Source organism: Lithobates pipiens, unplaced genomic scaffold, assembly GCF_037356315.1.
Source record: "Lithobates pipiens isolate NorthernLeopardFrog02 unplaced genomic scaffold, aLitPip1_a1.2 Scaffold_8, whole genome shotgun sequence".
Lineage (NCBI taxonomy): Eukaryota > Metazoa > Chordata > Amphibia > Anura > Ranidae > Lithobates > Lithobates pipiens.
The window spans coordinates 539,920,243-540,064,421 of record NW_027507903.1 but is presented as its reverse complement, the minus strand read 5'-3'; the positions used below and the strand labels follow the sequence as shown (position 1 = coordinate 540,064,421).

Here is a 144,179-nt window from a genome sequence, read left to right as displayed (position 1 = left end):
GTAGCTAGTAGGAGACGAGAATAGACAGGATAAATGTAGTATGAAGAATAATATATATATATTTGTTTAAATACTGTTAGCATTGGTGTATTATCAGTCAGAATTAATAATATCTGTATGTATTTAATTTAATCATTTTTAATTGAATATTTAATTTAATTTAATTTATGATGTATAACTTAGTAATATGTGTTACATAAGTAGAATTTACTCAGACACCTATGATACTGTATATCACCTTTGACCTGTGAAGTCACATGACAGATCAAGAATAGAGCGTTACACATGGGCTTGTCAATCAAAGTCCATATATGACTTTATCAATGTAGTACCTCCTCTTGTATAGAACATTGCTGAAGTTAACAGAATAATGTTTGCCATAGAAGGTTTTGAACTTTGTGGCATTATGATGTCTACATGTAGCAGAAAAAGATATTTCTCTGACCAGTTTAAACAGGTGTGTTCTCTCTGAAGCATTAAGCCCCAATACACACTATTATTAGATTTTCTGCAGATTTTTTGCAGATTTTTGTTTTCAGATTTACCAAAACCATGTAGTGCAAGGGCCCTGCCTGATTGCATACTGAGTGAAACTCTTATGCCGCGTACACACGGTCGGAGAATCCGTCGGAATGCGTCTTATCGACCGTGTCGTCAGATAATCCGACGGTGTGTGGTATGCATCGGACTGATTCTGATTCTCCGTCGGACCCAATTTTCCAACATGTTGGAAATATTTCCCGACCAACTGGGCCGGTCGGACGTAATCCGATCATGTGTAGAGAATTTTGATCGGACCAAGTGCCACGCATGCTCAGATAAAATTCCTACATCAAAGCTATTGGCTACTAGCCTCAATCTAGTCCCATCGTAACGAAATTACATCATCACGTTCTGAAAGATCGGATTTTTCGACAACTTAGTCCGACCGTGTGTATGCAACAGTTTCGGACACAATCCGTCAGACTAAATCTGACGGACAAAATCCGACGGATTTGGTTGTGGAAATCTCCATCCGTGTGTACAGGGGCTTAGCCAGCCATACATGGTTTGAATTTCCAAAATGTTAAGTGTAGGGGGCATATATCGCGCTAAAGGTGTATAATGATGTATTACTCATGTGATGAAAAAGCAGCGGTACCAAAAAAACATGTGATACTCATGCAACATTAGCTAGAAAAGAAAAAGATGGTCACGCTAATCAAAATTGCAATAAACTAACTAAAGATTATGTGCCAACACTGAATAAAAAATCCTTAAGAAACTTTACATAAAGTCTATCTAATCACCATAGACATGTATGTCACAATATTTCATGTGTGCAAAACCCAAAAATTTGCCAAACATACTATTAAGTGCAAAAAATATAAAACAAACAAATACAAAAATCGGATACAGAAAATGTTAAAAAACGCGCAGACACACAAACACTCATGCCGCGTACACACGATCGGACTATCCGGCGGACTTAATCCGGCGGACAAACCACCGGACTTTGCAGCTGAGGTCCGCCGGACTTTCCGAATGAACGGACCTGCCCACACACGACCAGACTTTTCCAGCGGGCTAGGTCCGGCGGACAACGGCGGGCCAGATTTTTGAAATGAACGGACTTGCCCACACACAGAGAAAAGTAAGTTCATTTTGAAGGTGGCTCCAGGTAGACGGGACTAGCAAAGGTAATGAATGTCGCCGCCACCATTGGCGAGATTGACACCTTGCTAGCCCATCGCCTGGTATGGATTTAAAGGGGAACCCCTACGCCGGAAAAATGGCGTTGGGCTCCCCCCAAAGTCCATAGCAGACCCTTATCCGAGCACGCAGCCCGGCCGGTCAGGAAAGGGGGCAGGGACAAGCGAGCGCCCCCCCTCCTCCTGAGCCCTCAACATGGGGGGTGCTTTGGGGAAGGGGGGCCCTGCAGCCACCCCACCCCAAAGCACCTTGTCTCCATGTTGATGAGGACAAGGGCCTCTTCTCGACAACCCTGGCCATTGGTTGTCGGGGTCTGCGAGCGGGGGGCTTATTGGAATCCGGGAGCCCCCTTTAATAAGGGGGCCCCAGATACCGTGTGTGAATGAGTATGGGTTACATTGTACCCCTACCCATTCACCTGGTGAAAAAAGTGTAAATAAAAAAACACAACACAAGTTTTTAAAATAATTTATTAGACAGCTCCGGTGGTCTTCTTCCGTCTTGGGGGGTCTTCTTGCCGGACTCCTGCGATATCTTCTGCTCTTTTTCTAGCTCTTTTACTAGCGGAGGAGCCCGGCTTTGTTCTTCATTGTCGCCGCAATCCGGGGATCTTCTTCTGACTTCGGGGTCTTGTCCCGCTCTTCGGGGGTCTTGTCCCGCTCTTCGGTTCTTCTTGCCGGGCCTCTGCTATCTTCTTATAGCTCTTTTACTAGTGTTGGCCCGGTCTTCTGTCACTGCTGCCGCCTTCTTCTCTTCTTCTTCTTCCTTGCGATGTTAACACGACACTCTCTCTGGCCGCAATGGCGACTTATATAGGGACAGGGGGCGGGGTCACCGGGTGATGTCACATGGTGACCCTGCCCCTTATGATGTCACAGTCCCAGCATCCTTCATTGCCCTGTTGTGTCAACATCACAAGGAAGAAGAAGAAGAAGAAGAAGAAGAGAAGAAGGCAGCAGCGGCGGCGACAGAAGACCGGGCCAACGCTACTAAAAGAGCTATAAGAAGATAGCAGAGGCCCGGTAAGAAGAACCGAAGAGTGGGACAAGACCCCCGAAGAGCGGGACAAGACCCCGAGTTTGCTAGCTAGTAAAAGAGCTAGCAAAAGAACAGAAGATAGCGGCGAGAAGACCCCCCCAAGTGGAAGAAGACCACCGGAGCTGTCTAATAAATTATTTTAAAAACTTGTGTTGTGTTTTTTTATTTACACTTTTTTCACCAGGTGAATGGGTATTGGTACATCGTACCCCATACTCATTCACATAGGGTGGGGGGCCGGTATCTGGGGGCCCCCCTATTAATGGGGGCTCCTGGATTCCGATAAGCCCCTGCCCACAGACCCCGACAACCAACGGCCAGTGTTGTCGGGAAAAGGCACGGCCCCCCTTCCACAAAGCACCCCCCATGTTGAGAGTACGCGGTCTGGTACAGCTCAGAAGGGAGGCACTCGCTCGTCCCCACCCCCTTTCCTGACCGGCCGGGCTGCGTGATCGGATAAGGGTCTGCTATGGACTTTGGGGGGATCCCCATACCGTTTTTTCGGCGTAGGGTTTCCCCTTTAAATCCATACCAGGTGATGGGGCCAGCGAGGTGTCAATCTCGCCGATGGAGGTGGCGACATTGACTTCCTTCGCTAGTCCCGTCTACCTGGAGCCACGTTCAAAATGAACGGACTTTTCTCCATGTGTGGGCAAGTCCGTTCATTTCAAAAGTCCGACAGGCTAGCACACAGACAGGCGGATTTGAGTCAAAACTTCTTTCTAAGTCTGCCAGACTTTTGGAAAGAAAAAGTCAGCCGGAGCCCACACACAGGCGGATTGTCCGGCAGACTCTGGACCGCTGAACCAAATCCGCCGTATAATCCGATTGTGTGTACGCTGCATTAGAGACACCTGAAAACTCACTAAAAGGAATTCTTGAAGAAGATGGTTTTACAGAACGTCGAGAAAAATATCCTTCATGGTTTAGAACAGGGATATGCAATTAGCTGATCTCCACCTGTTGCAGAACTACAAGTCCCATGAGGCATAGCAAGACTCTGACAGCCACAAGCGTGACACTCAGAGGCAGAGGCATGATAGGACTTGTAGTTTTGCAACAGCTGGAGGTCCGCTAATTGCAAATCCCTGGTTTAGAACATTGTCATCCATATTACAGCGCCTTGAAAAAGTATTCATAACCCTTGACATTTTCCACATTTTGTCATGTTACAACCAAAAATGTAAATGTACTTCATTGGGATTTTTTGTGATAGACCAACACAAAGTGGCACATACTTGTGAAGTGGAAGGAAAATGATAAATTGCTTTCTATTTTTTTTACAAATAAAAATGTGAAAAGTATGGCGTGCATTTGTATTCAGCTCCCTTTACTCTGATATCCCTAAATAAAATCTAATGGAACCAATTGCCTTCAGAAGTTACCTAATTAGTAAATAGAGTCCACCTGTGTGTATTTTAACCTCAGCTGTTTTGTGAAGCCCTCAGAGGTTTGTTAGAGAACCTTGGTTGGCAAACAGCATCATGAAGGCCAAAATAACACACCAGAGAGGTCAGGGAGATAAAGTTGAGGAGAAGTTTAAAACAGGGTTAAGTTGTAAAAAATATCCCAAGCTTTGAACATCTCATGGAGTACTGTTTAATCCAAAATCTGAAAATGGAAAGAGCATGGCACAATTGCGAACCTACCAAGACATGGCCGTCCACCTGTACTGAAAGGCTGGGCAAGGAGAGCATTAATCATAGAAGCAGCCAAGAGGCCCATGGTAACTCTGGAGGAGCTGCAGAGATCTACAGCTCAGGTGGGACAACTATTATGCCATGTACACTCGATCGGACTTTCCGACAGACTTGGTCCGCTGGACTTTGCAGCGGAGGTCACCAGACTTTCTGAACGAGCGGACTTGCACACACACGATCAGACTTTTGGCGGAGGTCCGACAGACTTTCCAAATGAACGGACTTGCCCACACACAGACTAAAGTCCGTTCATTTTGAATGTGACTGCAGGTACGACGGGACTAGAGAAGGAAGTTAATGTCATCGCTTTCATGGGCGAGATTGACACCTTGTGAGCCCCGTCTCCTGGTATGGATTTTAAGGGTAATCCCCTACGCCAAAAAAATGGCGTGGGGGGCCCACCAAAGTCCATACCAGACCCTTATCTGAGCAAGCAGGCATCTGAGAACCTCAGCTGAGTACGGGGGTGGTATATATATATACTTATGGTTGGAGCCCTCCGCTCTAAGAGATATGAAAGAACACATAAACACGTCACAAGACTAACAACATAAAATGGACCTGAATTGTGCCCTTGGTCTGCTGTAAGGTAAGCCCTGGTGAGCTGGGCGGTGAGCCCTACACTGCTGGGCGATATGCCAAGAGAAGGCCGCATACCTTAAGAAAGTAAATGGATGTTTCTGTAGAGAAACGTGTTTTAAGTGAAGTACTCTGAGAAGGGAAATGGGTGGGTGGGTACCTTGCACTGGAACCGACACAGACCGTTGTGGGTGGTCTGATTATATACCCTCCGGGCTCCTCCCATAATTACGGGCCACCATACTGGCCCTCTTATATATTGGCAATAATGCATATTACATGGGCTACCTTACATAGTAAGAAAATGTACCTCCCGCCTGGGTCAATAATTTGTTGGGTGCAAGAAAAGTGTGTATCCTGACAAATCAGAATGCTCACTCCCCTGGCGTACGCAGAGTATGTAGAGTGAAATTGGGTAGCATAGACTCTAGGACTAAAGCTAGGCATGGTGGCTAGGCATGGTGTCAGGAGCAAAATGGGTCTCCTGCAAACACAACTCCAGCCCTCATACCTCTAAGGTGCCCCAAAACTGCCAGTCTGTTCACAGGATTGCCCAGCCCTCTAACGTTCCATGAGAGGAACCTAATAGTAGCCGACATTTATAAACATTGCAATTAAGTACATAAACAGTATGGGTGCTAACGTAAGTAAACTAAGGCAGGCAAGCGCAATTAAATTTAACTCAACAGCCGCAAGCAACCTGCTTACAGCGATACCTGAGGCTCCCATATATAGTCCATTAGCAGTAGATCCACCAGGAAGTCGCAGAGATAGCTCCGGAAGCTCAAGCAGACAGTCAACATCCTGTACGGTTCTGAAGGAAAAAAGAAACAAAAAGAAGAGAAAAAAACAACCAAAAAAATATAAAACTGTGGAGATGTCATTTACGGAGCCAACAGGGCTCTCAACCAGTAAGGTTAAAGTAGAAAAAGCCCCCAACAGAAACTCGGGGGGTAGGACATGGAAACACCCATAGAAATTGCTTCTAGTTGACAGATAGGGTTTCTCATGCGCAGGTGACATGGAGCACTAGTGGACTGGTATCTGATACAAAGTCCTTTGTCTCCGCTGGGCCTGTGTAAATGCGGTTCCAGATTGCTTGTCGTAGTTGAGCCTCATTTTATAGTGGTGGTCGCTGCTGTCTTGCAGCTTTGAGTGCGTTGTCCTCTCGGTCCAACCACTGTGCAGCCGCCACAGGTTAGTCAAAAAAGTGCGTCGAGCCCAGGGCAGTAACACGGAGTCGGGCTGGGTATAGCATGCCGTATTGTACATTTAAATCTCTGAGTCTCCGTTTGACGTCATTAAATGTTGCTCTTCTTTTTTGCAGCTCCGCCGAAAAGTCTGGAAACAGTGAGATTCTGGAATTATCAATCTCCATTTTGTCAGGCAGGCCCCTTGCTTTGGATAGAATCGCGTCCCTGTCCCTGTAATTAAGTAGTTTAAACAGACAGGGTCTGGGGTGGTGAGCGCGTTCCACCACAAAAAGTGTCGAGAGGGATTCCCTACCAAATGTAGAGATTAGCCATATTTCTATAAAGTCAACCGGGTTTTTGCCCTCAGCGCGTCCCGGGATTCCCAAGGCGCGTATATTGTTGCGCCTCATGCTATTTTCCATTTCATCAAGGTGCACAGCATGCTGTTCAGTGAGATGACAATTATATTTTAGGTCTCGTTGCATGGGGGCCATGTCATCCTCCACTGTGCTCAGCCTGCCTTCTAGAGCAGATGTCCTCTCTCTAAGTTTTTGCATATCATGGCGGACAAAAGTTATTTCAGCTTTAACTCTTTTTATCTCCTCAGAGAGAGCAGTGATGAACTGATTGCATGATGTTACAGCAGTAAATATGTCTCTTAGTGTAGGCTCTATTTCAGCTGCATTGGGGATGGTGTTCTGTGTCCCAGCCATTTTATCTTTAGGAGTACTCACTGTGTTCCATGCAGCTGACAATCCATCCTCATCCTCCAAGGATGCCTCTGGAGAGCCTCCAGGGGTGCCTCTGGATGTGGGCAGGCCAGCTAGGGCATCTTTATATGTTTTCCCCCCATACAGGAGCTTCTGTGTGGCCTCCTTATACTGATCCTTGGCCGCGCGCCTTGCGCCGGCGCCATCTTGGCCTGGGGGGTCTGTCTGTAGCCTGCCTCCAGTTTGCCATTTAGACATGGCAACGGGTCTTTCGGCAGGCACTGCGGCGGTCCGAGGGTCTCCCTGCGGTCGGTGGAGCAGGATGGCACACAGGCAGCGGTGTGGAACAAGCCTGGAAGGATGGTATCACGGATGGCCGGCGGAGCTCCAGGCAAACACGTCCATCTACACCAGCCGCTAAGCCATGCCCCCTTCCCAGGGCTGGACTGGGACAAAAATGTGGCCCTGGACTTCATCCAGACCAGCCCACTTTACTCCAAACACCTAGGGTTTGGCACTTCAATCATCACAGCACCATGGTTGATACGGTGTCAGGATGATTGAAGCGCATTATTTATATTATTACATTGTAATATAACATGAAATAGTTCAACTGCAGAATCAGTGGAAGCTCTGAGTGTGTCACTTGCCACATCGCTTGCCACCAGATGCAGTGTGCCACTTGCCACGTCACTTGTCAGCAGAGGCAGCTTGTCACTTGCCATGTCGCCTGCCACCAGATGCCCCATGTCACTTGCCACATTACCTGCCCCCAGATGCAGAACGTCACTTGCCATGTCATTTGTCAGCAGAGGCAGCTTGTCACTTGCCACCTTGCCTGCCACCAGGTGCTGCATGTCACTTGCCATGTAGCCTGCCACCAGGTGCTGCATGTCACTTGCCACCATCGCCTGCCACAAGATGCCGCATGTCACTTGCCACATTGCCTGCCACTAGATGCCGCATGTCACTTACCACATTACCTGCCATCAGATGCCGCATGTCACTTGCCACGTTACCTGCCACCAAATGCCGCATGTCACTTGCCACATTACCTGCCACCAGATGCAGCATGTCACTTGCCACGTATGCAAGATGTGGGTGGTGACGCATCCTTCAGGCCATCATTCCTCCGCTATCAGGAAGTAGTAGTACACACCGATGCTCTATCTACTGGCCCGATCGGTTCCCGGTGGCGGCTCCTAATTCAGATCGATGACAAGTGTGACTTGCACAGTGTCTCAATGCCTTTCACCCTACTAACTTTGTTACTAATGTTCTTTACGTGGAATAAAAGTTGTTTTAATGCTACATTTGGCGCTGTGTATCTCTCTCTCCTCCCCTGTGTCTGAAACTCGCCCACTGAGCCATCGGCCCACCGGGAAACTCCCGGTAGTCACGATGGCCAGTACATGCCTGCCCCTTCCATATATTCTTTGACAACCTTAAACAGGTGCATTCTCTATGAAGCCTTAAGCCTCGTACACACGATCAGATTGCTGGCCAACAAAACCATGGAATTTTGTCCGAAGGGCATTGGCCCAAACTTGTCTTGCATACACATGGCCACACAATTGTTGGCCAAAAATTATGCACATAGTGACGTACTAGATGTACTACGTTGTTTTTCAGCTGTTTAGTGCCACCCTTTGGGCTCTTTCTGCTAATTTTGTGTTAGTAGAAGTTTTGTGAGTGTTGATTCGCGCTTTTCATTATGCACTTTTCATTTCACATTTTTCATTACGCATTTTTCAGTTAATTTCTGAACGGCTGTTCGTTAACCAGACATGTTGCAGAATCGGAGGAGATAACATGTTATTTATTATTGGCCTTGGAGTTATTGCTTTGGCATTATTTTTTTGGTTGAATAATGATTTGATTTGGTATATTTTTTTATATTTTTGGATGCATAAAAAGCACTTTTTGGTTAAGTTTTATTGGCAGATAGCATGGCTAATTTTATTTGTTTTCTTTTTCTAATGCACAATAAAAAGATTGTGGAGAATAATACTTGGCTATGTGTTTTACTTCAAATGACAGTTTGGGAGCAGGCAGCTACATTTTAAAGAATACAATGTAAAATTAACAAGGAACACCATCATAGTTGTATCTTTGATCTTAAAAACCACGGGATAATGTTGTTGTGGTAACTTGCCCAAATAATAAAAAAAAATAAAGAAATAATAAATATTATTCTTGATATCACTAGAAAAAAAAAAAGCCTTTGAAAATTTGTTTGCAATAACTCCATCTGTATCACCAGCAAAGCAGCTTCATTATTATCCCATTAATCGCTAGCTTATTGCAATTTTTTTTCTATTTTTTATTATACAATTCCTACTGGAGCTCATGTTTTAATTATTATGTTATGAAGTTTTTCTCTCATCTTAATAAATTATTATATCTATAGAGGTTATTCACCTTATTTCTTTGTGTTTGCTGCCAAAAAAACCCACCTGGGGGAGTTTTTCTTCCTTTTTTTCATTGCCTTTTTTTTAACCAAAAATATGTAGAAGAATATCGGCTTAAACTGAGGAAACATTTTTTTTATATATATTTTTGGGGATATTTATTATAGCAAAAAGTTAAAAATAATGTTTTTTTTTTTTTTTTTAATTGTAGCTTTTTTTGGTTTATAGAGCAAAAAATAAAAAACCTAGAGGTGATCAAATACCACCAAAAGAAAGCTCTATTTGTGGGAAAAAGAGGACGTCAATTTTGTTTGGGAGCCACGTCACATGACCGCGCAATTGTCAGTTAAATCGACACAGTGCCGAATCGCAAAAAGTGGTCTGGTCTTTGGCCAGTCAAATGGCTTAAGCGGTTAAGGAAGAGGAGAATGTGCGCTGCATTTGGAGATTTCATAATCTGCCACGTCACGAATGTTAATTCTCCATTACAAATGCTAGTTTACAAGACTGGCCGCTTCTGGCTCTTCCTTGCTTTTTCCGAGCACGCGTGTTTGTACTTTGGACTTTTGTCCGAAGGACTTGTGTACATACGCTAGTAAAATCCGACAGCACACATTTGTCCACAGAAAATTTGAAAACCTGCTAGCCAACATTTGTTGACGGAAAGTCCAGCAACAAGATCGACGTATTAGTGCCATCTGTCATCAGTGTCACGTGTCTTCACTGCCACGTATTAGTGCCATCTGTCATCAGTGCCACATCAGTGTCACGTGCCATCAGTCATCAGTGCCACATCAATGTCACGTGTCATCAGTGCCACGTTTCATTGTCCTGGTGCTCCAGGGCCTTCAAAAGTGTAATGCCGCGTACACACGGTCAGAATTCCGGCCAGAAAAAGACAGATGAGAGCTTTTCACCGGAAAATGCGACCGTGTATATGCTCCATCGGAATTTAGCTGTCCGATTTTCCTCCAGCCAAAAACTGATAGCATGTTCTCAATTTTCCCAACCGAAAAAACTTTCTATCGGTAATTCCGATCGTGTGTATGCAATTCCAACATGCCAAAAATCACGCATGCTCAGAATCCAGTACGAGACGGAACCGCTCGGTCTGGTAAAACTAGTGTTCGTAATGGAGATAGCAGATTCGTCACACTGCAAATTTTTTAAGTGTTCAATGCCGCGCATTCTCTTCTTCATATAATGCTAGAAGAATGAAGTTGTTTTGCTGCCCATATTCACACAGAGTTATCACAAACATATTTCTTTATTATTTCTAGACATCTCCTGAATAATCTTTATTTTAATTTAAGCCAGATCTACATAATATTTATGTTTTTTTTTTTGTAAAGTCCTTTTTTTTCATTAATATAAATTTTGGGATTATTGTATTATTTTCTCGTGCTCGCCTTTTTATTTTTTTAGGTCACATTTCCACAGCACCATTATTATGTTGTATTTGTAAACCTGTTTGGTGTTGGTGTCCCTTGTTAATTTTGACATTGTATTTTTGAAATGTACCTGCCTACTCACCCAAAAATGTTATATTTGCTATTTGAAGAAAAACACATAGGCAAGTATTTTCTTGAAAAAAAAATAAAAATAAAGATGAAGGCAATGCTGGAGAAAGTGCAAAGCCTTTGGCCCCAAAGACACACATGAACTTTGTGGCTCAAAAACTTGGTAGCTTGAGAAGATGACATATGTACCCAGGCTGTGGTACTACAACAGGCTGTGTGTTCTTCAGACTAGATTGAAGGCAGGCAATCACTTTCTTGTCTTCCGTACAGCCTTCCCTGCAGCCTTCCCTGGAGGCTGTGGGTCTGGAGGTGGACTTGTGGAAGGAGGAGGAGGAGGATGGGGGAGTGCACACAGGTGGTCGTCATCAGTTATTTTGCCTCTCAACCCCTTGTGGATGGTTGTAAAAATTATTTTTTCATATTTGCGCCGTTGGCCCTCCTCCATTTGCTGTAAATTGGAGGCAATGTAGATGCCATAGGCTTCTACAGCATCGAGGGGGGATTTCAGGGCGTCATTAGCCTCCTTGATGAGGGCCAGTGCTGCCTCCTCTGTTTTAGTCCCCTTCATGGGCCTTTTGTAAGGAAGGACGAGGGGAGGCACCTGAGACTGGGTGTTACTGGGCCCTGCCACCTCCTGGCTGTCACCTTCCCCCGCCTCCTCCTGTGTGCCCCTTGCCAGAGCCTCGTCCTAGCTGAGGTCTTCCTGTGTATGAAAAAGGGACATAGTTTTAGTTTTTTGTTCATCAAACACACACAATTTTCAGCTAATGACTGTTGCAAATTTAATGTTATTAAATAGAAAAGACTATCATTCTGAGCCCAGCATTTTTCATTCTTGTCCCAATCATTTTTGGCCACTACTGTCTATTGATATGTGAAACACTTTTTGTTAAATCATTCATTTCTTATCATTAATAACATCTAATTAACAATCATTATTTCCACATAAAAAATATGTATAAAAATCCTATACCTGGCTCCAACTGGGCTCCACAATCTCCTCCTGGATGGAAGGCCCAGGTTGGTCCACAGAAGCCTCAGCTGGGCTTGAGGGAAGGCTGGGTGGAAGGCTGGAGGGAAGGGTGTGCTGGAAGAGTCGAAAGCAATTCCCTGGCCTCAATCTGGTCATCAAGAAAACGCATCCTGTTATAGTACCACAGACTAGGTACATACACCTTATCTGCTGCTGCTCCTGACCTCAGGGATTGCTGGACCTTCTGATACTCCTTTCTATAGGTGCTTCTCAAGCTACCAATTTTTGTTTCCAGAGACCTCCTGTCTGCATTGGGGGCCCGGGTCTTTACAAATTCAAGCAGCTTCTCCAGCGTTGCCTTCCTAGCTGCTTTGTTGTGATATAAGGGGTTTTTCACTTCCCATAGATTTCTCATATCTCTGTATTTATCCAGGAATTCACCCAGGAATTCTTGATCTTTAAATGGATACATATTCTCTCCAAGATCAAACAAAAGACCAAAACACTCATCTCAGGATAATCTTAAAAGCCAATATAGGCATCAATCTAGATTCAGTATAGTCCGCTCATGTCAACAAAGTTAAAATCTTACCTTCGGTATAACGTTTGTCGCTTCCATTCCTCCTTCCTCTGCACACAGAACGTAGTTACGACACACACGTGTTTAAGCTTTGTATACACTGCGCATGCGTGAAACTCCACTCGTGTCGCCCGCCCCTGACGTTCTTTCTAGAATATTCCCCCCACACAGAATGTAGTTATGACACACACGTGTTTAAGCTTGATATACACTGCGCATGCGTGAAACTCCGCCCGGGTCGCCCGACCCTGACGTTCTATCTAGAATATTACCCGCCCTGTCTCTTTCGTCACAGTGGCAGAGGAACATGGTGGAGACACACCAGGTGCATAATAATAATAGCAGTAACGAGGAGGAGGAGGAAAGCCCAGAACCAGGAACGTCACAATCCCGGAGGAGATTTAAGGCCACAAATATGTCCTTTGCTGAGATGTTGGAGATGGTCGACATCTTGAGGAAGAACGACTATGACAGGAATTATGGTCCATACCCAAACCCAAATCTGAGAAAGGCCAAGATCATGACTAAAGTTGTGAAGAGTCTGTACAGGAATTTTGGGGTAAGACGATCCAAGGATCAATTGAGGAAACGCTGGTCGGACCTCAAATTAAGGGAGCACACTCAGTATAGAAAGATCAAGAAAGTTCTTTGAAAAAGTAAGTATTTGTCATGTGTTCCTATTATTATTAATATTGCATGCTGCGCCATATGTTTTTCTTTATGGTGTTGTACATTTAAAAATGGCTACTTTCATGTTCATACACACAGTAATCGGTCGTAGTAAACATCGTTAGTTTCCTAAATAAATACGCTGTTTTCCCAGATACCTGATTAAATACATTTGTTCATGTTATTTTTTAATTTAATAAAAGAGGTTTAGGACATTGTTGTCTAGATGTGTTTAAACCTAGAAGGAACAGCAAACTAGATTCAGTGTAATGTATGGAGATGACAGTCAACAGTCTACACATCTGGACTAGGTGCACTAGTGTGGGACACCAGAACAAACTTTTTAGGGTGTCAAACACAGGTACTCCATTGGATACTTGGGGGCCCAAAAAAGGTAAGTATTCCAGCTTTAGTAAGGGCATAAATCATGTTTTCAGCTTGTAATTCTGACCAAACAGACAATTGTACCCCACTTCCAAGCAATGTTTATCATTCATATTTGTTGCCTCAAATATCTGTGTGCTAAGTATACCTTTTGTTTCATTCTCATAGGGGAGCAAAGAATCGGGAGATATGAGGTCACCAGGGACCCCTCACCTCCTGAACAAGGGGAACAGAGGTCACAAACAGAGGATGTAGAGGAAGGAGAGGTGGTCAAGATTGGGACCACAACAGGTGAATGTCTGACACCCCAGCTTCATTTAATAAGAGATGTATGCTTGCATATTTCTAATACATGGTGTGTTTTTTTGATTTTTAGGTGATGTACAGGTTGTGGAAGAACAATTATCAGATAATTTCACCAGTGACAGCGCCCAAAGGCTAATCCAGGACATCATGTGGTGCAGTCAGGATTTACACGTTATAAAACAGAAAACTATGGATATTGAAGTAAAACTTAACAACATGATTGATGCCCTGGGAAGAATTACATTTTACAAAAAATTGGCAATATTTTGTGTCAAAAAGTTTTACATTTGAAAAAAGCCTAATTTTGAAGATGCACACAGTATGTCAACATGTGCTATCTGCCATCAGGGGATAGCAATGTGCGTGTTTTTTGCCTGCAACCCATTCCTCAAAACTCAAGTAGGTGAAAGGAAGGTGTTGCACCCCCAAAACATGTCCATTTGTCCCCCATGATGGGAGATAGCACATGTTGACATTAGGCATGGGATCAGAATGCAAATCCCCAGTTTGACTCCCAATTTGTGTGCATCTTCAAAATTAGGCTTTTACAGGGGTGACTTCACCCCATCTGTTGAAGGCAAGATCCACACATTTTGGACAACATAATGTGTGATCTTGCCTTTAAAGTTTTTCAATGTTGAACTTTGTAAGTTCCATAGTCGTGTATGTTCTCTTTTGAAATATTGCTATTTATGTAACCTTAAACCCAAAAAATATGTAACTAACTCAAAATGTTATATTTTTTTACAAAAAATGTTTTACAACACACATGTGATTGTGTACGGAGTAAAATAATTTTTACTCAACAATGTGTGGCTTCTTCTTTCAATGATCAATACCATTTTTTGTGTTTAAATTGATGTTTACACTGTCAATGTGTTTAGATAATAATGTACAAACCACTTGGTAATGCAAGTGCACTAGGAGACAGAAAAAAGAAACACAAGCAGGAATTCAAAAATCCAGATTTTTCCAGCTTAAAATGTAAAATTTATTCAAACATGTGCTGGCAAAGCAATGGCCCCCCTCCCCGAAAAATATTCCAAATAATTTTGGCGCACTTCACGGGCACTTTGGGGGGGCAAGCCAGGACGGGCCGCTTCCAGGGATGTCATTAATTATGGAAGCCCAGCGTCAGGCCCAACTGTGACCACATATTTTGGGTTGTTTCTTTTCATAAAGTTATGCAGGATGCAACAAGATAAAATGATGGTGTTACGTTTTTAAGTGTATTCCGCCATATTAATGGCCGTTTGAAACCGTCGGAACTGGCTGGCCAGAATCCCAAACGCGTTCTCCACAACTCTTCTGGCTCTGGCCAGCCGGTAATTAAAAACCCTCTTCTCAGGGGTGAGGGTCCTCTGGGGGACTGGCCCCATGATATGGTTTCCCAGACCGAAAACCCTCATCTGCTACGAACACAAATGGCAGTCCTTCAACGTTCTCCTCTGGGGGTGGCAATCCCAAGCAACCACTCGCTAAAACTTGGTCCGGGTAAATACTCCTCCATCTGACATCCGGCCATTCCTCCCAACGTCCACATATATAAACTCATATGTCGCCGACACCACGTCCATCAACGCGATACTATGAAACCCCTTATAGTTAAAATAGTATGACCCCGAATGGGGTGGTGGGACGATGCGGACATGCTTCCCATCGATTGCCCCTCCGCAGTTAGGAAATTTCCACCACTGGGCAAACTGGGAGGCCACAGTCTGCCATTCCTGTGGCGTTGAAGGAAACTGTGGAGTCAAACAAAAAAATCGAATTAGTAATTTTGCACAAAAACATTACAAGCAGATTATACACAAACATTGTTGGTCAACATCAGTATAACATTTCTTGTAAAGAGTATTTAAAGGCTAAAATATAAGGTCCACTTATCAGATTCATCACCCCCTCTGATGGCCCCTTGTAAATATTTTGGGGGGGGGTATGTTTTGGACAGGGAACCACCCTCTCCACTACGTAATGGAGTAATAACAAAGTAATGTGTGTTACTTTGGCCAGCCCCTTCTTAATTACACTATTGGCAGACCACCGGACAGGTAATAAGAAGGGGCATCAAAACAAATTAATAAATAAAAGCACATTTGTAGATTCTGCAATTACCTATCAAGATAATAATAGGAGAATAAAAATGTAAACAGTAGCATTTGAAAGTATTAAGGCAGGCCATTGCACTACATGCTTTGGAGAAATGCATCCATAAATCTGACCACAAAAGGGGTAGGTATAGTGTGTATTGGGTTTGGCAAAGTCAGCAGATAGAGGATTGCTGTTTTGGGCCTGGGCTAGAAAAGCCGGTCTCTTGTTTCTGTCCCCCTGGCCAAATTAATCCTTAATATAAGTGTGCACACTTGAAGTCAAACACTGACACACACGTAGTTCAGTATTCAGATACTTCTGCTTTTTTATTTCCTGGACCCCGGCTAATATACATGTGAGCCGGATATCTCACTATCAAATCAAGAATTAGATAAAAGACAGCGTGTACAAACCACAAATTATACATATTCATTATTGTGACGGAGGATAAGCTTTTTAGCTGGGTTATGTCTAAAAAAGGGAAAAGCAAGCTTCGGTAGCTAAAGTAGTCTTGTTCCCAGCCCCTGTTTCTCCTTGGGTGTACTGACGAGGTGGCCGAGAATTCTTCTCTTTGACGTTGCTCTCTCTCTTTTAACTCTTGCAGTTTTACATGAAGGGAGAAGCTGGCAGACATCTTAATTGTGATTAAATGTGTATGATTAAGGTTGATAACTGATAATGAAAGATAAGCACTTATACCTATAAGAGTACCAGAAATAGGCATTTCACTTATAACACACATGATCACATCCATTACAAAAGCACATTTGTAGATTCTGCAATTACCTATCAAGATAATAATAGGAGAATAAAAATTTAAACAGTAGCATTTGAAAGTATTAAGGCAGGCCATTGCACTACATGCTTTGGAGAAATGCATCCATAAATCTGACCATTGGGTTTGGCAAAGTCAGCAGATAGAGGATTGCTATCAGCTGACTTATTAGCGGTTGGGGGGAGGGGGGTTCCAAATGATTTTGGGCCCCCCAAAAAAGCCTCTGGCACTCTGCATGAATTTAAGGACAACAATAACATTTGTAAACATTTTAGGGGGTCTTTAGGGTAAAGCAATACAATGGAGATGACAAAATACATTGTTAATTGACTAGACTATAGGAGTATATGGGCCTCGGATAGCATGCTGGGGGGGTTAGTGAAGGCAAATATGCATGAAGGACAAAAAAGGAGCACACAAAATTCCAACATGCATGAGGACAAAGAGGAAATTCACAGCTTATTACAATTATGTTAATTATAGAATGATGAAAGAAATACAATACATTAGCAAACATTAAATACATAGAATGTGATGTTAAAGGAGAAAACTTACCCTCGTATATTCCTTCCGCAGGACCTGTATGATGGCAGAACAGGTCTCTGGAATAATGATTCCCAGAGCCTGGGGGGAGATGCCTGTCGAGAACTTGAGGTCCTGAAGGCTTCTCCCAGTCGCCAAGTAGCGCAACGTGGCAACTAGCCTCTGCTCCGGAGTGATGGCTTGCTGCATGCAGGTATCCTGCCTGCTGATATAAGGGGACAGCAAAGCCAGCAGATGGTGAAAAACGGGGTCTGTCATTCGGAGATAATTCCTGAAATCATCAGGATTATTTTCACAGATTTCATGCAGCAAAGGCATATGAGAGAACTAGTCACGCTGGGGCAACCAATTCTCGGTCCACAAACTCCTCCTCGTCCAGTTCATGGACCGTGCTTGTGTCAAAGTAAGAACCCCAACACCAAGCCCCCGCACAGCACGAACTCTATGACGAATACGTACACGTAACATGGCTTCAAAACGGTCGGCTGAAAAAATAAAGCACCGATAAACAGCAATGCCTGAAAGAACGAAATGAAAATCAGCAAAGAGTGGACAATAAGCACTGAAAATCAAAGTGTACTATAGCAAGATATAGTCCACAATGAGCAACAAATGCGAACTGACTACACGCACTGATAAGCAGATACGCACCGACAAGCGCGAACTGTAGAGCAGTAACGAACTGAAGCACAAATCTGAAAAAAAAGCGTGAATCGTCTCTAACGAAACTTCTACTAACACACGATAAACACAAGATCAGCAGAAGGAGCCCAAAGGGTGCCGTACGTGGTGCTGAACTTCCCTTTTCAAGTCCAGTAGTACGCGGTGGACGTCACCGTGTTCTTGGCAGTTGGAATTTGGTGTGACCGTGTGTAGGCAAGACATCTTGAGCAGTATTCCATTGTAATTCCATCGGAAAAACCATCAGAGCTTCTTCCAACGAGAATTCTGATTGTGTGTACACGGCATAATAGTTAGTCAACAAGTTAGATGTGTAATTTATGCTCCTAGAACACCTGATGGTGTTCCCTGCATGTCTCTATGTTGCTAGGCTGTGAAAAAGTCTCACACATGTGGTATTTCCATACTCAGGAGGAGTAGCAGAATGTATTTTGGGGAGTCATTTGTGGTATACACATGCCTTGTGAGAGGAATAACCTATTACAATGACAATTTTGTGGGAAAAAATAAATCTTCATTTTGCAAAGAACTGTGGGAAAAATGTACATCAAAAACCTCACCAAGCATCTTACTAAATACCTTGGAATGTCTACTTTCAAAAAAGGGGTAATTTGGGGGATATTTATACTTTCCTGGCTTGTTTGGGTCGCAAGAAAACAGATAGGCCACCAGTACATCAGGTGTGATCAGATGTGATTAATTTTTTATGATTTGCACCACAGCTTGTAGACTCTCTAACTTTCACACATACCAAATAATATCCACTAATTTGGGTTATTTTTAACAATGATATGTAGCGATATAAATTGTGGCCAAAAATTATGAAGAAAAATTAATAATTTACAAAATGTTATCACAGAAACTAAGAAAAAAAACGTTTTTTTTCAAAATTTTTTCATTTATAGCGCAAAAAATAAAAAACACAGAAGTGATCAAATACCACAAAAAGAAAGCTCTATTTGTATGAAAAAAAGGACAAAAAATGTATTTGGGTACAGTATTGCATGACTGAGTAATTGTCATTCAAAGTGTGAGAGCACTGAAAGCTGAAAATTTGTCTGGGCAGGAGGGGGGTTTAAGTGCCCAGTAGGCAAGTGGTTAAGATAAAGTAATTTCCTGCTTCTTCAGGCACACACTAGGAAGCATGGAGACATGAGGCACACATGCTTCCATAACATTGATACATTTTTATAACTAATTATTTCTTATATTTATGTTTACCTACATTGAACTTTTATACTTTTTACATTGTTTCGATGATGCCAATTGTGTGACAATAAAATCACACTTTGTTTTTAAGGCCCCTTTCACACATACGAACTGTTCAGGTCCGCCTGTCAGTATTTCAGGCGGACCTGAACGGACGCTCCATTCACCTCTATGGAGTGACGGATGTCAGCAGAGACATGTCCGCTGACATCCAATCCCCAATAGAGGAGAGCGGAGATTGACAGGTCCGTTACATATGATGCGGCGATGCGCATATAAGTTCAGAAAGGTGCGGCAATGCACATATTCAATCCGGGATTCACTTGCTTGGTGCGGAGGTTCCCTGACAGGGACCTGTCATCCGCCGGCTCAGCGGGGATCAACAGAGCGATTCCTGCTGAGCAAGCAAAGTACGTCAAAACGGACATTACTGTGTGAAAGGGTCAGTCTGGCTATTGAACTATCAAACTAATCCTTCTGAAACGCCTAAAAATACTAAAATATAAATTTTATCTAATATTTAACAGCCCATAGGATTACCTTGATTTTGGGCTGTCTATGCAGTTGGAGTGCAGTTTAAAATGCATCCAACTGCATTCGGTGTGAAAGGGCCGTAAAAGGTGAACTTAGCCTTTAAGCTGCAGCCTGCTAAAATTAGTACTAGCTGAATCAGGAAAGACAGAGGCTCTTAATGCAGTCCTTTCGTAAATAGTTATAAAACTAGGAATAGTTAAAAACAAAATACACATATGGGTCTGGTTTCTTTTTTAGCTACCAGTACCAGGGTTTTCTGATTGGATGAGGCAGAGATTGTGATGTCACTGCCCCACTCCTCCACCTTGTCCAGTCTGAGAGCACCTTGCATTCATTCAGAAAAATGCCAGGTGAGAGACCCTCTGTGGTTACTGTGCAACAGGGCAGTTCCACAGGTATGGCATATGCATGCTTAACTGGTTGCCGCCCGGCTCTCGTTCTGAGACGCCGCAGGGATCGAGGGGTGCGCAGGGATCGTGGCCGCGCCCTGTTGCTAGAACACAGCACGACCCCGATCTCTGTAAAGAGTCGCGTTCATGGATCTTTAACCATGTGAACGGCTGTGTCCAATCACAGCTGGTCACATGTAAACAAGGAAGTGCCGGTAATCGGCGCTCCTCGCCTCACACTGACAGACTGATCAGCGGCATCTCCACGCAGGAGGACATGTAAGAATGTAATCAGGGCACTGATCATCAGTGCCCTGATTAAAGTATAGTAAAACAGTGTCAACATACAGTGCCCACCAGTGCCAGCAATCAGTGCCCACAAGTGCCTCCAATCAGTGCCCATTAGCTATGCCAGTCAGTGCCACCTATCAGTGCTGCCCATCACTGCTGTTGATCAATGCTCATTAGTGTCGCCCATCAGCGCCACCCGTCAATGTCCCTCAGTACCGCCTATCAGTGCCCACCAGTACCACCTATCAGTGCTCATCAGTAACACCTATTAGTGCCCATCAGTGCCACCTCATCAATGCCCACCAGTTCAGCCTATTCAAGAAGTTGAAAAATTACTTTGTTCCAAACTTTACTGACAGAAAAAAGTAAAAAACATTTTTTTTTTTTACTTTTGGTCTTTTCTTTTTTTTTGTAAAAAATAAAAACCCAGCAGTGATTAAATACCACCAAAAGAAAGCTCTATTTGTGTGAAGAAAATTATAAAAAAGTTTTTTTGGGTACCGCGCAATTGTCATTCAAAGTGTGACAGCGCTGAAAGCTGAAAAATGGCCTGGGCAGGAAGGGGGTGTAAGTGCCTGGTAGGCAAGTGGTTAAGGTGGTATTAGACCCGAAACAAAAATGTAATCTATTGCAATTCTTAAATGTGTGACTGCATTAGTTTACTTTTTCTAGCCTTTTTTTCCCCTTTTTATCATCTGGTAAAACCTAGTAACATATTTCCTGTCTTACGGTGTCTGAATTCTGGATGAAGTAGTAAAGCAGACACATCTGGGCAGCAGCAATGTCAGTCCGGGGAGAGGATAGTTAGTCAAGTCCATCTATATAGTCTAGTCACTTTATAAGCAAGCTGTAGGGATCTGCTGCTCTCTTCTTTTTGTAAATAGATATGCTGTTTATCACAGAATTCAGGCCCAGTGTTTCCATCTGGCAGAGTCCTGTCCCCCATGACTCCTCTGAGGAATCAATCTATCTGGAAGCTGCAGTGACTAGAATGCAGCAGGAATATTGATGGAAAAAACATCTTGATGGAGTAATAGTTCAGTATAGTAATATATCATCATAGAGAAAAAGAAAGCTTGTTGCTATAACTGCTTAAAAGCTTGCCTTTTAATGCTGCAGTTCTAAGCCCTTGTACACAACACGGTCCGATAGGACACATTCCGACGGATTCTCCGACCGTGTTGTCGGATAATCCGACTGTGTGTGGTATGCATCGGACTGTTCCCCTCGGAATATCCGTCGGACCAAATTTTCCAACTTGCTGGAAATATTTTCCGACAAACTGGTCCGATAGGACACACTCCGATCATGTGCAGAGAATTCCGATCGGACAAAGTGCCACGCATGCTCAGATCAAATTCCTACATCAAAGCTATTGGCTACTAGCCTGAACGTAGTCCCATCGTAACGAAATTACGTCATCATGTTCTGAAAGATCGGATTTTTCAACAACTTTATCCGACCGTGTGTATGCAACAGTTTCGGACAAAATCCGACGGATTTGGTTGTCGGAATCTCCGACCGTGTGTACAAGGGCTTACAGGCATGCAAACAAACTCAAAGCCACTATAGCAGTCAGGAATTTGTTTACTTTTTCCCAAAGGCTGATTTACAACCACCCGATCACTTCCACATACGTACTTATACGTGGGAGCACTTATATAAATCTGCCATAAAAGTCTTCTTTATTCAAACAAGCCAAGTGTGTTTTATAAGTGAGTATTGGGAGGGATTACCCTAGAATATATTCAAGCTCCTGAAGAAGCGATCTGTATAGTCACGAAACATGTAGAGCAGAACTGTTTTTAATCTATAAATGGAAAAGTGGAACCCCCAACTAAGAGGATATCCTCGTGTGGGCGCATCTTCATTATCGTCACACAGGAAACAATATCTAGTCCGTATATTAGGGAAACCACAAGTAGTCCAACTTTTATGTTTAACGCTATATATGTATATTCATAATTTAATTTTGTTTAAAAAAAAATCTATATACGTGCCTTTAAAGTCCATCTTTCCAAACATTGCAAATTCTATATACTTTGTGGGATTATGCACAATTTTATTATTTTAGGTGCCTTATTGCCACCTACAGGCACCAACAAACTAAACTTCCAGTGTTAGAGCTGTCAGCATTCTGACCAAGGAAACAGCAAATTGAGCAGTTTGCACTTTGATTAGGCAACGTGCATGAGAGACATGGGAGGTCTAAAAGACCCCTGATGTATCCTCAAGTCTAGTACACACAGGCTGTATGTCGTTCAGCCCCTGTGTATGGCAGCCGGCTTCTGTCACATGAGCATGCAGGAAAACCAGCAGCCAAATAGATCGCGATCAGTGCTCTTAGCCAGTGGCTGAGAATGCATAGAATAACCATGACATCAGCAAAAAAAAGTTGAATATTTTCTGCACTTTAGTTTCAGGATTGTTGCATAATTTTGAACAAACATGGACTTTAATCAACTGCAGTTTTATTATATTTTAATTGTCTCTGTGACATCTTTTTCTTTGTAATTTATAGAGTGCTGATAATATACATATCCTGTAGTAGTACTTTAGCTGCTCCATACAAGCTTGATCTCTCACGGTCAAAAAAACCCACGTGAATATATGAATCGTGGGAGTGGTAATTCAAATGGTGCCTATATCCTAATTCAAAGGGGAGAGGCTTCCAAAAATATACCATACACAATACGCCACACAGGAAAATGCATCTACTTAGGCTACCAAAAATTGGAAGGATCAGTTTATTGGACAATCAAATAAAGAGCTCTATGTATACAAGGCTATGACCCCCTCCATGTGAACCACTAGGAGTATGCCCTGACCTACACTTGGGCCCACCCTAAACACCCAGAGAACCCACTCCTCTAACCCAATAGGTACCCCTCCACTCACCCTAGCTCCCTCCTCAATGGCAATGTGGTACTGTCTGTATGGGGGTCCCTTAGCTGGTAGATGTAAGGCTCTGAATGGACATGACCCAAAACTTTGTTGGATGTAGCTACTCGTTCACCTGCTCATCTTGCTGGTATTTTCAATCTATCTCAAGTGGAAGATACTGCTATATTCACCAAGTCTAAGCATGTATTTTATGAGAAATGTGAGCCCTTGAAGTCTACCAACTTCCACTCTCTCCCAAGTTGGAAGGGAGAGGGAAATAAACGATATGCAGCACTATGAAAAAGTCTCCAACACGCACTGAGCGATACAGTTCTCCACAGGTATATTGCACAATCCATATAGTTAATGTTCACTCTTGGTAGACAGTTATAATGCTGTAAATTGTTGTCAGAATTCCACTAACCTTTGCCATCGACACAGAATGGAGGCTTTTTGTCATATAGCGTATAGCTCACAACATCAAGCAACGAACACCCCAGACGGAGTTTTCCTGTGTCGATGCGAGTACTTGGAGTATCTCAGGCTCCTGAAAACTCTTAGCATAATGGTCTGCTCATACCTTGTAAGGGCAGGCAGACCAACGAACTACTAGAGCACTCATCAGTGCCCTCATAGTTTGAAAACAACAAGCTGTTAACTACAAAAACTGCCAGCCATTGCAGCTATTCACAAGAAACTGCAAATGAATGACGCAACTGTGTAATTTCATCCCCGCTGTTTTCAAACTTTGTCACAGGGAAGGGGGGGGGGGGTGTTCAGGGGGGATAAGGCTGCAGACACTGGACCATGTTATATGTTCCACCCTTAAAAACAGATGGAAAATGTAATATGATCTAAAGGTGAACTTGTCCTTTAAAGGCCAACTCCAACTTAAAAAAAGGAGTTTCCTTCCTCCTTATTGCAGGAAAAGGCACTCACTACATACGCTTGAGGCTGAAAAAGCCTGAGGATCACAGAATATGGTGTCCGTTTATGAAGCAGTGATCAGTGGAGATCCAGAGGATCGCCGCTGATCACAGCCCATAAACAGTTTATAAACCAGAGATAATCGGGGGAGAAGTGTTTGAACTTGTTCTCCCGCCGATTATCTCCACACACTGAGAATCCTCATTGAATGACACAGTAACGGCCAGTTTATGAAGCTGGGATCTCAGCGCTTCACTGGTGATCTGTGTCAGAATTCACACTCCCCGATTCACCAGCTCAGAGGTGGAGAACCGGGGAGTGAAGAGAGAATGTGGGGGGATCTGAGGAGGAAAGAGGAAGATAATCAAGTTCCTTATGCCTCGTTCAGACCCCCCCCCCCAAACACTGTAACCATGTCCCCCTGTCATAGTTATGTGTATACATATATAATGTGTATATATATATATATATATATATAATGTGTGTGTATATACATGTATATATAATGTCTGTGTGTGTATACATGTATATATTATGTAGGGGGACGCTTTATTTCACTAACATTAATCACACCGTGTGTCAGTGTATTGAGCTGTGATAATTTATCACTGCTTAATAAATTGACATCTCTGTGTATCAGTGAATTTCTAGTACTGTAATCTCGTAAAGTCTCACGAGATTCCAGTATTAGGGGCCGTTCTCCAGTGTTAGAAGAGTTTGTAGATCGCTTCACTTCTCCAAGGGTGAAGCGATCTACTCCGCTTCATAAAGTGGCGCACAGAGGAGAAAGATCTCCTATGTGAATGCTGGAGAATGAAGCAGTGAATAGGTTTCACTGCTTCATAAAAGGACACCTATATCAGATGCACACCTCTGTGGTATATAGGGCCCTTCCTCGAGTCCTCCCTCTAAGCCCTTGTACACCCGGTCGGACATTCCGACAACAAAATCCGACGGATTTTGTCTAAAACTGGTGTTGCATACACACGGTCGGACAAAGTTGTCGGAAAATCCAATCGTTCATAACGTGATGATGTTTGTATGTTACAATGGGACTACGTTCAGGGTAGTAGCCAATAGCTTTGGTCTAGGAATTTGATCTGAGCATGCGTGGCACTTTGTCCAATCGGAATTGTCTACAAACGATCCAACAAAGTCCGATCAGATCATGTTGTCGGAAAATTTTATAGCCCAGCTCTAAAACTTTGTTGGTTGGATATGCCAACGGAAACAGTCCGATGGAGCCCACACACTGTCAGATTATCCGACAACACGGTCCGATCGGACATTTTCTTTCGGAATGTCCGACTGTGTGTACAAGGGCTTACACTTGATTGGTGTGAAAAGGCAGGGGGTCATAACTCTTCTCCATTTAGATCAACAGTTATTTTACATAACTGACAAAATATGTCTGGATTATCAGCTTGATGAGAAAATGGTTCTATCAATACCAACAGCTACGGCATGCTCATCACGGCCAAAATATAACCCACCCTATAATCTTCTCCCCTACAGTATTGACATTCTGCAATCCGAACAATTAGTGTCACTTTCCCCCTCATACAAGTTGACCCAGTTCCTTATTCTCCAGAGTGCATCACACCCAAATTTCTCCACAAGATTAGCATACTGGCTGATGCCCACTGCAACAGACATGGTCACCCGCAGGGAAATCTCATTCATCTCCTGGCACTGTCCTAAATTGAGGAAGGCATTGTAAAAATTTATTCAGAACCCTGAATAACCACTTTGGTGTCAATTTGAACTCTGGCTCCCTTACCTGTATAAGTTATTACAATTATGCTAGTATAAGCGACTATCTGACCCTTGCAGTTGCAAGGCTACTCCTTGCTGCCCATAGAATGATAGCCCTGAAGTGGATATCTATGGAACTGTCCCCTGTGGAAGACTGGATATCCAAAATAAATAGATGCATTTCACTTAACCACTTCTGGACCGCGGCACGCCAGTATACACCCTTACTTTGAAGGGGGATATCATTGTTATGGCAGCAGCTAGCTGCCATAACCCTGGTTTTCTCTTGTTCGGCCGGCAGTCTGGTTTCTGATAATAGTGGTCTCTGTGGCGGATTCACAAGATCACTTTTACCGGAGCTGTCAGCAGAGGCGATCGGATCTTCACCCTTGCTGGGCATGGAGACGAGTGAGGGGAAGATGGCCCCCAGCCATCTCCATAGCAATGCAGGGCGGAAGCGACGTCATAACGTCACTTCCGCCCATAGCTCTTAAAGGACCATTTTTTTTTTAAATGACAAGTTTTTTTTTTTTATTGCATTTAAGTGTAAATATGAGACCTGAGGACTTTTTGACCCCAGATCTCAATATTTAAGAGGTCCTGTCATGCTTTTTTTTCTATTACAAGGGATGTTTACATTCCTTGTAATAATAATAATAATACATTTTATTTATAATGCACTTTCCATCAAAAGACCTCAAAGTGCTACATAATTACAATAAAAACAAACAAACCGCTTAATTTACAAAACATTTGCTAAAAAGAAAAGTCTTCAACCCCTTTTTAAAATTTTCAGTAGACTGAGAAACCCTCAGACTATCAGGCAAAGCATTCCACAGACGTGGGGCAGCAGCACAAAAAGCCCTATCTCCCATGGTTTTCAACCTAGTTTTTGGAACCTCTAAACAATTCAAATTAGTTGAGCGAAGGGAACGCGGTAGATTTTGCAATCTAAGAAGTTCCTTAAGATAAGGTGGAGCTTGTCCATGTATGCATTGATGCACAAGAAGAGAGACCTTATACTCAATCCTTGTAGAGACCGGCAGCCAATGAAGAGATTTTAAAATTGGAGTGATATGCTCATGCTTCCGCACTCTCATAAGGATCCTCGCTGCAGAGTTTTGAACGTATTGCAACCTCTGCATGCTCTTTCTCGGAATCCCAATGAGAAGTGCGTTGCAATAATCCAGCCTGGAGGAGACAAAGGCATGAATCAATCTTTCAGCATCGGAAAAAGAAAGGATAGGACGAAGTTTAGAGATATTACGAAGGTGGTAGAAAGAAGTCTTGCATACTTGATTTATATGAGCTTCAAAAGTGAGTTGGGAATCCATTTTTACACCAAGATTAGTGACAACAGACGAAACTGGAATTTTAGAGCCTGAAAAGGCAATACTTGTTATCAGCGATGATTTAATCTGGTGAGATGTTCCAATCATAATAAACTCAGTTTTGGAGCTATTTAGTTGCAAGAAATGTTGTTCCATCCACTCCTTTATCTCCTCCAGACAGGCGGTAAGGACTGATAGGGGTGACTGCACTGAAGGAGTTTCAGCTGCAGCTTTTACATAAAGCTGTGTATCATCAGCATAACAATGGAAAGAAATATTATAACGATTTATAATATGGCCCAAGGGAGTAAGATATAGAATAAATAAAATCGGGCCAAGCACTGACCCTTGGGGAACTCCGCAGGTAACCATATGCGGTTTAGATTTAAAATGACCCAATGTAGTTTGTTCAATCCTATCTGTAAGATATGACTCGAACCAACTGAAGGCTAAATTTTTTAGTCCAACATTATCACGAAGACTATCTAAAAGAATGCCATGATCGACAGTGTCGAACGCAGCTGACAAATCCAACATAATAAGTAAAGACGGAGAACCGGCATCAGATGACATAAGAAGATCATTTGTAACCCGAACAAGAGCGGTCTCCGTACTATGAGCAAAACGAAAGCCTGATTGAAATTTTTCAAAAAGGCTGTTATGCTTGAGATGATCCTGAAGATGACTTGCAACTGCTTTCTCAAGTACCTTAGATAAAAAGGGAAGATTAGAAATAGGCCTATAATTAGAAAGGACTTCCGGATCAAAAGTGGATTTTTTAAGCAGTGGTCTAATAACAGCACTTTTTAAAATGGAAGGAACATGGCCAGTTCGAAAAGAGTAATTAACAACAGCAGTAATCAATGGACTTAAAACTAAAACATACGTTTTTACCAGTGGAGTTGGAAAAGGATCCAAGGAACAGGTTGTGGGCTTCATTCGCTTAACAATACCCTGCACCTCTTCCAATGACACCTCTGGTAAATGATCCATTTGTCGGGGCACAAAACAGTTTAAATGGACAGTTTGAGCCAAAGGACCAGACAGAGAGGAACGGATATGATCAATCTTGGATCTAAAAAAATTCATTACACCGCTCTTCCGAAATAGCAGTAGTCGATGGCGAATTTGGCTTAAGCAATTGATTTATAGTTGAAAAGAGCTGCTTAGAATTTCCTGAACTATTTTGTATAACTTTAGAATAGAACTGCGACCTAGCCTCCTTAAGGGACTGTGCATATAGATGTTGATGCTCCCGGTAAATTTGTTTATGGACAGTGAGGCCAGAGGCTCGAAAACGCCGTTCAAGAACCCGTCCCACTGCCTTCATCTTACGAAGCTCATCTGTATACCACGGGGCTGAGTGAGTAAAAGTAACAGCTCTCGTTTTAAGTGGGGCATAAAAGTCCAACAGACTGCTAAGCTGGCTATTATAATAAGCCACCGCATCATCAACAGAGCAAAATTGTGTAGATAAATGCTGAAAATCCATTGCCAAAAGTTCAGGATTTATATTTTTTAAGTTTCTAAAACAAATGTCCCGCTTGGGCTTATAACTGGATGATGATATCAAATCCATTGAAATAGCCATATGGTCTGACACACCTAGGTCATACACCTGCAAATTAGTCAAAGGAGCAAAATTCGTAATGACCAGATCCAAGGTATTCCCCCTAGTATGTGTGGGGACATCAACGAGTTGTTTTAAATTAAAACAATCCAGCAGCTGAAGAAATTCCGCTGCGGGATGGCACGAAGGGGTATCAACATGAATATTTAAATCTCCTAAAATAACATTTACATTTGATATACAAAAGGTTGTTAAAAGATTTGACAACTCAGCAGTAAATGATGAGCTAATTTTCGGTGGCCTATAAACAAGAATGAACAACACAGGGAAAGGAATTTTACATTTAAAAGCAAGACATTCAAATGACACTAAATCTGGTACTACCGTATATACTCGAGTATAAGCCGAGATTTTCAGCCTCTTTTTTGAGGCTGAAAGTGCCCCCCTCGGCTTATACTCGAGTCATCGCTGTCTGCCCGCTCGATCAGCGTGTCGAGCAGACAGACAGCGGCCATTCTATAATTTAAAAGCCGCGCCTCCGGCTCCGCCTTCGCCTGTGATAGGCGGAACACTGAATTTCCCAGCAGCCTGTGTTCCGCCTATCACGGGCATCGTCTCATCCTCGTACTACGGACGAGGATGAGACGATGCCCGTGATAGGCGGAACACAGGCTGCTGGGAAATTGAGTGTTCCGCCTATCACGGACATCCGATAGGCGGAACAGCAGTCAGTGGGAAATTGAGTGTTCCGCCTATCACCGACGGAGGCGCGGCTTTTGAATCCTAGAATGGCCGCCGACGAAGAGCTGAAGGACGGAGGCTCGGCTCGGGACGGGACGGGCCGGGCCGGGCCGGGACGCAGGCTGGACGGGACGCAGCTGGACGGGACGCAGCTGGACGGGACGCAGGCTGGACGGACACAGGTAGGCTGCACAGACACACACACACACACGGATGCATGGACACACACACACACACGGATGCATGGACACACACACACACACACACGGATGCATGGACACACACACAGGGATGGATGGACCCACAGGGATGGACGGACACACAGGGATGGACAGGCATGTCTCACCCTCGGCTTATACACGAGTCAATAATTTTTTCCAGTTTTTTGGGGGTAAATTGGGGGCCTCGGCTTATATTCGGGTCGGCCTATACTCGAGTATATACGGTAATTGCAAAGATAGCTCCAAATGGCTGCGGTAGATAACTAGCAGGCCCCCACCTCGCCCTGTGCTACGGGCTATTTCAAGATAACTATACCCTTTAGGACAGCTCTCGTTTAAAGAAGAAAAAATATTTGGCTGATGCCAAGTCTCTGTAACGAACATAAAATCCAAACATTTATCCAGAATATGATTATGAATAAAACACGATTTGTTTGTGATAGATTGTGCATTTAAAAGTTCAATTTTGCTACTTGAAAACGCAACTTATCTTCGCACCGGTCGCAACAGACTAAAATCCACCCCACGTTTCTCCTTCAACTCAGCAAGCGATGTTGCCAAAATAGGAATAAAAGTGACTTTTTTTTTTTTTAAACCAGTGTAAAAATAAAAAAGGTAAAATCAATAATAAAAAAAAAAATATTTTAAAATGTGCCCCGTCCCGCTGAGCTTCCGTGCAGAAGCGAATGCATACGTGAGTAGCACCCGCATATGAAAACAGTGTTCAAACCACACATGTGAGGTATTGCGGCGATCGGTAGAGCGAGAGCAATAATTCTAGCCCTAGATCTCCTCTATCTTAAAAAAATTCTACAGGTTGCATGTTTTAATGTCGCCTATGGAGATTTTTAAGGGTAAAAGTTTGTCGCCACTCCACGAGCAGGCGCAATTTTGAAGTGTGACATGTTAGGTATCAATTTACTCAACGTAACATTATCTTTCACAATATAAAAAAAAATGGGCTAACTTTACTGTTGTCTTATGTTTTAATTTGCAAAAGTGTATTTTTTCCAAAAAAGTGCACTTGTAAGACTGCTGCGCAAATACGGTGTGACAAAGTATTGCAACGACGGCCATTTTATTCTCTAGGGTGTTTAAAAAAAAAAAAAAAAAAAAAAAAAAAAAAGTTATGATGTTTGGGGGTTCCACGTAATTTTCTAGCAAAAATAAATGTTTTTAAACTTGTAAAACACATCTCAAAAAGAGGCTCGGTCCTTAAGTGGTTAAAAAAAAAAAAAATGACTTGCAAAACCCATCTCAAAGCTATATTGCCCAGTGGATAGATGTGATGTACCCCTCTAATGCTTTATAGCTGGAATTACCAGTCTTTGCTATACTGACTGCCAATATATACTGTATGCTTTCTAGAGTCAATTGTTCAAAACCCTCCGACTGTTGTCAGTAACTGTGTGTTTTATTGCAGCTGTACTTTGTTCATTAACCTTTGTCTTGCTCATTTGTCCTGCATGCCAATATTTCACTTACAGGAGTAACGGAGATGAAGCTTTTGTAAAAAATTATATTATATATATATATTTGCAAGGGATAATCCCATGGCAATAGTGACCCAGCCTCTGACATAGTCCCCTACAGACGTATTGCTCTGCAATACGGCACCAGTTCTCATCCAGGATGAATGATGTCCAGCTTTATCCAACCTACTTCTAGTGTGGGTGTGTCATCAAGATGCCCTGTGCACTCAAAAGAGTGCTGCAATAAATAGGGTGGTGGTGGTGGTGGCACATCATTATGTGTAGTGTCATTCTTTGGAGCCTTCAGAACCAGCAGCATCATGTGAAGGGATCAAAGACTGCAGCATGGGAGGTATACATGTTGTGATTTGTGGATAATAATAAAAAAAATTGCATTTTAAGCTAGGCTTTAAAAATTCTCCATCAATTTTCATAATGTACTGAAAACATGTGAAACTAAAATCCTGAATGGTACAGGCAACTTTGGTGTGTTTCATGCTAGGCAAATGACAAAACTGTCCCCAACTTTGTAATTTAGTCTCCAGCTGGATACTCTACCACACCACATCCATCAGTGCAAGTTACATGACAATAATAAATAAATACACTGAGAGCATTGAAAAAATTTAATGCTGCTAGAAAATAAATGTTATACAGTATTATTCTTTTTTTTATTAACAGAGATATAATCTGGTATGTCTTTTTTTTTTAGGAAAGGGATCAAATAAATTAAAGTATGTACAAATTTTACTATTACTAAAATAACATCTCAGAGTTGAATGACGATAGCTTGAAATCAAAACTCTTGCTGAAAAGTCAACTGAAGCCAGGGTATAAAAAAATGTTTGTACAATTCAGTGGGATCGTCAACAGCCCCAAAATTACTATGAAAAAAGGAACTCATTGCAAATAGTAGCACCAAAATGAGTTATATGCTGTTATATATTTTCAAAGAGGAAATAAAACTCAACCAAGTGTCTTAGGCCTTATTTAATAACTCAAGGAACAATATACAGAAAGCAGTTCCCCACAGCAACCAACCAGAAACAAGCTTCCAATGATTTGTATAATTTAGGTTGTCGGAAGATGCATTCTGCATACCACTGATCTTTGTACCCGATTATTAAATAAGCCTATTCGTAATGCAAGCTGGTTTCATAGTTACTGTGTAGCCTAGAACATGGGGTAAAACCATTTCTACTTTATGATGTTGGCAGAGCATTCCAGGAAGCAGAAGCTAGTTCTAAATGGCCACAATCTCCATAGTGCAGACAAATGCATGGTCTCCTCTAGTACACTTCATCCCTTCAAATAGCTCTTTACAGAGTTTAATGGCAATCTGGAAAGTCAGGAGTTACAGTGTGAAAAGGAGTGTTATTTGGCATACACTTTGCATGATTTATCGAAGGTCCACAACAGCGACATCCAGGTCACAGATTGTAGTGTGGCTGGTGGCCTGTAGGGAGAGACAAATATTATAGTTGTGGAAAATGTTAAAGCAAAACTCTAGGCACATATAAAAAGACAAATTATTGCAGCTGTGCAAACATTCATATATCATTACATGTATTTTTCCAATGCCAGCAGTGCCTAAATGTGACCTAGCATCAGCCTCATGCAGTCTCTGCACAGCAGAGCTGGAGTGTGAGGGGAAGAGGCAGAACAAGGAGCCAATTAGTTATGTGCTTACAAATAGGAAGGGAAAGCAGACGGACAGAGTGGTGAGCTCATCACGGCTCAACTTGTCCTTTCACTAACTAGTCACAGACAACAGCAGACCCATTAAGAACTGGGCTCAGAGGAAACATGTTGATTGATGGCAGCAATCAGACAGAGGACATCTACTAAAAAGAAAAAAGTGCTGTGGGGGCAATATCTGTACTGAAAGTAAACTGCACCAAAAGCTGGTTTTATTATATCCTTTGATGGGATATTCATTTTTATCTCGCCATTTTTGGCTGCAGTTCTGACTTAAAAGTTGAAATAAAGATGGTTAGTGAAGGTGAGCTTTGGCCATAATCTGCAAGTATGCATAGCATATCTGCAGATTATAATCACACACTTACCTCAGTAATGTGCTTCAGCGATAAGACCTGTCATAGCTCCATCCCCCGCCACCATCTCTGCTGCCGATTCATCTGGGTTCCATGGGGATCCTCTTCAGTGTGGGAGGTCACTAAATGATGAAACCCCCTAATGTGTACACAGGAGTTATCACCCCAGCCACCTGGCTCATTCTGGGCTAAGAGTGCACCCTGCATGGTGGATGAGCTGCCAAAAATATCTATCTCCTCGCAATTCTTTATTTTTAAAGAGCTTTGTTCTGCTTCAAATGTGTGGCTGACAGCAAATATGAAGAAATACACCAGAAAGTAGGTTATCTGACCCCCACATATGAAATCTCTCTAGTAAAGTGCTGCAGAAGTTGGCATTAGTGCTTTTATGTACAAATAATGATAACAAGAATAACTGCAGCAATAATATAAATGGCATTTGAGATGCTTTCAACCCAATTAAAAAGAGCTACAACTGTGACTCAGCAGGGGGCATATCAAACCTCCACAGAGAGGCCACTGCTTCCACACAGAAAGCAGTGCTGACAGGGGACAGGCTTTTATATTAAGACTGTGGCTGCTTTGCAAAAAATGAACTGTAAGACTTTGCACTCATTTTGTTTTGATTCCTCTGGAAAAGCATTAAGCAAATTTAAAACTACAATTTCAGTTGTGCTGTATTCAAATATGTACTACTAGGTTTTCGTTTTGGCTTGTATCGAGAAATAAAAACAAAGCACAAACTTATCTCAAACTTACCCAAATTGGCTTCCAAAGCATGAATAGACAACTCCCTACCTAGTCTTGGGGCTGAACAACAAAATGGCAGCAATGGCAGCGAAGAATTCCCAGTTATAAATAACTGGGCAAAAGGCTTCTGCAAATGCGACCCACCTAATGGTTTTAGATAAATTGGTCATCAGATAATCTTTGCTACTGTCATGAAAACACCTTTTGGGAGAAAGTAAAAGATAACCAGATGCTTAACTAGAATAGTGTCACCTAGTGGACAGATTGTAGATTTAAATTGTACTCAGATCAAAGACCATAAAATAATTTCAGTCACATGAATTCTATCTGAAAAGACTCAACCAGATCACCAAGTCAAGCTGATAGCAGACTTGAGCAGTGGTCTTTAGGTGCATCTTTTAAACAGGAAACACTTACACAAAATAGGGGAGGATCTCTACAGTGCGGATGGAATCCTTTCTGTCGACATTCACCAACCTCCTTCATGCCATAGTCTGTCAGCCTGAAAATGCCCGTTCTATAAAAAAAAAAAAAACATGAATTAGCATCTGCATATAAACAGTTGTGCAATGGCAGAATGCATGAATCAATGACAGTGTGGAAGTAAAACGCAATAAAAGGGTTGTGTAGCCAAAATATGAACGGTCTCTTAGGAGCCAAGAGGTCTAACATCACATTCATGACTAAGTGAATCACAGTTCTTCCATCCTGTCTCTTGTATGTTCTAATGCTGCTCAGTGATATTCTGGGATTATACATAATATTGACAAACTCAATGACAGGAAACGTGAAGCCTGCATAAAAACACTGTAGTACAAGTCATGCAGGAATAGCAAGCTGCTCTAGAATAAGTTTACATGCTACTTGTTCATTTTGACGTAATCTTCAGTATTCAACCAGATACAGTACATGCTGTTTAGTAAGGACAGCAAACACTACTCTCTTCATTCCCGTTATTTTATTAATAATAATTAACCACTTTAAGACCAGTTCTCTTTCTGATATTTGTTGTTTTACAAGTAAAAATCTGTGTTTTGTTGCTAGAAAATTACTTGGAACTCTCAGATCCTAGAGAATAAATTGGCAGACACAATTTTTTTTTGTATACTGCGAAAGATGATGTTATGTCGAGTAAATACCCAACATGTCATGCTTTAAAATTGCGCACACTCGTGAAATGGTGACAAACTACGGTATTAGGCATTTAAAAATCTCTATATGCGACACATTGAACCTCTCAGCAGGTTACTTGTTTAGAGTTACAGAGGAGGTCTTGCTCTAGAAATGCCTCACGTTTGGTTTGAACACCGGTTACAAATGCAGGTGCGACTTACATATGAGTTTGCTTCTGTGCACAGGGTTATTTTATATTTTACACTGTCCCTTTATTTTTTTTGGACTTTAAGAAAAAAAATCCTGTCAATCTTCCCGAGGACCGGAAGAGATGTTGGAGGTCACTCCGGTCCTCCAAGGGCATAGAGCCAAGTGGGAGCTATCTTGACCTTCGGCCGCAGCAACGGCTCCGGTAAGCTCAGAATTGACCAGGAAGTGGCGGGAAAAAATACAAGGGTTATGGTGGCTAGTGGCTGCCATAACCCTGGTATTTAACAAAGTAATAAAGTATGTTTACAGTTAGGCGGTCGGCAAGCGGTTAAATAAAATTATGAATTTGGCTTTTAAGAATGTATTTTTGTTCAACTCCAGTAAAACCTTTTTTGTTGTAGTTTAGGAATGAGTAGGAATAGATCAGTAATGATGGCGATCAGCGACTTATAGCAGGATTGCAATACTGTGGCAGATACTGACACTTTTTGGATATCAGTGACACTAATAAAGTGATTAGTGTACTAATGACACTGGCTGGAAAATGGTCATCAGGGGCGATCAAAGGGGTTAACTGTGTACCTAGCCAGTGTTTCATCGGGTACCGAGCACCTGCCGATTGGCTTCCACTGTGTGTAATCATAGCGGAAGCAAGCAGCCAGTGCTATAGGGCAGTCCAGAAGAGGTTAAAGGGTCATACTGTTCTTACAAGTCTTGGTTTAGGCACTGGTGTGGGAGCACTGAGTTTTTTTTGTTTTTTACTTGGGAGGCGTTTTTCACAGTGATTTATATGAAGAATACCTCACCTAGTATTCACGGTGGGAGTTCTTTTGTTTTTATGGACATTTTATGATAGACACACACTGGACTGTTATTTGTTTTGATTTCATTTTAAGAGCGCTCCACTTTAATTTGGTTTAACATATTGTAAACCTTCAACAAAGAGCACAAGAGTTAATTGTCACAGCTTTCCTTGTGAATATATTCTTGTCACCTACACTAATTACCAGCCTGCATTATGTGTTATCCCCCTAAGATGCTGCTTTACTGTTTATATCCTACGTTTTCCTTGTAACAGGCTAGTAAAAGAAACTCCTAATTTAAAAGTGGTACGCACTCATTAAATTTTGGGGAGGAGACAATGGCGATGGACTCTGGAAGCATCATCTGATAGGAGCAGTGAGTGTGCAGGTCCACGCTGGAGAGGAAGGCAGTCTGAGTTGGGTGAGTCTGTGGAAGAAAAAAAACTGAATTGTTAAACTGACTATTCAGGCAGATTTAGCAGACAAGTTTCCTAACCACTTCAATAAAGGGTACTTTTGCACCTTCCTGCCCAGGCCAATTTTCAGATTTCAGTGCTGTCACTTTTTAAATGACAAGTATGCGGTCATGCTACACTGTACCCAAAACTAAATTTTTATAATTTTGTTCCCACAAATAGAGCTTTCTTTTGGTGGTATTTGATCACCTCTGCGGTTTTTATTTTTTGTTAAATGAATTTTACAAAAAGACCGGAAATTTTGAAAAATAAAAAATGTTTTTGTTATAAAATTTTGTAAATAAGTTTTCTCCTTCCCTGATAGGCACTGATAAGCTACACTGATAAGGCAGCACCGATGAGGTGGCACCAATGAGATGGCATTGATATGCAGCACTGATAGGCTGCCACTGATAGATGGCACTGCTCCGCACTGATAGATTTTACTGATTGGCTGCCAGTGCCACCAGTGATGCCTTTTTTCATTGCCACCGATTGGCATTTCCCTGGTGGTCTAGGGTGGCATACCTGGTGGTCCAGTATGGTAGCCATCTCTGGGGGTCCTGGCAGCATCCTGGTGGGCATCTGAGAGGGGGCTGCGCTGATAAACAATCAGCACAGACCCACAGACTCTTTACCTAGATCAGAGTTGCGGTGTGTCAGACTGACACGGCGCAACAACGATCACTGCGATGCGCGTCCCCGGGGGCACGCAACGGCTAGATATTCCGATATCCTCATGACGTCCGGTCAGGATATTGCAACCACTTTTGCTATATGGCGGGCGGCAAGTATCATATTACAAAGCTGCTGACTGTACATGCCTAATAACAATGTAATAGGCCATCCTTTCCCAACCATTTTACCCCAGAGGAACCCTTGAATTAATTTTTAGGTCTCGGGGAATCCCTGTAAAAATTAATTTACGAGGGGTCAGTAGAAACAATGCCTCCAACAAAAATGTAATTGTTACAGTGAAGGTCAGAATGCCACAGACAGCTTCAATGGTGTCATACCATTGTTTCTGCCCAGTGACATTGGACCTGAAACCATGGGTACACCATAAGATAGGAGGCCAATCAGCCACAGCTTATCCCTAGCAACCTCTGGAGGAACCAGAGGCTTGAGAGTCACTGTAAAAGACTGGGATGATTTTAATGTAAGGTACTAAGATTACATTGGAGCCATGTTAGTTAGTTGATTACTTTCTGTTGCATTGTGTTAGACATACATTAAAAATAGTAATAGAACTTGCACAATGGCATGCACATATTTTGTATGATAATTTGTTGATGGCTTCCACCGTGAATGCTCTAATGATACTGCTGTGGCATCTGGTACATTAATAAAATTCTCCTTCAGGAGCGGTCTGTCACCAAACTTGTGTACATCGTGTGAAATTATGTGAAATGTTTATCTGTCTTGAAATGTGATCTGCTAAATAGAAATGGGGTAAATGCTGGGTGTAATTATATGTGATTCACTATACAAGAGAGAATTTGATCTGTGGTCACATCTTGTGTGGCAATGGAAAGATTATAACAATTGAAAAACAAGCTTGGGAATAAGAAGGCCAGGTAATGTGACTGATGATTCGATCTGTCAAGTCGAGTGCTCATCCTTTCTTGCAATAACAGAGTTCTCACTGCAGAATTAGGCATAAAGAACCCAGTGGGAAGCTGCAGGGTCCACAGACCCACCTGCAGCATGGAATACGGTTCTTTCCAGTGGAGTGCATAATCAGCTTTCCATTTTAACATGGCCTTGCTGATTATTAAAACATCTATCTTAAAAAAAAAAAAAAAAACCCCACTACAGATTTTAGGAGATTGATTTGTTTCTTAAATACCTAGATTAAAATAATGTTTCTGTAAGTTTTTGTCTTTTACTTATTTTTTCATTATAGGCTGTGGTCAGTGTGTATTGTGTTTTTTTTGTACTTTTTCAATTTACTTCATTGTACTGAACACATGTATGGATTGTTTATAATTAAATAATAAAAAAAAATTTATCAAGCTTGTAATTGGTTATATCTATGCTATGCAGATGTTTAAAAAAGTTGAGAATGTGAGATTAGTAATAGGGACTACAACTGGGTGTTTTCAAGTATAAACAATCACTTTAATACTCGTGTATCACAATTTACAAAGCTAAGACATCAGGATAAGAACTTTCATTTATTTTCCACCATTTCTTAGCCAAGTCCAATGACATTTAAAAAGTTCACGTCAAGTGGCTGAAATAAAGATCCTTATCTTTGCATTAAAGCTTTGTAAATCAAGCCCATGATATTCTAATGTAAAATCGCTCTCTTAAAGATAAAGAAATATAAAGATTATGTGTTTCACCCCCCTTACATTTTTAATTAAAAAAATTCCTCCACTTTGGTGTGCTATGGGCAGGAAACAAGTAGCAAGGCATTCAGTTCATGGCCTGTAGGTCTGTACTATAGATGTCCATCAGATTATGAACTACAAAACAGAGGAGCTTTTGTATGGCGACTTACATGTATCCACCCCAGTGTTATAAGCCCATGCTGGTCCTGAATCAAGAACAGGTCTTCCTCGTTCTCAGTGTTACAATAATCGGGACCACCACACTGCTTAGGCACAATGATGTGAGTGATGGTAAATTCATTCTGCATCTAGAAAGAGATAAGGGGTCAGGTTAAGAAAATTCACGAAAATTATTTATACAAAACATGGGAAGAATTGCATGAAATGAAAATATATATTTACTCGCTTTCGAAACTGTGTGGAAAAGCTACAAGTCGATTGATGCCGTTGGCCATAGCAGCCATCGAGACATAACTTGTTGCAGACACTTTTTATTACCCCCCGTGTTTAAAATGATAACTACACTTTTCTTTAAGGCCTCATGCCCACGGACGTTTTTACAACCACTTTTTTGAGCGTTTTTTGCTGCTTAAAAATGCCTCTCCATATTGGCTTATGGCCTAATGCCCACCACGGCATTTTTATACGCAAGTGGCATAGGCGTTTTTAAGCCAAAAAAAACCCCCCAGGACCAGTGCGTTCCGAGGCTCCAGCGCTAGAGCTGTAAAAAGGCCAGATGCCGGTAAAAGGTGTTAAAATGTGAATCAACAGGGCTTAACACTGTATACACAGCGTTATGCACCGTTCCAAGTTTCTCTGTTCCACATTATCCGAGCACGCAGGTCAGCAGGTCGGGAAGGGAAGGGATGGAAGAGACAAGCGAGTGCCAACCCCCCTCCTGGACCATACCAGGCCACATACCCTCAACATGGCGGGGGGGTGGTTGCTTTGGGGCAGCAGATAGTGGAGAAGGACCGGAGAGGGGAGAAGACCCAGCAAAACAGCAGTAGATAGTGGAGATAGAGGAGAAGAGCTGGAGCTGCCTAATTAAAATCATTTAAAAACCTGTGTAGTGTGTTTATTTTTGACACTTTTTTTTATTTAGGTGACTGGGTAAGGGTACGATGTGCCCCATACTCATTCACCTAGGGTGGAGGGCCGTGATCTGGGGGACCCTTTGTTGGAGGGGGCTTCCAGATCACGATAAGTCCCCACCCAAAGGGCAAGGGTTGTCGGGAAGAGGCCCTTGTCCTCATCAACAAGGGGACAAGGTGCTTCGGGGTGGGGAGTGCAGGGGCCCCCCTCTGCTCCAAAGCACCCACCTCCCCAAGTTGAGGGCATGTGGTATGGTATGGTCTGGGGGGGTGCATCGCTCGTCCTCCCCCTTTCCTGATCTGCATGCTCGGATAAGGGTCTGGTATGGATCTTGGGGGAAACTTCACACAAAATTTTGTCTGGGTTCCCCTTCAAGATTCTCAGCACACAACTTGCACCGCAGGTCGGATCATCTCGATCCGACTTATGGTGAGACTTCTCATCAAATCAATGGGCTCCTATAGGGAACCATTGATTTTGAATAGAGACAGAGAAACGCGACTGAAAGTTAGTGTGGCTAAACGGGTATTGACGTCAATGTAAAACGCCACTTTTTTCCTGGCGTCGGTACTAGCTTTGCCTTGGTATATCCAGAGATATTAAGCAACTTTTTAAATAATCCCCATTGCTTCCATATTTTCTTTCCCTTATTTTCAAACTTAAACTAGTCATATTGCAATAATAATATTGAATTGCATCTTTCACTGGGAGCAAGAACTTATGTGAATGGGTCATTGTTTTCTATAAAATAGGCATTACATAATATTAACATTTTTGGTTAAAGTAGAGGGCCACCCTGAAAAACAAAAATACATTAAAACTTAGCAAAAAAAAATCTGAAAAAATAAATAAAAAATATCGTCCTAATCTGCCTCTTCTTCCTCCGCAGTGATCTTCGGTCTTCTCTCCTCCGTGCAGCGTCTTCTGGGTAATGGGGCACTGTGTGTTCTGGGAACTGTGAGTCCCAGAACACAGCGCGCCCCATTCACAAAGCGCTGCGCGACTCGCGCATGCACAGTAGGAAACGGGCAGTGAAGCCGCAAGGCTCCACTGCCTGTTTCCCTTAGTTAAAATGCCGACCCTGGACAGGCAAGTCTGCTTATTAAAAGTCAGCAGCTACAGTGTTTGGCTCTCCTCTTTAAGTCTTTTCTGGAAGTACACCACAGGACAGAGGACTTTGAGGACCTAGATAATCATGACTACTTGGTGTATGCTGTCACCTTTGAGTAAATGGACTCTGTCCAAAAAAAAAAAAAAATTAGGCAGAACCCCTTCCAGCTCAGTCAACCCTCAGGTGGCAAGCAAAGAGGAATAGACACTGTGGGGGTTTATTTACTAAAGCTGGAGAGTGCAAAATCAGGCTCACTTCTGCATAGAAACCAATCAGCTTCCAAGTTTCCCTGCCAAAGGTGATCCGCCCTGATCACCGTGGTCAAAGTGTGTCCCTTCATCATACACTGTAGTCTCTGCTCTCCTCTCTCCCCACCTCACCCCCCTCCTTCCTGCCTGTCATATTGTGTCTGTGTGTCTCCGTCTCCACATTGGATTATCTCAATACCATTTTATCACTGTCGTCAGGGCGAGCAGGTGACCCTCGGCTGGTTTCCAGGGCTACTGCAGGAGAGGCTGAGCGGCTACGTGATCTCCCCGGCTGACATCAGAGGGAGATGACGGCCCCTCCTGCAGAAACCATCCATCGGATGTATACAGCGGCCGCGAGTCATGTGACCGGCCTGAAGGTCGTTGTAAATTGGAATTTACATTGTTTTTTTTTTTTTTAAATAAAAGACTACTGCAGTGTGCCCTGCCAGGCTCTAATAAAGGGTCTGTCAGTGTTTGTAGTTTATAGGTTAATAAGCACTTTAAAAAGCGATACCAACGTTTTTTTTTTTTTTTTTTTTTAAATAATAATTTTATACTTCCCTGCGCTGTGAATGGTTTTGCATAGAGCAGTCCAGATTCTCCTCAGGTCCCTGCCAGTGCCCCTGGCCCCCAACCTAACGCCACAGCAAACAGCTTGCTATGGGGGCACCCGAGCCACAGCTCCTTGTGTCCATTCAGACACAGAGTCGCAACCCAGCCAATGACGCCACACTGCAGTCACAGCCAATGAGGAGGGGAGTCCCAGGCATCCGAGTCTCTCCTGCAACATCGCTGGATCTAGATGAGACTTGGGCGAGTATTAGGAGGGCTACTGCACACAAGTGGTTTTTTATCTTAATGCATAGATGGTTAGAAGCGGATTGGTTTCTATGCAGAATTGAAAAATAATTTTTGGAACTAAACCAAAAATTTGAAAAAAATTGGAATTTCTTAAACATACATCACAAGACACAGATGACTTAGATATTCATAACAACTAAAACAGCAGGTGTGGGCATAACAGCAACAAGGCCAATATGCCCACACCCCAAAAATGGGACAGAAGGTAACAAAACCACCTGCAAGACCTTTCACCCAAAACTGGCATCCACAGAGGTATGAACATCTATCCGGTAGGGGTTCTTGCAGGAAAGTGCAGCCAACTTGGAGAACTAAGTGAGCCAAGGTATTAGCCACCAAAAAGACCACTTTGTGAGTAAGGAGACCATTGAACTTCTCAGAGAGGTTCAAAAAGAGAAGTCTGCAAAACAGACAATATAAAGGTTCCATGGGGACCAGGGGGGGCTGCACAGGAGAAACAATCCCTGCAAAAAAAATAGAATGGCCAAGGTCAAGATTTGGTTCTCGATAATACTTAAGCTAGTGAGCTAGTGACATCCTCACTCCAGACTAGAGAAAAAGGCCAAAATGCACCACACGTCTAGGATGAAACTTACAAGCTTCAGACCACGTGAAAAAAAGCATTCCACGTATGGAGGTACACCTTCCTGGAAGTCGATTTTCTAGCCTTGAAGTGGGTCAACATCTGTGCCTTCAAAGCAGGATTGAAGAAAAAAAAAAATATATATATAGCCAGCTGAAAAAGTTAGGAGCCAGTTATTTAAATCCTCTGCCCAGTGCCCAGAACTGCATGTCTGGGGCATCGGACAATAAGAATTGCTCATGCCTGATGCCAAGAGAAAAAAGGACAATATTTAAAAAAAATAAAAAATAAAATCTACTTTTGTTTTGTTATAAGATTTAGCAAATACGTTTTTTTTTCTCCTTCACTGATGTGCTCTGATAGGCTGCACTAATGGCCACTGATGGGGCGGCATTGAGGTTGGATCTGATGGGCACTGATGCGCACCAATAGGCAGCACTGAGGTGCCACTAATGGGAACTGGCAGGTGGCACTGATGGGCAGCACTGGCAGGTGGCACTAACTGGCATTGGCAGGCGGTACTGGCAGGTGGCACTGGATGGCACTGGCAGGTAGCACTAACTGGCATTGGCAGGTGGCACTGGATTTGCACTGCTTGGCACTGGCAACTGGCATTGGCAGGTGGCACTGGATGGCATTAGCAGGTGGCACTAACTGGTATTGGCAGGTGGCACTGGATTTCACTGGCAGGTGAGACTGGCAGGTGGCAATGGTTGGCACGTGGCACAGGTTGGCACTGATTGGCAATTGGCACTGGATTGCACTGGCAGGTGGCACTAACTGGCATTGGCAGGTGGCACTGGATTGCACTGGCAGGTGGCACTGGATTGCACTGGCAGGTGGCACTGGATGGTAGCACTGGCAGGTTTCACAGCCGATAGTGTAACTGTGAAACTGAATGCTCCCTGCAGTGATGCACTGTGTGAAACTGTACGGAGAGAGAGAGGAGCTGACAAATTCAGCGGTCAGAGGTGGGCGGGACCCGGCAGCTATCCAGCAAATGATTGGGCTACTTAAGAAAGGAGCGGGGCCACATACACGTATCGGCCCGCCCATCCCATTGGCTGGTGTTGGAAAGCTGGGTCCCACCCACCCCGATTCCTGCCGCCATTCAGCCTCCCCCTTGATGCAAAGGAAGTGGAGGATTGTGCCCCTGAAACAATAGGAGAACCAGATAAGGGCAGGAATTCACAACTAATCTGAAATTGGAAAACCCTTGCAAGGAGAACTTTGTAGGTGGTCCCCCCTATCCAGTAGAGCAATAGAGGGAGCACCCACACACCCCAATCCCCTATCACCCTTTTCCTCAGCTCTCCGACTTCACAAATCAATGACTTGCTGAGGTTTAAACAGGCCCATGAATCCCAGAGGGAAGCAGCCACCCAGTTGAGAGTTGGCCTAAGCCAAAATACATAAGTGGCTATCACCCTCAATAGAAAAGTTCCAATACTTGCTGTGCCTGGATGAAGTGGCATTTCTGCTGTGCAGGGCTGTAGGCAGACAATGTGCGCTGTGGTGCAGCCCAGTATATCCCCACGCTGTGTAGCTCAGGTACTTCAAAAACACATGTACTATGCCTAGAGACTCATAGAAAGTATAGCCTGCACAGATGTCATGCTGGACTGCCCTCTGTTGTACCACCACTGCTCCATGTAGCCCCGGTGTAAACTGACCAGGAAATGATCCGCTACACAGGGAACACTTTAAAAAGGGGGAACCGTCACATAGCTCCACCATAAAACATAGGCACCCACCAGTTCGTAGCTGCAGAGCCAGCAGGTGCAATATTCACCTATCATAATGAGCATGTCCCCCAGGGTCTTCAGGGACTCGACTCCCCTCCAGGGTGATAACTGCCCCGAACTAATAAAGGGACCCTCCCCAGCAACACCCCTGAGTACATTGTACGCTGGAGATGGCTAACCGCAGGGTTCAGCGCTGACCAGACATTACAGGCCGGTCCCGTTCTTGCATGTGGGGTCCGGATACCGTCCTATCTTGGCCTGCCGATTGTAGCAATACACCTAGACAGAGCCCACCTCTGCCCCACCAGGAGTAAAAGGAATGGAGCCCAGTTATAAAGAAGCAAAGTTCATGAAAGATCTTGAGAGACATCTTATTACCCAAAAATAAAACTGAGGCGTTGCCGAGCTAGGAAGGGTTATGCTTGGGTGGGTTATTCCTGTCTTTTTTTTTTTTTTTTGCCAGTATCCAATCATCTGAAGTTGACAGTATAACCCAAGTAGCCATAAATAAATCAAAGTTCTGTGTCCTGTGATGTACAATTAAAAAAAAAAGAGTAACAATTTAATTGACACAAGAAAATGCCATCACATTCTTACCAGCTTCCCACATAGGATGCCACAGGTCTCCACTGCTTTCTGTGTGTTCAGCTCTGCCAGTCTCAGAAACTTCACACATACTTCCCGAGGAATGCTGACATGGCGCAGTCTATCTGGGGCAGCAGCAGCTGCAAAAAAAAAATAAAAAATTTAAGAACCTCAAAATTTATAACACCAAAATACATTTTACGCTCCCACTGTTTTTATTTCTGCCTAAAGTTCAGATTTAAGAAGTTAAAATCAAAAGTAGCTCTGTATTCATTAAAGCATAACTCCAGCCAAAAACAAGATACAAAATAAACAGCCAGTTATAAGGTAACAAAGAAAACTACTGCTGTTGCAATATTCCCTTTCAATCCACCACAGTGGTCCTTTTCCAAAACCAGTCTAACGACCAGCAAAATTCAAACCACTTCCCATGCGCCCAGGTTATCCTGGACCTGCTGCAGCCTGTGAATGGACAGTGACAGCAGAAGTAGTGATGAGCTCATCTATCACTCAGCTTTTCTCCTACTATGCTCTTAGTGAGCACATGAACAGATTGGCCCCTTCCTCCTCTTACACACCCAGTTCTGCTGAACAGAGAGCTGCAAGGAGCCGCTGCCAGGTCAAATTCAGGCACATACCCTGCTGGCATTTAAAAACAACAGATAAAGGACAATCCGCAACTCCAAAAAATGCTCTTTAAAATCAGTCCAAATTTATTATATCTCCATAAAGACAAGTACAGCAGAGGTAGATGCGTTTCAGCCGCAGTGAACAAGGCCGTTGCAGTTGAAACGCGTCTACCTCTGCTGTACTTGTATCTTTATGGAGATATAATAAATTTGGACTTGTACAGCAGAACTCAGAATTAGTGAGTGAGAACCAGCACAATGGGAAAATAAATTGGTGCGTGTGCTGCAGTATAAGAAGAAGGCAACTAAGAGGAGAGAGCATAATGATCCCATACCTGTGCTGCTTCTCCTTTCACTGTCCAGTCACTGGGCTGCCTCAGGCTGTTATCACAATGCTGAGGTGCGTTAATGCATGGTGTATTATGCTGCACCTTCACATGCTTTATGTTAAGGCAGCCTATTCATTTGAATGGGCTGCCCAATGCACAGCATGTTACCATACACAGTGGTATACTGTAAGGAATGTGCATTGGCATGGCACGTTGGCCCCACAGCACACCAAAGCATTCATACACACTGCCACAGCTCAAAAGTATAAAACCCACCATCAAGCAGCTGTACACGGTTTGAAATATAACAGCTTTATAATATTAGGCTGCTTGATTCCTGTAAACCAGCAGTCCTGGGTGCACAGTTGTGTTAAAGGGATTAAAAAAACTATTTGCAAATCTGACCACCATCCTAAAATTAATAATAATCCCCTTACTTTTAGGATTTATGATGGCCACAAGACATGCACGCAAGCTATTCATAAAACATATTTTAAAAGAGCAAAGAAAAAGAAAAAAAAAAAAAAAGTGGAAGTACGTCCAGTAGGGAAAGGTCTATTTTGCATTATCCCAAGACCCATTGGGATTGATTTACTAAAACTGGAAGGTGCAAAATCTGGTGCAGCTGTGCATGGTAGCCAAGCAGCTTACAGTTTTTTTTTTTTTTTTTAATCAAATCTTAACTGAACAAGCTGATGTTAGAAGTCGATTGGCTACCAAGCAGAGCTGCATCAGATTTTGCACTCTAGTTTTAGCAAATCAACCCCATTATGTTACAAAGTAAAGATATAAACTGGACATCCAAAAATGTAAAACACCCGTTAGATCTTTCCTCCAATTTTTATACACGAGTACCACTGTGATATATAAAAGTATTTCTTACTTACAGCCTTCATGAAGACCTGCTGGCTTCAGAGTCCTATCTACAACAGGTGGCCCTGGTAGGACAGTGTCACTTGTGGGGAGCGGTAAAACTGCAGGGGGCTCCTTAACGCCAGGGATGAGGGGTCCTTCAGACACCTTTGGGCCAGAGATGTCCGTTGAGAACTGATGTAGGATGCGTAGCCTCTCATTCTCCAATTCTTTCCTACGTATCATCTCCTCAAAGGCATGGAACTGCTCCTGCTGTTCTTGCTGCTGTTTCATGCGGGCCACCCGCTGCCTCTCAGCTTCCAGCTGCTGCTGCAGAGCTGACTGGCGTGCACACTCCTCTTCCTCACATTTCTAGATGGAGACCACCAAACATCATCAGCAGCCATTCACTTTAATTGTGGGAACCATCCAAGAATATATATTCTGTGACTCACCTTTTTTGCCAAGAACTCTTCATATTCTTTACCGTATCGCTTGTGCAGCTCTTTCTTGAGCTCCTCTGCCTTTGGAAAAGCAACTTCTTTTAGTTTCTACAAGTGAAAAGTTACATTAAGTTTACTCTACCAAATGCAGTGAATGAGCAATGTCTTCAGTCAGAGCTACGCACCTTTAATGTTTCCTTCTTCTCTATAGCATTGACAGTTTTGTAATCTCGATGTTTAGGAAGCTTTTCAATAAACAGCCTATTTAAAAAAAAAAAAAAACAAAAAAAAAAAATTTACTATGCATCCTTCAAACACTAAAAAAAGAAACTTTACTTTTTTATTTCAGATATACTAGAAAAAAAAAGGATAAAATTCTTATGATGTTATTCTTTGCTTTCTGTGTCCTTCTGGGGAGATTCCTCTACACGTCCTGTACTGTAGACAGGACAGTAAAAGGAGACAAATTCCCTCCAACTATCCAAAAGAGGAGTAATAAAACAGAGGTGCCCCATTTACCCTCACTTCCTGCTCTGGTGAGAACTATAACCATTTATATTTCCCCTTATCTTAGTCAATGGTCATCAGAACAAATAAAAAGGGTGAATCTCCACAACAGTGACACAGAAAGCAGAACTTTAACCATTTGACAAAGCTTATAACCCTTCCCAAAAAAAAAAAAAACACATACACACACACACAGTTATGACTTTAAAGCGGAAGTGCAAAAAAAATAAAAAATAAATTATATTAAAAGCCAGCAACTCGAGTCCACCTATGTCGGCAATCGCTGGGCTCTCAGCTGCTACCTCCATTCTCAGTGAGGGAATCAGGAAGTGAAGCGTTATGGCTTCACTTCCGGTTCCCTACTGCACATGCGCGAGTCGCACTGCGCATCATAAATGGTCTCCGGGGACCTATGTATCTGCACCCCCCTCCCCCCTGAAAGGTGTCAGTTGTGGCACCGGAGTGGGGGGGGGGGGGATCAGATGAGCGGAGGTTACAGTAGATTATATGGGATCAAATGGCATAGTTCACACCAGTGCAGTCAGTTACAGTGCAGGAAAAAAATAAAAATAAATTAGAAACCTGCATGTTTTCTGCACAGAACTGTACTAGAACGCGGCAAAAACACATTTAAAAAAAAAATGCACAGGAATGCATTGGAACACATCTAAACTCATTAAAAACGCGTCATATGAAGAACAAAACCCAGAAAATCTTGGGTAAAAAAAAAAACACAAGAGGGGGAAAAATGCACTAGAATGCATTGAAAATGCATCAAAAATGCGCATGCAGAAATGCATCTGGAGTGAGATTTGTAGTGTGAACTGTAAGCAAAAACATATCTGGAATGCATGTTGGTGGCATGAATTTGCCCAACCGCTTCTGCGGTTCTCCCCTCGATCCCCCCTGCTTGTGACAGCAGGCTGAGGATCTTCTCCCTTCACCTGCTGTCGCAATTGGAAAAGAGCACAGCTGTGTGGGGGAGCCACACATCTGCGTAATTCAGTTCTGCAAATGAATAGACTACAAGTATCGACAGCCTTTATGGCTGACAGCTTGTAGCTCTCAATTGACTGCAAGGGCACTGATGACCATCCTTGTAGTTCATTAAATGTTCCTGGATGGAACTAACTGCCTGCCTGTATTAGCCCTTGTACATACGGTCGGAGATTCTGATGGAATGTTTCCTATCGGACCATTTTGTCTGATATTCCAACTGTGTGTGGACTGCATCGGACTATTTCCGTCGGAATATCCGACGGACCAAGTTTTCCAACTTGCCGGTAAAATTTTCCGACAAAATGCTCCTATCGGACATACTCCGATCACGTGTAGCCTACTCCGACGGACAAAGTGCCACGCATGCTCAGATCAAATTCCTAGACCAAAGCTATTGGCTACTAGCCTGAACGTAATCCCGTCGTAACGAAATAACGTCATCACGTTATGTACAATCGGATTTTCCGACAACTTAGTCCGACCGTGTGTATGCAACATCACTTCCGGACCTCTTCCGGAATTAATCCATCGGAATTACTCCGACGGATTTGGTTGTCGGAATCTCCGACTGTGTGTACAAGGGCTAAGAGGCAGGGGCAAACGGCAACAACTGACAGTCTGTAGGAGCCTGACATTGCACCTAAGATCTACTGATCGCTAGTGCAATGCTTTACAGGCTCCCAAGAAAAATAAAAAATAAAAAGTGCATTTGCTTATTTTATTTAAAAGGTGAACCTAACCTTTAAGTTTTGTAAACCGGACACCAATCGTTTGATTTTTCACAAGAGTGCATAATCGTCATATCATGACGTAATCGGAATGGTATAGACTTGCATGAAAATTCTCACCCAATAAAAGGCAAATGTAGCTACGTACTAACGTAGTAGAAGAAGTGTAGGGTTGTTCTATGCAGGCACTTTTTTTTTCTATTCAAATATTTTCGTACAATTACTGTACAAATGAAATGAAAATCAGACGTTATGTTCACCGACGATAAAAAATTTCCAGCCTGCACCTACTTTTTTGTCATCTGAAAAGCCGGAATAGGCTGCCGAACGCACTATACTAACGGCCGATCTTTTGTTGTACCAAATTTTTCATCCAATCATCTTATGTGTACAGGCCATTAAATACATTTTCGGGCAACTTAAGGTAAAGCAGGGTAGCCACCCCCTCCCTCTGCCCTGCAATAAAATTAAAGTAATAAAAAGTTGAATACAGGGACCAGAAGTGGCCTAGTTGCATACCATAGGCCATCAGAAATGGTAAAAACAGGGGATCCTGATCTTTGAGTGCATACCACAAATTAGAAGCCGATTCCGAGTGGACCAGTTTCAGGAAATCTATCCCAACGTCTCTTCAGTATAGCATACACATAGGGAATGTATTATATTGTATTTTGACAAGTTATCAAATAAGACAAATGAAAAGAGAGACCCAATTACAGCCTGTTTGAGGAAATAAATGCAAAATAATACACACCATTTAGACTGTTTTCCTTTTAAGCAGAAAGCTTGACTTACGTGATATATTTGTTGTACAAGATAAAAGCGTGTTCTGTATTGCCTTCACCTGTGTACACAATGGCCATACGGATCAATTCTACCCCAGATCGGTAGTAGCGCTTCAGTGGAATGTCATCATTCACGTCCACGGATGTCCCCTTCTGTACCAAAGCCCGTAGCCTCTCTTCCGGGGGCAGGCTGGCATCGCTGTGCTCTGGCATGATGGATCAATGGAAGAGCCTGAGAACCAGAAAAACAGATGAGATGACCAAACCATCAGAGTCCCGCCAATAAGTGAAATTAAATTGGAGGTAATTGATTGATTTCTGTAGGTTTGACAAAGGGAAAAAAAAGATAACTAAATATAGATTTAAAGAACAACTTCTAAATGCAGATACTGCAATAAGAAACCAAGTAATACGTATGTCTACTTGACTTCACAGGGAGTGCAACCAATATACAAAGCTAACATGTCTGTAACCATCCCTTCAATAAGATCATGATAGTTCATCTTGCTCTTGATCAGAAGAGTTCTTTCTGCAATGTATATTTCTGAAAGGACATTGCTCACTTTTCATTGGTTCACACCTATGTTTTTGTGCGTTTTGCAGAAACGCACTACAGTACATTTAACATGGTTTCCTAGGGATCTAGTTCCCATATGTGTGTTTTAACCAGGTGCATTTTTTGGAAACGGTCAGGGACTATTTTCCCACAGCAGATTGTGTTTTGCGTGTTATAGACTTCAATGGACCCGCCCCAAAAAACACAAGTATTGCGTTTTTGATGCTTTTATCTTTTGGCTAATGGGAAAGTATGACTGTTCTCTTCATGGAGTGCGACTTTGATGCTCTGGCACTTAAGTAGCATTAAAGTCACATCAAAGTAGTGACACTTTTATGTGTCCATAGGGTTAGGGGCAGGGCTGCTCTGAACGATTCTCCAGCGAGCAGAGAGACACAGTCTCCTCCCAACCACACAGAAACAGTAGTGGTCAATAGGGGCTTCCTTATTGGCTGGAGGGAGAATGAGGGAGACAATAACGAATATTAATTTGCTATTGTCACACAAGCCCACCCCTTTTTGAAGCTTATTAGAGCTTCACGTGCTTCAAAAAGAAAAAAAAAAAACCCCATGCGTCCAGCGCCCTGTATGTAAATTAGGGGGCTGAATGTATGGATAGGGGGGGGGGCGGTAATTGTTAGGGCTAGAAAGCTAACAGTTACCACTAACCTTTAAAGCAGTAGTAAAAACGAACCATTGTGGGACGTCACTTTTTGAAATGAAGTTCTGCTTTAAGTAGTGGATGTGTATGGATTATTTTTGGAAAATTACTATACTGTCTTAAGCCTCATACACACGATCGGACTTTGTACAAACTTTCCTGTGGATTTTTGTACAAAGAGCGTCGGCCGAGAACTTGTATTGCATACACACAGCAGGACTTTTTCAGCCAACTTTCACCAAATCATGTGGTTTTTCTGCTCTTTACCGCCACTTTTGGTCAACTTCTGTATTGTTGTCTGATCTTTTGCATTGGTTCTGAGCATGCCTGTTTGTACAAGTCCGATGGTTTTCTGTACACACGATCAGACTTTGCTCCATCTGACTTTTGTTGCCAGAAAGTTTGTCCGTTCGCACAGCCAACAAAAGTCAGATGAAAACCGAAAAAGTTTGTCCGATGGAGCGTACACACGGTTGGATGTTGCTCCAAAACAGCCAATTTGCATGTTTGTTGTCAAAAAGTCTGATCGTGTGTTCACACTGCTGCGGGGGGAGATCCGGATGTGATTCGCACCGCACTGCAGTGCAAATCACATCCGATCTCCGTAGCGATGCGAGTTCAGCCATACAGATAGTATGGCTGAATTCGCATCGCTCCCGCAGCAAACTCGCACAGGACCCTTTTTTTGGTCCGCAGCAGAATCGGATCGCATGGGTGTTCACACCATGCGATCCGATTCCTGTGCGAGTGTGCAGATCGCACTGCGATATGCGGACAGATCTGGGGGTGTCATTAACGTATCATTGACACTCCCAGCCGTCCGCATAGGGCAGTGTGAACTGCCGGCGAGAGGTATGCGATGCGGGAAAACGCCGCGGATTCGCGGCGTTCCCGCATCGCTATAGTGTGAACCCAGCCTTAGTGTCACTTTAAACTGTTTTAACAAAAAGAGTTGCTTTTGATGCACAACTCTTTGAAAGATCAGCTACATAAAAAAAAATTAGGAGGTAAAATCATATCATATTATGCCAGTCTTCTATAGTACACCAAAGTTACTGCAGCCAGCTTACATATGACATGATATGGTTTTCCTTGTATTACATCATCTAGTACGGTATAAGTTGCAAGAAGTGACCTTCTCTCTCATTAGCAAATCCTCACATGATAACAATGTGTCTATTCAGGGAGAGTTCATCAGCTGGAAGTATGAGCGCACCCATCTATCAGAAAGCCTTCTGGGGCAGTATAACAAGTTAGGCCGACAAGGAAACGTGTAGAATAATCTCATAGGGAGTATTTCTATTCAAATTTCTAGGCAGTCAGAATACACAGCCTTAGATTTCATGGTGCTGTTGCATCAGATGAGATCTGTCATTTGTTTCACCTACTGCAGAATTAGTTTGCTAAAGCACTGTGTACCCTAATATTCCTATATTCTTTTTTAGAACCCAAAAATGTAATATATTGCAGCTTACCAAGCATTAGATTTGATGACTGCATTCGTTTTCTAATTTTTCTCTCGGCTTTTACCTTCTATTTTCACCTGGTGATCTGGCTGGTAACACACACCTTCTGTAGTACATCCGTGGTAAATGGTTTGTCTCATCCCTGAAACTTCTACATTTGCAGGAGAGCTTGTTCTGTTGAGCAGATTTACTGGCCAGGACACCAGGTGAAAATAAAGGAAGGAAAGACTAAAAAAAAAACAAAAACAAATGCAGATGCCACATCTAAGAACTGGAAGCTGCAATATAATAAAAGCTTGCTGTTGGGTTTAAAGCGGGAGTCCACCGGGACTCCGCGTTTTTTTTTTTTTTTTTAAAAGCCAGCAGCTACAAATACTGCAGCTGCTGACTTTTAAAATAGTGACACTTACCTGTCCAGCGCGCCCGCGATGTCGGCACCCGAAGCCGATCGCTAGGTCGTCTGTCGGGTCCTGCCGCCGCCATCTTGGGTATGGGCATCAGGAAATGGAGCCTTTTCGGCTTCATTTCCCGGTTCCCTACTGCGCATGCGCGAGCCGCGCGGCGCAATCCGGACGGTCCCCGCTGCCTCTGGGAACTGTGCGTTTCCCAGCAGGCAGCGGGGCACTTGCGCAAAGGGGCGGGCAGTTGCGGAAAGGGGCGTAATCTACGCCCCTTTCCGCAGACAGCTATCCCGGAAGTGGGTGCAGTTACCTGGATTATCCAGGTAACTGCACCCCCTCCCCCCTGAAAGGTGCCAATTGTGGCGCCGGAGGGGGGGGGGGGGATTCCGATGAGCGGAGGTCCATTTTAGGGTGGACCTCCGCTTTAATGACAGCTTTAAGACATGGTTTTCACCTTATTTTCCCACTTTAGCCCTGCTGATCTCCTCTGGTCTCTTTTAGCCACTTCCTGACAACATGCAAATCATTGTTCTGTTAGTGAAATTTTAATCATGACTGCGCACTGTGTGCCAGTACCAGCACCACAGGGTAACAATGCAGGCGCACAAGTGGGAGACAGTTGTCACCCTATAACAGCGAGTCCTTGAACAAGGATCTTCATGGCAGAAACTATTATTTTAATGAAAAGATTTAAAAAGCCTGAAAACTTCTTTTGAAATGACATTAACATGTGAAAGCTCACATGGGATTTTAGAGAGTGGCTTTACAATAAATTGAAGTCCAGATTCAGATCTATGCAATGTGGTAATGTGCAGTAAAACTGGCATTTTACACGCAAGGTAACTTCCTGTATACGTTAGCTGTCAATCAGCCAAAGCACATACACAACAGGTAGAGATACACCTGTATTATTGCACGCTACAATCAACAGATGTGAACGTTCTGTGCATTGTGGTGCGCTGCATTATCAAACATGGTGCAGGTGTGTTATTTAATCACTTGTCTACCATCGTAAGCTTATATACAGCATGGCAGGCACGGGGTGAAATCAAGCTCATGGCAGCCTGATTTGTAATAGACGTGTGTCCAATTTTTCACATATTTACTTGATAATTGTCCCTCCATATGTTCACAAAGCATTGATAAAGCTTTCAGTGACTTTTTTACGGATGATCATTTTTAATTCTAAGAAGATGGCCTATAGAACAAAAATGGTGACATCTGCAATTTATAATAATATGCAATATCTGCACAACTGTATCCAATTCATAGTTTCAGCAGGTAGGCAGAGTGGAAGTGTTAGGGGTGGCACAGCTGAATATATGGAGGAGGGCTGGTGGCACTTTGAACTTGTTTCAAAAGCAGTGGTCTCCAAACTGTGGCCCTTTGCTCAATTTTATTCGGCCCAATGACACCAAAGATGGGGGGCACAATTCCTCCCACCGGCACCAGTGATGTGCATGGTTTATTCCCACTGACATCAGAACCTTTACTACTCCCACTGACCACAGTCCGGTGACCCCTTCAACTCTGAAGGACAGTAAACTGGCCCTTTGTTTAGAAATTTTAAAGACGCCTGCTTTAAATAGGACAACGCCTCCCCCCACCAAAAAAAATAAAAAAGAGCCCAGCATGGTTCACTCCTGAACACACCTAATGGGGATTTCTGCAAAGGGCTGTCTCATCCCCATCAAGACCCTCAATAAGCACAGAACAGAGGAAGGGAACGGTCTCCCCCTGCCCATAATGAGAGATCTTAGGGGCACACATTCAGGTCCACCGCCGCAATAAAAGGCGGCAGGAGTAGTGAGGAAAGATCCACCATCACCAGGACTGCCTACAGATCTAGGCTCCCCGCACCAGCCAACTTATCTCCTGGATGAAGGAAACAAAAACTAAGGTAAGTGCCTAGAGGACCTCATTTTAACCTTTGACAACACATTTCTTGACCTGGTGGGAAAAGTTCTTATTATTGCCCCATAGCAAGCAGCTACCTGTATATATATGCAGTAATATGCACTGTCACTGTACTAATGACAGACGCTGGGAAGGAGTCAACATCTAGGACAATCAAAGGGGTAAATGTGTGCCTAACAGTGCGTTTACTGTTTGGTGCTTTTACTAAAGGGATGTGCCAGTTTTTATCCCCTGCCTTGCAGGGAAACAAGCGACGTACGTCGCGGTGCCTGCACAGGCCACCTGTCTGCAGTATATATTGGGCGGGCGGTCCACAAGAGGTGAAATACCTTACAAACATTGGATAAATAGCCATTGGGTGGCCATTCCGGCCTGGTAATCAATAGACAGCTCAGTACACAAAGACACTGTACCGAACAGATCTGAGAGGCATGTAATCGCTGTGATTGGTCATCACTGCGATCATATGCTATGTTGATCTCTACCCTTCCAACAGAGGAAGGAGGAAAAATGGTGGTAATGGTCAATGGGGAAAACAATGAATGGTTCAGCATCTGCAGATTTATTCTGTTTACACAGGGAGTGTTTTAGTTAACTCTTTCATGCCCGACACTCAATACATAATTTCCTTGCTGTCTCTAGTGATCTGCATACGTCTTCACTTCTCTTATCCTACCTAGCTGAACATTAACCTAAAATCAAATAGAACACATGTGCTTAGACTCCCGAATACGTAAGAGCCTCTAGAAAAAAACTCGAGCAAGTACTGATTTTTATTGATAGGAGAGGATGGTGTCCTTTCCCCTGCACCCTCCTGGGACATGACACATGTCCCTTGAGGCAGAGTGACCATTCACAAAGCTTCATGTGAGTTCACACTTACACAGTGGGGAGCCAGCTGTGGTTCCTCAGGAAGCCAGAGCCGACTTCTGCATCCAACATGGTGGCCAAACTTCAGTTCACAGTGCAGTTACAGCATCGGTTTTATCTCTTTTGGGATGAAGGTTTTAACATGAATACATAAAAGCTGATCATGGTGCATCCAAATGTAAATTCCAGTGCCGAAACAGAAAATTCAGGATGCACTTGGCTAAAAATAAATAAAAATAAATGTAATTTATTTCACTGACATCTTTGCTTCAAAGTCACTAGGGGGTGTTTTTGCTTTGAAGCCTATGGGACGCCCTGCATGCCATCATCACAGACCTGTACGATTAATCGTTAAAAAAAATAAAAATCAAGATCTCGATTTACCCCCCTCCCCCCCCTTCACGATCTTAATCCAGCATTTCCACGATTCAAGTGCAGAGTCATTCGCACTCACAGCTGTCAAAATAAAAAAGAAGCAGCCAGCAAAGTTCATCACAACATTGCTCAGCGCTGACAGATAAAAAGAAACATTGTATAATTTGGTTCTTTTAGATCAGGGGTGTCCAACCTTTTGAAGCGTGAGGGTCACTTAAGCAACTTGGTAACTAGTCACGAGCCACAATGAACAGATGGATGACAGTCTGCATATGCAGAGCTGACACAGACACAGCCCTCAGATAAGATCTGCCCAGATGGAAGGGGAGGGATCTCCATCCCTCCTTCCGTCTTTTTTTTTTTTTTTTTTTTTTATCGGAATGGAGGTAGATGGGTGTAAATGGCCACAAGTCCGTTTACATCTGTGGTTCAATAAAGGTGAACGGATGTTCTGATCGTGTAGGAACCGATCGTGTCAAAAGTAGCCAAAGACTGCTTTCACACTGACGCACTGTGGTTTACCCACGCTGAGGTGCACCAAACCCGCAGGTAATAGCAGAAGTCTATGGCTCAGTGCAGGTAACCTGCAGGTGTTCTGTGCTGCACCTGCAGATCGGTTTGAAAGCAGCCTAAATATGCCCATATACACACTGATTTTAGTAATAAACTTACCTTTTAACAACAGACCTTCCATTCAGGTCAGCTTATGCAACTCTGCTCCGCAACCACTTGCTTCCTCTACTGCCGGCTTCATTCACAAAACTCTTGCTCTGGGATGGTGGGTCGGCAACCCACAATCTGTACTTGCCAACCCGCCATCCCAGAGCAGGAGGTCACGGGCCACATCAGAAGGCTCTGCGGGCCACATGTGGCCCCCAGGCCACTGGTTGGGCACCTCTGTTTTAGATCAAAGGGATGAACTTCAGTCTGCAAATGAGATCAGTTTAACCACTTAAAGTGGATGTAATGCCCGAATCATGAAATTTGAGCTGGGCACATATCTGCAGTGTATTCTTATCTCTCTTCAAAGCACTATGTCCCATAGCCATCTCCTGCTCCGTCTTCTGACAAATTCTCCGTCACATGTAATAAAAGCAGCCAGAGTTTAGTGTTGGGGAGGATGCTATAAATAGATTAGTAGAGCCCTGAACTATTCAAACAAACAGATCTGAAAGTCTCTACCTATGAGGAGAGGGGTTGTGTGCCTTTCCTCCAATCAGCTGTCTTAAAGCGGTTCTGCACTCATAATAATACATTTGCCCATTCTGTTGCCTCTAGACCGTACATTTGATAATGCCACATGTTTTTTTTTTTTTTTTTATTAATCTACCTTTTGTAATTCGTAGTATTTGATTTTCCTCCCCTGCGGCGATGGGCGGTCTCTTGCGGGGATCAGCATCATTTCCCGCTGAAGCCCGCACTGTCTCCTGGGATCTCGTCCAAGTAATCCCAGGAGACATTGCGGCTAATGCAACCGAAATCTCGCGAGATTTCGGCTGTAATAGGCGAAATCACGCGAGATTTCGGTTGCATTAGCCGCAATGTCTCCTGGGATTACTTGGACGAGATCCCAGGAGACAGTGCGGGCTTCAGCGGGAAATGATGCTGATCCTCGCAAGAGACCGCCCATCGCCGCAGGGGAGGAAAATCAAATACTACGAATTACAAAAGGTAGATTAATAAAAAATAAAATAAAACATGTGGCATTATCAAATGTACGGTCTAGAGGCAACAGAATGGGCAAATGTATTATTATGAGTGCAGAACCGCTTTAACTGTATGCCCAGGCTTCACTGCAGTGTTGAACAGGAAGAGAAAATCTCCTAACACGATCTGAACGTTCCAAAGAATATATAAAGCTGAAGACAGACAATATACATATAAAAAAAAAAAACTTATGTATGGAGATTTGTTTCATCCCTATGTATCATCTGAGGCTGTTCACTTCACTGGGTATAGGTGAGGGTTTATATCCACTTTAACTGCTTCAGATCCGTGCTATAGCCAAATGACGGCTCCAGCTCAGACCACTTTGCCAGAAGTACCTCTATTGAGGTCCGAGTGGCCTGCGCGCCCCCTGCAGGGTGTGAGCTCTGTGAGCAGAGAGTCTATGAGACTCAGCTGATCACAGATTGGAGTAAGGGGTCAATCCTGACCCCTTACCATGTGATCAGCTGTCAGCCATTGACAGCTGATCATGTGATGTAAACAGAACCGGTAATCGGCTATTTTTTCTCTTTGCAGCTGTCAGAGGAACATCAGTCCCAATCAAGGAGAGCTGCCACCAGCTAATCTGTGCCACCTACCAGTGCACAACAGTGCCACCCATCAGTGCCTCATATACAGTGATGCCTATCAGTGGTACCTATCAGGGCCCTTCAGTGCCACCTTATCTGTGCCTAGCAGTGCCCACCAGTGCAGCTTATTAGTGCCCATCAGTGGCGCCTCATCAGCGCATATCAATGAAGGAGAAAAATTACCCGTTTGCAAAATTTTATAACAAAACTATGAAACATGAGTTTTTGTTTTTTCAACATTTTCCATCTTTTTTCTGTTTAGCAAAAAATAAAAACCCCCAGCGGTGATTAAATACCGCCAAAAGAAGCTGTAGTTGTGTGAAAAAAAAATGATAAAAATGTCATTCGGGTTCAGTGTTGTATGACCGCGCAATTGTCATTCAAAGTGCATCAGTTCTAAAAGCTGAAAATTGGTCTGGGCAGGAAGGAGGTTTAAGTGCCCAGTAAGCAAGTGGTTAAATGGGTTGTAAAGTCAGAAGGTTTTAAAAAGCCTTCTGTGTGCAGCAGCCCACCTCCCCCCCCCCCCCCATACTTAACAGAGGTCCCTCTAGCTCTAGCGATGTATCAGTCATACAGGACTCCGCTCCTCATTGGCTGAGACAGCAGCACAGCGCCATTGGCTCCCACTGCTGTCAAAGTCAGTCGGCCAATAAGAATAAGAATAGCAAGAGGGTGGGGCTGAGCTGGGCTGCAGCTCCATGTCTGAATGGACACAGGGAGCTGTGACTCGGCTTGGGTGCCCTCATAGCAAACTGCTTGCTGTGGGGGCACCCAACAGTGGGAAGGGGCCAGGAAAGTTGAAGAGGGACCCCGAGAAGAGGAGGATGCAGACTGCTCTGTGCAGATCCACTGCAACATAGCAGCGAAGTATAAAAAAAAAAAATTTAAATAACAAAACAAGACTTTACAATCAAAGTCTTTTTCTGGCACATGTTGCTTACAAGTTAAAAGCAGTATTTGCTGCTAGAAAATTACTTAGTACCCACAAATATTTTTTATTTATTTTTTTAGCAGAGACCCTAGAGAATAAAATGGCGGTCATTGCAATATTTTAAATGTCACACCGTATTTGTGCAGCGGTATTTAAAATGCAATTTTTGGGAAAAAATACTTTAATGAAAAGAATCGTGCAGCTCTACATTATCGGCACCTTTTTTTGTCTATTGGCAAAATGCTGAAAACCCTATTTTCAGGAGCTGATAAATTGATATAAAGCTGATCAATGTAAGCCCCTGTCAGTGGTAGATGGTTTGTCTCAGCCCTCTAAAGCCTGCCATAGACTGTTCGAATCTCAGCTGGAACTGGGCAGTCGAACCATGTATGGGAAGGCCAACTGTATCCAGGTTGATCCATCGATCAGCTTGGGTACAACCAGCTAGTTGGATTTTTTGCGTGATTTTTGCCAGTGGCTATAACCGCTAATAATAATCACTATGTGGGATCCCCACACAGGGAGAACACAATAGCTCCACGGAAGGGAATCCCCCAGCAACACTGACAGTGTTCATGGTGGAATGAAGCAATTTTCTTTCCTGCAACCCGTGGTTGTAGGAAAGAAAATCATTCCATCTATGGCCGGCTAAACTGCTAGATCTGCAAGACAGCCAAACTAAAGTCCATGTTCCATCATATAAAGATTTTTAAACCATAAACATAACAGTCCTTGGATAAACAGTGAAAACAGATTATATAACCAGAAAGGGGATTCCACGTGACATCAGTGTTGAAGTGAAGACACTAGGGCTGAAAAGACGAATCGATTATGAAATTAATTGATTACATAATCGATTAATCGGCCAGTAACATAACTGGGTTAAAAAGCTAAAAAACGAGCCCTTTATAGTACAAAAAGAGCAAATAATTGCTACTGTAAATATTACTTTCACAGTTCTACAGTAAAAAAAAATAAAAAAGTAACCCCTTAAAGTAGTGATTATCTGCTTTTTTTTTTTTTTTTTTTACTATAAAAAGGGCTAAATGTAGTCTTTTTAATCCCATTATGTATTTACATGGTTTCCTATGGGACACGTTCATATCTGTGCTTTTTTTCAGCCGCTGCGTATTTGGAAAGGGTCAGGGACTTTTAAACGGAAAATGGTGCTTCTTTGGTTCAATATACTTCAATGGAGAAGCTGCAGAAAAGCATGTAATGCATTTTTGAAGCAATTTGCGTTTTTTAATCTGCCCCAAAAAAATGCAAATTGCAGTAAAATCACATGTGCAGAAATCAAAAACACACAGCAAAAAGCACTGCAGAAACAGATCAAAAGCAAACTGCATAGGTGTGTACCGAGCCTTATGCTGGCCACATGGATCAATTTTCAGATGAGAATATTCAGACGAAAAATTCCCTGAAAGAATTTTGTTTGAAATTTTCAATTGTTTTTAACATTCTGTTTTTAAAATTAATGTAATTTCTGAATGAAAACAACATACACTGTCTGAAAATTCCTTTGAGGAAGCAGTTTTCTATTATTTCCAAATTTTCCCATCACTGTGGTTGAAAATGAACATCAATTTGACCGACTTTTTTTTAAGGTTATTAACCAATTAATTGAAACAATAATCGGCCAACTAATCGATTATGAAAATAATTGTTAGTTGCAGCCCTAGAAGACACAGACAATAAAACCACCACCGGTTGGTGAGGAGACTTACCAGAGTGGGAGGACTTAAATGAGCATATGCTCAGTGAGTCAACAAGGCATATGGTGTAAACACCAAGGTATGGGACCTCCAGTCTGGGCTCCATTTATTAAAAAATTGGACACATTAATTTTTGGAAAGTGGATCGAGCGCTTGAAAATATAAGGTTTGTGGGTAACGCAATGACATCAGCAGGGCTCGTCCCCTGCTGATGTCACTGCGTTACCCAAAAACCTTATATTTTCAAGCACTCGATCCACTTTCCAAAAATGAGTGTGTCCAATTTTTTAATAAATTTCTATGTCTACACCGATTCAGACTATGTGGAGTATTTTCTTTTTTGGTCATGCTATTTTGAACATCTGAGAGGATTTGGTCTGACAAGTTGGCTGCTCCTCTGGGACATTTCTTGCCCAATTGGACCGCCTCCCATCTTGATCTGAAACCCAGACATGGAGATCCCATACCTTGGTGTTTACATCATATGCCTTGTTGACTTAAGTCCTCCCACTCCGGTAAGCCTCCTCACTAACCGGTGGTGGTTTTATTGTCAGTCCTCACTTCAACACTGATGTCACGTGGAATCCCCCTTGTGGCTATATAATCTGTTTTCACTGTTTATCCAAGGACTGTTATATTCATGGTTTAACCACTTGCTGCCCGCCATATAGTAAAATTACGGTGGCAAAGTGGTTTTAATATCCTGACCGGACGTCATATGACATGATCAGGATATTAAGCCGCTGCGCGCCCACGGAGGCGCGCATCGCGGCAATCGTTGTTGCGGTGTGTCAGTCTGACACACCGCAACTACAATCTCTTTACCATGTGATCAGCCGTGTCCAATCACGGCTGATCACAGTGTAAATAGGAAGAGCCGGTGATCGGCTTTTCCTCACTCGCATCTGTCAGACGCAAGTAGAAGAGAGCCGATCGGCTGCTCCTCTGACAGGGGGGGTCTGTGCTGATCAATTATCAGCACAGCCCCCCCCCCCCCCCAAGGATGCCCTCACTGGACCACCAGGGATGCCACCAGACCACCAGGGGTGCCAGTCAGTGCCCACAATGGATGCCAGTCAGTGCCCACAATGGGCATCACTGATTGCCATGCATTATTGTTTGGCACTGATTGGCATCCATCCCTACAATACTGTACACTACAATGCCCATCTGTACTGCCCATCAGTGCCCATCCATGCCGCCCATCAGTGCCCCCTATCCATGACAATCCGTGCCACCTATCAGTGCCTATATGTGCCTGTGTCGCATATCAGTGCCACTTCATTGGTGCCCATCAGTGCCAGTCACTGCAGCCCCGTCAGTGCCCATCAGTGAAGGAGAAAACATACTTATTTACAAAGTTTTGTAACTGAAACAAAAAAGAATTAATTTTTTTTCAAAATTTTCGGCCTTTTCTTATTTGTTGTAAAAATCCCAGAGGTGATCAAATACCACCAAAAAGAAAGCTCTATTTGTGGGAACAAAATGATAAAAATTTAGCTTGGGTACGGTGTAGCATGACCGCGCAATTGTCATTCAAAGTGCGTCAGAGCTGAAAGCTCAAAATTCGTCTGGGCAGGAAGGTGTATAAGTGTCCGGTATTGAAGTGGTTAATAAACTTTATATGATGGAACATGGACTTTAGTTTGGTTGTGAATTTCACATCACTTGTCACTGTTTTTATTGTGAGATCATTTCACATTATATTAGTTTGTATACATATGAATTTATATCATCATGAATTTTTGAGCACTGCACAAAAGGTTATCTTTCACATATCTTTTCATTTACACTTGTCTTAGTGTTGTGCTGGCTGCTTTTTGATACATGTCAGCGCGATATACACCAATTTTTTAATAAAAGAGAGCCTAAGAAATAATACGGATGCAGTCATCACATCTAAGGATTGGTAAGCTTCACTATAATAATAGATGTCTGCTTTTAGGTTTAATACCGCTTTAAAATCGGAACATTGAAAAATTAATCGATTAGTATTTTCATAATCGATTAATAGGCCAGTAACAATCGGGTTAAAAAAAAAAAAAGAGCCCTTTATAGTACAAAAAGAGCAAATAATTGCTACTGTAAATATTGTTCACTATTCTACAGTAAAAAAAAAAAAAAAAAAAAAAAAAAAAAAAAAAAAAAAGAACCCCTTACAGTAGTGATTATCTAATTTTTTATTTTTCTACTATAAAGGGCTAATTTTAGTTTTTTTAACCCCATTATGTTACTAAACGTCTTAGACCTGGTTCACATCTATGCGTTTATTGGTGCTTTTTACAGAAATGCACTACAGTTCATTTACATGGTTTCCTATGGGACACGTTCACATCTGAAAGGGTCAGGGACTTTTAACGCAAAATGGTTCTTTATTGGTTCAATATACTTCAATGGAGAAGCTGCAGAAAAGCATGTAATGCATTTTTGCATCAATTTGTGTTTTTTAATCTGCCCAAAAAATACAAATTGCAGTAAAATCACGTGCGCAAAAATCAAAACGTACAGCAAAAAAGCACTACAGAAACAGATCAAAAGAAAACTGCATAGGTGTGTACCAAGCCTTATGCTGGCCACATGGATCAATTTTCAGATGAGAATATTCAGACGAAAAATCTCTGTACATTCGCTGAATGAAAGAATTTTGTTTGAAATTTTCACTTGTTTTTAACATTTTGTTTTTAAAATGAAAGCAATTTCTCAGCGAAAACCACATACACTGTCTGAAAATTCCTTTGACTAAGAAGTTTTCTATTATTTCTAAACTTTCCCGTCACTGTGGTTGAAAATGAACGTCAATTTGACCCACTTTTTTAAAAAAAAGTTATTAACCGATTAATCAAAACAATAATCGGCCAACTAATCGATTATGAAAATAATCATTAGTTGCAGCCATAATACCTTCCACATTAATAATTGGGCTACCAACATTAGGGTGTGCTGTAAATTGCCTCCAGCATGGCTACTGTTTCTTCTTGCTGGAGGCTGCAATTTTGCTGAAGCCCAGAGCCCCTGAGCAGCAGTAAATCATAAAGCGGAACTAAAGCCATCAATTTAAGTTACATTCCTGAAATGCTGGGATTGCTGTCACATCTGCTGGTGTGTCCTCAACCAAACTTTCAAACCATCAAATGGCTGATGTCATAACTGATCACATGCATCACCATGGGAGTTGCAGATCAAACAGAAGCAGCTTCCTTGGCTGTAAAGGATAGGAGGGTTTAAGTCCGCTTTAAGGCTGTTAGCAGAGCGGCCTCTACAAACTCAGCAGTGCCTAAAAATGGAGAGCAACTGAGCATGTGCATAGCAGGGTGAGACAGTGTATTGCTGGATTTTAAACAGTATAGACACTTATTTTTAATGTTGTACATAACTATACCTGCAAAAGGGGCCAGGGTGACGTGATCTAGCAGAACCTAATCTTCTGGATAAAGTTCCACTTTTAGGTTTATAAACAAGGGATTAAGGGGGGGTCCATCTTTAATGCCACCAAAAGCTATATAAAATTAATTTGTGCACTGCGTCCCATGATAAAGTAATTGTCAGTCAAACTATCACAGCACAGGAAACTTAAAAACATCTTGGTGATGACTGGAGCTGAGCTCAGGCGTGTCCAGATCCCAGTCCCCACCCACCGGACTCATCCTGCCAGGAAGCCGGGTCACTGTACTGGCCAATCATACGTGGCCCCATATGATTTGACAGTACAGTGGCAGTTTTCTGGCGGGACGGGTCAGGTGGGTGGGGACTGGGATCTGGACACGCCTACACCTGAGTTCATTACTAGTAATGGCAGGTACGACAGGTTGGTACTCCATGAGTCTCCTCAATGCACAGTGCCCCTGGGGGAAGCTGAATGAGAACTCTCTGTCCACACCACAGTACTATAGGATAGGTGACTTCTACACTTATCGGACAACTACAAGTCCCAGCATTCCCTGCGAGCCCATACACACCTAGTGTACTACCCCTCCCCTCCTTGTATACCTTAACAGTGCTCCCTGGGTAATGCACAGCCTCCCGCAGCGCTCTCCTCAGCACTGTGTCCGCTCCATTGCCCTGTCCCCCTCCCCGCTTCTCACTAATACTTACTCTCACCTCCACCCCGCGACTGCCTGCATTATTCTTCCGGGTCATGTGATCTTCCGGCCCCGCCCCACTGGTGGTAAGTCACACGTTTGCGCGCATCACGCGTTCCTCAGGTGACGCGCCCGCCTCTATTGAGGGAAGAGTCTGGTTTCCATGGCTTCCACAACACGCGCCATACTTCCTATGTAGCCACGGAAGTGTTCTGTAACTCTATCATTAGCGGCATTGTTAATGAACCCTGCCCCCTGCTGGACAGAGCTGGGTATTGCCATGCTTGGAGAATGACAGGCTGGACAAGCTTAGCCCAGCTTCGAAGTACTTGTCTATTCTGTATGGCTTTTAATGCCTACATTAGAAAAGTCATTAGAAGCAGTGGCGGCTGGTGTTTCTTTTGTTTTTGGGGGGGGGTGGAAAAAAAACTCCACGGCACCTCAAACCCGGCCCTAGGGTGACCACATTTCCAAACTGCCATTCAGTTTCAGGGACGCTGATCCGACTTCACCCCCCACCCCCGAGCGCACGTCGCGCCAGCCCGAAAAAGATTATTTTTGATACTTTTTTTGCCAATTTTTGGAAAAACAAAAATAAACAGTGGTCACCTGTGTAGACAGGTGGTATACATTCTATATATATATATATAGAATGTATCTTTTTTATTGCTCCCACTTGTCAGCCTCATTTTTTTATTGCTCCCCCCCACTTGTCAGCCTCATTTTATTGCCCCCCACAATGGAATGGTGCATTCTGACGGGGCCGTCACACTCATCAATAGGGAAGTGAGAGGATGTATTCCAATTAATTCCGAATCCGGAGTAGTCCCCAAACTCCTGAATCAATCGGAAAGCTTCTGATAGGGAACCTGCAGATATAAGAGCATATCGTCTGTATATAACGATACTCGTTCCTCAAATTCTCCAAGTCACAGTCCCATCAACTGGTTCTATAGCCAGGGCAAACAGGAGGGGTGAAAGTGGACACCCCTGCCTGGTGCCCCGAAATATAGGAAATTAATTTGAGATAATGCCGTTAACCCTTAGTCTAACCAGCAGATCGGTATACAGGAGCCGTACCCAGGAAATAAAAACAGGGCCGAACCATAAGACTCTAGGAGGTGGAACAAAAATGGCCACTCCACTTAGTCAAAGGCCTTTTTGTATCTAGGGAGGCCACTATTCTAGTCCCGGAATTGTCATGGGCAGTCTGGAGGTTCACAAAAAGTCTCCTAATGCTCATCTGAGCACATCTTCCCTGAATAAACCCCGTTTGATCAGCATCTACTAGTTGTAGTATGACTCATTGTAACCTTCCTGCCAATATTTTGGCCAGAATTTTTGTGTCGACACGCAGGCTAGCCACTAATGACACATTGACGTACGGGTACATTGTTTTGTGCACCCGTGCCACTTTGCAGATGTATATCGGCGTGAGTCGGTTGGCAAATGGTTAAATGGTTGTCCGTAGGGACACCATTGTACTGCTCCCACCCCGGAAGTGATGTCACTGGTTGTCATCAGGCATCTTCCCGAGTTTCCAGGAAGTGGATTCCCCCTGGCACTGAGCTGGTTCCCTGGGGTCTGGTTAGGTACCTGTGTGACATCGGTGTTCACAGATTGGCGCACTACAGTGGGGATGATCCTGTTGGCGTCTGTTGGGGTTTTTTTCCCCGTTCCTGGCAATTCTGAAGCTTCAGGTCGGGTGATCTTAGTGTGTGGTTTTTGGACACCTCTGAGTGCCCAAACCCTCCCTCCCCTCCCCCCGTAGCTACTTCAGACATGTAGAGGTGAGACATGGATTGATCCATTTATCAATTCTGCATCCCTGTTTTGTTTATGTGTTTCTACACCTGTATTCAGCTAACAAATATAAATAAATGTGCAATAAATCATGGATTTGAATGAATTATCATTATTTATTTATTTGTGTATTTATGATGGAATTTGTTTTGGATATAGGTTTCTGATATGGATTCTGTCATTTCTACATTAGTGCAAGTATTTTTATATATATATATTTTATTAATTTTCTTATTTTTGTTTTCTTTCCCGCCCCTTTGAGGGTTTGGCTCTTTTTGACAATTTTCAATTCCACCGTTCCCTATAAAAGCGCTTGCCCATGGTGTACGAGACTAGCCTAGCTCTGAGGAAGGGGGTGCGCCCCCGAAACACGTTAGCTGTACCCCGTGGTCTGTGCATGTCCATGCACTGTGTTTATGGCCATTTGTCAGTTGCATTTTGTGAGAACCCACTATACAAAAATTTCTTCTTATTAAATTATCTCTGGTAATGCACTAGGTGTGCGTGCCTTCCATATCGGTTTTTCCTGTAGTTCCTTTCGAATTACCCCATATGAGGAAGGCAGCATCCACCTAGTTTTGGGATACCATATTAACCTTTCACACCACCATTTTATCTGACATCTGTTACTCCACACCTTGGAAGGCCTATTAGCACTGGAAGTGACTGTGTTTTTTTTAAATATCTCTTAAACCGTACAGGTTTAGGAGATATTCATTTTACCTACAGGTAAGGCTTATTATAGGCTTACTCGTAGGTAAAAAAGTCCAAGCGGAGAACACAACCGCTTTAAGAGTTTCTTAAAGCCAGAAGGTTGGAATGTCAAATGAAGATAGTTTTGAAGCATGTCTGTGATTGTGTTTTTTTTTTTTTTTTTTTTACACAATTAACAATTGAATAAACATTTTCCAAGAGTGATTCCATACTTTTTACAGCAATGGCAGCAATCAGCAAATTATAGCGGGAGAGGACTGCAATCTAACTGGCACTTTTCTACTTTGTGGGAACCAGTCACACTAATAGTGATCAATGCTAAAAATATGCACTGTCACTGTACTAATAACACTGGCTGGGAAGGGGTAACATCAGGGGTGATCAAAGGGTTAAATCTGTGCCTACCCAGTGTTTATGTGTGGAATGTGTGCTGCCTTTACTAAGGGATGCGCTCGTTTTTATTCTTTGCTGCACAGGGAAACAAAAACCGCCACATCACCTCTGACAGGACAGAGCTCTGTATTGTTTACATCGACAGAGCTCTGTCCTGTCTTCCTCATTGCCGATCAGCGGGTGCTGGCAGTCAATCATTGGCCGGTGTGACTTTTTACAACACAGCTGGTGCACCCCCCCTACTCAGAAGTGCTGGATCATGTATTAGATATATGATCCAGCACAGGAGAGCCGCTCTGCCACTGTACTCCTATGTGAGGCCATCAGCAAGTGGTTAATCATCCTCTTTTAGGCCACTCCCACTATTAGCAGTAGAAATGTGCAATTAGTTTAGTTTAGAATTTGTTTTAAGATGACATTCGACAAATTCGTTAATTCGTAAATATTCTAATTTATGAAAACCCATTTAAAGCGGAGGTCCGCACAAAAATAAATGGAACTTTTCGGAACCCTCCGGTGTCACATTTGGCACCTTTCAAGGGGGAGGGGGGTGCAGATACCTGTATAATCCAGGTATTTGCACCCACTTCAGGGCATAGATAGCCACAGTATCTGCAGGTATCTACGCCACTTCCCATCCCCCCGCTGTCTTCTGGGAGACACATGGGTCTCAGAGACAGCAGGGACTATTCGGATTGCGCAGCGTGGCTCGCCGCAAGGATTCATTTCCTGATTCCCTTATCGAAGATGGCGGCAACAGGACCGAGGGACAGGTCGACCTCAGGTGCCGACATCACGGGCACCCTGGACAGGTAAGTGTTCTTATTTTAAAAGTCAGCAGCTGCAGTATTTGTAGCTGCTGACTTAAAAAAAAAAATAATAAAAAATTACAGAGCAATCAAAACATATGGGAGAGAGCGGGCGACAGACAGCTGCTGGTGCGGAAGGTTTTAATAAAATAAATGCTTAAAAGCAATCCACTCACTCTCCATGTCAGAGCTGTAAATGTCAGTCTGTGAAGTTGGCTGTCCCATTCTCCCCTCCGATCCACGCTGCTCTCATCACTGAATTGCTGGAGGAAGCCAAGGATACAGAACTGCGGGGAGACTGCAGTGAGCTGTCAGCCTGGGATGCTGTGACCAATCAGAGCATTCCAGAGGCTTAACCACGCCTCCATCATCAGAGGCTGACAGTTCACATGAGTTTCCCGCGGCTCTCTGTTTCCTCCAGCGATTCAGTGATGAGCAGCGTGGATCAGAGGGGAGAATGGGACATCCAACTTCACAGATTGACATATACAGTTCTGACATGGAGAGTGAGTGGATTGCTTTTAAACATTTATTTTATTAAAAACTTCTGCACCAGCAGCTGCCTGTCACCTCTCTCTCCCTTATGTTTTGACCCTTCTGTGTTTTGACCCTTCTGTGTTTGCCACCCCCTCCTGTGTATTTGCACCCCCCTCCTCTGTAATTGCCCCCCCTTCCTCTGTAATTGCCCCCTCTCTGTAATTTCCCCTCTCCTCTGTATTTGCACCCCCTTCCTCTGTAATTGTCCCTCCCTTCTCTGTAATTGCCCCCCTCCTCTGTATTTGCACCCCTCCTCTGTATTTGCACGGGCCCCTCCTGTCACGCCGCACCCCTCCTGTCACGCCGCACCCGCTGCTGTCACACACTGCACCCCCTCCTGTCACACTCTGCACCCCCTCCTGTCACACCCTGCACCCTCCCCTGTCACACTCTGCACCCTCCCCTGTCACACTCTGCACCCTCCCCTGTCACACTCTGCACCCCTTCCTCCCTCCTGTCACACTGCACCCCCTCCTGTCACACTGTGCCCCCCCTCCTGTCACACTGTGCCCCCCCTCCTGTCACTATGTGCCCCCCTGTCACACTCTGCTACCCTCCTATCACTCTGCCCCCTACTTTCACACCGGGGTACTGATGTAAAGAAGACTACTAATGTAAATTGAGATTTGAAAGAGGGTCTCTTGATTTAAGGAGGGCTCCTAATGTAAAGGGGCCCTTGATATGTGGAGTTACTGATATAATGGGCCCCTGCTGTTGTGAGGGAGGACTCTGATGTGAAGGGGGGGGACTCTGATCTCATAAGGGGACCATTGATGCTCAATACAGTGCTCCTAATGTAAAGGGTGACTCCTGGTGTAAAGGGGGACTCCAGACTCCCGAAACCTGATGAAGGGGGACTCCTGATCTAAAGGGGACTTTAATGTGAAAGGGGAATTCCTGAACTGATGGAAGTCTTTAGGGGGCACTGATATAAAGGGACTCTCATATAATGGGGGTCTTTAATCTAATAGGGCACTGATATAAGGGCACTCTGTTCTAATGGGGGGTCTCTAAGGAGAGGTAAAAATTTGCTGTGCGCTGTTAAAGTGTTCGGGTTTAGCTTGAAGAAAAGGTGGCAACCCTAGTCTACTCACTTTTGTTGCCAGCGGTTTAGACATTAACCACTTAACAACTGGCCCATAGCCGAATGGCTACAGGGCGGTTGCATAACTCTGGGAGGGCGTACAGTGACGTCTTCTCAGAATCCCGTTCTCGCGTGCCCCCTGTGGTGCGCACCTGAGCACATCCATGACCGCCAGGTCCAGAAGACCTGGTGCATCACGAATCACGGTAAACGGGCACTGATCACAGCCGTTTACCACGTGATCACTCCGTCAAATGACGGAGCGGTCACTTGTAAACAAACTCGTGTCATGACGCTGGTTCCTCTCTCCCCTCTGTGTACCGATCGGTACAGTGGAGGGGGAGAGATCGGTGGCAGCTCAGTGACAATTGCAGTCACATCCATGAATCCATCCATCCATGCTCAGCCATCCCTCCATACTGTGTAATACTCTGCCATACCCTGCCAATACTCTGCCAATACTCTGCCATACCCTGCTTATACTCACTCTGCAATACCCTGCGATACCCAGCCATACTCTACAATACTCGTGATACCCAGCCGTTCCCAGCCATACTCGGCAAAACCCAGCCATACCCAGCCATACTCATCCATGCTCGGCCATGCTCAGCCATGCTCGGCTGTACTCGGCCTCTGTATGTGGCCAGGCTGCGAAAGTCTCACACATTTGGTATCGCTGTACTCAGGAGGAGTAGGAGAATCTATTTTGGGGTGTCATTTTTGATATGTACATGCTATGTGTTAGAAATATTGTATAAATGGACAAATATGTTAAAAGAAAAACAAAAAACAAAATAAAAAAAGCATTTTAACCACTTCCCTCCCGCCGGCCGTCATATGACATCCTTGACTTTGTGCAGGGATATCTAGATGATGCCTGCAGCTACAGGCATGATTCAGATATCATCTTTTTCAGCCAGTGATTCCCTACACCATAAGAATGATCATAGCAGCTGTTCTACTGCTGGATCGTTCTTACAGGAGGCGAGAGGGGACGTCCCCCCCTCCTGCCGCTCTCCGGTGCTTCTACCGCCTCACCGCTACAATCGAAGCCAGGATAGTCTTTTTTTACATTTTTTATTTCAGGCTTCCCAGCCTAGAGGTGAGATGCGGGGTCTTATTGACCCCATATCTCACTGTAAAGAGGACCTGTCATGCCATATTCCTATTACAACGGATGTTTACATTCCTTGCAATAGGAATAAAAGTGATCAAAAAATTTTTGGGAAAAAAAAGTGTCAAACTAAAATAAATAAAGTAAAATGAACAATAAAAAAAATTTTTTTTTTTTTAAAGCGCCCCTGTCCCCGTGTGCTTACATGCAGAAGCAAACGCATGCGTAAGTCCCGCCCACATATGGAAACAGTGTTCAAACCACACACGTGAGGTATCGCTGCGAACGTTAGAGCGAGAGCAATCATTTTGGCCCTAGACCTCTTCTGTAACTCAAAACATGTAACCAGTAAAATATTTTAAAGTGTCGCTTATGGGGATTTTTTTAGTAGTGAAGTTTTGCGCCATTCCACATGTGTGTGCAATTTTGAAGGGTGACATGTTAGGTATCTATTTACTCGGCGTAACTTCATCTTTCACATTATGCAAAAACATTGTGCTAACTTTACTGCTTTGTTTTTTTAAAGCGGGGTTCCACCCTAAAGTGGAACCTCCGCTGATCGGATCCCTCCCCCCCTCCGGTGTCACAATTGGCACCTTTCAGGGGGGAGGGGGGTGGAGATACCTGTCAAAGACAGGTATTTACACCCACTTCCGGGCATAGACTCCCGTGGGAGTCTACGCCATTTCCTGTCCTGCCGCGCTGTCTGCTGGGACACACACGGGTCCCAGTGACAGCGCGGAGAATTCCTATTGCGCTGCGCTACTCGCGCATGCGCAGTAGGGAACCAGGAAGTGAAGCCGATTCGCTTCACTTCCTGATTCCCTCACCTAGAATGGTGGCGGCAGCAGCCGAGGGCTGAGCGATCGATCGGCCTCGGCTGCCGGCATCGCTGGAACCCGGGACAGGTGAGTGTCCATTTATTAAAAGTCAGAAGCTGTAGTATTTATAGCTACTGGCTTTTAATATTTTTTTTTTTTGGTGGAATCCCTCTTTAAAGCACAAAACTGTTTTATTTCCAAAAAAACACATTTGAAAAATTGCTGCGTAAATACCGTGGGAGATAAAAAGTTGTAACAACCGCCATTGTATTCTCTGGGATCTTTGCTAAAAAAAAAGATATATTTTTTTGGGGTTCCATGTAATTTTCTAGCAAATTAATTAGGATTTTTACATGTAGGTCAGAATTGGTCTGGGTGCTCCAGAACGCCTGATGGCGCTCCCTGCATGTTGGGCCTCTGTATGTGGCCACGCTGTGTAAAAGTCTCACACATGTGGTATCGTCATACTCGGGAGTAATAGCAGAATGTGTTTTGGGGTGTAATTTGCGGTATGCATATGCTGTGTGTGAGAAATAACCTGCTAATATGACAATTTTGCAAAGAATTGTGGGGAAAAAATGACAACTTAAAAAAACTCACCATGCCTCTTACTAAATACCTTGGAATGTCTTCTTTCCAGAAAAGGGGTAATTTGGGGGGTATTTGTACTTTTCTGGCATGTTAGGGTCTCAAGAATTGAAATAGGCCGTCAGTACTTCAGGTGTGATCAATTTTCAGATATTGGCACCATAGCTTGTGGACTCTATAACTTTCAAAAAGACCAAATTATATACACCAATTTGTACTTATTTTTACCAAAGATATGTAGCCGTATAAATTTTGGCCAAAATTTATGAAGAAAAATTACTAATTTGCTAAGTTTTATAACAAAAACAAAGAAAAATTATTTTTATTTTTTATTTATTTTTACTAAATTTTCGTATTTTTTTCTGATTGATTAAATACCACCAAAAGAAAGCTCTATTTGTGTGAAAAAGGACAAAAATGTCATATAGGTACAGTGTTGCATGACTGAGTAATTGTCATTCAAAATATGAGAGCACCTAAAGCTAAAAATTGGTCTGGTTAAGTGCCCAGTGGTCAAATGGTTAATGACTGTGTGAGTGAATTTGAAGGAACAGCAAATGTACACTGTTATACAAGCTGTACACTAACTACTTTACATTGTAGCAAAGTGTCATTTCTTCAGTGTTGTCACATGAAAAGTTATAATAAAATAGTTACAAAAATGTGAGGGGTGTATTCACTTTTGTGAGATTATAATTAGTTATTATTAGTTAGTTATTTTTGATTTTCTAATTTTCAAATTTTCTAATTTCCTAATTTCCTAATTTACGAATACTGCGTCTAAACAAATGGAAAATAACTAATTCAATTTTTTCTGAAATTACGAATTTATTTGAACTAGCGACTTGCGATCATAGAGTGACTTTAGGTGCATAAACTTCTAAACATATAAACGCATGTAATTATGCACCAAAAGAAGCATTTTTTTAAGCTGGCTTTTTCTGCCAGCTCTAATTAGAAAGATCCAGTGTTTAGAGGATTTTTTCAATACACTTGTGTGCATGAGGCCCAATAGATGGCTAATACGTTACACAATACTCTACTACTGCCTGTAAGCATGAATGGGAACCCTTTCCTGCTCATCTGGCACCTGTCATCAAGCAGTTAATGTGTTCTGTACACCCAGTGCCCTGTGTCCTCTGTTGCTGTCAGGCACAGGCGGAGCCCTAGCAGGAGGAAGTCCAGCCCATTCTGTGTGTGTACAAAAGACAGATTTCAGCTGCACACAGCAGATATTCAGCAGGCATGTGGCTCTATGTGATTCTTGGTGTCGCTGTCATCCTCTTCATCCTCAAGTACTGGCTGGGGAGCCGAGGACCCAATCCCTTGGCTAAGGACACCAGGAGACCCCCAGGACCGGTGGTGTTTGATAAAGCTGCAAAGAGAAAGGTGATCAAGAATGGTAAGGACAACTAGGAAGGGGAATGGTTAAACCTGAATGAATCCTTTTATCTTTGTAATGTATTATTGAGCAGACCTTAACCATCAATTTGACCGGTTTTAGTACTATAACCCAGATAGTCCCCATTGGTTGTTGTCACTTAATAAAAGCATCAGCTGCAAATGAATGACTCTTCCTGTATTATGAATACGATTACACAGATTGGTGCAGTAGATGCTTTTCTATGGGAGTTGGGGTGTACAGAATAGTCTGGCACGTGTCCCAATCATGTGACGAGTGGGCAGAATTATAAAACTGGTGAACCTTCACCACATTCTTCTTCTTCAGTTAAATACTCAAAAGCAAACATTTATTATATTGCAGCTTACCGATTTTTCAGTTGTGGCGGCCGAATTTGTTTTCTTTAGGCTTTCTTTAATTTCCCTCTGGTGATCAGGTGTAGTAGTTAGAGGTGTGAGACCTCCGTTCAATCCTTTCATAACATGTTACACTCTAAATATAGGCGTAACATGTTACGAAAGGTGAACTTATCCTTTAAGCTGCAACATATTATATTTTTGCCTTTAATACCACTTTAAAATCAAGAAGGTGTTATGTAAAACTCATTAATGATTACTTCGCAGATCACCGATGAGTTATTTCCTATTCTCTTTTTTGTCCTTTGGAATTCTGCAAGGTAAATGGAGGCAATCACCGACGTTCACATAACCCAACCCAAGAATAGAAATGTAGTATATTCCAGCTCACGGAGGGTTATCTACGAAAGACAAATCCACTTTGCACTACAAGCGCACTTGGAAGTGCAGTCGCTGTAGATCTGAGGGGAAGCTCTGCTGATTTTATCATCCAATCACGTGCAAGCTAAAATGCTGTTTTTTATTTTCCTTGCATGCCCCCCTCGGATCTAAAGCGACTGCACTTCCAAGTGCACTTGTAGTGCAAAGTGGATTTGCCTTCCGTAAATAACCCCTACAGTTCTTAGATGTGATGACTTTATTAGACTCATTTTACAAAGATACAGAGAGTCGCACATTGTGAGAAAACAAGCATACCCGTGTGCCCGGCAGTGACAGGTGTTCGCGCACTGCCACCTGTACAAATGACAGGATGCAGCTGTGTGCTGGTAACCACACACCTGTGTGTTTACTTGTGCCAGGAACGGATGGGTACCACTGGGCGCAGACAGATTGCAGGGCCTCTCATCTGACCCGGTACACAAGTAAAAGCTTGGATGGGCAGTTACGATCGTACAGCCTGTCATTTAGTTGTATGCAAACACCTGTCGCTTCCGGTGGCAGAGATATGCTCATTTTTCACAGTGTACAGCTCTCTGCATCCATGTGAATGAGCCCCGCGCTTTTATTTTTTAGGCTGAGAAAATTTTAGCACACTCAAAATACCTGTTGATCTTGCTGAAAATGTGTCCTGTGTCATGAACTGAAAGACCAGCTGCACAGCGGGGGAGCTGATGCGCGTGGCCGGTGGCCGCAATGTCCACCGGCCACCTGCGATCGCTCCACAAAGAGCCAGAACGGGAATCTGTCAATGTAAACAAACAGATCCCCGTTCTGACAGTTCCTAGTGATTAGGAACAGCAATCTCTCTCTCTACTCCCATTCAATCCCTGCCCCCCACAGTTAGAAACACCTCCCAGGGAACACATTAAATCTCTTGATTACTCCCTAGTGTTAACCCCTTCCTTGCCAGTGTCATTTATACAGTAATACCTGGTGTAGAATGTCCCCTGTAATCAGTGCATTTTTATAGCACTGATTGCTGTAGAATTGTCAATGTCCGCTCTGCCCGCGCAATGTCGCAGTTCCTCTAAAAATCGCTGATCACCACGATTACTAGAAAAAAATAAGTTAATAATAAAAATGACATAAATATATCCCCTATTTTGTAGACACTATAACTTTTGCACAAACCAAGCAATATACGCTTATTGCAAATTAATTTTAATTTTTTTTCACCAAAAATATGTAGAAGAATACATATTGACCTAAACTGATGAAAAATGTGTTTTTGTTTTTTGGGTATTAAATAATTACCGTATATACTCGAGTATAGGCCGACCCGAGTATAAGCCGAGGCCCCCAATTTACCCCCAAAAAACTGGGAAACCTATTGACTCGTGTATAAGCCGAGGGTGAGATATGCCTGTCCATCCCTGTGTGTGTCCGTCCATCCCTGTGTGTCCGTCCATCCCTGTGTGTCCGTCCATCCCTGTGTGTGTGTCCATCCATCCCTGTGTGTGTGTCCATCCATCCATCCCTGTGTGTGTGTCCATCCATCCATCCCTGTGTGTGTGTGCGTCCATCCATCCATCCATCCTTGTGTGTGTGTGTGTGTGTGTGTGTGTGTGTCCATCCATCCATCCATCCATCCCTGTGTGTGTGTGTCCATCCATCCATCCATCCCTGTGTGTGTGTGTGTGTCCATCCATGTGTGTGTGTGTGTGTGTGTGTGTGTGTGTGTGTGTGTCCGTGCAGCCTTGTGTGTCCAGCCTACCTGTGTCCCGAGCCTCCGTCCGGTCCCGTCCCGAGCCTCCGTGTCGTCCCGTCCCGAGCCTCCGTGTCGTCCCGTCCCGAGCCTCCGTGTCGTCCCGTCCCGAGCCTCCGTGTCGTCCCATGCCAGGATCGCCGCTCTTCGTCGGCGCCCTGGCGGCCATTCCCCTGTTCAAAAGCCGCGCCTCCGCCTCCGCCTGTGATAGGCGGAACACTCAATTTCCCAGCAGTCAGTGTTCCGCCTATCACGGACATCGGCTCATAGGCGGAACACTCAATTTCCCAGCAGTCAGTGTTCCGCCTATCACGGACATCGGCTCATCCGAGGATGAGCCGATGTCCGTGATAGGCGGAACACTGACTGCTGGGAAATTGAGTGTTCCGCCTATCACAGGCGGAGGCGGAGGCGGAGGCGCGGCTTTTGAAAGGTAGAATGGCCGCTGTCTGTCTGCTCGACACGCTGTTCGGGCAGTCAGACAGCGGTGACTCGAGTATAAGCCGAGGGGGGCACTTTCAGCCTCAAAAAAGAGGCTGAAAATCTCGGCTTATACTCGAGTATATACGGTATAGCAAAAAGTAAAAAAATATATATATATTTTTTTTCAAAATGGACTGTCTTTCTTTGTTTAAAGCACAAAAAATAAAAACCACAGATGTAAGCAAATACCACCAAATGAAATCTCTATTTGTGGGAGAAAAAGGCAGTCAATTTTTTTTTGGGGTACAGCATCGCACGACCGCGCAATTGTCAGTTAAAGCGACACAGTGCTGTATCACAAACAATGGCCTGGTTATTAAAGAGGAAGTAAACCCTGATGAGTTTACTTCCTTTCATTCCCTGCAAAGGCAAAGCATAATGGACTACTATGCATCGCATACTAGCCCATTATGTGTCACTTACCTGACACAGGAGCCAGCGAAGTCACCGCTGTCCCCTGTAGTCCGCCGCATCCATCTTCTCGGTGAGTCTCGCAGCTCCGTCACTGTCATTCGGCGAAGCCGCGTTGACGTCACTCCCGCACATGCGCACAGGAGCCGAGACGTGCGGCATCGCACGGCATCTTCCTTATCGAGGATGCCACGCTCAGTGCGCCTGCGCGCCGCTGTCTAGGGCGCATGCGCCGTAGACAGCGGTGCCCGTCTTTGGGCAAATATCTCCTAAACCATAGGGGTTTACAACCACTTTAAAGAGGAAGTAAAGGCACTGACATTTTTTTTTTTTTAAATGCTACCTGCAAGGCAAAGGCATGCATACTAGCTCATTATGAATAACTTACCTGAGAACAAAGCCCCCAAAGCGGTCCTCCTTCTTCATCTTCACCGCTGGCATGTATCCTGGAGTGACTTCCGGGTCTCGCTGCTCCGACGGCATGCGCCGTAGACAGAGGTGCTTGTCTTTTTGTAAATATCTCTGTTTAGGAGATATTTCTTGGACCTACAGGTAAGCCTTAATCTAGATTTACCTGTAGGTCAAAATGGTTTGTAAGGGTTTACAACCACTTTAAGGGGGAAACTCTTGCAGGGCTGAAGTGGTTAAGATGTAAAAATGTCAAATTATCATTTATTTAAAAATAAATGATTTTATGTGTATGCACTCACTGCACTGTGCGGGGCGCTGGACTAATGGGCGTCTATTAGGTCTGTCAATTTTTGACAAGCATGTTATTGGAGGCTGAGGCTCTAATTGGATTGTTTTAAGTTGTCCTCAGGCGCAGTGCTCCTTCCCACTTTTGATTTTAGCAAATCAATATTCGTTATTGCGTCGTTTCTGGCTTCTCATCCTGTGGACCACGCAGACCTGGAGGGGTTTGTTTGCGCCCGCCCCCCCCCCCCCCCAAACATTTTTAGCACCAGCCACCACTGACTAGGAATAAGCTTAGGCATGTTCTTCCAAAGTCCAAACCCGTGTGAGATATCCGGCCGGGAACCTGTCAAATTTGACAGCCAATCGTGAACCCCTCACATCCGTGTGGCTGCGGGGTGAGGATTGTTTCCACCGCCTATGATTGGCTTCCCAACAGGACAGCTCAACAGTGACCACCATAGCTTCCTCCATGGATACAGTGAAAGTGATTGTAGCCACACAGGAAGTGTTATGTGCAGGACTACCACGTAAAAATCGAGGAAAATTAACCTAAAAAAGAACTAATGCAGGAACCTCATCTAAGGACTGGTAAACTGCAATATATTCTGTTTCTCCCTTTTTGAGCTTAGATACACTGGTCTGTATCAAAAATAGCAATCATTTCTGAGAAATTGACAGAACTGCATGAACCATAAGAGGTATGTTGGGACTGTGCTGGGCAAAGAGCCTTGTTCCTCATCATGCCAGTTCACGCAGTTGTGTGCGCTAAAAAGTACCACTTGCTGTACTTTTTCAGCACTCCATGGTTCAACACAATCCACCGTATAACACCAAGCTGGGGCCAACAGAACTTTATAAAATGTCATTTTGTGACATTACAATAAATTTGTATAAAAAAAAAAAAAAGTAAGTAAACAATTTAATATACTAGGATTGGCACTGTACAAACTTGGCGCACACCAGCAATCTGTGCGTTCAGCCATGTAACTAAGCCCTCAATCCCATATGAAATATGACTGCATCAGTAAAAAAATAACTGAAGATGCTCACAGATGATGGGGAATTAGTTTTGCCAAACTGGCCCTTTACAGTCAGATTGGGGAGTGTGTGAATGTTAGTAGGCCCCTCATTTAAGCTTTTCAACTTTTTCCATCCAAAGGATGCCCATATGCCAAAGGTCGCAGTCTTCTGGCAGCTGCCCTTCTGCATAGTTACCCTAGGGGGCTGCTCACTTCTTTGGCATGACCACCATTTAGGGAGCATTTTTCTTAACAAATGCAAAGCATTCTGATTGAACAAGGTTGAGAGGAGGGGAGGTGACATTATAATTGGACTGCCAATCAGGATCAGAGAACGCTTTGTGGTTAGTATCCAGAAGAGAAGCCGCTCAGCACAACATCTGGAAGACTGCTGCCATCACCATAGTAGCTCGGGATACTACACCATTTTACAGATTCCAAAATCAAGTTTCTAGCATTAAATATGCATACTAACATTGTGCCAAGATGCCTCAATGTAAGTATGCAAAATATATCCTAGCAGATCTTAGTTTTGCAAGAAAATGAAAGGTCTATGCTTCACTAGCTCACACTCCCCATATACTGTACAAACATTTCTACCCCAAAGGAACCCCCTAAAACAGTGGTCTCCAAACTGCAGCCCTTAGCTTGCTTTTATCCAGCCCTTGGGGGCACTAGTTCATCTAGTGAAACAAACAATGGGGTATAATTACCCCCACTGACACCAATGATGGGAAGGGGGAGCAAGATTCATCTCACTGACACCAACGATGGGACACAGTTCCTCCCAATGACACCAACAATGGGGCCCAATGACATCAACTATGGGGCAACTCCTCCCGCTTACACCATTAAAGGGGCACAATTACTCTCACTGAAACAAACAATGGAGCATATTTTTTCCCACTGACGCCAGGACCTATTCTGCTACCACTGGCCATAGTCTGGTCCCTTAAAGTCTGAAGCACAGTAAATTGCCCCTTTTGTTTAGAAAGTTTGGAGATCCCTGTCTTAAAATAACTTTCAGATCTCAGGAAGCCGTTACTAAAATTGGAGGTCATTGGCAAAAATTTCTCTTACTATTTGTGGTTAGTAGGAAGAATGTAGCCCTTACAGAGGTGTAACCACTTATAGTGCCACTCAAGGTGCCCTGCTGGTAAAGAATCTGGTGTCACGCACAGCAATGTAAGGGTGCAGGCTGTCTTGTGCTTGATCCAGAAAGCATGAGGGGATGAGAGACACCACACACCACTAGCTCAACAGGTGGAGAGGAATGTGAAGATCATTGATGTCCTCCAGCTGGTTGTCACAATCAGGGGTCAGGCTCGAAGACCAATTGCTCTAGCAGTTGTAGGACTACCACTTACCAGCAAGATAGGTACATGGATTTTGCTGCGTGTTAGTACCAGGTCGCGGTCCTCAGGATCGCCCCACCAGGAGGTGAGAAAGCCAGAGTTCAGTAGCGGATGAGCAGGTAAGGATCAAACAGAAGCATGGTCAGTAAACAAGGCAAAAGGTCGGTAATGGGTAGTTGTAGGTTGGGATCAGGCAGAAGTGTAGTCGAGGAACAAGCCAAGGTTCGATAATGAGCAGTAGCAAATATGAACGGCAGCAGGGAAGACAGGCACGAGATACAGGCTGGAGATAGCACAATATTCTGGCAAGGAGGAAGTGCAGAGACATGGCTTATATCAGGAAGTTCGTGGGAGGTGCAAAGAATTCAAGGGTCAGCTGAAATCAAGGTACAAGGCAGGGTTGTCTAAAGGATCTGACAAGGCACTGCCCAGCATCTCAGATAGCTCAGTGAGAAGATTTATTGCCAGACGCAGCTGAGGTCCCAGGTTCAAGTCCAGGTTCCGACACTGGCTCTCTACCAAGTGGCCTTGGTCCTAGAACCATGCAGGCACCATCAAAATAGAAGTTGGTCAGCCACAGCCCAAAGAACCCCTAGCAACCTCTGGAGGCACTCCTGTTTGAGAACGGCTTCTAAACCTAAAAACAACATTTGCAGACAAAATTAAAAGTACAGGAGGACATCCTTGTTATATTTGGGCTCATCAGTTTTGCAAGAATCCCATGTAAAGACCAAGATGTCATGCTTAGCTAGGTGAGCATGTTGGAAGCCGGGGTATAGGTTCTGCATTTCTTTTTTCCCCTTGTTTTTTTTTTTATTTGTGTCATATTCTCGGTTTGTATTTTTACATCTGAGTGGTGGGGGCTTGGAATAGGACGCACATCTATTGTCACTTTTTGTCAATTTGTCCTTCCCATATGCAAATTTTTGGGAGTTTCATATTTTTTTTGTTTTCCTTATTGCAGTTTTCTCTACTGAAAAAGTCCCAGAGAAGCTGGATGCCATTGTTATCGGAAGTGGAATTGGAGGACAAGGAGTGGCTGCTTTACTTTCCAGGGCTGGAAAACGGGTACTGGTCTTGGAACAGCTAGGAAAACTAGGCGGGTGCTGCCATACCTTCAATGAGAAAGGCTATGAGTTTGATGTGGGTGAGTGTGAGGATGGGGTTGTCTGGTTTAGCAGCCACATGGAGCCATAAACCTGCTTGACTCTACATGCAAATGTATTTATTTGGATACAGAATATAGAGGATGCTGCTGAGAGGAATGGTAATTGGTTTACTAACTGGCTTATTAGATCTCTCCAGACAGTGGCTGCTACAGTCTGCAGAAGGCCCTGGGATCATTGCTCAGTCCTGCTGTAAATGACTTTAAGTGTTTTAAGTCAAAATTCTTGGTCACTGCTAGCCCCTCTATTAGAGCCTGGCATACCACACTATGTAAGTCATTTCTAAAAACCAGCATTGTAAATACCTATTTAGAGCTGTCTTCAGGTCGGTCACATGACTCGTGGTCACTTTACAGCTCCGATACATGGCTTTTGAGGGAGGGGCCGAGATCTCCCTCTGATGTCAGACTGGGAGATCATGTGGCCTCCCGCAGAAGCCATGTCTCTGAGCTGTAAAGCGGCAGGGGGGGTGGGGTCAGAGACACAGAGATGGAGCCGACAGGCAAGGAGGAGGGGATAAGGGGAGAGAGAGAGGAGAGCTGCATATGATGGAAGGACACACTCTGACCATAGTGGTCAGTACAGATAGGGGATACAGGAAGTGGCAGGATCAGGCAAGTTTTTTTACAGTTTAGAGGGGGGCAGGTTGCACAGCACAAGCACTGTGCTGTTTAACCTGCTTTAAAGGGACCAGGATCTTTTTTTTTTTTTTTTCTGGGGGGGTTAACACTATCATGATCTCTGTTTTTATATGCTACCTAAATTTTAGCAGAACGTATAAAGAATTAATGATTTGCTTGTGTTATTATGTAAACCAGGGGTAGGCAACCTGGGGCCCTCCAGCTGTTGTGGAACTACATTTCCCATGAGGCATTGCAGGGCTGGCAGTTACAATTACTCCCAGAGGCATGATGGGATTTGTAGTTCTGTAACAGCTGGAGGGCCGGGATTGCCTATCCCTGATGTAAACTGTATAGGCCAAGGGATAATAATGAGTGTGCTGTCACCAAAATCTTTAAGCATCCTCAAATCTCAAAAGAATCAGTTCACTATTCAGACAAAGGCCAGAAATGTAAGCTCTAATGTACAGTATGCTTGGTGACCATGTAGTAAATGGGCACTTTTTAGAACTTTTGATGTTCTAGGTAAAAGTTTTGACATGTGTTTGACACCGTTTTTCTATCCCTCAGGAATACACTACATTGGTCAGCTCAATGATCGCTCACCATTTCGGATATTAGTGGATCAGCTGACAGATGGGCAGCTGCAGTGGTCACTAATGGACGACCCATTCGACGTGTTACTGATTGGGGATGTAACAAATGGCCGTCGCTATAATATGCGTCCTGGCATGCAGACATATGCTGATGAGCTGAAGAAAGCTTTTCCAGGAGAGGAAAAAGCCATTGAAAATTTTTTGAAGCTCGTCAGAGTAAGTGCCCTAAGATCCAATTGGTTTTCAGTGTTCCTGCTAATGTTCCATGAATATACACACACATACATTATATATGACCCAGGATTTCTGTTAGTGCTTAGTCATGGAAGGTTGTAGGTGACAGAGCAGGTCTAACATAGCTAGAAGTATGCAGAGCTTTATGCCCATAGCTCTTTAAGGATATGTAAATCAACATTCTCTTCACAAGGGGCATCATGCTAAGAAAGGTAAATCTATAAAATGTAGATGGTGTGATATTCATCGTTTGGCTCAAAGTGCAGTGTTTTCCAGTGGGTTCAAACCAGCCAGGAAATACTGCTTCAGAGCTTGTTGGTCCACTTTAATTTATAGGAAAAGTTAAAAATAACTTCAGCATTACTCTTGCAGGGGCTTCCAACACCACTTCAATACACAAAAGTATATCATTATTAACCTTCCTTGCTTCTCCTTGGAGTACCACTGCTCAGGCATCAAGCTTAGGCCTTTATCTGGCCCCCCAGACCACCCTACAGCATTGATGTGCTCGTGTACAACACTTTTTACCTCTCTTGCTCTTTTTATTGCAATTCCCTGCTGCTCTGGCCCACATCCTGACCTCTGTGCTGGGGACCTACTGTCTTTTTTGGGTGAATCCCCGCTAAGTCCTTGACTATAACAGCTGTGCACACTCAACTTCCTGTTCTCTTTTAAGACATGGACACAGGGTTAGTGTCTTCCTCCAAAAGCTCCTTGAAGTCTCTGAACTCCAGAACTCAAATCTGGGAGTTACAAAACCCATAGACAAATGAAAATCCAATTTTTTTTTCACTTAGAAGAGGTAATCTGGAGCCCCTCAATTTGCATCCGAGAGAACCCAGTGTGCCAATTACCTCTTCCAACACCACGGCAGGACTTCTTCCATCACCACAGCAGGGCCTAGCACTGTCATAACCAGTTCATCTGACCTGTCTTTTAGTCTTATCTTATCTCAGTACTTTTAATGAGAATTGCTGTTAATGCTTAGCTATAACTTTCTGTAGAGAATAACTGGGGAATAAAAATGTGAATGTGGCTGTTCTGGAGAAATACAAACACGCCATAATGATGATTGCTGCTAAATGAGGTCCATACCTACTAGATGACTGTGCTGAACTTCCCACAGGATATGTGAAAACGTCCTGCTATTCACTTTTATCAACACTTTCTAGATAAAGTTTGGTGGTAAAAATCCACATACTGAGTGCCGCCCCATGACAGAGAAAATGGACTAATCTATGGTTGTGGTTTGTAGTTCATGAAAAAAACACTGTGTGCAAAAGATACAGTATGTGTTTATTGGCCAAATGGAAACAGGTCCTACCAAGAACTGTCCCATAAAATGGGGACCCAAGGGCAAATGTATATAATGTACCCAAATTTACACTGTATGTTTCAAGAATCACAAAAAAGAAATACATTGATAATCTCAGATGTCATTAAATGTTCAATGCCCCTTAGTTTATATGCGGAAATGTAAAATACTATTAATGTTACATAGGAACAGTAGGAGTATGGATACGATCTTGCTGAATTTGAGACCTCCATCTTACCTTAGACTGAGTTTGGCTGCTCCCATGATTAGGCCTAGGTTCCTGTTGGGCCTTCTTGGCCCTGCCACTCTGGGAAATTAAAGCATTTTTGTACTAAAGGGCAGCATTGATGGGAACTCTTATTAGTTGGTGTAACTTGTCAGAGGCTATACCCAGGGCTTTTTTTCTCAAAAAATAGGTGCAGGAACTAAAGCATGATCCCTCAAAACACCCACATACACCCTCCAAACCGCATCAAATAGTCAATGTGGACAAATTTCACTAATGCCCTGTACACACACGGTTGGACTTTCCGATGGAAAATGTGCGATGGGATCTTGTTGTCGGAAAATCCGATCGTGTGTGGGCTCCATCAGACTTTTTCTGTCAGAATTTTCCGACACACAAAGTTTGAGAGCAGGATCTAACATTTTCCGACAACAAAATCCTATCATTTAAATTCCGATTGTGTGTAGACAATTCTGATGGACAAAGTGCCACGCATGCTCAGAATAAATTACAAGACAAAAGCTATTAGCTACTGGCCCGTTTATAGTCCCGTTGTACGTGTTCTAAGTTACCGCGCTCTGAATGATTGATTTTCCGACAACTTTGTGCAACCGTGTGTATGCAACACAAGTTTCGGCCAAAATCCGTTGGAAAAAATCCAACGGATTTTGTGGTTGGAAAAAATCCAACGGATTTTGTGGTTGGAAAAAATCCAACGGATTTTGTGGTTGGAATGTCCAACCGTGTGTACAGGGAATAAGAGTGGGAGGGTCTTGAAGGGCCATTAAATACCAGGAGTGCATTACGAGTGCAGAGTTCAGGGGTGTGCCAAGTACATAGTGCAGAGTTCAGGGGTGTGCTATGTATATAGCACACCCCTGAACTCTGCACTATGTACGTAGCGCACCCCTGAACTCAGTACATAGCACAGCCCTGAACTCTGCACTATGTATAAAGTTCAGGGGTGCACTAAGTATATAGTGCAGAATTCAGGGGTGCTCTATGTACATAGTGCAGAGTTCAGGGTTGCGCTACATACATAATGCAGAGTTCAGGGGTGCGCTGCGTACATAGTGCAGAGTTCAGCCTTCTTACCCAGCTGCATCCCCCATCCACATTACTCTTTCACCCCTCTTCAGGTCTAAACCTCCACATACAACCCCCCCCCCCCCCTCCACTTTTCACATCTTCTTCCCCCCCTCCTTAAAAGCTCCACCATCTCGTACATGTTTTACATTTGTTGCTGTATTAAACTGAAGCACCCAGTCGGCTCTAGTACCTCCTTGCCCACTGTAGATGGTCTGCCTATCTCACTTGCAGGAAGACCCTCCAGTAGGGGTGTCGGCATCCGCACTTAACCCTGGGTACCTGCATCTCCTTTGTCCCCATCCTGCACTCAGAGGGAGCCGCCCAGGAGATCAGATCTGTGGGAGCCATTGGGAGACAAGCTGTCACTTGTAAACACAGAAGCCAGACTTATGTGTTTACTAGTGATAGTGGTGAACAGGGAGCAGAGGGCCTGAGCCAGAGGTGGTGGAACTGAGTTCCAGCTGAAAATAAAGCCCTGGCTATACCAATAGTAAGTTTTATAAAATTACATCAGCTCAATTCTAAAAATATGTGACTATGCAACTGATAGTTTGTGTGTCTGACATGCTGTAGGATTACAAAACCAGTACCATGTTTGCTTGAATACTAAAGAGTCTATTCCTTACAGTAATTGCAGAAATCAAAATTTTGTGATTTATTTTGCTTTCACTGCTGAATAATTTTACAGTCCTATGTGGGTAACCATGTATGATGGAATATTAATGACGTTTTCTCATTGCAGAAAGTCGCTCAGCGCGTTAGTGACATGGGTATCCTGAAGTACTTGCCTTTGCCGATTTCCCGTTTCTTGTGCAGAACAGGTCTGGTGAAGTTGTTCTCCCCATTTTTCCGATACTCTACTCGCAGTGTAACTGATGTTGTCAGCGAGTTCACCAAAAATAAGGAGCTGCAAGCTGTGTTTAGCTACATCTTTGGCACCTATGGTACGTCTGCAACAAAAAACTGGAGCAGTCAACATTAGGGAGGCATTGTATTTAAGTCCTAAATAATTCCATTGACAGTGATGTATTACTGATAATGCTACTTGTGGGCTAGTGTCCAAGGCAGCAGGGAAAGAGGGGCAGCACCAACAGACCAATGTACAATTTTTTAAATCTTTTTCTATTTTTTCTTTCCCTTTTATTTTTGTCCATCTTTGGACATGTGTTTGGTGGCTTCAAAGGATGCTTAGGCGAGTCAGAAGTCTCTTTATAGTTCAGATAGCATTAAACAATTTTTTTTCCTGACACAAAGCATGACAGCATATACGAATGGGATAGGCTCCACCTCTCGCCCAATCAAGACTGGTTATACTATATTTAAATAAGTCGCCTCCCCCTAGGTGGCATTCTCTATTTTTTTTTTCCCTCAAACGGTTATAACTGTGAATTAATGAAGATTTTTATTTTTGCTCTCATCTGCCGGATTCATCTGGCCAGCTGCACAGGTTCGGTCTCTTTCCCGTGATGAAGCCCCTCTGTTTGGTTGTAAAGCTTCCATAAGTGGGAGGACCCCCCCCCCCCCAGGTCCAGATACTGGGGGGGCTGGGATACTGGTCTCTGGATGCAAGTAACACAGTTCTGTCTTGTGGTTAGTTGTGACTGATTCAGTCTCTCCTCTTTGGGGAGTTGTGGCCCCACACCCAAACCTTTTATTGTTAGTTTGGCTTTGGATATGTTGGTTTCCCTTGCAAAGATGCTGGAAGTAGAGCTGCAACTAACGATTAATTTGTCTGTCGACTAATCTATCGATTATTTTTTCGATTAGTCAACGACTATCCGATTATTTTTTTTATTTTAATTTTTTAATGAATCTAGTGTTTTTTTTTTTGATTAGCTAATTAATCCTTTGGATAACCTTGAGAGTATTGTATTGCAGAGTATTGTATTGCAGAGTATTGTATTGCAGAGTATTGTATTGTATTGCAGAGTATTGGCGGGCAGAGTATTGTACTGTATTGGCTGGCAGAGTATTGTACTGTATTGGCTGGCAGAGTATTGTACTGCAGCAGAGTAATGTACTGCAGCAGAGTAATGTACTGCAGCAGCGTATTGTATTGCAGCAGAGTATTGTATTGCAGTGTATTGTATTGCAGAGTATTGTATTGCATTGGGTGGCAGAGTATTGTACTGTATTGTACTGCAGCAGAGTATTGTACTGCAGCAGAGTATTGTACTGCAGCAGAGTATTGTATTGCAGAGTATTGTATTGCATTGGCTGGCAGAGTATTGTACTGCAGCAGAGTATTGTACTGCAGCAGAGTATTGTACTGCATTGGCTGGCAGAGTATTGTATTGCAGAGTATTTTATTGCATTGGCTGGCAGAGTATTGTATTGCAGAGTATTTTATTGCATTGGCTGGCAGAGTATTGTATTGCAGAGTATTTTATTGCATTGGCTGGCAGAGTATTGTATTGCATTGGCTGGCAGAGTATCGGGCTGGCAGAGTATTGGCAGGGTATGGAGGGATGGCTGCTTCCATCCGACCTCTCCCCTCCACTGCACAGATCAGTACAGAGAGGGGAGAGAGAAACCGGCGTCATGTTATGACGCCGGTTTGTTTACAAGTGATCGCTCCGTCGGAGCGATCACATTGTAAACGCCTGGGTGTAGAAAGATGGCCGCCGCTTCGGAGCTAGGCCGAAGCCGCAGCCTCTCCTAAGGCGGAGACCACGGAGCGCTCCGTGGATCGCAGCATGTGCGCTCGGATCACGGATCGGTGACGATCCGTTGCACCCCTAGGGACGGCGGCACGGAGGGGGAGAAGAGAGGGGGACGGCGGCACGGAGGGGGAGAAGAGAGGTGGGACAGCGGCACGGAGGGCAGCGGTAGATACTAAGCACTGCCACCACTGTGACGCATCGACACCCTGCACCCACGTCAACGTATTTTCTTAGTCAACGTAGTCGATTACATCGACGCGTCGTGGCAGCTCTAGCTGGAAGTTTTGTTTTTTTGTGGGGCTGCCCCTTCCAAGATGGCTCCTTGTCTGTTTCCTGTGGCTTGATGCAGCTTTCAGTCAGCAGGGAGCAATGAGATGATATTGGGGTAACTTCTGGCCCACTGTAGCAGTGGCCAGGAGCTCTGGGAATGGATTGGTGTCCACCTGTCAGATATGGAGCCTCTCCCATCCCCCCCCCCCTTAGCCCTTGTGCACACGGTCGGAGAATCCGTCGGAATGTGTCCTATCGGACCGTGTTGTCGGATAATCCGACTGTGTGTGATATGCATCGGACTGATTCCGTCGGAATATCCGTTGGACCCAATTTTCCAACTTGTTGGAAATATTTTCCGACCAACTGGGCCGATAGGACATACTCCGATCATGTGTAGAGAATTTTGATCGGACCAAGTGCCACGCATGCTCAGATCAAATTCCTACATCAAAGCTATTGGCTACTAGCCTGAACGTAGTCCCATCGTAACGAAATTACGTCATCACGTTCTGAATGATCAGATTTTTCGACAACTTAGTCCGACCGTGTGTATGCAACAGTTTCGGACAAGATCCGACAGGCAAAATCCGACGGACAAAATCAGACGGATTTGGTTGTCAAAATCTCCGACCGTGTGTACAGGGGCTTGGAGCCAGTCAAGGAAGGGTGTTGCACAGAACAGGTAATCTCTCCATGGGTTGTCGTGGTGTGTCTGAATCATTATGCTGTTAATATATACGCTGCCAAAGTAGGTTAAACTGATGTGGATAGTTCTGTCTGTTTCATTTGCTTCACAGGTTTTGGATCACTGTATCAATGCTCTAATGCTTGGATTTGCTGTTTTTAACCTTTACAGGGCAGTTGCCTAGTGTAGGTGATCCTGCCAGGTATATTAACCCTTCATTGCGCAGCTTATGATGACAAAATGATGCTTCAGTATGGAGGTCACTGCTATGCATTGTGTTGCTGCTATACTTTGTAAGGTCTGCGTTTAGGTGTTTAATTTAGTGTTCAAGATGCTATGCCAAGTTGCATATCAGGTGGCAGTAAAACACAACGGCAGATGTGTTCACTCAAGTGAAAACTGACTGGGTGGACCTCTATTCGCTAAGGCTCAGGTACTAAGCCAATCAAACAGCTGAGTCTGTTTAAAGGGTACCTCCTGCATCCAAAAAAAAAACAGCAGGCCAAAGAGCATTCAACAGATTGGCCAGATGTGTCTTCATGCTAGCAGAGGATGCAAGATCCCCTCTGAAAAGCCCAACTCTTACTGCAGAGGCAGTTGGCCAAGCCAAGTAATCTTCAGACCAGCCAGAAGTGCCAATTTGCCAGTGGATGACACAATAGCCTTCACAGAGACATGAAAACAACAATATAGATTTGGAGATGAAGATTTATACTACCATGAAGGAGTATGGTATGGCCTGTGCTGGAGTTCACTTCAGTAGCTAAGGCTATTTGGTTCTCAGCAGACAAGTTGAGGGCAAACTTGGCCAGTAATACGCCTCTGTGGTGTTTGGTCCAGTGAGGCAGTGCAACCACTATGAATGCAGCAGGCTGTTCCTCCTACTATTCTGTGGGATTAGTAAAGCCCTATGACTTAACCCACTGATGGTATATACCTCTTCTAAATTGATTGGAATATGATTTAAGATGGAATTAGTGATGTCTAGATCAGGAACTAATCCCTTAGGCTAGTCGCCTAGGCCCAGAACAAAGAGTTGGTGACAGGGCCTGAGAAGAGTTATGCCGCGTACACACGGTCGAACTGTTTGACGTACTTAGTCCCTTGAAACACATTTCAGCGGACAATCCGCTCGTGTGTGGGCTTCAGCGGACTTTTTCAGCGTGCAGTCCGGAGTACTAAGAATTTCGGTTTTTCCAAAAATCTGTCCGTCGTACTTTGGTTTCAGCGGACAATACGGTCGTCAGTATGCTAGTTCGACGGACTAAGAATGGCGCATGCCCAGAAAGGATTTACACGGCGGAAGGGTGCTTTGCTGTGTCTTGGACTTCCTATTTCTAGTCCCGTCGTACGTGCTGTACACGTCATCGCGCAAGCTTTCGACGGACTGTTTGTGTATCCGTGTGTGGTCAAGTCCGTTCAGTGGAAACTACGACGGATTGTCCGTCGGATTGTATGACGGACTAAGTACGCCATACAATCCGCTCGTATGTACGCGGCATTAGAGAAAAGATTGGAAGATCCATGATCGTCTTTAATCGCCCAAGCTCAAGTCTGATCCTCTCGAGAAGAAGCAAAGTTCCTTTTCACTCAAATGTGCCCAGTAGGTGTTATATTGCAGAAATTGAATGCAAATGTGGGCAGGAGACTCGTGATCAGTGGAGCCTGTGCAGCACTTGTCTTTGTGTTGTGATCTGTCTACAACAAAACCTTGGGACAACAACGGAAGATTCAAGGAGTGCTGGCGAGTTGCACTTTGTGCAGTAAGGAAGTCAATAGAATTTCTTCCCACTCTTTCAACTCCTCTAATTCCCACTATGGTTCCTTAGAGCAATCAAGGCTTTAAGCAAATGTTACCAAATCTTGTCCAACGGAAACAATCGGTCCATTGTTAGTCGGAAAGGAGATTCAGGCAAGATGTGTAACAAAGTATCAAGATCCAAAACGTCATATGTAATCATTGAGAACAAATCACTCAAAACTATTGGATAAAACCACTACAGTTCTCTAGATCTAGCTGATGTGTACATGCGCACTTTGCTACACCCAGGTTTCTGAGAATTTCACTGCGGGTGCGTTTAGCAACCATTGACCTTTACACATTTTCCAAAACATTGCTTCCAGTAGTGGGCGTCTTGAAGCAAAGACTTCAGGTTCCTCATGTGGACAACAGATGCGGGTGGCCCAACATCCTCCAAGTCTTGGCAAACCCTGATTCAGAGGGAAGGCCAATTAATCTCATTATAATAATTACATTTTAGACGTTCAGGAGAATACTGTAGAGTTCCCTCCACATAAGTCCTAATACTGTCACCCTTCGTGTGGGCAAGTCCTAGCTCTATCCCATCTGTTTGTATCCCATGGTCTCAAATGGTCAAGAAGATTAAGAACATCATAAACTGGCTTTCTAAGGTAATGAAAGATTTTGCTTCCTATTCCACGGAAGATTACCTCACATATGAGACTAGTCCCGTTGATGGTGGCTAAGGATAGTTAATCTTATCAACTTTCATAAACTTCCAGACGTAACAATCATTCTATCAAGTCTATTCACCTTGGTGACCTCCTAGCTCAAGTCAATGACATAGGCCAGTGGAGGACGAAGTGTCTAACCGCAGGGGTACAGTGATTCCCAAGTGGGGAAGTCGTTTGGGCAACACAGCCTAGGAGGCCTCAGGTATGCTCCAAACAGACGGCTATAGGTAATCTCCGATCATCATGGCAAGAGGCATCTCCTATTCAGGTTTGCCAATGTTAACCACTTCAATACAGGGCACTTAAACACCTTCCTGCCCAGACCAATTTTGAGCTTTCAGCGCTGTCGCACTTTGAATGACAATTGCGCGGTCATGCTACACTGCACCCAAATGAAATTTTTATCATTTTTTTCCCACAAATAGAGCTTTCTTTTGGTGGTATTTGATCACCTCTACGGTTTTTATTATTTTTTGCGCTACAAATAAAAAAAATACTGAAAATTTTGAAAAAAAAAATGTTTTTTTTTGTTTCAGTTTCAAAACTTTGTAAATAGGTACGTTTTCTCCTTCACTGATGGGCACTGATAAGGTGGCACTGATGGGCACCAATGTGGCACCAATGAAGTGGCACTGGTAGGCGGCACTGATGGGCGACACGGATGGGCGACACGGACGGACACTGATAGGTGGCACAAATTGGCATTGATAGCTGGCACAGATGGGCGGCACGGATGGGCATGGATAGGCGGCACAGGTGGGCATGGATAGGCGGCACAGGTGGGCATGAATAGGCGGCACAGGTGGGCATAGATAGGCGGCACAGGTGGGCATGGATAGGCGGCACAGGTGGGCACTCATAGGCGGCACAGGTGGGCACTCAGGCGGCACAGGTGGGCACTCAGGCGGCACAGGTGGGCACTCATAGGCGGCACAGGTGGGCACTCATAGGCGGCATCGGTGTTATAGTAATGGATGCCAATCAGTGCCAAACAATAATGCATGCCAATCAGTGATGCCCATTGTGGCCACTGATTGGCATCCATTATGGGCACTGATTGGCACCCATTGTGCTGACTGGCACCCTGGTGGTCTAGGGAGGATTATGGATTTTTATTACCTTTTCCCTGGTGGTCTAGTGGTGTCCCTGGTGGTCCAGTGTGGGCATCCTCGGGGGGGCTGTGCTGATAATCGATCAGCACAGACCCCCCCTGTCAGAGGAGCAGCCGATCGGCTCTCCTCTACTCGCGTCTGACAGACGCGAGTGAGGGAAAGCCGATCACCGGCTCTTCCCATTTACACTGTGATCAGCCGTGATTGGACACGGCTGATCACATGGTAAAGAGTCTCCGTCGGAGACTCTTTACCGAGATCGTAGTTGCCGGGTGTCAGACTGACACCCCGCAACAACGATCGCCGCGATGCGCGCCCCCGGGGGCGCGCAGCGGCTCATAATCCTAATCACGTCATATGACGTCCGGTTAGGATTATGAAACCACTTTGCCGCCGTCAATTTGTAATAGGGCGGGCGGCAAGTGGTTAAAACCTGTCTAATCTCATCACACTGTGTTCTGGTGTCTCAGAACTTCCTATCAGATATGGTAAAATACAAAAAAAAAAAAAATAGAATAGGAAGAATGTTCCCCTTAAAAGGGTGATCAGAATGCCACCCTTAGAGACAGCTAAAATTATATTTTGTGTCATGCTGCTGGCTTTGTGACGTGATGCTGAACCTTGAACTCTGTAGGTACCATCAAAAGTTAGTTCATCAGCCACAGCTGAAGGAACCCCTAGCAACCTCTGGAGGAACTCCAGGGGTCCACGGAACCCTGGTTGAGAATGGCTGCTCTATACCAACAAGCAGTTCAATGAATCTCAACCTGGCAGTAAACTCAATGGTCAGGAATGGAAGTCATTCCTGCAAGAGTAGCTTCCCAGAAGTGGAAGCACTGGATCTACTAACATCCAGCTGCGTCAGCAGGTTAGCCTGTATAGCCGCCAGACTCATGATCTCTAAGCTCCTCATCGGGATCATAGTGCATGGTTGGGCAGGTTGAAAGAGGACACAAGTCTGTCTAGTTCAATCAGGATCCGTAGTCATACAGCTGGGATAAGGACAATGATCTGGTGGCCTTACAGGCCATGGTGTCCTCAAAGTACAGTCTTTGGCCCAAGTTCCTCCTATTTTATTCTTCCTGAGATCTCAGACCTTGCACAGCAGAGCCAAGTGTATCCAAATTCAGCCACGTTACATCTAGCAACTGGGAGACCAAGTTAGAAAGGCTCATTGCGGGATCTCGCCTTCATTATTTGAAACCTTGTGGAAGCTGGGGGGAACCTGCGGCAAACTCCAGGTATACTAGAACATTGAAAATATTGCAGAATTTCAGGATGAATCCTCTGCTCCCAAATGCAACTAGGGTCATTCTTCTGAACGAGACTACCTCAATAGGTTCAGTGACACCAAAGTAGTATTTCTTAAGATTTCATGTCTTTGAGAACTCTTTCAGAGATCCAAGCATCAAGCCATAAACTACTTTTATTGCTACCATGATCAAACAAAATGGCTCTGGTTTCTTCTTCACCAGCACCAGACAAAGGTCTGCATCTTTGCTTCTGGGTCAAGACATCACCCTTCCAGCATGTCCAAACTAAGATGTCAAGCATCACCACAAGCTGGAGTAATGGACTCTATGTGGAAGAAATACATGGAAGTAGTCCTTCTCTAGAAGGTCAGACAGTGGCCTCTTCAGGTCTGGCAGTATCCGAAGAAGACTTACACTGTCTGCTAAGACAATAGTATTATCTCGGGTCAGAGTAGCCCAAAGGGCTTCTAGAAGGAAGATAAATTCATCAATCTAGTGCAGAGCTCACTTTATCAGATGGATGTGCTCATGGGCAAAATTCAGAGGTCCAGAATTTTATAGGATACCAACCAGGTTCATATACTAAAAAGCCTTTTTTTTTTTTTGCCTATTGCAAAGTCAATCAGGCAACATTGGAAGCAGAGGAATCAACTTCAGTTCTAAACTGATTTGTTGATTCAAACGCTTCAGCATGGCCCCCCTTATAGGTTTTGTGGGCGTGCTACATCCCATTCGTGTATGCTGTCATGCTTTGTGTCAGGAAAACGTTATACTTGCCTGAAGGTAATTTTCCTTTCCTGATGCAAAGCATGACGGCATACTGGTCCCTCCCTTGTGCGTTTCACATTTGAGTATAGTTACGAGAATGCCGCCTAGGGGGAGGCGACTTATTTAAATATAATATAACCAGTCATGATTGGGCGAGAGGCGGAGCCTATCCCATTCGTGTATGCTGTCATGCTTTGCATCAGGAAAGGAAAATTACCGTCAGGTAAGTATAAAACTTTCCGTTATTTGGTAGTTTGAACCACCCTGATGTAGCTCTCCATACAAAGCAGACGACGTGCTTTGTTTAATAGTACATTGTAGCAGTTCTTTTTACAAAAAAAAAATAATATATACATGACACAAGATGCACACAAATTATGCTAAATATTAGGCGTGAATTAACCACTTACCACAAATCGCCGTCATTGTACGTTGGTACTTTGACGCTAAATACCGTTGTTATGGCAAATAGCTGCCATAACTCCAGTATTTTCAACAATCGTGCGCGGCTAGTTTTCAGATAAAAGTGGTCTCCGTGGTCTCACTTTTATCGGAAATACACCGTGTTCCGGTCATCTCAGTGGCTTACCGGAGCTATCGGTAGCAGCGGAGACGATTGCGTCCTTCCTCCTGACAGGCATGGAGCTGAGTGAGGGAAAGATAGCCCCCCGCTCGGCTCCATAACATTGAATGGCGAAAGTCATTTGTCACTTCCGCCCAATGGTCTTAAAGGGGAATTTTTTTTTATTATTATTTGCAAAAAAAAAAATGTATTTTTATTTTTTATTGAATTTTAGTATAAATGTGAGATCTGCGATCTTTTTGACCCCAGATCTCACATTTAAGAGTTCCTATCATGCTTTTTTCTATTACAAGGGATGTTTACATTCCTTGTAATAGGAATAAAAGTGACCCAATTATTTTTTTCTTTTTTAAAAGGACAGTGAAAAAATTAAAAAAAAAGTAAAATAAATACAAAACAAAGCACTCCATCCCGCCAAGCTCACGCGCAGAAGCAAACGCATACGTAAGTCGCGCCCGCATATGAAAACTATGTTCAAACTACACATGTGAGGTATCGCAACTTTGCTGTTTTATTTTTTTCATTAAACAAAGTGTATTTTTTTTTCAAAAAAAATGCACTTTTACGACCGCTCTGCTAATACAGTGTGACAAAGTATTGTAACGACCGCCATTTTATTTCTAGGGTGTCTGGAAACAAAAATATTTATTATGTGTTTGGGGGTTCTAAGTAATTTTCTAGAAAAAAAAAGATTTTAACTTGTAAACAACAAGTGTCAAAAAGAGGCTCGGTCCTTAACAACAAAAGCGTATCACAAACGATTTCAGACAACAAAACGATAAAATAAAATAAACATATATAACAGTTCCAGAACCTCTGAATGGTCACAAGTTGGAAAGACTAAAAACACTTACTAAACTGTGGATCAACTTATGGATCAGCATATATATATAAATAAATAAAAAAATTCTGCCCTGAGCCTACTGTGCAGAATATCAACCATGGGCAATTGGGTGTTGTGGGACTGTGGTAATTGTATGAAATCTGGGACAGTCCCATAGAAAGCAGGACTGTTGGGAGATATGCAAGATGTGATTAGAACACATGCCCTTCCCATGGACCTTGACTGTTCTTCAGTACCTAAAGAAAAAAAAAACACACTACATTGTTCTTCAGTGCCTCAGAAAACACACACAGCATATCTGTATAGCCACATGAGTCATGTTCACCTATAAAGTACATCAGGGATTGACAAAAGGTGGAAATCTCTGATATGATAATTGTGCTGAAATCTCTGATATGATAATTGTGCTGAGAAGTTTGAAACACAATAAGCTTCATTTAGAACAAAAATGGAGGAAAGGACAAGTGGAGTGGTGTGTGTGTTTTTTTTTTTTCTTCGGGTCAGGTAGTGATTTTAATTTTAATCTGTATCATTAAACATCAGGAGGTTAAAGCTGAATACACAGATTAAATACATATAAGGGAGCGGTTTTACCCGCCAAAGGATTTCTGTTCATCCAGTCCTGAGATTTTTGCAGCTCTGCCTCACAGCCCTATCTGGTAGGGCAGGAGATTTAATTTTTCTCTCCTGAAGTTTCACTTTTACTTGCAGATGTTCAATGAATACAGAACTGCATTCATTTGTGTGTTTTATTTAACTGCCCAGAGTTCAGCTTTAGGGCTTGAACTGTTATATGTAATACCATAGCTCAGTGTTTCTCAACTCCAGTCCTCAAGGCTTCCCAACAGGTCATGTTTTCAGGATTTTCCTCAGAAGAAATGGCTGTGATAATTACTAAGGCAGTGAAACTGATCAAATCAACTATGCAAAATAATGGAAGAGGTGGCCTGAAAACATGACCTGTTGGGGCGCCTTGACAAACACTGCCATAGCTTATGTGCCTGGGCTCAGGTTTGAGGCAGGTTCAGCAAAAACTGATGTTCAGCTGCTAAATCTGAACCCGATTTAAAGCTGAACTCCGGACAGTTTTTTCTCATGCAGTGGGGCTGTGGCCACACTGCATGGGTTAACTGATTGTCTTTGTCTAGAGGTTTAGAGCAATGTTTCTCAACTCCAGTCCTCAAGTACCCCCAACAGGTCATGTTTTCAGGATTTCCCTCAGAAGAAAACAGCTGTGGTAACTACTAATGCCGGCCATACACGGTTCGAATTTCGAAAATAATTTTCTTTCGAAACTCAAATCTAAGAATTTTCGTATGAATTTCGCACCATTAGTGGGCAACAGCCGATTTTCGTGTGGAAATCAAATTTGAGAAATCGGACATGTTGGAATTTTTTTTTCAAAAACAAACGATTTTCTAATCAATGATGGGAGAATTGTGCGAGAAATGTAATAAGAAAAGAAAATTTACGGAGAGAAAAGAAGATTCACGAAAATTATTTTCTGTAGCAACATGAGGTGAAATTGAAGGCTTGGTCAGCCGAATTTCGAAAATCAATGGTGGCACCATCGGATCACAAAAAAAACGAATTTTCTGATTTTGAAAAGAAAATTTGTTCGAAATTTGACCATGTATGGCCTGCATTAGGCAGTGAAACTAATCAAATCACCTGTGCAAAATAATGAAAAGCCTGAAAACATGACCTGTTGGGGGTATTTCAGAAACATTGGTTTAGGGCCGGTTCACACAGCGAGGCGATGCGAGGCGACACGGCTCGCCTCGCCTCGCTCCCGCAAGTCGCCCCCGTTCTGTACAATGGAACCGTTCTGAGAGGAGCGACTCGAGTCGCTCCGACTCAGAAAAAAGGTTCCTGTACTACTTCTGGGCGACTTCGGGGGCGACTTGCATTGACTTCTATACAGAAGTCCTCTGCAAGTCGCCGCTGAGGTCCCCGCAGGTCGCGGCGAGGCAAGTCGGAGACGCCTCGCCGCGCCTCGCTGTGTGAACCGGCCCTTAGGCTAGGTTCACACTATTGCGATGCGGGAACGCCGCGAATCCGCGGCGTTTTCCCGCATCGCATACCTCCCGCCGGCAGTTCACACTGCCCTATGCGGACGGCTGGGGGTGTCAATGTTATGTTAATGACACCCCCAGATCCGTCGGCATATCGCAGTGCGATCTGCCGACTCGCACAGGAATCGGATCGCATGGTGTGAACCCCCATGCGATCCGATTCCGTTGCGGACCCAAAAAAGGGTCCTGTGCGAGTTTGCTGCGGGACAGCTGCGAGTTCAGCCATACTATCTGTATGGCTGAACTCGCAGTGCTACGGAGATCGGATGTGATTTGCTGTGCGAATCACATCCGGATCTCCCCCCGCAGCAGTGTGAACCCAGCCTTAGAGCAGCGTTTCTCAGGTCCTCAAGGCATCCCAACAAGTCATGTTTTCAGACCTTGCATTATTTTGCACAGGTGATTTGATCAGTTTCACTGCCTTAGCAATTACTGCAGCTGTTTCCTCTGAGGAAAATTCTGAAAACATGACCTGTTGGTATGCCTTGAGGACTGGAGTTGAGAAACACTGATATAGGATATCTGCGCTAAAACATAAAGTACAAATGATCAGCCTTTTACGCAATCTATGACACTAAATGCAAGAATTGTGATAAATATATGAAGCAGCACTAAAAAAAAAAAAAAAAAAAAATTTAACTCAATATTGTGAAAACACAAAAATAAATCAATATAATGATATCAAACTTAGGTGAAAAAATGTGTATGAATAAATAAATGACACCAAATATGTAAATAAGAGCCCATCCCCCATGGCTATAAAGGAAAAATATATGTGAAACAAGAAAGTTCAAAAGGAAATAAATCATCCACGATTCACTTGACACCAATTATTAAAGCCTCCTACCTGATCCTGCGGACGCACGGTTGAGTTTAGTGCAGCCACACAGCCTGCTGCTTTTTGGGAGAGCAATTGTATCTGTTTTTATTGCTATATGCAATTTTTTTTTTAAACCTATTGTCCAAGGATTTGCTTAGTGTGATTCCCTTTGCAAGTTTTACTTATTTATTTTTTGAATAAATGTTTTTTATTTTTCATCCTGATGATGAACCAACCCTGATAGGATCCCGTTTGGCGCTTTGGAGTTTCCTTTCATAAGGAGATTTAACACGCGCATATGACCATACTATGTGATGGTCCACAGGATCCGGTAAGAGGCTTTAATACTTGGTGTCACCTGGCGGTGGAAGCACTGTGAATTGTGATTGCGGGGACACTGGTGGAGCAAGTGAATTGTGGATGATTTGTTTCCTTTGGACTTTCTTGTTTCACATATATTTTTCCTTTTTTAGCCCTTGTGAATGGGCTCTTATGGACACTTATTTAAATAGTTGGTATGATTTCTTTATACACTTTCTTTTTTTTTTTTGTTGCCTAATAAGTTTTATGTCATTATATTGATTTATTTTTGTGTTTTCACAATATTGAGTTTCATTTTTCTAGCGCTGCTTCATATAGGAAAAAAATTGCAGTTGGGCTTTAAGTCAAAGGGGGGCTGACCTTTAAAACATTAAAGCGGAGTTCCACTTTTTTTTACAGTTAAGAGTCAGCAGCTCTATAGTATAGCTGCTGACTTTTAATAAACACACACTCACCTGTCCCACAGGCCAGCGATGCGGCCACCCGAAGCCTCACTCCTCTTCCAGTCCTCTCCACGGCACTGTCACTGCTGTGACAGCTTGCACTCTCCTAGTGGCCGGGCAATCTTCTGGGACCTGTGCTGTGTCCCTGAAGATTGCAGAGAGAGAGGGACCACCTCGGGGGAGAGGAGTTGCCTAGGCTGCCGGAAGGAGGAAGTGGGACAGGAAATACCTGTCAAAACCAGGTACCCACCCCCCCAAAAAATGACATGCCAAATGTGGCATGTGGAGTGCTTAGAGTGTAGTTCCACTTTTGGGTGGAACTCCGCTTTAATGGCCATTTTTAGGTTGATGGTCAAGGGATTGTCGAACAAATGGCACGGGGAGGGGGGCTGGATACTGCTCTAGAAAACACACACAAGGATGGGAGGGCATTTTTGTTTCTCCCAGGTTGACAGTTGACAGGCACTGGGCAGTGATGAGTCGTGATTGTTAGAATTTCCGGCAGCTACCAGCTTCCTAACAACCTGCCAGAAATTGTCATTCATTTATCCGTTTGCTGAGCAAAATTGGGTCCAAATGGGCAGCCATTCCATGCTTTTAAACAAACAACTGATATATAATGATGCACATAAATGTAATCTGAGGTTAACAATTATTTCTTCTGTGAGTGACAGAGGAAAGGAAAATATTTGACAAAATTTACCAACCGTGTGTGTATTCAGCATATAGAATAGTGGGGATGTAGCAGTGTAGATGGAAGCAAAAGCAATGGCGTGCGTTAGGCACTACGTTAAAGTTAAAGTGGTATTTTACATTGAGGTCCAACTCACACCAGATGCGCTGGCACGCGTTGATCAATGCATGCCAGCACATATATGCTGCAAAAAAAATGTATTTCAATATGAGCAGCTGACAGTACTGATATGTTGCTGATAAGTGCTGCCCTGTTTTGGAAAAAGTAGAACAGGCCCTATTATATTCAGTGCAATGCAACGCATGTAAGCACACCACAGTGCAATGCAACGTATGTAAGCACACCACACCACATATAAATTACTGAAATTAAAGTGTTAATTATTAAAACATCATGCAGCATGCTGGTGCACATCAATGTCTGTATTTACCTTCACTCGACGCACACATTGAGGTGTGACTGGACCTTAATATTTTGTCATTGCATAGAATATAAGAATGGGAAGGGAACAGCTTGGGGATATGTAGATGATCAGTAAATTACTTACAGGGCAGACAAATAAAAGTTTGAAGTTAGAAGTTGAATGGGTATTAAGGTGCGGCTTGCGGTGAGCACTGCACTGATCAGTGATAGGATGCATCCTGACAGTTGAGGATAGGTGTAGTTCTCATATTGTCACACTGATTATCCACCAGGGTGAATCTAGATATTTGCCCGAGGGGGGAATGAGTCGATATCCTGGAGGTGGGATGAGTGGATGGATCTGACCACATTATCTCCAGTGTCAAATAGCAGGACAAGTGTTTTTTATTGAAGGTGGCTGTACTGTTAAAATTTTCCTTCAGCCTGATTTCTCTGTCCACACTATACAGCACAATGGACAATTCTCCAGCTGCACCTATTGCAGTCTGAATACCCAAATTGCATCTGTATCTGAACGGATGCAACTACTGTTTGGTTCAATATTTTCTGTCTCTCTCTGTTTTTTCAATTGAAGGATGTTGGGCAGTTGGGTGGTGACAGGGCTACCCATGAAGCAAGCTACAGCTGGTACATCAGGTACTGGCTGAATTTCAAATAATTTATGGCCAGATTTAAAGTGATTCTAAATGTACATTTTTTTCCTTAAAAGAAAAAACATATACTTGCACAAAGCAGTCTAGATCCTTCTCGTCTCGGATCCCCTGCAGGTTATCTGGCCCCTCCACAATTGCCCCATACCAAGCCCCTGTGGCTGTGGTTGACCATTACCTCCTGCTGCTGTCTCTGATCCAATGAGGAGAGAGAGAACAGAAAGGGCCTTTACTTTTGTGCACATCGCTGGATCAAGAACGGCCTCAGGTAAGTATAGGAGGGGGCTGGGGGACTGCATGCAAAAGGTTTCTTTTACCTTAATACATGCATTAAGGTAAAATAAAAAAATCTTCTGTCTTTAGAACCATTTTAAAACTGAACTCTGGGAAAAGATGTTATACAGGTGCTTCCATGCCTTTTGATAAATTGTTGGTGTTACTATACATGGTCTTCTTGCAGGTCACAAATCCAACAATCTTTATTGCATGAAAAGCCCTTTTTCCCCCTCATATCCTGTTCACAAGACTAATGGTTGATATGTCCTCCCCCCCAGTCATCGGTCTTGTACAGTCACCACTGTAATCCTTTGTAAAACATGAGGTGATGTAGGTACATCAGCGCTCACTGCAGTGGGCTGACCCAGGATTCTCAGATTGCCCAGTCTGATCCATCCACTGTGCTACATTCTTAGATTGCTGTGCCTGGAAACTCCTGGTCTCTCCAGCCTCCTATGACCTCACACTGTCACTGATGGACCAGGACTCTCCATCTGTGCTTGCAGTTTGTGCAAATTAATCTCATCACCTCTATATGCAATGCCGGGGAGATAATGTACAGTGTAGTCACAAATTAAATGGGAAAATTAGAAGAGAGCACAGCAATGTGGGTGGGCGGTGTTCGAGTCCTATGGATTCAATACTACTGATCCACTGTGCATACACCCGTGGTCCTACCCACTCAAGATGCTAAATCCCAGAGCATGATGGGATTTGTAGTAGTGAACCCCATCCCGGAATTCTTCTTTTAAGCTGGCCAATGGTGGATCACAATTTCAGCAGGGAATTCTGCTAAATGGGAATATTGGAAAAGGTTGTCAACTAATTGGCTGCAGTCGTTGATAAGTCACTGATAAGTGTATTCTGAGACTGGAAAGTCCTCACTATTGGAATACAAGGTTCCGGCGGGGGGATTCCTCCATCCACCTCATTTGCTGTTGTGTGTTAAAAGTAATCATACCTGCTATTATACTTGAAATTTAGGGGTGGGGTTTTGCTGTCTGTGACCCTTTGAGGAGATTTCTCTTTACTTCCTGTCCACAAACACAGCAAAGTGAGAGAAAATTTCTCCAAAATTAGGGAAGATTTGATCGTATACAGTTGTCACTGGAACAGGTAGATTTCCCTTCAAGTCTTATTTTGCTAATAACGGTAATGTTGGATTTCCCATCACTTTCTGTCCCAGTGACAACAATCACTGGGACAAACTGAAAGGGATGACTCTCCAACAGGGACACAGGCAGCCATATATACATGGGAGGTTCTAATCCTTCCCCCTTCCACCTGAAACCTACAAAAAGTTTTGGCTTTTGTCTTAAAAATCCACCATGTGATAATCTCCAGACATTTTTATATAAACCCACAACTGGTATGGAGGCACTAAAAGGTCTTGCAGAGGAGATGGATCAAAACAGCAGTATGTTATAGTCAATGTTTTGATTAAGCTCCGTTCATCTTTATAATTTTTATGTATGAATGTAATTAGGACCTCTTCTTCTTTTTAAATGAAGCATTTGGAAAATGAAGTAATTTAGCTGCAGTGACTTTTTTTTTTTCCCCCCTTTTGACAGGTGTTTTTCCAGATAAAGCCAGCTTTGCTTTACATTCTTTATTGATTGACCACTACATGCGTGGAGCTTGGTACCCCACTGGAGGTGCCAGTGAAATCACATACCACCTCGCACCAACAATTGCAAAGGCTGGAGGCGCTGTGCTCTCAAGAGCTACAGTGGAAAAGATCCTGCTCAATGAAGAGGGAAGAGCATATGGTAAGCATGATAAGAATATGTTTGGTTATATATGCTTTGTTAAATGATGTGTGTGTCTATGGGACTGTTTGACCATTCTTCCAGAAGGGCATTTGTGAGGTCAGACACTGATTTGGACAAGAAGGCATGGCTTGCAGTGTCCACTCTAATTCATCCAAAAGTAAGGATGAGCTTGGGCGTGTTCGCACAGCCCACGTGCAGAGCCCGCTAGGAGGTCGGCGCTGCGCTAATCATGGGCAGTGAGACATTGTCCCTATCTCTGCAGCCACACATCGGGAGAATGTCTCTCAACCTGTGATTAGCGCAGGGCAGTGCCGACTTCCTGGTGGGCTCTGCACATGGGCTGTGCGAACACGCCGGAGCTCATCCTTATCCAAAAGATGTAAATTGTCCAAAATGTCTTGGTATGCTGACACCTTAAGAGTTCCCTTCACTGGAACTATGGGGGCCAAGCCCAACTCCTGAAAAACAACCCCACACCATAATTCCCCCCCCCCATGATTTGGACCAGTGCACAAAGCAAGGTCCATAAAGACATGGATGAGTGAGTTAGGGGTGGAGCAACTTCACAGTCCTGACCTCAAACTGACAGAACACCTTTGGGATAAATTAGAGTGGAGACTGGGGTCCAGGCCTTCTCATCCACATCAGTGCCTGACCTCACAAATGCGCTTTTGGAAGAATGGTCAAACATTCTCATAGACACTCCTAAACCTTGTGGACAGCCTTCTCAGAAGAGTCAAAGCTTTTATAGCTGCAATGGGTGGGCCAACTCAATATTGAGGAAGACTGGGATGTCATTAACCACTTGCCGACTACCGCACACAGATTTACGTCGGCAGTTATGGCATGGGCAGGCAAAAGGGTGTACTTGTGCCTTTGAATTTGCGATTGCGGCGAGGAGAGGCAGATAGGGGAGATGTAAACAAGGCTTTTCCCTATTCTGCCTAGCAACATGACAGGAATCTACTGCTCCCTGTCATCGGGAGCAGGGATCTGTGTCATGTTGTAGTGAGCTCACCCCCCCCCCCCTACAGTTAGAACACATCCAGGGAAAACACTTAACTCCTTGATCACCCCCTAGTGTTTAACCCCTTCCCTGCCAGTGCCATTTATACAGTAATCAGTGGCTATTTGTAGCAAAATAATGTCAAAAGTGTCCAATCTGTCTGCCATAATGTCGCAGTCATGATAAATATCACAGATCGCCACCATTATTAATAAAAAAAAAATCATAATAATAAAAATGCCATAAATCTATCCCCTATTTTTGTAGACTCAAAAATGTTTGCGCAAACCAATCAATATACACTTATTGCGTTTTTTTTTTTAAATATGTAGAAGAATACATATTGGCCTAAGCTGTAGAAGAAATTAGTTTTTTTTCTTTTTTGGGGGGGATATTTATTATAGTAAAAAATATTGCGTTTTTTTTTTTTTCAAAATTGTCAGTCTTTTATTTTATTTTTTTATAGCGCAAAAAATAAAAAAAACGCAGAGGTGATCAAATACCACCAAAAGAGAGCTTTATTTGTGGGGAAAAAAAGGATGTAAATTTTGTCTGGGTACAACATCAAGTGAAATTAACTTTGGACAGGCTGGTAATGCAGTTCACCATAAAGCACAACACTATTGTGTTCTGGTGGGGAGGGGAGCCTTCCCGGCCAGCAGTACACAATGATTACTGCTAGCTGCTATAGCCACCACCAGTAATTGAATGTTGGATCGACTTTGGTACAATCATTCTGTCCATACATGTACATGGCTTGGTTTTAGTTAAGGCGGTGAAACTATAAACTTTTTCAGTGGTAATTATAATACATCATACTGTTTTTTCTTAGCAGAGTATCTTGCAGTATTTAAAAAAAAGATTATAGACCGGAAATCTGCCAAATCAGTTTATTCCAATTCCATAAAGCAGTGCAGTAACCAGCAGCAGCCAATCACAATTCGTTTTTTTTTTTTTTAAGTTTGATCAGAGTGAGATCAATTTTAAATGGTTCATTTGGATTACAGAATGTGTTATTGAATAACCATGATTATGTCTGCATGAATGCGTTCTTTTTGTTCATGAATTGACATGTTTGGGTTGCTGATGTACATCTAATCATGTTATGTCTGCCAGGCCTGGGGCTTTCTATGGCGAGGCCTGTGGAAGTTTCATTGTCCTATAGTCTCTTGGCAACGCCCAGCGTTCTTTGTCACTGAGGTGTAAAATCTGTGTATGCAAAAAATAAAACAAAAGCCTATTTCTTCAATACATCTGTGATGGTTCCTATGTATCCAGGTTATAGTATGTCTTATAAAAGTTAGTCCCATTCAACTGTAATGTTCTAAGTAATGAAGAAATATCCTTGGATAAACTACACAACTTCTTCAACAACAAAGAACAATTCCAGTTGAATGTGACTAACTCCTAATACATACAGTGCCTTGCGAAAGTATTCGGCCCCCTTGAACTTTTCAACCTTTTGCCACATTTCAGGCTTCAAACATATAGATATAACATTTTTACTTTTTGTGAAGAATCACCAACAAGTGGGACATAATTGTGAAGTGGAACGAAATCTATTGGATATTTTAAACTTTTTTAACTAATAAAAAAATGAAAAGTGGAGCGTGCAAAATTATTCGGCCCCCTTGCGTTAATACTTTGTAGAGCCACCTTTTGCTGCGATTACAGCTGCAAGTCGCTTGGGGTATGTCTCTATCAGTTTTGCACATCGAGAGACTGAAATTCTTGCCCATTCTTCCTTGCAAAACAGCTCGAGCTCAGTGAGGTTGGATGGAGAGCGTTTGTGAACAGCAGTTTTCAGCTCTTTCCACAGATTCTCGATTGGATTCAGGTCTGGACTTTGACTTGGCCATTCTAACACCTGGATACGTTTATTTGTGAACCATTCCTTTGTAGATTTTGCTGTATGTTTGGGATCATTGTCTTGTTGGAAGATAAATCTCCGTCCCAGTTTCAGGTCTTTTGCAGTATTTGGCTGCATCCATCTTCCCCTCAATTTTAACCATCTTCCCTGTCCCTGCTGAAGAAAAGCAGGCCCAAACCATGATGCTGCCACCACCATGGTTGACAGTGGGGATGGTGTGTTGAGGGTGATGAGCTGTGTTGCTTTTACACCAAACATATCGTTTTGCATTGTGGGCAAAAAGTTCGATTTTGGTTTCATCTGACCAGAGCACCTTCTTCCACATGTTTGGTGTGTCTCCCAGGTGGCTTGTGGCAAACTTTAGACGAGACTTTTTATGTATATCTTTGAGAAATGGCTTTCTTCTTGCCACTCTTCCATAAAGGCCAGATTTGTGCAGTGTACGACTGATTGTTGTCCTATGGACAGAATCTCCCGCCTCAGCTGTAGTTCTCTGCAGTTCATCCAGAGTGATCATGGGCCTCTTGGCTGCATCTCTGATCAGTCTTCTCCTTGTCTGAGCTGAAAGTTTAGAGGGACGGCCAGGTCTTGGTAGATTTGCAGTGGTCTGATACTCCTTCCATTTCAAAATGATCGCTTGAACAGCGCTCCTTGGGATGTTTAAAGCTTGGGAAATCTTTTTGTATCCAAATCCGGCTTTAAACTTCTCCACAACAGTATTACGGACCTGCCTGGTGTGTTCCTTGGTCTTCATGATGCTCTCTGCGCTTTCAACAGAACCCTGAGACTATCACAGAGCAAGTGCATTTATACAGAGACTTGATTACACACGGGTGGATTCTATTTATCACCATCAGTCATTTAGGACAACATTGGATCATTCAGAGATCCTCGCTGAACTTCTGGAGTGAGTTTGCTGCACTGAAAGTAAAGGGGCCGAATAATTTTGCACGCACCACTTTTCAGTTTTTTTATTTGCTAAAAAAGTTTAAAATATTCAATAGATTTCGTTCCACTTCACAATTGTGTCACACTTGTTGGTGATTCTTCACAAAAAATGAAAATTTTATATCTTTATGTTTCAAGCCTGAAATGTGGCAAAAGGTTGAAAAGTTCAAGGGGGCTGAATACTTTCGCAAGGCACTGTATTTACAGTACCTATAGGTAAGCCTTATTATAGAATGCAAAAATCATGCATGGGAGTTTACTTCCACTTTAGCAGAAGGTTGTCCTCTAACTGCTATGTGCTGATCATTTTGGAGTATCCCATGGCCCTAACCCCACTCTCATTGAAGCCAGTATGAATGAACTGGTGCTTGTGGTGGTGGGCAGCCCCTATACTATTAGGAAAGAGCCAGCTATTACTGAAGGCCCCTGCGGGGGGTAGCACTACAACAAAAAATTATGCTATAATAAGTGTATTGTATTCCACAGTTAGGTAATACAGTATATGAATATGGCTGCTGCCTCCCCAGGGACTCCGCTAGGTGAAGTAAATTATAATGTGTACATTCAGAAGGGTAAGTGGTGCTGCCAAAAACTCAAATGTGTAATGACCAAGGTCGGTCAGTGCAAAATCCTTATAGATGCTCATATATATATATATATATATATATATATATATATATATATATATATATATATATATATATATATATATATATATATATATATGTATGTATATGTGCCTTCATATAAATCAAGAAGTGCAGCACAGGTGCTAATTAAAGAATTAAAAAGTGCTTTTGCATACCTGAAAAACAATTATATTCAACGACTGATTCATAGAGAAACATATATATGTAGCACCCTGTACCTTTTTAGGTAGGTGCTAGAGTAGTGGGTTTTCTTTTTGACTGTCAGCGAAGGTAAATTTAGGCAGGCCTATGCTGTGAGCTAGGCCTGTTTGTTTTGATCTGGTGGCAGGGGAGTGGTTTAGTGTAGCAGCAGGTGATTGACATGTGCCTCAGCTCTTGGGTCCTCTGTTTCCACGAAGAAGGTTCTGGAAAAGAGTCAGGGAAGAGAGTTGGAGTGATATGGGGTGCATGTGGGAGCCCTGACCAATTCCCAACTAGGATTGGCAGGGGGCAGGCCTCCTATATATACCCATGGTCAGCCTGCGGTGGGAGGAGTTGTGGGGTGGATGAACTGAATGATGGAGTGTTAGACTGCTGTGGTCTGAGGGAACCCCTTTTCTGGGGGGGGGGGGGTGTACCTCAGGCCTGGAGCTTGGGAGCTGGGAGGGTGCCTCTCTCTACACGGTCATTTGAGAGGTGTCCTGGAACAGGAGCAGGAAAGAGGACAGTTGATAGCACTGCCAGGCAAGTCATTCAGGAGGGGTCCATAAGTGGGGAGCATAAGTGTTATTCATTTCTCTGCACAGAAGCTGTGATCAATTTCAGAAAAAATGGTGGTTGGGAAAGAGGTGGATTATTGCGGTGCTTAATTAGTAAATGACATGAAAAATATATATAAAAAAATAATTATTCATAACAAAATACAATATCACATTAGTTTCAGAGAATTTGATTCAATCACAAATAATCAAAAGCACATCCAATAACAACATAGGGCCAAGATGTTTTAAGCCTGGGTGTGCTGATGGGTCAAATCCACCATACATGTTTCGCCAATCAAATCCTTGCAGGTTCCACGGAGGCGCTTCTCTGTCAGTTTGTTTACCATAAAGTATTTTTCATGCACCGGACTCCTGCTCTCTTTTTTTCGATTTGTCCATCAACAAGAGCGTTGTCCTTATTTAGGGGATATATTTGTTCTAAATTGCCCCTATCAGGCTTATTTGCTAACCTTAAAGCTTGGTTGGAACGCATCTGAATCATTGTTGAACGCAGGATTAACCATCCTTGGTCTTAACTCTATCACTGTTCTGCCATTTATCACCGCCTCCGTACTTTACATTAACTTTTGCTTTTATTGGATTGCCTCCTACAGTTGTACTAAGGCGGTTATTTCTTTGGGTGTCCATAGGCGTGGTCCACGGCGTGCGTGCTCCTCTCGCACTGACTTTGGAGAATTGTCTTCTTACGCTGGTCTCATTCCATTTCCCCTGACAAAGCCATTTTTATGGCGAAACATGTAGGGTGGATTTGACCCATCAGCACACCCAGGCTTAAAACATCTTGGCCCTATGTTGTTATTGGAGGTGCTTTTGATTATTTGTGATTGAATCAATTTCTCTGAAACTAATGTGATATTGTATTATATTTGTTATATTTTTGTTGTGAATAATTATATATATATATATATATATATATATATATATATATTCATATAATCTCTCTTCATGTCTATTACTAATTAGGCACCGCAATAATCCTCCTCTTTCCCAACCACCATTTTTTTCTAAAATATTTGGGGATGAGGTGCCATATCTGAAAAGGACCCCATTGCCACATTTTTTCCACAAATGTGATCAATTTCAGTTTTCAGCATAAGTTACTTTGGAAAGTCACTATAAGAAAATTATAAATTTGTTATATAAATTTGTAATTTTTTGCTGCCTCTTTACGTGGATTATTATATATAAATATATATAATTTGAGTTTTTGGCAGTGCTACTTACCCTTAAAAAAATTACTTTATGCCTTGTGTCTCAATTATATATATTGTTTTTGCTATATTTTTTCCAAGTGGAGTTACCGTTTAAGCACTGTTCACCTCTGTGGATTACAGAATACTTCTCTCCTATGTTATGTAGATGTGGAAACAGTATGAAAAGTGTTATGTAGTCTTAATACACCCTTGCCCTAGGGCAGTGATGGGCAACCTTTTTGGCGTGGTGTGTCAAAAACTGGCAAAAAATCGAGCATAACTCGCGTGGTGTGTCACTTTGATAAAAAAACATAACTTTGCGCAATTTATAGTTTAAACTACAAAAATGTATAATTGCAATATATAATTGTATTTAATAAACCAAAAACAAATTATTTAACATACCTGCTTAGTAACTTCTTTGTTCATCAGTCGATTTCGTATGTTGCCCTTGATATTATTGAACTTGTTTGGGGTGCAGTGAACCAGGGCTGTGGAGTCGGCTGCTTCCAGCTCCACGTCCTCATCAACATGCCGCTCCAGCCCGCCCCTGCTATGAATATTCCTAGTGTCGCGAGGGCATGCTGGGCATTGTAGTTACTAACTGCACCTCCCAGCATGCCCTCATACAGCCTATGGCTCTGCAGCAGTGCAGCTGAGCCAAAACTACAATGCCCAGCATGCTCTTATACAGCCTATGGCTCTGTAGCAGTTCAGCTGAGCCAAAACTACAATGCCCAACATGATCTTATACAGCCTATGGCTCTGCAGCAGTTCAGCTGAGCCTAAACTACAACGCCCAGCATGCCCTGATAGGTTTGGGGTCTGCAGCAGACCCCAAACCTAAGTAGCATTATTGCTAATAATGATAATCTTTCCCCACTTTCCTTCCCCTGCTTACTGTGAAGGTCAGTCTGGCAGCGACTGCATTGCGGCCTGACTGGAGAGAGGCGCGCACTGTTCCCGCGCTCCTCTCCTGCCAGTCCTCCCTAACGTCCTCGCCATGCTGATGACGTGTGTGCGCACGGCACGCACGCCTTACCAGCAGCCCCTGCGCTCAGAAAGGGGCTGTGCTTCACTGTCAGGTGGGGGAGATCACACGTCCCACCCCCCCATTCTTCCAGCACAGATTCTTTCATCCTCGGCAGCCGTGCAGGAGCCGAGGATGAATCGCATGAACTCCTGCGCGTGTCACGCCAAATGGCTACGCGTGTCATAGGTTCGCCATCACTGCCCTAGGGTGACAACATTGCTCTTTTATAAATGCAGTACAGTGTTAGCACTAAACACGTCCCATACTTTCGTGTGTTAACAACACAGTGTGTAAGTGTTGTCACCCTAGGGCATTACTGGCAGAATCAAGTGAAAAGAAAAAAGACTAAAGAAGACTAATGCAGCCACCACATCAAAGGATTTTGACACTTTTTTGTTTTAAGTTTAGATACATCCGGTATAAGTATTACAAGTCATAATTGCTGTCATTCATTGCAGGTGTCTCTGTCAGAGGAAAGGGCATGGATCCAGTGAATATTTTTGCTCCTGTTATAATTTCTGATGCTGGAATTTTTAATACATATGAGAAGCTTCTACCGCCTGAGGCCAGATCACTCCCAGGTGAGTGCAGTGTGCTAATGCTGTGTATACCAGAAATACGAGACATGAATATAAAATACATAAATGAACAGACTTGCAGCTTTTGGTTTAGTACTGAGCAAGCCTTGGTTCAGGTGTCACATTTATGCTTTTATTTCTTGCCATTCCATAGATGGAGTCAGTTTAATATCTTCCCGAAAATTCAGCCTTAAATATTCTTTAGTACAGTTATATACGTATTCAGAAAAAAAAATCATATTTACTAAAAATCTTTAAACTTATTTTAAATGGGACTAATGTAAATCCTTGAATTTGACATTACATGAGCCTCTTGATATCCCTGGACAGATGGGCTTGGACACCATGAGGAAGGGGTATTAGTAGAGGGCAATTAGGGATGCAGCATACTCTGTGGTAATATGGAACATGCTAACAGGAAGAAAAAAAAGAAATGGCGTAATCAGTTTTAATACTTAGACCCCTTCCACACTGAGCCGCCCCGGGCGACTTTGCTGTCGTTTTAGCGGCGCTATTCGGCCGCTAGCAGGTTGGTTTTAACCCCGCGCAAGCAGCCAAAAAGGGGTTAAATCCGCCTGCAAAACTCTGCTGCAGCGGCGCTTTGCTGGCAGTATAGCAACGCTGCCCCATTGTTTTCCACCGCTGCAAAGAAGCTGCTGGCAGGACTGTTTGTGATTCCCTGCCAGTGCAGTGCCCCAGTGGGCTTTCACACTGGGTTTGCAGCTGAGGCTTTTTACAGGTGCTATTTTAATCACAGGCTAGATAAAAGAAGGTGGTCTATGTCTGTTATTTAACTGCAGTAAAGAAAAGTCATGTAACCAGCCTGGCTCTGCTGTCTGGCAGGGCTGTGTAAATCGCAAGACTGGATGAGCAGGTTGAACAGTTTGTATTACATATGTATTACAAAGGTGTATCTAGTGGTTTTAACCTGGGTTAATCGGACTACGAGGAAAGAAAAAGGTAGCCAAGTCATAAACTTGTTTGTTCTTGTGTGCTGCACAAAAGTGTTATCTACATCCTGCTTACACTTGGCATTTCATTCCAATACAAATCATTCAGAAACTAACTGTAAAATTACATGGCAACCGATCAGAATTCTTAAATTCATGTACAAGCTGAACTCTGGTTGCTATTTTTTAATTTAATTTTGGACTTCATAAAGTACAAAGAATGAATAAGATCAGTATATGTATGCATAAAAAAACGCAAGTAGCCAGGTCATCTACTGCTGGGTTACTTTATAACTACTGCTATTGGTCCAATAAATAGAATATCAGTATTCTAGAAATAACTTGTAACACCAAAAGCCAAGTATTAATGCACGCTTGGGGATCTGAAAATACTGAAAAGTTTAATGTGTTAGATGAAGTTAGTAAATACAAAATTCTGTAGGTGATGGTGGAAAGAACAATAGCGGGAAAGAAGGAAAGGAAAGAATAGGGGGCAATAAGATGGGGGGTAAAGCAGTGACCCCCAATGGGTCCCTATACAAACCATTCAAATTAAGGATGGGTTCACACTGCTGCGGGGGGAGATCCGGATGTGATTCGCACCGCAAATCACATCCGATCTCCGTAGCGATGCGAGTTCAGCCATACAGATAGTATGGCTGAATTCGCATCGCTCCCGCAGCAAACTCGCACGGGACCCTTTTTTTGGTCCGCAACAGAATCGGATCGCATGGGTGTTCACACCATGCGATCCGATTCCTGTGCGAGTCGGCAGATCGCACTGCGATATGCGGACGGATCTGGGGGTGTCATTAACATATCATTGACACTCCCAGCCGTCCGCATAGGGCAGTGTGAACTGCCGGCGGGAGTAATGCGATGCGGTGTGAACCCGGCCTAAAACTAAGGATCATAAGTTCATGTGAGGATAATATGCCTGCAGACACCAGACCTGTAGAATTCTAGTGTTGGCAGAGGTTCTTATTAATCATTAATCTGTCCAATCTGTGCCTCGCCTTTATGTTAGTGAAAAAGTAACCATGCAGTTTTCAGGCCCTGACATTATAATGTTTAACAAATTAAATCAGAAATATTTGCGTATTCATAGCTTTTTTTTTTTTTCACTAGGGTTTGGCATTTTTTGGCAATAAAGGGAATCAATGAGAATTCACATAAAGATGAGCACAAACATACAATGGCCTATGCACTTTCTGGTTGGCAGTGATGGTTGAATGCACTCCAGACCTCTCTAGACCTCCCCAGCTTGATTCTTCTGAGGCAAATAATCGAATTGTTTTTTTTTTGTTTTTTTTACCCTATTCCTTTTGTCCCTCACCAGCACCAGGGATGTCTAGTAGTACCCCACTCCTTCTTGATAAGCATAAGCATGCATACTCTGCTAATTCTAAAAAACATGCTTCTGAAAAAAAATATTTTCCTGAGTACAGGTCCACTCCTCCTAGTCTCCTGCCCTTTCCAGGGCCTACCCATGCTGGTTACATCCTTACAGGTGTGGGGTGTGCACTGCACCTCCCATGCCCCAAGTGCCCTCAGGCTCCTCCCAATATGCCTTATAAATGGCCACTGACTCACCCATGACAATACAGGAGGGCTCTAGCCTCTAGCTAAGGCCTCATGCACACGAGACGCTGTTAAACGCGTGTTCAGAGGCAGTTGGACACTTTTTTTTTTCAACTGCCCCTGAACTCATTCAATGTTATCCTATGTGTCCATGTACACAGTCTAATTTTTTGCCGTTTTTATGCAGTTGCGTTTAACCTCATTTTTCCAGAAGCAAAAAAATGGGTTCAAGCGCAATAATTTCCACGTTTCAGACGCAAAACTCGGCTAAACGCGGCACCCGCGTATAGCCGCGTTTGCATTTATAAGCGTTTTTAAAGGAACCCAATTTTTTGGACCTGAAAACTCAGAAATATGATTGAAAACCATAGAAAACAATAAAAAAAGGTTTTAAAAAATGTTGTAATTACTTTATATAATTCATAGAGCGTATTTACTTTGTGATACAATCCCATAAAATCTCTAGTGTTTCCAGTAGCTTGGACAATGGGGAATGTCTCCACTTCTTTGCCCCAAACCCTCATCCAATTTCTAATCTAATCAGTGACTCCACCTTGTCTGGCCAAACCATAGCATTGTGTTTTTTTCACTTAGAAAAACCTGCATACCAATGTCTAGGCAGCCCCAACCCCCCACCATGTTTCCATGTTGAACACCCATCCTTCATGAAACTGAAACTTTTTCCCACAAGCCACCCCCCTTCCCCCAAGCTAGGCTTGTCCACACCTTGGATTGTGATTAGCAAATTGATCATCTTGGAAGACACATCTCTGAAAATGACTTCCGATGTAACCCAAAACCAATTAATTGAAGTAATTCAGAATCACATGCAATTAGGGGACAAATCACGTATGGCAGAAATAGTTAAAAAAAACATGCTTTGAGAGCTTGGGGAGGGTCTACATGATGTTATCTTTATAAACGCAAACGCGGCATGCAAACGTGGAAAAACAGGCGTTTCTAAACGCGCGTTTCAGCTTTTTTTGAGCAGAGTTTTCACCGGCGTGTCGTGTGCATGAAGCCTAAAAGAGAAGCTATAACTTTCTTTTATACAGGCTAAAATTGGAACAGGGCCATCTAGTGGCTAATTGCACAAGCCTACAAATGTGAAGGATCATGCTGTATTAGACTCCCCTGACTGGTGAACCATGCATTCCTCCTTAAAGAGGAACTGCAGTCTGCTCACATCATTTGTAATAAAACCATCTTTTGACATTCTGAAGCTTCCCTCAAACCACTTTGCATATTATTTTATATATACTTTGATTCTGTACTTGCCAAATATGCTGCAAAAATCTCCCTCCACTGAGTCTAGCTGTAACCATTTTAACTATGGGCAGCTGAAGCTGCTGCCTGTTCACGTCCTGGAGTTACACAGACACACAGAAGCACACCTCCAGCTCTGCAGCTCTGATTGGCCCTTCCATGACTCATCCCCCCTCCCTTCCTGGCAAACTCTCACTAGAGAAAAAGCTGTGCATGATGTCATAAATCTAGGCTAGTAATGACCGGACAAGAAACAAGAAGTGGGCTGTATAATGTACTGGCAGAAAAAAAATGTTTTAATATCCAAAGGTAAAACAACAAGGGCAGAAGATTTAATAGATGAAAAAATGACTGAAGGTCCGCTTTAATTAACATTTCTTTGTGACTGCAATTTTCCCTCTAGAGATCCAGTCCCAACTGAGTATGGTAAAGCATGGCTTAGGAGGCTTCAGCCTTTTTATTGGCATTAGAGGTTCAAAAGAAGATGTCAACCTTCCCGCCTCTAATTACTACTACATGCCAGACACCGACCTGAAGAAACTGTGAGTTTGAGATTCATAAAATACAACCATACAATGATTTAAAGATTCTAACCAGAAAACTATCCACAAACAATTTAAATGGCTAGCTACAAGTTGCACATAAATCTTTGAGCATATGACTGCATAATCAGGTTCCCTTCAGCAAAAAGCAAAATGATCCATAGATCTAGAGGTATAAGTGACTGAAGTTAAATGCAAATCTGAGCTTGAATTCTCACATTTTCACCTCTCATGCCCGTACACACGATCGGAAATTCCGCCAGCAAAAGACAGATGAGAGATTTTGGTTGTAAAATGCGACCGTGTGTATGCTCCATCGGACTTTTGCTGGCCGAATTTCGGCCAGCAAAAGATTGAGAGCACGTTCTCAATTTTTTGGTCGGAAAAAAGTTTTGATCTGAAATTCTGATCGTGCGTATGCAATTGCGACATGCAAAAAACACGCATGCTCAGAATCAAGTACGAGACGGAGCCGCTCAGTCTGGTAAAACAACTGTTCATAATGGAGATCGCACATTCGTCACACTGCAAATTTTTTAATCTTTCAATGCAGCACATTCTCTTCTTTAGAATGCTGGAAGAATGAAGTTGTTTTGCTGCTCATATTAACACAAACTTTAACACAAAGTTCTCACAAACTTCTTTCTTTATTATTTATCCTGATCTCATGAATAATTTTATGTTTAAAGCCAGATCTGCATAATAATGTTTATAATTATTCTTTTTTTTTGTTTATTTTTTTTTAATCAAGATCTCCTTTTTTTTTTTCTTTTTTTGAAAATTCTTTTATAGTGATCTCCATTTTTTTTTTTTTTTTTTTTATAGTCACGTTTCCACAACACCATTATTACGTTGTATTTGTAAATCTCAAGGATATTTACAAATACAACAGGAGATTTGTTTGGTGTTGGTGTCCCTTGTTAATTTGACCTTGTATTTTTGTAATGTACCTGCCTACTCAGAAACAAACTGTCCTTTTTGAAGTAAAACACATAGGCAAGTATTTCTGAAAACAAAATATCCATTTATTCTGGGTCATAACAAAATAAAAAGGAAGGCAACGCTGGAGAAACTGGTGACGTTTGCGAAGCCTTTGTACCCCAGGGCACACATCAGTTATTTTACAGTCAAAATTGGTGGAATGAGGAGTCCTTATAATAGGGAGCACAATCCGGTCCAGGACTACAAGAGATCAGGAACAACAGCAGAGGACATATGTCTCCAGGCTGTGATACTACAACAGCCTGCATCTTTTGCCAAACCAGACTGAACCCAGGCCATCACTCTCTGGTCTTCCTTACACGCTTTCTTCCAGGCTGTGGCTCTGGTGTTGGAGGTGGAGGAGGAGGAGTAGGACCTGGAGGAGGAAAAGGACCATGGTTCAACTCACAAATGTGGGTTTGTCTTGTGAGATGGCCCCTCAACCCCTTATTTAGGACTTGCAAGATGATTTCCTCACATAAGAGGTGTTGGCCCTCCTCTATTTCCAGCATTTTTCAGGCTGTAATGTATGCAAAGCCCTTTTGAACACCGGGGGGGGGGGGATTCTGAGGGTTGCACTTTTTGGTGGAAGGCCGAGGGAAGGGACCTGCGATTCGGGCAGGCTGCTGGGCCCGGCCACCTCCTGGCTGCCACTTTCCATGTCCTCCTCCTGGCTGAGGCTTTCCTGTGTATTTTTGGTTCATCACACACAATTTTCATCTCATGACTGTTGCAAATTGAATGTTAATAAATATAAGACTCTCATTCTGATCCCAGCATTTTTCATTCTTGTCCCAATCATCATTTGTGGCCACTACTGTTTGATATGTAAAACACTTTGTGAAATCAGAAATTAGTGATCAAAATGAACATATATTTAACATCATTAATTTGACACCCAGAAATATTTTGAAAAATGCTATACCTGGCTCAAGCTGGGCTCCTCCACATGTTTCTGCCTGGAAGGCCCAGGTTGTTCATCGGAAGCCTCAGCTGGGGGGGAAGCAAGCCTTGAAGGAAGACTGGAGAGTGCTGGTCTGCCAGAAAATGCAGTCTGTCATAGTACCACAGCCTGGGGACATAAATGTCACCTGCTGCAGCTCCTAATTTCAGGGAATCCTGGACCTTCTTGAGCTCCCTATTATAAGGGCTCCTCATGCCACCAATTAGGGCCTTCAAATAGGGGATGTCTGCCGTGTGGATCACCGGCTTCACAAATTCCAATTTATCCAGCGCTGCCTTCCTCTTTGGTTTATTGTTATAAAAGGGGTGGTTTACCTGCCACAGACAAGGCAGCTCCCTGTACATATCAATGAATATGGGAATAAAGTCCTCATCATTGAATAGATCCAATCCATTTTCTCTGCAAGACACAACACAAGACAAACCCTAATGGCAGTATAGGCCACTGATGCACCAACTTAAAATTGTACCTTTGTTAGAACAATCGTCGCTCCCGTTACTTCGTCCTCTGCTCACAAATCGTACGTACGACACACGCATGTTCCGCTTTATATACATTGCGCATGCGTGAAACTCCGCCCGCCCCTGACATTCTTTTTAGAGTATGCCCCGCCCCTTCTCTTTCTTCGCATTGGGAGGCAACATGGCGGAGACACAGCAGGTGCTTAATAGCAGTAACGAGGAGGAGGAAAGCCCAGAGCCGGAAAGGTCCCAATCCAGGAGGAGAAGTTTTAAGGCCTCAAATATGTCCTTTGAAGAGATGGTGGAGATGGTCGACATATTGAAGAGGGCTGACTATGAAGGGAAGTATGGACTGTACCTAAACCCAAATGTGAGAGAGGCCAAGATCATGACTAAAGTTGTGAAGAGTCTGTGCTGGAATTTTGGGGTACGACGATCCAAGAAGCAATTGAGGAAATAGTGGTCAGACCTCAAATTAAGGGAGCAGGATCAGTGCAGAAGGAACAAGAGAGTTCTTCTAAAAAGTAAGTAGTTGTAAGTAGTTGTCATGTGTTCCTATTATTATTATTCTTGCATGCTGCGCCATGTGCTTTTCTTTACTGTTGTACAGTTTGGCTACTTTCATGTTTGTTCGTGGGCGGCACAGTAATCGGTCATAGTAAACAAAAAATACAATGTTTTTGTCAGATATAGGGTTAACTACATTTGGTCAGGATAATTTTTCAAAATATAAGTTTAGGACATTGTTGTCTAGATATGTTTGAAAGTAGAATGAATTGCAAACTTCATTCAGTTTAATGTAAGGAGAGGACACTCAGCAGCTGTTTACATATCTGGACTCAGGAGCACTAGTGTGGGACACAAGAACAAACTTTTTAGGGTGACCCACACAGGTGCTCCAGTGGATACTTGGGGTGTGAAACTTGTCCAAAAAGGTAAGTATTCTAGCTTCGGTAAGTGAAAAAAATCATGTCTTCAGCTTGGAACTCTGCCAATTGTAAAAAACAGACAATTGTACCCCACTTCCAAGCAATGTTTCATATTCCTATTTCTAGCCACAAATATCGGTTGTGCTAAGTATACCTTTTGTTTCATTCTAATAGGGGAGCAAAGACTCTGGATGTCAGAGCACCCCAGGGACCCCCCCTCCTGAAGAAGGGGAACAGAGGTCACAACCAGAGGATGTGGAGGAAGGAGAGGTGATGGAGATTGTCACCACAACAGGTGAATGTCTGACACCACAGATTCAGGTAATAGATGTATGCCTGCATATTTATAATACATGGTGTGTATTTTTTGTTTTAGGTGATGTGCAGGTTGTGGAAGAACAATCACATCATTTCACCAGTGACAGTGCCCAAAGGCTAATCCAAGAGATATTGTGTTGTAGTCGGGATTTAGACTTTATAAAGCAAAAAACAATTGAGATTGAATAAAAACTGAAGAACATGATTGATGTCCTAGGAAGACTATAAATAGCCTAAAAATTCCACCTTTTTATAATTTTATCCAAAAATATTTTATGTATTTTAAAAGCCAAATTTTGAAGATGTACACAGTGTGTCAACATGTGTTATTTGCCATCAGGGGATATCAATGTACGCGTTTTGTGCCTGCAACCCCTTCCTCAAAACTCACGTAGGTGAGAGGAAGGGGTTGCACCCACAAAGCACTCCCATTGATCCCCCATGATGGGAGATAGCACATGTTGACATTAGATATGGGATCAGGAGGGAAATCCCCAGTTTGGCTCCCAATTTGTGTGCATCTTCAAAATTTGGCTTTTACAGGGGTGACTTCACCCCATCTGATGAAGCAAATATCAAGACCTTTTGGACACTATAATGTCTGATATTGCCTTCAGTGTTTCAATGTTGAACTTTGTAAGTTCCAGAGTTGTGTATGTTATGTTTTGAAACATGCCTGTTTATGTACCCTAAGCCCTTGTACACACGGTCGGAGATTCCGACAACCAAGTCCGTCGGAGTAATTCCGACAGATTAATTCTGGAAGAGGTCCGGAAGTGATGTTGCATACACACGGTCGGACTAAGTTGTCGGAAAATCAGATTGTACATAACGTGATGACGTTATTTTGTTGCGACGGGACTACGTTCAGGCTAGTAGCCAATAGCTAGTAGTCTAGGAATTTGATCTGAGCATGCGTCGCACTTTATCCATCGGAGTAGGCTACACATGATCGGAGTATGTCCGATCGGAGCATTTTGTCTGAAAATTTTACTGGCAAGTTGGAAAAATTGGTCCGTCGGAATATCCGATGCAGACCACACACAGTCGGAATATCCGACAAACCGGTCCGATAGGAAACATTCTGACGGAATCTCCGACCAGGTGTACAAAGGCTAAAAAAAATTATGAAACCAAAAATTTGTGTTTTTACCAAAAATATGTTTTACAATGCACATGTGCACAGAATAAAAGGTTTTCTACTCAACAATGTGTGGCTTCTTCTTTCAATGATCAATACCAGTTTTCGTGTTAAGTTGGTGTTTACAGTGACAATGGGTGTTATTTAATAAGGAAAAAAACACTTGGCATTACAAGTGCACTAGGAGACATCAAAAATAAACCCAAACAGTAAATTAAAATCAAGATTTTATCTGATAAAAGAGAAAATTGATTCCAAATTTGGTGGCAAAGCAATGGCCCTCCTACCCGTAAAATATTCAACATATTTTTCTCGCACTTTACGGGCACTTTGGAGGGGGCAAGCCAGGATGGCCAGCTTCCAGGGCCATCATTGGAACTTCTGAAAGTCTGGCCTCAGGTCCAACAGAGGCAACATACTTTCATTATGTCTTTTTTAAATTGTGCAGGATGCAGCAAGCTAAAATTATGTGATTTAGTTTATATTCCGCCATATTTATGGCAGTTTGAAACAGGAGGAACCCGGCTGGCCAGGATCCCAAAGGTATTCTCCACGACTCTTCTGGCTCTGGCCAGCCAGTAATTAAAAATCCTCTTCTCCGGGGTGAGGGCCTTCTGGGGGAATGTCCTCATCACGTGGTCACCCAGACCGAATGCCTCATCTGCGACGAACCCAAATGGTAGTCCTTCCACGTTCTCCAACGGAGGTGGCAATCTCAAGCCACCACTCTTGAGACGTTGGTAGAACTCAGTCCAGGCAAAGACTCCACCATCCGATATCCGGCCATTCCTCCCCATGTCCACATACAGAAACTTGTATGTTGCTGAGACCAAAGCCATCAACACGATACTATTGAACTCCTTGTAATTATAATAGTATTACCCTGAATGGGGTGGTGGGGCGATGTTTGCCATCCGTTGGCAAAGTCCCAACGGATGGCAAAGTGGGAGGCTACAGTCTGCCATTCCTGTGGCGTTGAAAGAAACTGTGGAGTCAAACAAGAATTTTTTTTTTTTTGCACATAACCATTGCAAGCAGATTAGACGCAAACATTCTTGGCCAACATCAGTATAATATTTATTTTAAGGAGTATTTAAAGGCAAAAATATAAGGTCCACTTATCAGATTCCTCACCCCCTCTGATGGCCCCTGGAAAATATTTGGGGAGGTATGTTTTTGACAGGTAACTCTCTCCACTTCATTGAGAGCTGAATGCATAAATGTGTGTTACTTTGGCTAGCCCCTCCTTACTTACACTATTGGCAGCCCACGGGACAGGTAAGAAGTGTCATAATCCAAAAATATAAATGCACACTGTACAAATGGAAGCACATTTTTACATTCTGCAATTTACCTATCGATAATAATAGGAGAACAAAACTTTAAACAGTACCATTTGAAAGTATTCAGGCAGGCCCTTGCACTACTTGCTTTGGTGAATTCATCCAGAAATATGACCACAAAAGAGGTAGGTATAGTGTGTATGGGTTTGGCAAAGTCAGCAGATAGAGGATTGTTATCAACTTGACTTAGTAGTTGAGGGGAGAGAGGGTTTCAAATGAGTTTGCCCCCCCCCCCCAAAAAAAAAAACCTCTGGCACTCTGCCTGAATTTAGGAACACAAATAACATTTGTACACATTTTAGGTGGTCTTTAGGGTAAAGCATTACTATGGAGCTGACAAAATACATTAAGTGACTAGACTATAGGTGTATAAGGGCCCAGGATAGCACGCTGAGGATGTTAGTGAAGGCAAATCTGCATGAAGGACAAAAAAGGAGCATTAAAAGATTACAGCATGCATGAGGATAAAGGGGACATTCACAGCATATTCCAGTCAAGCTAATTAGGGAATGATGAAAGAAATACAATACATTAGCAAACCTTAAATACATGGAATGTGATGTTGAAGGAGAAAAACTTACCCTAATATAGTCCTTCTGCATGACCTGAATGATGGCAGAACAGGTCTCTGGAATAATGATACCCCGAGCTTGGGGGGAGATGCCTGTCGAGAACTTGAGGTCCTGTAGACTTCACCCTGTCGACAAGTATCGCAATGTGGCAACTAACCTCTGCTCCGGAATGATGGCTTGCCGCATGCAGGTATCCTGCCTTGGTCCATGAACTCCTCCTCATCCTGTTCATGGACTGGGCTTGGGTGAAAACTAGAAGCCCAACACCAAGCCCCCACACAGCATGAACTCTACGCCGAGCACGTACCTGCAGCATGGCTAGAAAACAGTCGACTGGTCAGAACGCACTGAAGAACAGCAAAGCCTGTGAAGAGCGAGCTGAAAATCAGTAACAAGCGGACAAGAATGCACTGAAAAACGGATGCAAACTGACTACACGCACTGAAAACCGGATACAAACCCACAAGCACAAACTGAACAGCAGTAAAACGATCTGAAAATTCTGTAGTCTGAAAAGTGCAAATCGTCTCTCACCAAACTTTTACTAACACAAGATTAGCAGAAGGAGCCCAAAGGGTGGCGCACTCACTGGGTATTGAACTTCCTTTTTCTAGTCCTGTTGTACAAAAAAAAACTGAGTTTGGATGCAATTGAATGAAGATAATTCATTTAAGCAGACATTTTATCTATAATAAAATGTAAAAAAAATGGCTTATGCGTGTGTGTGTGTGTGTGTGTGTGTGTGTGTGTGTGTGTGTGTATATATATATATATATATATAGCTGGAACTGCCTGAGGACGCTGCACTTGGCACCCCCTACAAGGTATTTGCTCTGACTGTAATGCCACGTACACACAACCGGACTTTCCGGCAGACTAGGTCCGACGGAATCAGTCCGTCTGACAATCCGATCGTGTTTGGGCTAATCCGATCGTTTTTCACATAAAAAAAATCAGACTGACCTAGAAATAGAACATGTTTCAGATCTGTCCGACGGACTCAATTCTTATCGGGAAAACCGTTCGTCTGTATGCTGGTCCAACGGACCAAATACAAAGCAAAGGGAAGCTATTGGCTACTGGCTATTGAACTTCCATGTTCAAAACGAACGGACTTTCGAACGGACTTAGTCCATTTGTGTGTGGCCAAGTCTGTTCATTCGGAAGGTCCGTCGGAACTCCGCCAAAAGTCCGTCGGACCTAGTCTGCCGGGAAGTCAGGTCATGTGTACGAGGCATAAGACCTTAGTGACACTGACTCATGTTGTATTTAGGTGCATGCCATATTTTATCTGACTAGTAATGGTGTCATTTGAGTGATGTGTTTCTGCAGGGCATGACTTTGTATGATTTACCCAAGAATGCTAAGTGCCGTAGAATTCGGCCAACCTCTATTTTATACATTGCCACTTCAGTCATGGCATGCAGTAATAGTCTCTCTGGTATTAGCCACCTCCTATCAAGCAGAGAAGAGCTACTGCTGCCAACTACAACTTGTACACTCATTGTACAAAAAAGCAATTTGTAAAGCAGGCCATAGAAGAATTGAATCTCAGCCGGTTCAGCGGGAATCAACCGAGATTCCAACCATGTATGGGCAGGCTGAATGTACCCAAGATTGTTCGATCAATTTGGGTACAACCAGCCTGCTGGATTTTATGTGATTATTGCTAAAGGCTGTTATAGCTTCTAGCAATAATCACTGTATGGTCTCCTGCCAGTGAGGGCTTCCCTGAGTTCTCCCCCACCTGGGGAACACAATGGCTCTGCAGAAGGGATTCCTCTGTCAACACTGTCTGTGGTTGCAGGAAAGAAATTTTCTCCGTCTATGGCTGACCTAAGACACTATTATGCACAATTACACTGGGGATAGATAGATATGAACTGATTGCAATGGGAAATGTTTTTTTCAAATATGCCTGGTACATGAAGCTAGATTTTTTTTTTTTTTCTTTTTCTTAAACCAGTTTCTGGGCCCTAAAATGTATATCCATTACTAATACAGGGAGAAAAAATATCTTGCTAGTTCTGCAGATGATGCTCCAAGTCACATCCCGATGTTGTATATTTCTTCCCCTTCTGCAAAAGATCCCACCCATGAGGAGCGCTGTCCAGGTAAGACTTCTCTAGATTGTATGGGAATATTTAAAGTTTAAGGGAGGGTTTTGCATGGGCAAGGGTTAAAACTATCACATTCATTTGCACTGCCTGTGTCCTGCCAGAGTCCTTTCCATTCACTTCCTGCCCTGGAAAAGCAACAGGAAATGAGAATAAATCTTAGATAATTGTCTTCCACCTCTTCCGGTAACAGCTCAGATTTTTTGATTTCCACTCACTTTGTCTGGATGACAATGGTTACTAGGACAAAAATAGTCTATTCTCCTGAGCAGGAATACAGAGCAATAAAAAGTTGACAAAGAGTTTAAAAGAGAGGTTAGGGTTTTTGTTTTGTTTTTTTCCATTTTTAGGCCTCACGCACACTGGACGCTGTAATAATGTTATAAAAACGGCAGTGAGTTTTTTGACGTTTTTCTGCATTTTTGCAATAGCTTTTTGTTAGCGCAAGTGTTTTTAAGTTTTTTTTTTTCCCAATGGGATCAATAATGTTAACGCTGGTAAGCTGCGTTTTTGAGTGTTTTTATGAGCATTTTTAGGCATTTTTTGACATTTTAGAGCGTTTTTACAGCTGAATAACTCCTCTCAGAACCCAGTAGTTTTTGGGGTTTTTTATAGCCAAAAAATTCCCCTGCCAAAAACAGTTGATAACAGCCTATGTGTGCATGGACACATAGGATAACATGCTGCAGAGTTTATTAACTGTAGAAAAAAAAGTCTGAAGCCAAAAACAGCAGCTGTGAAAACGTCCAAAAATGTCCAGTGTGCAGCTAGACCTTATACTTACCTAGGTGGATGCAGCATCTGTCCCCCATCGCCTGTTCACTGAAAACCAAGCCACCGAACATTGTTGATGGCTCGGTTCTCACAGCTCCCCGAGCAGAGCGATGCTGACTGTCAATATGCAGCTCTCTGTGGCTCGCTGAGTATCAGTCCAGGCACCTGGCAGATCCAGACTTTATTGGTCAGGATGTCGTGGTGCCTAGACTGATCTTGGTGATGTCATGAAAACAGGTCACAGAAGTGCAAACGAATTGCACTCTTGTGACCCATAAGAGCTCAGGCTGGTCTTCTCCTTTAAACCATTCCATACTCTATCCAAAACTTAAAGAAATGCATTTACACACAAGAGGCAACATGAAGGTCAAGAATATGAAACACTTAGTAGCTAGTAGTAGTAACTAAGGAAACCTGAAATAATCACGATGCGATTGCTTACCTCCTCTTAAAGCAGAACTTTACCCACAACAACTTGATAAAAAAATAATGTTCTTTAGCAATGAACATACATTCTACATTAATAATTATGCTAACAAAATTAGTGTGTGCTGTAAATTGCCTCCAGCATTGTTCCTGTTTCTTCTTGCCATTTTGCTGAAGCCCAGAGCCCCTGAGCATAAGTAAATAATAAAGCGGAACTAAACCGATTCATTTGCTTGTGTCCTCAACCACACTGTCAAACCATCAAATGGCTGGTGTCATAAGTGATCACATGTGCATGGCAGTTGCAGATCAAACAAAAGCAGCTTCCTTGGCTGTAAGCCCTTGTACACACGGTCAGACATTGCGACAACAAAATTCGTCGGATTTTGTCCGACGGATTTTGTCTGAAACTGGTGTTGCATACACACGGTCGGACAAAGTTGTTGGAAAATCCGATCGTACGTAGCGTGATGGCGTAATTTCGTTACGACGGGACTACGTTTAGGCTAGTAGCCAATAGCTTTGGTCTAGGAATTTGATCTGAGCATGCGTGCCACTTTGACCGATCGGAATTCTCTACACACAATCGTAAAAAGTCCGATCGGATCATGTTGTCGGAAAGTTTTATAGCCCAGCTCTAAAACTTTGTCCGTCAGATATTCCGATGGAAACAGTCCGATGGAGCCCACACACAGTCGGATTATCCGACAACACGGTCCGATCAGACATTTTCCATCGGAATGTCTGACCTTGTGTACAAGGGCTTAGGCTGCATTCACACCTGGGTATTTTGAATCGATTTCAAAACATTCTGCTAAAATGAAAAATCGCACAACGCGAATTTGAGATGCTATTCAATTTCAGATGCCATGCACTGCATCGCGTGAAGCTTGCCACCCAAAAAAAAGAATCGTGTGCATCTTTTAGGTGACAAGCGATTTGATTTATTTATTCATTTAGTTGAATGCAAAGTATTGAAAACCCAGGATTAGTGTGACAGCCAGATGGGTAGCCTTTTCAGAAGGTGAGTTCTACAAACCGTAATATCCATATTAACTTCAGACATAATGCAGAGGTTAGCGGGACTTTGACCTTGTGTCTGAACTTGATAGCCAACTCATCCCATCACCTTAGAAAAATAAAGCTTTTGGTGGATCTACAGTAGGTTGGACATTAAAGTACATTTATACCACAGGGAGAGGCTTGGCCTTTTCTTAATGTTGGCATATATTATGCAATCATATGACTGGTTAATTTGAATCGGTTCCATGAACCTCACAAACAGGCAGCATTAGACTTTCATGCAGGTGGGATAACAGAGCTTGAGTGTCACTGGGTAAAAGGGATAGGAGACCAGCAAACATCCATTTGCTAATTTCCCTAGCTAGTAAGAACCAGGAAGCAACAGGAATTATGTCACATGGTTTCTGCTGTCTGGATCTGCACTTCATAAGCTTCAGTGGAGTGCAGAGGAAGACATAACACATCTAATAGACCCCTAATCGCATTAAAGAGGACCTGTTACTGTAAGTAAGTATGTTATCTCATAGGGGCAATTGGTCCCCTAAGCAATGACAAAAAAAGTTAAGTGTAAAATATTAGGTACACCCAAGCACCTAAACCTCACCGCCCCAGAAAAAATAAATTACTGAAAATTTGTGTGTGTGTGACCTAAAAAATTGAAGCTACAATCAATTTATTCTCCAGGATCTCTGCTTTCAGAAAATGTATATAGTTTGAGGGTTTTGACTACTCTTCAAGCCTAAAATTGGTATTTTAACGTGTGTGATAAAATGCAAAACCAGCTCTAGAAATGGTCAATCTATACTTTGGTTTGGATTTTCTACTATAATACTGTTCCTTTTTTATTGATATCCCAGGAAAATCCACATTAACTGTACTATCCTTCACCCCCTATGAGTGGTTTGAGGAGTGGAAAAACAAGAAGGTGCAGAAACGTGGTCAGGACTATGAACAAGTGAAGAATGCATTTGCTGAGGCCATGCTGGAGACCACCATGCAGATCTTCCCACAGATCCGAGACAAGGTGAGAGTAACAGAAGTGAATGAGAAGGAATGTAGAGAAGCAGCAAGAGACAGATAACTCAAGGAATATCACATAAATAGGAAAAGAAAAGACTTGAAAAGGTTTCATGAAGCAGAGATAAAGTATCCCCAATTGACCATAAGACCCCTAAACAGATTGACTCCAAAATACAGTGTATTACTTCTACAGATTGACATCTAAATGTCCATGCCTAAAATGTGCCTATACAGTAGCTAAAACTTTTTCATAGTTTTGGATTTGTGTTTTCTTTTTTCATTTTGAATAGGATAAGGGAGGGTTATAACCTCTGTTTAAACAATATAGGGAACGTCTGCGCTACTATAGAAATTATACAAATAAAGTGGTTAAAATGATGTGTACTGTGGTAGCTGCTTAAAACAAATAGTGTTCCCACATAAACTATGAAAAAATATATACATAAAACGTGAAGCGCTACATGTTTAAAAAAGGTAAACCATATTATGTGCTATAAAAGAAAATGAATAAAGTGGGTTGTAGGACTTTAACAGGTCAGCTCACGCATTTTTACTACATATTATGTGCTGTGTCAATGTGAACAGTGCCACCTAGTTGCTACTTGAAAATTACAGTAAACTTCTTATGTGTATAACACTAATAATATAACAATAATAATAAAAAATCTCCTATACATACAAAATACCCTCCTAATAATCAAAATACATATAGACAAACTATATGAATTAATCACAGTGGGCGTTGACACCTAGTGATAAAAGTGCAAATAAAAACCAAAGTAATAAAATCCATTCAAAGTGAACATTCTAAATCCATTCTGTGGCAATAGTGAAGTCCTCCAGTGACTAAATGGGTAATCTTCAAAGTGACATATACCCTTCACCAGTCAACCTATGCGCTCCCCTCCCCAACTTGGGTCTAGTCGCACCTTCCCCTCAGTGGTGCAAATCCTTTTGGGTGTCAGCTGTTCAGGTACTCATAGGGCTCTCAGACACCTCAGGCCATGATAATCACATGTAGATGGAAGGAACTCGTATAGTGCTTACTGTTTAAAAACTTAGCGTTTATTAAAAGAAAGTAACAACACTCACATTTGAATGTGCACAACCTCCGGTGTACTCGGGAAATGCGTTTGGTACATCAGGGGTTCAAACCACATAGAAACCACCCAGATGTCCATCCATGGCGCGTTTCGTCACTAATCACATGACTTTCTCAAGGGATTTATCAGTGACAAAATGCATCTGAGGGGGCCTGTGACAGCACCACCAGGAAGGAGACTGGTACCTGATGGTGATTTGCAACCCAGGCTATACAGACATCTAGCTGGTTCCTACGGGTTTTTGCGTCCCTAATGTACCAAACGCATTGCCTGAGTGCACTGGAGATTGTGCACATTCAAATGTGAGTGTTACTCTCTTTTTATTAACGCTAAGTTTTTAAACAGTAAGTACTATATGAGTTCCTTCCATCCACATGTGATTATCATGGTGTGAGAGCCCAGCACCTTAACAGCTGACACCCAGAAGGATTTTCACCCCTGAGGGGAAGGCATGACTAGATCCAAGTTGGGGTCTTATGGGGAGGTGAGCGCATAGGTTGACTGATGAAGGGTATATGTCACTTTGAAGATTACCCATTTAATCACTGGAGGACTTCACTATTGCCACAGAATGGATTTGGTATGTTCACTTTGAATGGACTTTAATACTTTGGTTTTTATTTGCACTATTATCACTAGGTGTCAACACTCACTGTGATTAATTCATATAGTGTGTCTATATTTATTTTGATTTATTAGGAAGGTGTTTTGTATGTATAGGAGCTTTTTTTGTGTTATACAGATAAGTTTACTGTAATTTTCAAGTAGCCACTGGGTGGCACTGTTCACGTTGACATAACACCATTATATCGTTTAACATTTTTAATCAGGTAGCGCGTCACCTTTTATGTATATATAACCCCTGTTTGTTTGTTTTTTGCCATCTGTACTCCATTGATGAGATTTCCCTTCACTTCCTCTCCCATAGCCATTGAGAGGAAATTCCTCCAAAGTAAGGGAATTCCTGGTTGTCAGCAGAACTTGTGTCCCCATTGGAAAATGTTTCCCTCTATTCTTGTTCTGGTGACAACCCAAAATTTTGCGATTTTCCGTTTACTTCACTGTTTGTGATGACGGCCACCAGGACAAAGAGGGTGAATCTCTCTAACAGGGACACCAACAGCAAGAAAAACCTGATCTGTGGTCTAATTCCTTTCTACTGTATCAAATATTAAACAAAAAGTTTTGACTTTTTTAATTATACCTTAAAACTTCTTTTAAGTTATGATAGCTCTCTGTGTCCCTGCTGGGAGCTTTACACTCTCCAAGTGTCCTGGCGACCTCCGTGACTGGGTGATGGGAAATCTGCAATTCTGACAATTAAAATAACTTTTCCAGTAGGGCTACCAGTCCTGATGACAACCGTTTGAACAGGTAATTCACTGCTGATTTGTTTCTGGGGCAGAAAGTGAAGGGATATCTCAATAGTGGACACAGACTGCCAGCAAAAAAAGATAAAAACTGCCCAGGATTTTAAACTTCCATTAGCTAAAATGGAAAGTGCTTTGGTTTTAGATATATTTTAAGATTAAAGAGCCCTCTGTAGTCCTTTATTGACAATCAAATGTAAAATGACAGGGGCCATTGAACCATCTACAGTAAAATCCATACCTCCACCTTACAGGTTTATTTCTTTATTGGCGATTCCCCTCACTAATGACAATCTTCTTGCATTATAGATTGAATGCTATGCTAGTGGTTCTCCCCTCACTAATGACTACTACCTTGGTGCCTCACGGGGAGAATTCTATGGGGTAGAACACGATATTGCCAGGATGGACCCTGAAGTTATAGCAACCTTGAGACCCAAAACCCCTATAAAGGGGCTTTACCTGACTGGTAAGTTAAGGAGATGCCACTTATTTTCTTATGATTTTGAAAACCTGTACCCATTACGCACACTGACTATATTCATAAGGGTGATGTAATTGGCCCAATCCATTGATCTGTGTATCGGCACAAAGCATAACAACTGTATTTTTTATTTTTTTTTGTAAAAATGAGAGCTGCAGCAATTCGTTTTTGAGTGGGTAAATTTAGCCAGTGACAGTAAGGGTAGGAAAAGAGTTACCAGGACAGAGCAGGACTTTACAACATTACCTTTTATATGAGTGTAGGTAAAAGCAGCGACAACTGGGAGAAGTATATATATGAGTGTAATGAGCATATGCAGTGACCCTCTGCAGTGGATGTATGGAAGGTCTCTGTGATCCAAACCTGATTCTCTTTTTGTAAAGTATCCCATGCTGCCTTCAGAGAAGAAAGATCATGCAGGTTTCATAGGCCAATCATCGACTTTGCTGTGTCTGGATTAATTGGCTGCTCAAATTAGAAATTCACAGATGTGCCTAGCCTCTGCTATGCACGGCCCTAAAACCACTTTGTCCTCCAGGAACTTCCTGTGGAGCTAATCACCCCTTACTACATCCATGCCCAGTCCAAGTGCCTCTACCTCTTACTATGACAAGGCCCTCTGCACACTCACCTACTTGGGCTCTGCATTCACCCTTACAGCAATACCCCCCAATCTTATGACCAACCTTCTCATCAAAATAAATACCACATGGAAAAGGCCTTCACCTGCCAGGGTTTAGTGGCCAACCTTACACCCAACACCACTCAAACCTTTTTCCAGAATTACCCTCATCTAACACCCACATTTGGAAAAGCATTCAACACCTTCACCTGCCAAGGCTCCATGACCATCCTTTCCCATATATCTCACACCTTTGACACAGTCGTGAACACCATTACTTCCAAAACAATCCCCAACTGGTTATCTTTACCCACAATGCCAACCCCATCTGGCCACATATTCCTACAACACCACCTCCAGCTTGCCATCCTTATCCACAGCACCTTTTGTACCCAATCTACCTCTGATCAGCTTTACCCACAGGACTTCTTCTGGCCACTCTTACCCTGAACACCGCCCTCATAGGTCCAAAATTTGCCAGTGTTATCAGCAGTGATAAAAAAGTCTAAATGTGGTGATACATGGCACAGCCAATCACTCTTCTGGAGAAAAAAAATAGATCTACAACCCTTTAAGAAATGGCAATTAAATCCAAGTCTGGGGTCCAAGCCTAAATCACTTTAAGTGCCCGTTCACACAGGGGCGACGCGACTTGCAGCGCGACTCACAGACGCGGCCTGCACACGACTTCAGCAACGACTTGCAAAACGACTACTGTATAGAAGTCAATGCAAGTCGCCTGAAGTCGCCCCAAAAATAGTACAGGAACCTTTTTCTAAGTCGGAGCGACTTGAGTCGCTCCTATTAGAACGGTTCCATAGTACAGAACGGAGCGCGACTTGTCAGGCGGCTAAGTCGCCTGACAAGTCGCGGTAGTGTGAACGGGCACTAAGTAAAGCAATCCATGCTGTCTTGGGAGAAGGAATAATACATCAGCTTTGTGAGCCAGTCAGTTATCTCCTCTGCATGGTGTGACTGCATTTGTCAGCTGTTCTAATTAGGAAATTGCAGATGTTCCTGGCCTCTGCAATGTGTGACCCTAAAACAATTTTGTTATGCAGGATCTTCTTGTGGAGCAGATCAGTCCTACACACTTGAATACCCCTTCTGGTCACTCTTATCCAGAGCACCTTAGCTGCCCAACCTACACACTGTACCAACCATAGCACAGACATTGACACCCATAGGGGCTTATATAGCTTTTGCCACCTTCCTGATTCAGCTTCACAACCTGGCATTTATAGAGCTGTCTCCTTACATACCCCCACCCACTGAGTTGGCATGAGATTTGTCTAAAATACTGGATATTGGCATACCACAAATGAACAACTGAATTAGATCTTGTGAACTCTCAGTTCTCATTAGACCTTCTTAGATCTTTGTGCCACAAGAGCATTAGGGTGTTAATTGGGCATCAGTACGTAAATTGCAATTCCTTTATATGCCTGCTAACAAACAGTTTTTTGGAACAGTCTCACATACACTCTGCCATAGCTGCAGTATGTAAGGTGACAGGTCTGCAAACACCAGGATCCCCAGATATCCCTAACTCGACCTAATATGCAAGCTGCTGTATGGTAATTGTCACAATGCATTCCACAGAGTTTTGGCGTACTTACCACGAGTCTGTGGTAAGAGATGTTACCAGGTTGTAAGCAAGAACGAACTAATGGCAATACCTTTAAATAAGGCATAAGTGGCTGCAGGATTCCCAAGACCCCTATCACCTAATGTAAGGGTGGCAGGGGTGTGGAGGATAAGACTTAAAAACAGTGTGAGCTGTGCTCAGGGTAAATCTAGCCATAGATCCCTAGGTTTTTCAGGTGCAGAGGTGTTGGGGGAAAAGCTGGTAATAGGTGTGGGTGGTACTGACAGCAAGACTGGTCACGGATCCTTTCCAAGTTTGGAAGGTGTTGAGGGTAGTAAGGCTGGCCATAGCACCTCCGCAGATGAGGGTGGTGTTATGGGTAAGGTCTGCCCGAGAGCCTTGGCAGGAGTAGTATGAGGGTTTCCAGGCATAGGAGGATTAAGGGAAAGTCTAGCGATAAGGCTGGCCACTGACCAATTCCTGACATGTTGTCAGTGGTGTTGAGGGCAAGGGGTACTTAAAGGTAGCTGGCAATAGCCCCTTACAAGATGAGGGTGGTGTTGTAGGTAAGGTCAGCTATAGAGCCTTGGCTGGGGAGGTAATGGAAATTATGGTGATGGGTGTAGATGGTAATGAGGCTAATGCTGACCACTAAAACATGGTAGATGTGTTGTGGGTAGTGTAATGGCAAGGTTAACATTAGGGCTTACCCACAGGATCACCACCTGCTGGCCACTCCTTCCCACAAAACCACCCTCATCTGCTATAGGAAGGTGGAGAAGTGCCAGGAAAAGGCAGTGTCAGGTCTTTGTGGCAGCATTAATTTTTACATGGGTGTAAGCAGCACCTGCAACAACAAAAGGGAAAAGTGTAAGTGTAATAAACGCGCATTGGCCAATCAGTGGCATCCACAGATGGTGTACAGAACTTCTCTGTGAACCAAGCTTGATTCATGTTAGTTAAAGCAGTCCATACTGTCAGGAGCAAGAAGATGATGCAGACTCCATGAGCCAGTCAGTTATTGTCTCTGCATGCTTTGACTGGATTGGTCTACCTCTAAAGCCATGAAATAAATGTGCCTAGCCCCTGCTGGGTGCAGCTCTAGCCACCCACAACAGTTCTCCTGCAAATGCCAGATCATGAATTTGAATCCCGAAAGTGTACGCTGATGCTTATATATTTTTTTTTTCTTTTTTGCTCTCTATTTCTTATCTTTTGCGATATTTGTATTGGCAACAATTGTAAACAGTGTTTAAATCCAGCCGTACATGGATCAAAGTTTTGATCCATGTATGGGCACCCTGGTTGTTCACAAGTTGATCTATTAATATAGCCAGCATCATTGTTTTCTGCTGGCAGGAATGGCTCCCCACTGGCAGAATACAATTGCGTTGCGGGAGTTGATGGGATTACTCACCAACTGTGACCTGTGGTGTAAGGAAAGAAAATTGCATAATCTATGGCCTGACTTAGTCTCCTTGTGGTGCAAAAGGCTGGTAATATTACAGTGTTAAGAATTCAGAGGATCAAATCCAGCTGGTGATTTGTACTGTTTTGTTTTGAAGGGGTGCCACATCCACTCACACAATGGTGCAGCATGTAAGGGGATGGGTCTACAAACACCTGGTCATGAGTTTGAGTACCAGATTCGGCCTAAAACCTAAAGTTGCTCTAGAGACCTGTTACGATGCAACTCACAGAGCCTTGGTACACTTGCCTGTGTTCCGTGGTTTTACTATTTTGTGGGAAAAGAAGTGCTAGTAGCACTACCTTAAAATATTGCATTTGTGTTTACAGGCTCTTTAAGACTGCTAGCATGTAAAGGTTAAGGCTGGTAAAAGGTGTGAGTTGTGTTCATTTATCCTTGTTTTTTTTTGTTGTTTGTTTTTTTGAATTAAGTAATTTTTATTTTATTTTTTATTATTAAACATACATACAGATATGTCACATTAATCCACAAAGTATCAAAAAAATAGGAAAACACATAAAACAAATAAACCTGGCACTTCTCGGACTAAAGTAACTTTAATGGTTTAAAGTTTGAAATTAGCGTTGAACAACTTGTTGCGTAAAATGTATCTATGTCTCTATAATTTTGTTTAGTATAGATCCTTGTTAGATGTGGGTAAGGGAAAGACTGGTAATAAGTGTGGTTGGCTATGGACCCATGCCGTGTCTAGTGTGGAGAGTACTGATGGCAAGGTTGGTCACAGAACCTTGCCTGATGAGGGAGGTGTTGATGGTACTAAAGCTGGCGATAGAACCTCGCCAGATAAGGTAGGTATTGAGGGTAAGGTCTGCAAGATAACCTTGGTAATGGTGTCATGAGGAATTCTAGGTGGAGTTAAGGAAAAGGCCAGTAATCTGTGTGGACAGTGATAGGGCTGGCCACTGAGCCATGCCAAGCATGCTGTGAGTGGTATTGAGGCAGACCACAAGGTAGCCAGATGAGGGAGTTGTGGGTATAGCTGGACAAGATGAAGGTGGTGTTGTAGATAGGGTCAGAAACCATTTATTTGCAGGGGGTTTTCAGGTGTAGGTGGGGTTAGTGGAAAGGATGGTGATGAGTGTTGGCATTATCCATTATGCCATTGCCTTATCCCTACCCTACACTACCTTATGCTTATCTTATGACACTACCTCCCGCACCAGCCTCATCTGCCATGGCTCTGTGATCACCCAAAGCACCATCGCCAGCTGGCCACCCTTACCCCCAGGGCCACTCTCTTCTGTTATAGCTCTGTTTCCACCCTCACCCAAAACATCTGACCCCCTTTTTCTGCTACAGTTACCCACAATGCTGCTCCTATCAGGGACACTCTTGCCCACCTTTATATGGCTAATTAGTGGCATTGGCAGTGAGTGTATCCAAACCTGATTACTTGAAGTAAAATAGTCCAGACTGTCTTAGGAGAAGCAGGCTCAGTCAGTTATCTCCTCTGCATGTGGTTGGATTGGTCAGGCACTTTAGCCTAGAAATCGCAAATGTGACAGGCCTCTGTTTCATGCAACTTCAAAACCTTTTTGTCCATCTTTTTGATACGATTCCCAGCTTACCCGTAAAACCACCCTAGCTGGCCATCTTTACTCACATCACCACCTCCACCTCCTGACATTCTTTTTCATGATTCAGCAGTCTTCAGCCCATCTTAGTCAGAAAGCAGAACGTGAGGCCTGACGTGTAAATATGTTTTTGGTTCCATTTGTTTCTGTTCTGTTTAGTCTAATGTAATTTGTGGTTGCTGGAAACTCCTAAAGTTTGCTAAAACAATTGACAGTTATGCTGTGCCCTTGCTATCCTCCTGGTGACCATGATAGGAAATCCTAAACACTTCCAGAAGTATCATGTGCACAGTCCCCTGTTGCATGCTGTGATATAATCTACTGTCTACTATGTCTATAAAGGGTACAGTAGTGGTGTAAGTGCCAGCAGGTGGAACCATGAAGCCCATGGGAGAAATAGATATCCCACACTTCCTGAAATGTGTTCAATACTGAAGAATATTAACAAGCATATTGCTTGAATAAAGTGAAGTTAAGACTCCCTGCCCACTGATTATGAGATGGGTATTTTGTGAAGATGATTGCCCCCTACTGCATACATGTCCAGTCTCTTTGTTTTTCATAAAATAAAACTAGTCAAACGTAAGCACAGTTTTTTTCACTCAACACAGCGGGCTGAATGAAAAAAAAGGAATTGCTGTATCAACACAAGCGATGTTGGTCCCCGCCAGAACACACTGATCAATGCTTGCAGCCATTGGCTGCAAGCGCTGATCAGATGTTGGTTTTCCAGCATGTCCGTTTGCATGCAGACATCACATGTGTACAGACAGCTGTGCACAAATGGTGAAATTCGGCCGGTTCAGCAGGAACGATTTTCGTCCTGCATGTACAAAGCTCAAGACCACAAACTGTATAATTTTATTCTAGAAGAGATATCCAGCAAAAAACTACTAGATTAGTCAGTGTATACTGTATATATTTGACTCTAAGTTTACCCTCTGTTTTCTGTGTCAGGTCAAGATGTCTTATGCTGTGGATTTGCCGGAGCTCTCAATGGAGCAGTCTTATGTGCATCAGAAGTCCTGGGACGGAATCTCTTTTTTGACCTTATGAGGTTACGACACCAAATCCTTAACAATACGGCTAAAAAGGCTGATTAATTTTTTTTTTTTTTGTGACAAAGCAGTTTAATGAAAGAATCCCTGCAGTGTCTATTTTGTTGGGGCACTTGGGGGAAGGACATGCTGCAGCACCATAAAGCCTTGTGTAAATCTATGGGGTTGATTTACTAAATCTGGAGAGTGCAAAATCTGGTGCAGCTTACAGGTTTTTTTTTTGTCAAAGCTTTATGGAACAAGCTGACCTTAGAAGCTGATTGGATACCACGCACAGCTAGACCAGATTTTGCACTCTCCAATTTTTAGTAAATCAACCCCTATGTACATGGGAAAACATATATTATATAGGGTACACTAAGGAATGTGTTGCTGAGTACTTTGCAGCATACTTACTGTTTTTTGCAGAAAAAAAAAATGCTTGTGCTGCAGTTTTAGCCTGATACACATAGAGCACAATGAAAAGTGCCCAGGAAGTACTCCCTGTTTAAACATTTGCAACAGATTTATCTTTTATATTGGCGAGCCAATTTTTATCATATTTGGCACTATAATACCGGTAATACAAATACCTGAAAATACTTGCTGCTAACAGATCAAATGGACTAAAGAGCCATGTCCAACCTATATGGGGCCATGAAATACACTGTTTTAAAAATGGTTAGTAATCTATAAAAATGGGGTATCCGGCGCTACCTAATATTGGAGAGGAGGACCACCGTTGTTTCCAACAAACCAGGTGTCGCCTCAATTTAATAGATTGTTAGTATACGTAAACCTTTCTGTGTCAATTATGGGTGTTCTAATTATCACATCCCAAAAATATAAAATCAATAACATGTCAAGCCTATAAATGCCCATATAAAGTGCTTTAGTGCGAGAATAAGTGCAAAATATGATACTTAATGTGACTGACGTTTAAAATCGCACAAATACTATTATGTGTTGAATTTTTCCAAAACACTGATAAACTACAAACAATCAAATAATTAAGATGCAAACATATGAAAAAACACAGTATGGCTGTAGAATCTATAACCATATACTCCAAACCTCCTGTATATAATAGTGCAAAATCACAAAAAGAGTATCCCATATGGATGTATGTGCGTGGGATATATATCAAAAAACTTTTTTATATCATAAACAAAGAAATATATCAACAATTATGTGCATAGAAAATAATAAAAATAAAAAATAAAACAAAGTTAGAGAAGAAAAAGCAAGAAGTCTTTAGTGTCCACAAATAAAAAAATGGAAAAAAATCTTCAGTTGTGCAAATCCAGCAGAAAAAAAGTGACTTTAGTGCTTGAAATATATTCTTCAGGTGACTGCGTGCTCCCCCACAAGGTTCCCCACTCACCAGAAAGATACACCCCTACAGGGGTACCGTGCCTTTAAATCAGCCTTTATGCGATTCCAATTCTCAAGCCCATATACGATATAGTTCTTCGGAGAGATACACCCCTACAGGGGTGCTATGCCTTTAAATCAGCCTTCATGCGGTTCCAGCTCTCAAGCCCATATGTGATATCCAGAAAGAATCCGGTTTATTCTTCATAGGAGAAAAATAGAATCTCCATAGTGTAATATATATGTGATCAATCGGGAGCACTAATTAATTGCTTTGGCAGAAAAAAACTTTTATTCTTATAAAACATATGTATACCAAAAAATATATATAAAAAATTATTATCCAATGCTCCCACTTATTATTTAAAAGTCCGTGGGGTAGCAGAGAATTTCCAAAAAAATGATAAAAATAAAAAATCAAAGAAATCCCATGAATAACATAAAAAATATAAAATAATAAGCAACAGAAAACGGACTTTAAAAAACGCACAAATGGCTCTTAACCCAGGGAAAATGAATTGTCTGTTTATTTTGTTTGAATACTTTGTAAAAGGAAGCAGTCGAAGTTGATCTAAGACAGTAGGGCAAAATTTGGTATGCTAATGTTTCATTTTGTAGATTTGATTAAATATTTGTAACTGCAATTAAATATTTTTTCAACTAATGTGAATCTGATTTTCTTTTACAAGTAAGTTTATTGCACAGATTACACAAACAAATTGTACAGGGGGAAAAAAAACATATAAAAGAGTTTGATAAACATAGCAACTTATAGACTGAACACTGAAATACTATCTCTACAGTTACACAGTAGAGAAGAAATGATATAATCATATAAAAGTGACTCTAATCTGATAGACCATTATGTAGGCTGAGTATTTATTAGAGGTTCCCCAAATTAGAAGACACAATGTTCAATTCAGATGCTGTGGATGTAAACAGATATAAACTAGAGTATAAAATAAGTTTAAAAGTAGAGAAGGGGTGAGGGAAGCTGTGCCCCAGCAATCATTTATCAAAGTTTGGGGGTTGGGAATAGAAAATCCATGGCTGCCATATTTTACGGAGTTATCCACATGTATTGCTTAGTTTTAATGGTTCATAATCATAGTTGGCTTTTCCTTTGACTGCCTGGCAATGGACTTTTGGTAGCTATGAATATGTGAGCAATAACAATCTTTGTTGTATGGAATGGAGGGTTGGAATTGGTTTGTTGAGAAGCACATTATGTATAGAATTATATGCAAGTCTGTATGGAGATTTGTATGTAGAGGGTAATATACTCAAATCCAGGGATGAGATGCTTTCGGTCAGTACAACCAAATATGTGCCATTGTACCAGATTGAGGCATTCCCTAAAGCATATCTAGGCAAATGTTTAAATATATTTAGCTGACCTAGCCAGGGTATAATGCCATCTATAAAGCATTCTGTAGGAGTTTTCTAACACTAAGTCCTTGTACACACGGTTGGACATTCCGACGAAAAATGTCCGATCGGACCGTGTTGTCGGATAATCTGACCATGTGTGGGCTACATCGGACTGTTTCCGTCGAAATATCCGACCGACAAAGTTTCAGAGCTGGGCTATAAAATTTTCCGACAACATGATCCGATTGGACTTTGTCTGATCATTTCTAGAGAATTCCGATTGGACAAAGTGCCACGCATGCTCAGGTCAAATTCCTAGACCAAAACTATTGGCTACTAGCCTGAACGTAGTCCCGTCGTAATGAAATAACGTCATCACATTACGAACGATCGGATTTTCCGACAACTTTGTCCGACCCTGTGTATGCAACACCAGTTTCGGACAAAATCCGTTGGACAAAATCTGACGGATTTTGTTGTCGGACTGTTGTCGGACACATTGTTAGATTTTTTGGCGCCAGCCATCTTTATTTCTTGCCAGTCCTCTGGGGTTAATGTGAAGTTCAGTTCAATTCCCCATTGCTTCCTGTATGCTTTTTGGGATGATTATCTTGAAACACATATTTTTAGAGTAGTAAATTATCAAAATGAGACTACGCTCATCAAAATATGAGCTCTGCAATTATTATTACAAGTCAACAATTATAATAATATATTATTGCATAGTGCCAACAATTTATGTAGCGCTAATAAATATAAATATATATATATATATATATATATATATATATATATATATATATACATATACATACATATAAATATATATATATATATATATATATATATATATATATATATATATATACTGCAAACCAGAAAGTATTGACAGCACTTCACTTTTTTCACATTTTGTTATGTTACAGCCTTATTCCAAAATGGATTAAATTCATTTATTTTTTCTTAAAATTCAACAAACAATACCCCATAATGACAATGTGAAAGAAACTTGTTTGAAATCTTTGCAAATTTATTAAACATAAAAGGAAAAAAATAAATAAACATGTACATGTCACAGCCTTTGCGCAATACTTTGTTGCAACACCCTTGGCATCAATTACAGCCTCAAATCTTTTTGAGTATGATGCTACAAGCTTGGTACACCTATTTTTGGTAAGTTTCTCCAATTTTTCTTTGAAGGACAAGGGTGATGGGGAGCACCGGTGCACAGGCATTTTCAGATCTATCCAGAGATTCCAAGTTTCCAACCAAGTCTGTGTGAGAGACTTTGAAAAGCTGGAATTACCTGTTGGCTGCTAAACCCAAAACTTAAGGATTTTTTCAACATCCTCACTGTATACTGTATATATATATGTGTGTGTATGTGTATATGTGTATATATGTATGTGTGTGTATATATATATATATACATTTATTTATTTAAAATTATACTGTGAAACAAATAAAATATAGGTCCACAGGTGAGGTAAACAGCACTATGGCGCTCTTCCAGTGCATACAATTAGGCCATCCCAATGGCCATATATAGATAAATGAGTCCAAAGATTGCTGCATACAGTAATGTTCCACAACAGTTTCAGGGTATAATGCTCATGCACTTATTCAGTAGAGATGGGCCGAACGACCCCCTGTTCGGTTTGCACCAGAACTTTCAAACATCGGGAAAGTTTGGAAACAAATTTTGAACCCCATTGAAGTCTATGGGACCTGAATGTGAAAAATCAAGTGTCCATTTTGAAGGCTTATATGCAAGTAATTTGGCAAACAATGGTTATGGGGGTTCGGGTACTGCCCTGGGGGACATGTATCAATGAAAAAAAGGTTTGTAAAAAAACATTTTTAAATGAGCAGTGATTTATTTATGCATAAAGTGAAAGTATAAAACTATAAAATTTCTTTCAATATAGTGCCTGGGGGGGGGGGGGGGGGTCCCCTTAGTCCATCTGTAAAGTGGCACATCTGTACTGTGTATAGAAGTGCTGCAGCAATTATTGCATTTATGAAGCTCAAAAAATGAAGTTTTCCCTACAAGCTTTCTTTATTTTTATTGGGGAGTCAGTTTGTATGATAGAGCCACATATTGTGCACTGGAAACAAGATTAGAGATTTTTTGTATAAATTCTGGTGCCTGTACCACAGAATTTGGATTTCTACTTCTGTAACGGGTGCGGAAAAAAATTTCTTTGGGTGTCGGTGGGGCCTTCACACCGTAACCCTATAGAGGTACTCTTGATGAAAGCAAGAATTGGCTTTGCTGTCAAAAATTATAAATATATAGTGTGTGACTTTTATGAAAGCTATTATATTAAAAATATCAGATCTGCTGCAGTTATAAATCCCCTACCAATATTGGGGGGGGGGGGGTAATATTAACTAGTTGCTGACCGCCGGCCGTCAAATGACGGCCAGGCGGCGCAGCTATTGTGGCGGGAGGCCATCATATGACGGCCTCCCGTTTAAACAGGGATGCGCGCGATCGTGCGCGCGCATCCCTGTTTCTTCGGTGGCGGCGTGTCACGGAGACACCGCTCGCCACCGAAGGGGGTGAACAGCCATTCGTTATGGCTGTTTACCACGTGATCGGCCGTGATGAAGTCACGGCCGATCACAGATGGTCACACCCCGTACGTGCACGGCGCATGCGCGCGAGAGCGCGCTGCGCGTGCACGTCGGTGGCGGCGTGTTCCCCGGGAACACTGCTCGTCACCGACACTGGTAAACAGCCATTGGCTGGCTGTTTACCCACGTGATCGGCTGTGATCCTTTCACAGCCGATCACTAAAATGTAAACAAACCGCGGTAACGGGATGTTACCGGGTTCTCCTCCTCACACACCGATCGTGTGTGAGGAGGAGATTGCGGTAACATCTCGTTACCGCTTACTGTACACACCAATCACACTGATTGCCCCCCCCCCCCCAATAAAGAGGAC

At 42.9% G+C, this 144,179-nt stretch overlaps 2 protein-coding genes across 4 annotated transcripts; one reads left to right on the top strand and one right to left on the bottom strand.

Annotated features, from left to right (window-relative positions):
* Positions 1 to 31,779: 31,779 nt before the first annotated feature.
* On the bottom strand, positions 31,780 to 65,832 carry STAMBP (STAM binding protein). Of its 3 annotated transcripts, none has more exons than XM_077469702.1 (10): positions 65,674 to 65,832; positions 50,403 to 50,624; positions 47,559 to 47,634; positions 47,386 to 47,481; positions 46,966 to 47,302; positions 45,133 to 45,260; positions 39,060 to 39,197; positions 36,413 to 36,525; positions 34,390 to 34,489; positions 31,780 to 32,624 (listed from the first exon to the last, which is right to left on the bottom strand). In XM_077469702.1, the coding sequence occupies exons 2-10, from the start codon at positions 50,603 to 50,605 to the stop codon at positions 32,568 to 32,570; spliced, it is 1,248 nt and encodes a 415-aa protein (XP_077325828.1). In that variant the 5' UTR covers positions 50,606 to 50,624; positions 65,674 to 65,832; the 3' UTR covers positions 31,780 to 32,567. The 3 variants fall into 3 exon arrangements, with proteins under 3 accessions (XP_077325828.1, XP_077325831.1, XP_077325829.1); XM_077469705.1 differs by having other exon boundaries at positions 65,680 to 65,796; XM_077469703.1 differs by having other exon boundaries at positions 65,569 to 65,679.
* Positions 65,833 to 74,717: 8,885 nt separating this feature from the next.
* RETSAT (retinol saturase) lies at positions 74,718 to 140,519 on the top strand. The gene is made up of 11 exons (XM_077469701.1): positions 74,718 to 74,925; positions 82,356 to 82,538; positions 83,748 to 83,989; positions 87,380 to 87,581; positions 104,567 to 104,764; positions 112,687 to 112,809; positions 117,007 to 117,145; positions 125,859 to 125,968; positions 129,052 to 129,218; positions 131,997 to 132,156; positions 138,402 to 140,519. The coding sequence occupies exons 1-11, from the start codon at positions 74,769 to 74,771 to the stop codon at positions 138,545 to 138,547; spliced, it is 1,827 nt and encodes a 608-aa protein (XP_077325827.1). The 5' UTR covers positions 74,718 to 74,768; the 3' UTR covers positions 138,548 to 140,519.
* Positions 140,520 to 144,179: the final 3,660 nt, after the last annotated feature.

What these genes read in the sequence shown, in the direction of transcription:
- STAMBP (XM_077469702.1), bottom strand. Translation starts at nt 50,605, where the DNA reads ATGCCAGAGCACAGCGATGCCAGCCTGCCCCCGGAAGAGAGGCTACGG. An exon ending in AAGAGTTCTTGGCAAAAAAG is followed by an intron (nt 47,303 to 47,385) that starts GTGAGTCACAGA and finishes GTCTCCATCTAG; the next exon opens with AAATGTGAGGAAGAGGAGTG. An exon ending in AGCAGGTCTTCATGAAGGCT is followed by an intron (nt 45,261 to 46,965) that starts GTAAGTAAGAAA and finishes TTTTTTTTGCAG; the next exon opens with CTGCTGCTGCCCCAGATAGA.
- RETSAT (XM_077469701.1), top strand. Translation starts at nt 74,769, where the DNA reads ATGTGGCTCTATGTGATTCTTGGTGTCGCTGTCATCCTCTTCATCCTC. An exon ending in CTACATCTTTGGCACCTATG is followed by an intron (nt 87,582 to 104,566) that starts GTACGTCTGCAA and finishes CCCTTTTGACAG; the next exon opens with GTGTTTTTCCAGATAAAGCC. An exon ending in TCCCACAGATCCGAGACAAG is followed by an intron (nt 129,219 to 131,996) that starts GTGAGAGTAACA and finishes CTTGCATTATAG; the next exon opens with ATTGAATGCTATGCTAGTGG.